This window comes from Drosophila navojoa, chromosome X, assembly GCF_054131105.1.
Source record: "Drosophila navojoa isolate 15081-1374.11 chromosome X, UAZ_NAV_1.0, whole genome shotgun sequence".
NCBI classification, from domain to species: domain Eukaryota; kingdom Metazoa; phylum Arthropoda; class Insecta; order Diptera; family Drosophilidae; genus Drosophila; species Drosophila navojoa.
The window spans coordinates 23,975,245-24,104,401 of NC_142895.1; the positions used below are offsets into that span (position 1 = coordinate 23,975,245).

Here is a 129,157-nt window from a genome sequence, read left to right on the forward strand (position 1 = left end):
ACCACCGCCAGCACCGCCAGCACCACCGCAGCTGCCATTGACCTAGTCAACTGGTTCAGGCAGCCAAAGCAGTGGCTTACGAAATTTTAACAATCCCAGTGCCACATAGCCTAGCCAGCTGTCGCATGCTTTTTCACATCAAAAAATGAGCCAAGTTGAACAAAAAATGAGGCGAGAACTGAGACCAAGGGAGCTCCTTTGCATGCGATATCATTTTGATAAGTATTAATATCTCTATGTATTTAACACAGCAGCTAAACTGAACTATACTTTGAATTTAAACAGCAGATTCTATTTGCTCAATTCGCTCATTCATGATTGGCGGCCATTGTCTTGCAGTAGTATTAGTGCGAAGCTGAGAGCCAAAAGTTAGCCGAGTGAGTTTGCGTCTTATTTGCACACACAAACGTCACTCTGTGTGTGAGAGAGTGAGACAACGGTAGCTGTTGCTGAGCTTAGTCCCGGCTGCTGTTGGGTGGGAGCGAGATGGCTATTCAAGCCATTCACGCAGGATCGTTTGAGTTGATTTGTTAGTGGAGAAAGCGAATAGTCTTCTCTTTGTTGCTCGCATGCAAATTACAATTCTGGGAGAGCATACAGCATATTCATTATTGGGCGAGACTGTAAAGTATGCATTTCGAATGCAAGTTGGTCAAAGTAGATGTGATATACACACATATATAATTATAGGTGTGCCTTAATACAAAGAAGCATTGATTATGTCAAGTAGTTTGTTGAACCACATTCTTATAAGTCAATTTTCTTATTAGAAACGAAATTCTAATTCTAAAATTGGTTTCTCCTAACAAGTCGACAACTTATAAAAACAATACAAAAATGGTTTAGAGTGATATTCAATCAGGTAACTAAAAAATATAACGGAAAGAAAACAAATTTCAAATATTCGGGAAAACCCAGCTTGAACTCGAAAAACATTTTGATTTCGATTAGAAGCAACAAATCTGTAGCCAGTCTGACCCACATTTTATCTTTTATAACATGTTGAAAGAACATTTTATTATGCGGGACTCTTCCATTTCTCAAAAGCCAAAGAAAAAGGAAAATAAAATCGAACTTTAAACTTTCAGTTCAATTTATTTTTAATCCAATAAAAATCAGCAAAGTGCGAGGCGTGCTGAAGCGCGAAAGTTTCGGATAGGTGAATTTCGGGACTGTAAGCTACGATATGGGATCTGGGTGTAAATTGAAGTTGGCGGGGCCGGCAGGTAGATTATTGAGCGTCAGAAGCTTTGATTGAGCTACGTGTTGATGGGCTGACAGCCGGCGTGCTGGCAAGGCGTTTGGCAGCCGCTCGATGGCAGTGAAAGTTGTGCTTCAATGATAAAATGCGCAACATTTCGAAACACATCTTGGCAACACACTTTAATTTACCACAAACACACGTACACACACATACGCACACAGAACCGTCACACACGAGTGTTAAAAAATCTGCCTTGAAACTGTTGACAACTAAATAATTTTTCGGTTCTACTTGGGCTGCATTTTTGGTGGCTATGGTCTGAATTATTGCATGAGATTTTCATGCTCCGTCCGCCATGAAACGAGATACACACTTACACACACACACACACTCTCACTCAAACAGCTTTTGATGACGATAACAAGAAAAGCGAAAGGCAAAGCCAACACATCGATACCAGGCGAAAGTTGCTTCTCGTATAACACAGAACCAATCGCATATTTAATGCGAGACCTACATTCAGCACATACAAGAGAGAGCCTGAAACTGTCACATACACACACGCACACACAAGCACATATGTGTGAAGACACCTTGTTGATTGTAACAACCACAAACATCACTCATGAGTCCACAACATGAAGCACAACATCCTGTGCTGGGACAGGTCTGTGGGCATTCGGGGTGGTACCCACACGGTTTATAAATACTCTGGTTTTTTTTTTACAACGTTACATTTCTTTCTCCCTCTCTTTTTCCCTCTGTCTCTCTATGGTCGCCCCATCCTCTGCCCACGTAGTTTTGTTGCTGTGAACTCGGGAAGCGACTGTTTTCCTTTTGATTTCTCTGTGGTTGCTTTGGCGCCAAGGCAATCACAAATGATATGCAATTCCAATCCTTTGATACCCTGCACTGAATCTCTATACCCAAAGGGGTATATACTTTATTCGAAATATCATAGCAACGCTTGAGTTTAAGTTGAAATATATGTAGCAGACAGAAGGAGGTGTGGCAGACCCTATAAAGTATATATTCTTGATATCCATACCCATCTTAACACTCATATTTATAACTCATATTCATATTCATATTCATATTCATATTCATATTCATATTCATATTCATATTCATATTCATATTCATATTTCATATTCATATTCATATTCATATTCATATTCATATTCATATTCATATTCATATTCATATTCATATTCATGTTCATATTCATATTCATATTCATATTCATATTCATATTCATATTCATATTCATATTCATATTCATATTCATATTCATATTCATATTCATATTCATATTCATATTCATATTCATATTCATATTCATATTCATATCCATATCCATATTCAATTTCAAAAATGTATTCAGTCAACAATCTTACGAGATACAGGGTATTTGTCAGTCTATACTGTGGCTTCTGCTATGTTTGCTTCTTTGAAATTGAACTTTTCCTTTCGGATTCGCGTGTCAGCGACAATTTTGAAAATCGAATAGTTGCTGGAGCCAAAGTTTATTAGCTCTGATTGAATATATATATATATAAACGTGTATGAGTGTGCGTCGTGTGTGTGTGCATGTGTGTGCGTGTGTCTGCGCTTTAAAATTGAGTTTGTGTTAAAGCTGATGTGTTCAATAAATAATAATAAGAGGACCTATGCTTTTTATCAACATCGCCAATTGACATTCATTGAATGCGAAAAAGGCTTTTAAAACGTCACCCACGCCCCCACTTAGTGCCTGTCAGTGGCCTCTGCCCCTGCCCCTGCCTCTGCCTCTGCCTCTGCCTCTGCCTCTGCCGCTGCCTGAGGCCACTCGACAATAGTGCGCCGTGGGAGTTGGAGTGACATCTGTCTGGGGCAACTGTCCCAGCAGTGGCAAGCGCCCGGGTCCTGGCTAGGCAACTAGTCAGATGTCATGGCCTCATCCAGCCAAGCCGGAGTCTCTGGCAAACACCTTAGGTGCGTCAGGTGCGCCGACTGCGCCAGGTGCACGTCCTTGTCGTGCTTGGTCATGGCGCGTGTGCAAGTCAAATTATGTGGAAATAAATTATGGCCCGCACGCTGCGACCCAAATGGAAGCTGGGCACGAAGCTGAACCTTTTGACAGCCGGAACAGCCGTAGCAGCCCGAGCAGCCCGAACAGCCGGAACAGCAGGCAACAGGCGGCGCACAGCGGGCCTCGCACGCAGTCCACGCACTTGGACTCATTAGCTGGCATCAGCTAAAAACAAAAGCCAAATGCGGCATATTATTAATATTTGTGCACATTTCGCTTTCGCCTTTGCCGTTAATTTGTTATGGATTAGCTTTAAATAACTTTTTCCCCACACACGCACACACACACACACACACACTTACCAGCACACCCTCACACCATCACTCTCTCTCTGTCCCTCACACACACACACACACATGCAATGAGTTCAGTTCATACTTCATCCACCATTCAGATTGCGTATACGCCGTGTCGTTCTGTGATTTATATGCTCAATTAACAGACCGGGCTTCAGGCGGTTAAATGGCCAAATAACTATAATAGCCCTCCCCCTCGAAGCCAACCAAGCTGAGCTGATTCGCATTTCAGTCTCACAATCATTTCAACTGCAAAATTTCATGCAAAAATGATTGTTGTTGCTGTTGCTGTTGGCTTTTTTGTTTTCGAATAGTTTTAAAGCACTTTTTGTTCAATTACCAGCAAAGTTTGTGTGGAAAACGAGAGAAAAATAAATTGTATGCAGAAAAACAAGTGCAGAGCAAGTGGTTGAGCTTTTTCCCACAGATCTGTGAATGCCTTTCCACATGTAAAAGTATCCAGGCCCAAAATGGAGCAAAAAGTTTAACTACAATTTCATTACAATTATTGGCTTCAATGGAGCCAACATAAAACATATGCAGACCTTGATATGATAGTATATATAGAATTTATATTTCCATCCCCATTGAAAATGTTGGCTAGTTGAACATTCTTAAGTTAAAGCTCACAAAGAGCACTGATGATAGTCGATAGTCACGAAGGAGAAAAGTTTTTGTTTGAAGAAGATATTGAAAAGCTAATTTTAGATATTTCTTTTCGTGAGCTATGCCTTACTGTTGATTTGTGTTCACATTTATAACACTTAATTAAATTTTATCGCTCACATTTGTGCATTTCAGATAGATCCGCTTATCGGAAAGAATGCTATGTAGAATAGGTTCTATATAAGAGAAGCATAAGATTGTCTGTAAGCCCAAACACAAGAAAAATTCTCAAGAAAATAAGAAGGCTTTAGTCAAGACTGAACAATTCCAATAATTCTTTGCTTTTTGCCAAATCACAAGACTCTAAAAACTTGAAATCCGCTTGATTATAAACTTAGAGGACAGAGGATGGCATTAAATACGGTATCCAAAATATAAAAACAGAAATCAATATTGTTTAAAATACACATGAACAAACACATATGAAAAGTTTTGAGATTCTATCACTAAAATGTACGATATATATTTTTATAGAGGCATTTTGATGAGAACAATGAACGATAGAACTAAAAAAAAAAATAAGTTATCAATTTTCAAAATTTAGTTTAATATTTGTTCATGAATAAAGTTATAGGATAAAGATTTTTTGATAGAGTTTTAAGCTTTTTTAATGGCATCATCTACGTGTCTGACAAATCATCCACTGGAATAAATATAAATGAGTTTTCAGCTCTGCTCTATTGGTTTAGTTTTTAGATGTTTTTCTTTCCAGCTCATACCAGCGAAATTCATTTGAAAAGATAGATTTGCCTCATAGAAATACATATGTAATGGCTCGGCGAATAGCGAAATTATTAACTGATGCGTGATGTGAGAAAACCCGAGCAAAGCGCCGGGTATGTCAGAGTCATGCACTCCCGAAATTTATTTATGGGTGTGCAATGTTTGATTTCACATTTCATTGACTGCGATGAAAGTATCAAAAACTGAAATGTTTTGCTAATTTGTTTGATCGACTGGCACATATGTATGAATATTTTGTGGGTCAGTAAATGGGCATGCATGCAAGGAATATTGGTTTATTCATGCACAGATTTAATTGGAATAGATATGGAGAGATTTGAGCCCTCTCCCTGAGCACAGCAGCTGGCTAACGAAATTGCAGAGGCAAAGCACAAAAATAGTTGGAGCTGAAATTAAAATTTATGTTTATTTTTCTTTCTATTTTGTTGTTTTTTTTTTTCAGTTTTTTTTTTTTTTCTGCTGTTTCTGCTGCTGCAAGGAGCGAAAGCAACTATGCCAGTAAATTGCAAAAAGAGCGCGTGCTAAAGTTTGTCTTTTATTTTTCGCAGTCTGACTTTACTCGTTTGAAATGGGGCTAAAGTCGTAGTAAAGTTGTGCAAATATTTGCAAAGGAACGAGTTTGAGCAATATTATCTTTCAGCAATTTTATCTGCTCTGACAGTGCAGCAAATGTGATGAAACTCAGACGACACTTTAGCCTTAATATCCGAGAGTAGCTATAAAACAATTACACTGAGAAAAAACTCGCTAGACCTGCTGGCAAGTGGAATGGGGAAATCGATAGATTTTATATACGATTTCTTCAAAATGGAAATAATATTCCTTATTATTGAGATGTTCCTCCCGATCTCTAATAATCCTCAAGTATATGAAATTTCTATGTGAAAGGACAAGCCTTCTTCTGCCTCTACTCCAGACTGAAGTTCATCCAACAGATTTCAGACTATATTATTAGTCTAGTCAGTTAATCGATCTGAATATTCAGTTTTAGTTGTGCTCAATTATAAATTCAGTTCTTCACCATCAAATACAAGAGATATTTTTGTCCATCTCGAAAAGACAAGCCTTCCTCTGCCTCTACTCCAGACAAACTTCGGATCCAACTGGCCTCAGGCTAGAGTATTAGTTCAGCCTGTTAATCATCTCCATATTAAGGTATTACTATAACAAAGTATTTGCTTGCGTTTTCATTAGGTTTATTTCGAACAATTTTCTAGGCATCTCTATCTAAAAAGCAATGCCCGAGTCTTTAAGTATGCTTTTTATTCTGAGCCGTCTGTCTGTCCCCTGGCCACTTAATGCCAACCTAAAGTGCTTTTCATTACTCCCGCTGATTACCCAACTCAGTTGTGTCGCTTTGTGCGTGACCTTCGCCTCGATTTGCTGTCGCGTCTTACCTGGACTCGGAGCCATGGTCTCTCACCAGCCTATCTTAGTTTCTGATGGCAATTTATGGCATTATGCATGGTTGCTATAAATCGCAATCGTGCTGCCTCGAATCGAGGGCTGTGAGTGCTCACAACTAAAACGAATATTTAAACGAATCAGATATGAGTGCACGCACGAGTGCATGCATACAAATGTTGCATCTCCTGTCGAATGGGCCAAGCACTCAGCCATGGACTTTTCCAATTTTTCTGTTTGATTTTCTCGCAAATGCTCGAAACAAAAAAATAAAAAATAAATAAAAAATACTTTTATTCTTATATAGTTGTCGACCACTTTGAAAACAATCTCGGCTGAAGCTTTCGACACTGCCAAAAGGCAGCAGAGTGAAAGTTCTTGCAAGTGCACATTGAACAACTAGAAGATATCCTCTGAATACTCATAAAGTTATGTAAAAGCAACTAAAATGATATTAATGGAAAAAAAATAAAATGAAATACAAAAATTTATATTATATTAAGAAACAATCTAGTATATATAATAAATAATGTTTTTTTTTTTTTTGCTGGTCAAATGTGGAAATTATAATTTTACTTTTTCTTTTCATTTGATAACTGAGCAATTTTTTAGAAATTCGTTCATAAAATAAATAATTTTTTTTTTTTAATATTAAAGTATTCTGGAAATATGTGACTTTAATAACTTTTATAATAAATTTTCGAATTATTGCTGAGTAGTGCAGAAGAAATATTCCTGGTGAGTTTTCAAATAAAAGGGTTGATTCTGTTAGATATTACTGATACTACATCTGAGTGGCTGTCAGCATATATGGTAACATTTTAGTAACATTTAAATAACATAAAAAGAATTCTGCAAAAAACACTGAGAAATGGTTCAGGCAAATATATTTTAGGAAATTGGAATTTGGCGCCATTGAGAAAGCTTATCTATGGGAACTGAGATATTTTTAGAGCTGTGCATGTACTCTCTCTCCCACCCTCAATCTCTCTATCTCTATCTGTCTCTCGACTCCTAACTGGACTCAAGATAACTTAAATATTTGAGCTATATATATTTCGTGCTAAAATATTTAGAGCAGTCATAATATGCCATACAATATGCACTGCATCAGCCATGAGTAGAGGATATGCACAAACACGGTTTCGGATAAGGATACGTAAGGCTACGATGACGAGTATGAAATGCCCGCACACACACACACACACACATGGACACGTACACATGGACACACGCACAGCAATGCACTACTGATGGCCGCCATTACGGTTAAATGGAATTCATGCAACTGCTGAAGCAGCTGCTTCCTGTCGGAACTGCATGTGGATTCCATGTGCGAGTCACTCCACTCCACACACATGCATATGCGCGGCTACGTAGGTGTGTGCGTGTGTGCGTGAATGCTTATATAAGAGAGCAAAATGTTGATGCGAGAATTACTGCGAGATCCGAAATGGAAATCTGCCTGCTAGCTCAACCAGCAAAGGCGAAGCAGTCCCCCTCCAAAAACAAAAAGACCAAAAAAGTGATGCACGACATGGGAACAGTCAACACTGAGTGAAACTCACAAAAGGCAGCGGACATCAGGAATAACTGCAATCAATGTAACCATTCAACAGACACGAGAATGCAAAAAAAAAGAGAAACTATATAAACGATAACAAATATTCTTTAATACTCGAATAGAATATACCCTAACAGAGCACTGAGCTGCACCAACTAGACCTAGGAGTATAAATTTATTGAAAAATGGGCAAAGCTCGTACTTCAAATCGATATTTATCGATGCCATCTCTGTCATCTCCAGTGCCTATGAGGACTTTATCATTCGTGAGCAACTACTCTGTACTCTATGTAACTACCTATCCCAGCTGGAGGCAGCCCTGCTGACCAGCTTGTCAACCTATTAAACCTAACCGTCTGTCTGCAATGACAGCAGAGCTTTACAGCTCAGTCGATTAACCAGGAATTCGCTCTATCCCTGAAATCGATAAATAGAATGCACTGACAATGTTCGTTGTTGCTTTAGTGTCCCGTGCCATGGCTACAGGGTATTAAAACAGAAGAGCAAAGATAAACACGATATGTGGCAACAAAGAGCTTAAACAATGATAAAGCCCAAATGACGACATCTGCTCCTCCTCCTCCGCCTTCTCCTTCTCCTCCCCATCTGCATTCTGCTGTTACTGTTACTGTTACTTTGTGCAATGGCAGTGACAATGTTGATATTGCGTGTCCCGTTGCATGATATCGAATCGCCCACATTCACCATCAGGGTACCGAAATTCCAATATGAAAAGAAAACAGAAATTCGCTTCAACAATTTAAGCTTAACAAATTGATTTACATTTCATGTATAAAATTGGACAATCTGAGAAGGAAAAGTACTTCATGATTGTTCTATTAGTTTCGATGCCTTTCAGAGTATCAATGTTTTTATACCCTGAATCTATTGAAAATATAATTCTGGATAGAATATCCTTGTCAAAATATATGCATCAGGCAGATGGACAATGATAGCCTTCTGTCTGCCCACAGCTCTTTATGAATGGATGTCTACGAGAATTACAAATTTGATAGTTTGTTGTGGTTGTTTTATATAGCATGTCAAGCTTGCTTAAAATAATCAATAACTTTTACAGTTTTCATCTAATCAATTTAAATCCTCTTTAGAGCCAGAGTCTTTATATAGAATTTTTTTGTTATTTTGCATACTAGTCTCATAATTTAAACTCAGTTGCAAACATAAGCAATATGTGAATGAGTTTTTATTTTTACTAATATATTCAATATAATATGCAGATCATGGGCTGCGACTTTCATTTAAATCCGTTGAGTAAAACAAAAGTTATGGAGTTTATTCAAACACCTACTCGTATTGCTTAAGCGTGTTTCCTAGTCGGACGATTAGAGTTTTCGTTACTTATTATATTGCATATATAGCGGACTGCATTTATTGTAAACTGAACAGATCTTAATACATGGGATATATTAGATATGGTAACATATACATATAGCAAATCTAGTATAGATCCTTCTCTGCCCTCCACTCTCCCACTATGTAGTATCTCGTCGCTGGCATACCCTTTCGTGTTACATTGTTTCACTGCTTTTTGCCTGTTCTGGGCCGTCTGTGCTGGGCTCTTCTCGCTGGCTACAAGCAATAATGTATATAGACGAAATAAAGTTTATAAATCATTGGATTAAGATGAGCAGGGTGGCAGGCGAGCATTTATTGGCATTAACCCGAGTTTGTCGACTTCGTTGCTGTCGTTAATCTTAGTTAGCCATCGGCTGGCTAAGCAGCGAAGACCTTCAAGTGGCATCCCAGTGCCATTCACAGTAGCCCTCTCCACCCCTCTCCCTCCGCTCACTGCCGTATCATCAGCTCTTGAGATTTTTACAATCTTACAAATTTTAATTTGTTTTCATTTATAACGCAGCTTGTTGTCCCTTCGAGTCGGTTGCCAGAATCATTTGCCGTTTACATAATTCAGCTTGGCTCAGATATCATTGTTTTTTTTTTGGCTACTGGATTATTTAGTTCTTTTGTTGTTAATCAGTTATGATAGCTTGATAGACCATTCAAAGGGAGAAGTGAGAAGACTTGACTACTTGACTTATATATGGTCTTAATTTACAGCACGAGCTGAGCAGATATACGCAGCTCCAGCTGGAAATGGCAATACCATTCAGCTTATGTCATTTAAAATGCACTTCAAATAATATTTACCAATCAAAGTGATTGGCTAAGCAAACATTACTCAAATTCGATGATAATTTGGAATTTATTGTTGTTCAATTAGCGAGAGTGCAGATAGTAATCCTCTGACGTGGGCGGGTTTGCCATGCATTCATTTTCAGCTAATAGCTATTAGAGTAAATATGTTTTTATATAAATAAAATAAACAACTAAAAACTGAATTTTCCATAAATTTAGCAAAACTTTCAACTCAATCATTTTATATACAAAATTCCGTATATTTGTTGCATTACATATATGTTTTTTCATAGTTTTGTTTTTGGCATCTTCGATGGGAAATGTAAAGCGGAAATATCAGGTCAAGCACCTGCAACACTTGTGCCGTATCAGAGCGCAAAGACAAGCAAATTCGATGAAATCCAGAGCATCGTGGTGTCTGTCGGGCCATTCACATGGACCTGCCTCGCTTTCCATTCACCTATGTGTGGCGCAGTGAATGGGCATTGATTTTGTTATTTATGCATTTGATTTAATGGATTTCTTTGAATTTCCATGTACTTCAGTGCATGCACGTTGCCCCATCCCCCCCATCCCCCCGCTCCCGGCTATCGGCTGAGGCCCACATGGTTTCGGTATGGTTTCCTTTTCGGCTCTTGGCTTCGGCAGAAGATTTACGAGTCTGTGCAGCAGGCAACCAATAGATACAATGGACCAGCGGACGGCCAGTCTCAATTTGTATCCAGAGCTGGTGGAGCAGTGGGCGAGGGGAGTGCGGGGTCTGTGGGAGAGTGAGAGCTCACACATAGAAGCGTCAGCATATTTAATTTAATCGCTGTTCCGCCAGAGACTTGGAAAGTTGTCGCCTCCCCCAAGAAAAAAAAATGAAATGGAATGGGAAAAGGAATTAGATTCAGTTCGATTTGGGCCAACTGCTGACCAGGCCTGGCATTGTTATTGTTTGCTTTATCATTGAATGTTTTGGCCACAAATATTATGATGGCTGGGCCCATTAGCCGCTGCCGGGGGTCAACTGGAACACTTGGCGCTGCTTATATTGTTTACGCGCTGGCTAAATCATTTAGTTATTGTAATGGATGTGGACTCAATTTCAAGTCAGTTATTTGTGCTCTTGACAGGCCGCTTGCCAGTTGCCAGTTGCAAGTGCCAGTGGCAGTGGCAACAGCATCTCACGAGTGATTGAATAGCTCCATGGCTCCAGACCCAGCAAATTGGCTACGTGCCGCAGTTGCCACGCTCCGCACATACCTATCAGGATCAGCTCAGCTAGCCTGTCGTTTGGGCCTGTTCCTCTGTTCGTCTGTTCGTCTGTTCGCCTGTTGGCTTTGTTTTTAGCTTTTAGCCACGCCAATTGATTAGCTTCTCACTCGCATTTGATTGATGACACCTTTTCCGCCAAACACGTGCCGCGCACAAGCAATTATTTCAACTCTCGCTCTCCCCCTCTCTTCCTCTAGCTCTCTCTCTGTTAGACATATGTAGCATGCCTTAGTCTTAGCCTTCAGTCGAGCGCCTTCAATGCCACAATCTCGTCAACCGTTCGAGCTTTCACTTCGAATGACATTCAACCATTCAGTCAAACACCTGTGACACAATTTATCAATGCAACTGTAGCTGAAGCTGCTGCCGCCTCCAAAGGACATTCGATTGAGCCACCCTCTCCCGTCCCCCTCTCCTGAGTAACTGCTTTAATTTACTGCTAAGCTAAGTAATTGCACCAAGGATTAGTTGAACATTTTTATGCATTTACTTCAAGTTCAACTCTCAATTTTCATGTTTTACCTTTACACTGTAAACTGAGTCTGAAATATTTAGTAAAGGGGACATTTTTATACCCTAAATCCATTGAAAATGTATAATCAGGGAGTCATGGTTTTGCTTAAATATATGTAACACATTAAAGGAGGCGTTGCAGATGCTATAAAATATATATATTCTTGATCAAGGCAAAGAGCTGAGTTGATCTAGTCATGTCCGTATGTCCCTCTGTTCGCATGAACTCTAGAGATCTCGGAAGATACTAAAGCTAAAGACTTGAAATTCTACATACATACGCAGTACGAGTTTATATACATATATTATGATACATACAAAAGGCTTAAGCATAATTGGTGTTAGTTATATTAAATATATAATATATTTATATATATCTCATCGAAATGGTAATAATATACCACAACTAAAACTAATTTCAATGAATAATACATGCTTTATTTACGTTTGAAGTAGAAAAACCCGAATATTAATGTTAGACACTGTATATATTCTTCGATAATACCTTCCATTTTATTTTTATCGACAGCAATCGATAATTTGATTTGGTATTTTAAGGTTACTCAATACTGTTAGACCTACAGATTTCAGCTTAGCTGTGTAGATGCGTGTGACGAATACAAAAATCCACTTTAGCGTCCACTTTTAAGGTGGAACAATTGAATATGCTCAAACTCAGCATTTCCATCTATTCTAGTGCATTCAGATCATACTTATTCCGTCGCAGGAGCAGCTATGCTACTTCCCATTAGTTGTGTCATAGCATCGCTCTCTCTCTCTCACTCTGGCTTATGCCTCAGCCCCCACCGAGTGGCATCTTTCTTCTTAACTTTCGTAATCAAGAGCGGGAATAATTTCTGCAGTCTATCTTCCGTATTTTTTGCATGACTATCTTGCCTTCCACTGGGCTGCGACCATTGCTGCCTCCTCCATGAACTCTCCCTTCTCGGATAATATATGAAATATATCTAAATTATTAAATACAACCATCCATAATGCAAGCCAATTAAAGTTCGATTCTCTGTTAGTTTCTGATCGTTTATCTCGCCACGAGTTTTCAGCAGCTCTGCCTGCTCATACGCCACGTGTCAGACGTCAACGACAATCCTCGGCTAAGCTGGCCATTAAATTTGTCGCTGAATGGCATCAGCTAACAGTTTCAGCTTCGTCCATTTATTTGTTTTCTGTTCTCTGTTTCCTTCCTTATTTTGTTGGTGTTGGTGTTGGTGTTGGCAATTTGGCATAGCTTAGAGCCAGCGCCGCTAAGTCCTGGGTGCAGGACTTATCTCGGATAAGCATCAGTGTCCGAAACATTGTGTGCGCTGCCAGCTGCAGCTTTGGTAATTATTTGGGGCACATTCGATTGGTGCGTGGCCAAACTTCATTTCATTGAGCTTTGTATGTCCTCTCTGCTGTCAGTTTATAATATTTGTAGTCGCACATACGGAGGAATAGATAACTTTAAGATCTTTATGGGCAAAGAGTCCTTGGAGTTGCTGTTTACAGGAATATTTTTGAAAGCAGCTGAGACTTTTGCTGAATCAACAAAATGATATTGCGATTGGATTATAAGACTCTGTGAAATTGACCTCCCAGTCGATCCCGGACAGCAACCTCTGTCCGCAAAAGTAGCAAAAATCAAGATATTGATGGGAGCAAATGGTCAAATGGATTCAAATTCATCAAAGGCTCAGAGGTCAAAAGGTTTTTGAAAGTTAAAAATAATTCAGTGAACTAAGAAATTTCTCTAAGCGGGACTGTCTGACTAGAAGTTACCCTACTTCCTGAGTAGTTTTTTATTTGGCAGCTGTTCTACAGATATGCGTAATTACAGTAAAATAAATAATATATTTAACAAATTAACTTGTAAGCTTTTATTTGAGAGGCTTTTCAGCTGTAGTAAGGTCCAGGTCGAAAGGATTTTATTGTATCATTCAGAGATCTATTGAGAACATTTATGGAATATTTTCGATCTCAGGTCAACCTTTGTATTATTCTATGATCTATTGAGGACATTTAAGAAATATACCCATACACAACACAAACCATTTTAATATAACATAAAAGTATTCTCGCTACAAATTTTTTATATATTTTGATATATATTAAAAAAAAAAAATACTTTTTTTTTTAAGAAACCGAAAAATACATGGAAAGAAGGCAGAATTCTTTTCCATATGCCATTTAGATTTTGTAAATATCTAGCTTGGATCAAAAGTTATGAATGAATGAAAACAGAGCCAAGGCACCAATTCAATGCCCGACTTAAGGGTCTTGCAATTCCTGGCCTATCTAAATATGAACGTGTTGAAGAACGTCTTTACTATGACTGTGTTTTATGCATTTGACATGTTGAATTTGTAATATTTTATGGAACAGTAGCAGCAGTAAGAGCTGAGCATAAGTTCCCCATTTAAGCATCTCTCTTTCTATTTGCAGCATAAAAATGTCAAATATTATGTGAGCTGAGCTCACTCTCATTCATTCTCAACTGGTATTTGATGGTCTTTGAGCTAATGTATGAAGTGGCTCGGAGAGATTAGCTTCAGTCGTGGCCGTTTGCATTCGTATTAAAGCGCCTCGCTGACGGCAATGGATGGCAGCCAGATGGGGGGGCCAGCTGTTAATCCGGCAGTCAAATTATATTCAATTGAGGAAGCCATTGGCTTTGGCATACATCGATTGGCTTAGTGATTGGGTTTGGGCCTGGGATTACTCATTTACTGCTGTGGCAACATCAAACGGATTTTCGCACTATCATCATCGGCAGTGTCACAGCAGCCAACACATTCGCATCGCCATCAGATGAGCAGCTCTCATTTATGCTCGTCCAGACTACGGCTGGATGGGGCTGCTCAAGAGGGCGCCTCAGCCTTTTGGCTAACTCCCTCTCCCTGTCTCTCCCTCTCTCTCTCTCTCTGTCTGTCTGCCTGTGTGATTGGGACACATGTATTCGCCCTTCAACGGGTGCCGTTATAATGTTTGGCTATTCTGCTGACTGCTGCTGGTTGCGTGCCAGCTTCATCAATGGATATGTTCGAGTTGTTCATATCATTTGGTTATTCAAATAAATTTGCTGCTGCGCCATTTGTATCTACCCACTCGATATACCCATCCGCCCACACACGCTCTTGTGTCTGATGAGAATGTGCGCACATAAAAGATAATGAAAGTGTTGGCCTGCCCCATGGGAGCTCTGCTGGATCAATGCGCGCGCCTGCAAGTATGCAATGAAATTTTGTTGCCTGAACAGGTAGTCATCGATGTGTGCGTGTGTGTGTGAGCACTCTACTTCGTGAAATGGCCCATACCTGCAACTGGAATTCTAATCAGGGCGTATATCCACCCACCATCAAGCTACTTCGCATGGAAAGTGTTTAAGCCATAATCCAATTACGTTTCTTATATTTATTCCGCTCAATTTGCTGCTGCTCATTGTCTTAGACTCTGCGTATTCATCTCCAGCCAGTGCCCTATATTCTATTCCACAGTATTTCAAGTTCAAACTTCAAGGATGCGTTGCCTATCTAGAACTATGTCCCATGAGTTCCGCGACTGCAGCAGTCGTTAGAGCTCACAGACGCTCTATTTTGTCAATATTTCCATAGAGGTACCACGCCTTGCTGTCGATGGCTTTGCTGCTGCTGAAGGCTATCAGCACTTACTCTTTATACACATTCACCAAAATGTCCGTCTTGCTAACGGTGCATCCATCGCTCGTATAGGAGACACCTGATAAATAATCGAAAGATGCATTTCCTGTTGGTTTGTTAAGGAATTTAAATGTGGAAAATACATACAGGGTGTTCCATATTCGACAGATGCATCTGGCAGCTCTACAAGGTTGCCCCAATTGAAGAAAAGTATTGTGGATGATAACAACATTTGTATTTGGCTTAAGGAGATTTGCTAAAATTAGAATATTATATATCTTAAATGGCCGCCCTGAGCCTGTGCGGCGTTTTGTGTCAGTTTCTGTCAAAAGATGTAGGGTTGCCAGATGGGTTAATCGAATATAGACAACCCTGTATATCATGCTATACCATATATACTTATGTCCAGGCGTAGCGAATCCTTAAAGTTTATATATTCAAAGCTGGCGATTTCTTGACTTTGAATGAGTATTCTGCAGTCGGTAGTGCCCGGCTGCAAAGTTCTTACCTGCCTTTGACAGTGCACACTGTGGTCGCTTGGCTTCCATGTGCTTTCCAAGCCCGCCTTCTATAAAAAATGAGGAGCCCAGCGAGACATCCGGGCAGACAAATCTCCTAATGTCAAGTCGGTGTGCTCGGTAGTGCACCATCTCTTGGAACAGCAAAGGACTGCCAAGTTGATATATCTTTCGTGTACAAAGCACACAGCCTTGGGAAAGCATCTATTAGCTCAAACCCAATTAATACAATCTAAATCTATTTTAAGACCCGCACAAATTAGAAGAAAAACAACATTCGGCTTGTAGCTGCACATAATTTTTATCATTTATAATCGAACATGATAATTGAAGTGACTATGACTATACTTGGGAGTAACTGTCATCTGGATTATGTCAATTGTCAAATAAAGGGGAAAACATATTAAAATCTAAAAAACCTAACATTCTAGCCTTGTCCTTGGTCAATTAATGGCGCCAGATCGGAGTCTTCTTACTGCGCGCAATCATAGCAGTTAGCTGCTGCGAATATTTGCCTCTCTGATTGTCCGGAAGCTGGGCGAACTGCCTACCTCTGTTGGCCGTGTTGGCAGCGTTGGCAGCGTTGGCTGCGTTGGCTGCGTTGGCCGCATTGGCCGCATTGGCCGGCAGGCGTGCGCGATTGCTTACAGTCTGAGTCGATTGGCTGCGCGAGATCTTGGTCTTCTCTGATCTGGTAACGTCCATATCCAAGGCGTTCCGCGGCGAAGCGGTGAAGGAATGCGACTTCCTGGAGTCGTTCTGCGACAAGGCGCCTATCGAAAGCTGAGTGTCGCTAAAGGTCGCGTTGCGCAGCTCGGGGTTTCGCTGTATGTTGGTGAGCAAATTGTCCATGCTCAGCTCGTAGCGCCACTGGTTATGCTGCTGCTCGAGCATCAGCTGCTGCCTCAATTTCTGCAAGGAATATTCGGTTAGTTATCGGGCTCGGGGCCAGCGCCCGTGCGAAACACTTACGAAAATATTACGCTTGTATATATAGGTCAATAACAATCCGGAAATCACCATTAATGTCATCGAGAACCACAGAAACTGATGCTGGTCCATGCCCAGGGCCTGCATCACGGACATGCTCTTCACAAACATCCAGCACGATTTGGGCCACTGGCGGCAAGTCGATGTATGCAAGATGTTATCTTGGGCATCCATTATGATCTCGTGGGTCCACAAGTCCGAAAGTTTCTTGAGCTGCATTTTATCTTGGTGTTCTTTCACGGAGATGTATTGTAGTAAAAAAATACAAAAAAAATAAAAAAAATTACTATTTTTGAAAAATTTTAAATAGTCCGAAAGCGCTCGATGCGTAATTTTAAATGAACTACAGTCCGGAGGCAAGCATTATATAGGTTTGTGATTCCAAGGCCTGCTGCGACTCGAAATATTTTTTCAATTTTACGCGAAACAATCGAATCTGGCAACGCTGTACAAATAGGCATTGCCATAAGCGATACTTTTTACACATTTTACTCCGTTGCGAACCAGATTTAATCGGAAAACTACATTTCAATCGAGTTGGCTTTGCATCGCACATCAACCCTAAATTCCTGGGCCCTTTATATTCGCTTATTGTGTAAAAAGAGCATAGACTTATAGCTACATATACTCAAGTTTATTTATTGAAGCTGAACCACAGATGCCCTGGATTACTATAGACTCATGTGCAGCGATCCTCACTGGCCTAAGCAAAGTATTGGTATTTTATATAGTATTCAATCTGATATTTCTTGTCTTGAAGCCGTTGAAAATGCCAAGTCCGGATAAGAGGAGGAAGAGCTGAGCCAATGTAGCCTAGCTCAGCTCCATCTACTTGAGCGCAGATAACTCGTAGGCCATAAAAGCTTGAAATATTCAATATACAACACATAAAGAGATATTCAATCAACGTCTCATCGCCGGCTGATATTCTCTGATATCGAGAGATATTCATTCAATTACGATCTTTCTCTGACATGCGGATACATAGGTGTGTATTCTCTCTACAGCGATATTTCTTTGTTATATTGAGATATTCAATCAACTACTATCGTCGTCCTCGTCGTCAATTACTCCTCATCGAAAGATATTCATACAACTATGATCCCCCTCTGATACATGTTACATCATTCAGTTATGATCTTTCTTTTATAATTATCATATGTACAGGGATATTCACTCATTAAAGATGTTGCCCTGATATTTCTTGTATATATCTAGACAGATTCATTCAACTATGATGCGTTCGTATTTATCTCTGATACTGAACCAATTCCATACTCTGATCATAGATCCTTCTCTTGTACTTCTCTCTTATGTATGGATATATTCATTCAGCTGGAATGCATTTGTGATGTTCCTCTGTTTCAGCTATAAATATAGCTACTTAATGTTCATACTCATTCTAAACTAGCCATAAAATGGCTTTAACAATTGCTTTCATTTACTCTCTTGTAGCAGTCACAAGTGCTGCGTGGCCATAACTGTTCGAGAGCTATATTCGACTTGGCTGCAGTCCCATCATTCACTTTCGCACTCGCCCACTCAGTTTGCGTGTCTGTCGCCAACTTCGTGGTGTTGCAATGCCCCTGGCTCGCAGACAAACTCAAATATTTTGCTAAATAAATTGAATGCAGCTAGGAAAATATGCTCTCGCTCTCCCACTCTATTTCTCTGCGGGTCGCCGTGGAGAGGCGTGGGCGATGTATGTAAATAGCGCGACAACCATGAGAAATGGCAAAAACTTTCATTCGGGCAAACAAAGCTGCAATTCTAATAAAGTCATGGCGCGCCATGCAACGAGCGAAATTTGGTTGTCGTCTGGCTAACTGTGAATATGCATATATGAGTGTGTCTCCCTCTCTCTCTCTCTCTCACTCTCTATGTATGTCCACATTGTGCCCATATTTGGAATTGCTCTTATACAGCTTGTGCTGCCGGACCCAGCGTTTTTTATTGTCCTGCGCCATACGTGCGCTCATATTTCACAGCTGCCACAGATTCGCCATTTCGTTCTCATAACAAGACACCAAAAGAGGCATCATAACGTGACTCCAAGTGCCGTCCGCAGCGGCCACAGCGCCCACAGCTGCCTTACGTCCAGCGACACGGCACACAATTTTCTATTAGGCCATACCCGCAATTTGGCCACACACACACACACACAAGTTTCCGCCATTTAATGCGGCACATAAATAGTTTGGCTTACCGCAACAACAGGCCTGCCCCAGCTGGCGCAGCTGGTCAGCTGGTCGGCTGGCAGCCGCCACGCCCCCATTGCCGCCATGAAGGCCATAAGTGCGAACTCATTTGCATCTGGCAAATAGCATATTGCGGTTGCACTTACAACTTCTTAATGATGTGCACAAACATTGCTATGCAATCACACGCACACACACACACACAGATATTTGAGGGGGATTCACCTAGAAGAGTCGCTATGAGTGACTTTTGCAGAGACTTTGGCAATTGACTTAGGTAAACTTATTGAACTTGGGCAAAAATCTCGACAAAGTCAAATATTATTTGATTGATTTCGGTTAGAATTTGATTATCTTAAGTGAAAATAGGTGACAGCGTGTCAGACGGCGGCTACTGACTGCAGAATACTCCTTAACGATGCAAAACCAATTGAATCTGTTTTCGGCAAGCAATTAGCAAAGAGTCTGCAGTCTAACTAGTTCCATATCGACCCCCCAAAGGTCGTAGATATACTCAGCATATCTCGAGTACAAATCAAGGCGCTCAACCGAAAACTAAAACGAAAAGAATCGAAGTCCCTTGCTCAGAGTACCGTGGACGATGGAGTATGATTATTTTACGTTTAGCAGTTACATGCGAGCTTTGAAATTTAATTCAAAAGAATTTCTCCGAGTGAAACCATTTCGGAATTCAAGAGAATTCAAAATCTCGCTTAAATATATATGTATATTCCATATTTCTTGAGAAGTTCAGCTGCTAATTAACTAAAAGTGTGAACAATCAGGGCGATTCCATGGAATATATATGTATGTGTATGGAAAACACACATCAATGCGCAATGTAAGCTCAATAATCTTCTTTTTATTGGGTTTCATAAGAATAAAATAAAATAAAAATAAATAAATATTTATAATAACAACTTAAATTATGAAATTGATCAGAATTAAATGTTCAGCCAAGCGAGTCTTGGGTTAAATTTTAAAGTAGGTTAAATGTTTTCATAGTCGCTGCAAAAATATTATTGCTTAATTATGGCAGCAATGTCCCATTTCATAAAGCGAAAGGCAATAATGCAAGGCGCACCACGTGGCGTATACGCAATATTTGCTGTGTGCCCTTTACACGCGTTTTTAACCTATCATTGGCATTACACAGCGCCCCAGAGAACGCATTGATATCGAGCTTCCATGATGCATGCCACATACATACAAACATGCATATACACATATACAATGATTTACAGTTATTGCATTTAGTCAGCTATCGTGTCATTAATCATGAAGCTTGTTCTATTCCGACTTTATCATCAATAAACATTAGCAATCTATTAAATACTGAATAGCTGGTCCATCTGGCAAGCCAATCGAATTCGGTTCGATTGTGTGGCCAAACACAGTTTTAATGTAAATCGGAGAAGAGTTTATGAGAAATAGGGAAACTAGGTCAGTCGACTCTTAATCTTAATTTTTGCCCCAATGCTCTACAAACATTTTGAAATAAACTTGTAATCGGAAACCTTTGCATTTCTATTGCTTTTGCAGTTCTCGTTGAAAGCTGTGTGCAATTGGGATTGAAGGTAAGTTCAGCAAATGTTTTTGTTACTCACTAACTCTTTGAACTAATTAAAAGGTGTTTTCGGTTGTAATGCAGTTGCTGCTCAAGTTGAGATAAATTAAAAATTTCACAGAACAAATGCCATTTATCCACTCTTGTTTGTTAAATAGTTACCAAAAGCTGGTATAAAGAATCATTTACTGGCTTAAACTTAATCATCATCAATGTAAATTTCTTCGAAGTTAAGCACTCAGTGGATTGGCATCAGTTTCTTTGCACCTTTCGAATTGCCGCCATTAATTACTTCCCGGCGTGTTGCTCTTGACAATGTGCCCTTCCAATTGCCATTGCATTCTATATTCTAGTCGCCTTCGATTCGTCTACTAACATTTATAGCAAGCCTGATCGAATGGTTTCAGTAGCCATCTCGCTCTCACTCACCAACATCTCACCCTACGCTCAGCAATAGCTATCGTTATCTCTTTCTCCCCCAAATAATGTGCACTAGACTTTACCACAAGCTAGAAATGAGAAGAGAGCAGCTCGATCGGATAATATTTTACAGTAACCCAATTCAAGCTCTCAGACACTAATACTACTACAAAAGCAGAGACCAATCGCGAATTCCAAGTAGCAGAAGTAGTTTCTGCTATTCAATTTACATTATAACTTTGAATTCTCATAGCTATTTTATGTATTTAATATATCAAAAGAAATGGAAGAAAAATTTAATAAAATAAGTAACAAAATCAAGATTAAATGTGGGCATAATTATTAAGCCAAGCGACTGCAATTTAAAGTTATTAATGAATGGGTGTTATCTGCATATTCAGTTGGGACAATTGTATTGGTAGTGGAGCACGTAAAGTCATTAATTAAAGCGCTGCTGTGTGTTGACTGCAGACGCTCAGTGTGCTCAAGCGAATTGAGCGATTGTTGGGACAGAGTCAATGCGACAGCTTTAACGCAAAATGTCAATCAAATACCGCTGCACCACATGCATCACACATACACTTCTACACACACAAACACACACACAAACTGTGTGTGCAGGTACTAACCATGAGCGAGTATGGGTGTGAGTCCAACGTCAGTCGAAGCTGCCCGGCTCATTCGCCTGCGGCCCTCTGCCTCGGCATAAGCAATTTTCGCTGCCACTTCAGCTCACTTAACGCCGCCGACAAAGGCGACGCTGGCTGCTCTGATTGACAGGACGTAGGGTACAAAGCAGCCCAGTGACAGGTGACTTGGGCGATGCACGGGTCGAGCAGGAGGAGCAGGAGATGGCGGTGTGGGATGTGGGTAGCCTGTGGGTTTGGCTACACACACAAAGCCAAAGGCATTTTATATAGCCCGCTGAAAGGAGTAAAACAAAACTTTCGACACGAAATGACATGCCGATTAAATTAATGCAGTACCTAAAGCCTCGATGGGTGGCATGCGGGGGAGGGTGTAGGTGCGATTAAGAAGTTTTTGTTGCTGCCGTTAGCAGCAGTGGTATCGTAAAAACTTTAAGATCGAATCGTTTGTGAGCCCCCTGCTCATAAGTAACGCCAAATCGGTTGGGTCCATCGACACCTGCGACCGAAAGGCCAAGCGACCGAAGGGCAGGAGGCGCACGCTATGGGCATGAGGCTGAAGGCATGAAGCGGCATCAACTGTCGGCATCATGTGCACGTAATCATAATAAATGACATCGGATGCTCCCGTAAGCGGATACTTTTATTTAATTATGCATCCCTGGCATCGAACCTTTCCACGCCCACGCAGCGCAAGCAATACAGCCGCCCACCCATGCCGCACCAACTTCAAAATCAAACTCAAATTCATGCTTGGGGTCAAGGTGAGCTGCCTTCAGCTGCCCTGTCCCCCCCGAGCACTTCATTTGAATAGACTTTCCAGCTGTTCGTATGCGCTAAGATCTTAACGCTCCAGATGATAATGATAAAAATTTGTTATTTCCCCTCCATAGTTAAGCGAGTGTCCCCTTTTATGTAGTGCGCCTTTGATGAGCTGAAATCCAATATTTTTTTATTGCAATATCTGATATTTTTAAGCATATGCTTACATGGAACGTTTACAGTTACGAGTTACTATAATTGTTACCTTTTGAATAGGCAGACTACTGCATTAGACTCTATAGACTCATGTCTATTGGGGCAAGGCAATGTGGAAGAGCAGAGTTAAGTAAGTCTACGTCATTATAGTCTTCTATTCATGTGAGCAGGAAACCAAAACTTGTGGGATTCTTCTTTAGATACAGCGTCTTCTCTCAGAGTCTTCATTCAGCAAGCGAGCATAAGGAGAACGAGAAAAGGGTGCGAAATATTACTGCCCTGCAAAAAACAAAAATGATTTCGTATTTCCATATACGATTTATTTGACTTAACAAATCGGATATCTATGTAAATTAAAAGGCCTCGCTCCTCGGAGAAACGATCAGTTCAGCATCGATCAGATTAGAGCACTGTCGCTCACACATTACACTGATCGGAGATCGGATCGATCGCTGTAGTTCACGCTTCTAAGTGAAGCATAGATCGCTGTTCTCATTCATCTGATCCCAGCGATGGGAAGTTGCTCAGAGAAGGAAAGCCGCTCAGCTTACGGTATTATAAGTCAAGCAGTGCAGCATGGATAACAGTAGCTCATTCGTCATAGTACAGCATAGAAATATGTAGAATTTTTTATTATTGAGTGCTGAACACAAAAGTCTTGCTTCATATAGATCCTTAATATATAAGAGCTACAAGTTTCATAAAAGATGATTGTTAAATGAAAAAAATGTATTAGTTATTTAGTTAATGAACACAAATACATTGTATATAGTTATTGAATAATAAATTAATAAGTTACATTTTGTTTTTACCACCCAACCAGGTATAAAACTTCACTGCCCTCTTCAATGTCTCTTATTAAATATTGCTGTTTGTTTTCATTTCCTTAAAATGGCTGCATTTCAACTGCTACTTTAAAAGAGATTTCTCTAAGCAATGGCAGCCCTCATGCCGCTCAGAGAAGTAGCTGAAGAGTGTGTTGTTCTTTGACCGCCTCGTCACAGGAAACACCGCTTAAGCTCTGTAAACCCTTTATGCTATTATGTGTCATCCGAATGAACATGCGCGCATAGTTGTTACTCGTGTGTTGTCCAATGATTCGGTCGTTTATTTCTGTGCCATAATCCCGCATTGTCGTCGTTCTGTGGCCTGTGGACTGGATGCGACTCAGCTCAGCTCTCGGCGAGCTAATGGCAATGTTTGCAAGGTGAAAGTTCTCACAGCTTACTTTTAAACTGTTTGTTCTTGTCAACTTAAAGGCTGAGCTTTCTCTTTGTGTATATGTGTGCGTAGTTTCAATGTGGGTGTGCGCGTGTGTGTGTGCCAAGAAGTTTGTAATTTATTTTTAATACTCTTGAAATTTGTGTTTCTTGCCTTTTATTGTAGTAAACAATCCTCATTTTACACTTGACTCTCTCTCTCTTTCTCTCTGTGTCGCTCACTAAGCTGGCGATTTTTAATTATACTCGTTGCAGAGAATGTCTAACTTTCCACCAGCGCCAATGCCTTCAGGCAGTCGGCACAGCAAGGCACCAGCCATCGCAAACAAAACAAATAAAACAAAGCACTTACATTCGCAAATTAATAATTGAAAGTTTCTCTCTCTGGGTTCTAAATAGTTCTTTATGAGTTTCGTGCAACATTCTCAATATGCCCACGAGCGGGCTTAGAAATTACCCAACTAATTTACAAACTGAGCTCCAATTACAAATTACTAATTAGCCCCCAAACAACATTCACATATATTCAAACATTCAATTCAAAGTTCCATTTGACTCAGTGATATATTCATTCGGGTTGTTTAATTCATTTCCTTAAACTTGACATATTTATAAATTATTTGCAGCAATCAAATTATTGCTAAAATAAATAAGATAAATATTTCCTGATAAATTATTAAATATTACACATTGAAATGATAGGAATAAGTAAGCTCTTTAAGCAACTGCGAATCCAACAAAGAATGCCCAGTGCTTCTCAAACTGTGCCTTTCCAGTATGCCAGCTCCTTCTTGCTTTCGCTTGGTCCAGTGATATTCACAGCGAAGCTGGTCAAATGGCTTCTATAGCCATGTCGCTCGCACTCACTAACACTTGGGGACAAAGTTCAGCAACAGTTATCTTTGTCCCTCTCTCTCATGAAGCAACAATCGGAGCGTGTAGGCAACACGCAAACTCACTCGGATAATATTTTACAGCAAATCTATGTAAGCTCTGAGAGCCTGGCACTAATACTAATGCAACAAGAGAAACCAATCAGGGATTGACGCAGCAAGGCAATAGGCTATGATATTAGTCTATTGGTGAAGATCGAAATCCAAACATATAAATAAATATAAAATGTAATAGAAAATATAATTAATAATTAATATAATTATAATTCTTAAATTACAAAATATTCAAAAAAAATCAAATTTTATTCGAGAAATTGCAGATAGTACTTTGTAAATTATTTAGAGTTCTTAGTTACTCTAGTCAAAGGCAACTGTTTATAAGAAAAATCTATTTGACCTTGAACAACACTATTCTTTCTTAGTATTTCCATAACAAAGTTCTCGTACCACACTCGTAACTAATTTAATGAATAGAAATTATACAAAAACATGCAAAAATATACGAAAGTCTCCTTCTCCCTTCGACAGGACTTTATGCTCTTGATATTTGCTTAGTGAACTGATAGTGAAATTTGTGTGCACTCTTTTGAATTTCAACTGAGGTTAATTAAAGCACACCATTTGTATGTCTGTGTGTGTGTGTGTGTATGTTTTAGAGGGGACTGCCAGTGGCTGTGGGTGGGCGGAAGTGGGTGTGGCCCAGAGCGTGGGTGTATGCCCAAGCACTGACTCACTCTCCCTAGACTTCTGATGAAAGAATTTTAGTTTAGTGGCAGCTAACCTAAATCAACATGGTCATCTAAGTTCCGCCGGGAGATGGCCCAAGTGAACATACACAGGGACAAGTGCGAGGGTGAGCGAAGGAGAGAGGGATGGAAGCGTCGGAGCAGCTGTTGCAACATAATATGTGTATATATGTGTATATGTGTGTGTGTGTGTATTATTCTCATAGTCGTGGGTCCAGTCCGACGTGCTTGTCTGACGTGCCATTATTTAATGAGAGTGCATAAAAAATTAAATCAAAATGCTCCGCACGTGACGGGGGCGAAGGGCGAGGCGGGCGTGACACTGGAAGGGGTGGGTGGCTCTGTATTGCGGGCGGAGATGCAAAATGAAAAGCCATTAGCAGCTGCGGACATGGGAACACATGCAAAAAGAGTTGTGAACACTCACACACAAACACCCACACACACATACATACATATGCACACACAAAGCAGAGGACAGGAAACCGGATCGTGAAGGCGACAGCGCTTAGTGCTTGAGCAAATATTTAGTGCCATCTTGTCACGCCCCTTACCCATTCGCATTTTAAATATGCAAATGGATACTCGAAACTATTTTATTATTCACACGGGCAAAAAGCAACATAGATACACACACACACACAGACACATACAGCCAGACATAGCCTTAATGTGTTCGACTAAGGTCCTGGGCCTCGAGTCCTTGTTGTGTGCACAAATTTGAGGTTCCTGCAAGTAAGCAACAAATTTTTAGCCAGCTGCGCTCAGCCTTAGGCCCCCGCACTGCCCCAACCCGCGCTGCGCTGTTCATGCCCGCCTCCCGCCCCGAAAACAAGGCTCTTTAGTATTATTTGCTGTTTACGATGCCATAAAAAAAAGGAAAGCTTCAACACGAAACAAACAACAAAGGCATAAAAACGAGACACGATTCACAGACAGCTCAGCCAATAGATATTCTGTAATATTTTATGGACAGAGTGGAGGATTGAGAAACTAAATGGAAAGCAAAAGGAAAGCAAAAGTTAAGCTATATTCATATGCAATTGTCATACTCGATAGCTTTGCAAGTCTAATGAGCGCTCTATACTCTCTCTATAGTCACTTCAGAGTTCACACTGCCTCACTGCCAAGTGTAGCTCGTCGTTGTCCGCTTGCGTACTACAGGGTATCTCAACTGGCTGCTACACAAAATCATAACAAACAGAAACATGACAATCCATTCATAAAAAAATATTTGTATACAAATGACTTAGTTTTAGTAAAGCCTTGGAAGAGTAAATACTCTATCATATAATTTTATTGTTTATCAAAAAGTATTCTTTTCTTTTCTTTCCTTTGGAATTGGTTTTACTCTAGACTTTTTATCTACAAGAATTCTCAAGCAATAAGATATGAAAATAAAATATTAAAATAAGAAAAAGTTGTATAGGAAAACATATTTTAGATAAATTAAGAAAATTAAAACATTAAAGAGTTACAAAATGAATATATAAAAAATATGAATTATTAAACATTATGTATTATTAAATGACAATTAAAAACAAGTAAGAAGACTCTAGTCGATGCTGCTCGACTAGGAGATACCCTGAACCCTTCAAGCTAAAATTCTTATCATTCTGCACTTCTATTATGCACGCACACATAAATACACATGCATCCACCCTCACGCGCCCGCGCTCTGCTAACTGCGCAGGAAGCAGCGACTGCGCTTGGGCTGCGCTGCAGTGTGGGCAATAGTATGAGAATTTACTTGATGAATAACTTCGTTTATAAACATACGATCTTAATGAAATTTTCAGGGCGTAATTATATGGTAAAAATGTGTGTACATTCCAAAGCACAAGTCTCTAGTACTCGAAATGCGTTTTTTACAAATTGGGGGCGAAGGGGGCGTGGTATCCAAAATCTGTTGATTACAAAATGTTTGTATTCATTATCTCTATATACACAGTAAATCTGAAGTCTCTACGTCTAATAGTACTCCGATGAGGCTCAAAAAACAAAATCAATTTTTCGATTATTCTCGATAAAAAAGTTATCGGATGAGTTATCGAAAAAATAAAGCAAACTCGTACTGCGTATGGTATACACGAGTATGCACACAAAATTTCAGCTCTCTAGCTCTTATATCTTCTGAGATCTCGGCGTTCATACGGACGGACGGACGGACGGACGGACGGACGGACGGACGGACGGACGGACAGACGGACAGGGCTATATCGACTCAGCTCATCGTGCTGATCAAGAATATATATACTTTATGGGGTCTGCGATGATTCCTTCTGCCTGTTACATACTTTTACACAAAAACATTATACCCTGATTTCCCATTTTCAATGGGTTCAGGGTATAATTATTAAATATTAATTAATATATTTTAATTAAATTTAAAATATTTAAAAGCTAAAAAGTGCAAACAGTTAAACATTAATAAGCTAAATTTTTTAAATTAATACAATCCATGAAATTAGTATAATATTAATATATTTTAATTAAATTTAAAATATTCAAAAGCTAAAAAAAATTAAATAGTGACACATTAATGAGCATACAATTTATTTAAATTAATAATTAATTAATATATGATTTTAAATTAAATTTTAAAAAGCTACAATGCTAAAAAAAAATTTTAACATGAATATATAAATAGATTATACGTACATTCTTTAACATATAATCATATTTCAATATAAATTTCATTCTGCTGCTTTATCGATGACTACAAACACAACAACTGCCTCATATATATCCATAAGAAATATGTTGATTACTCAAACAAACCTGACACACTTCTCGGAATGATCGAACAGCTTCATAGACTCCAGAGCGTGTCGCAGCATCGTGTAAGCTGTCAGCGGATGCCGGAGACACACGACTCGAAAGCGAAAGAGATTTTGACGCTTTCGGTGGGAAAAAGCAAAGCGTTGTTGGCGAACAGAGAGAGTGGCACGTGCGGGGACTTAGTCAGCAGCAGTGGACGGGCAGGCGGAGATAGGGGGATGGGTCTCCTAATAGAGGCATATGCACACAGCGGGCTCAACTCTATTTATCAGTGAACAAATGCCTGACCAATAAGCCGCCTAGGCGCACACCGGGGACCCGGACACGCATAGCGAAACGAAGAAAGGCACAGTGGGTGCCTGGGGCGCGGCAGGCAGGGGGCGAATGGGGAGTGGCATGGGAGTAGGTCATGACCCGGCTCAAGTCGTGTCAGCTGGGGCAGAGCCGAGCCCAGGCTTTGGCATTTCGAGAGCATTGCAACTCTTTGGTCCTTTCATGTCGCATATTTGCACAGGAAGCGGAAAACGGAAACTGTCTGTAAATGTGAGAGTCCAGTGTCCTGGATAGGTCCCGGCAAAGGACTTCGACCCCTACCCCCACTCGCACTGCGACTCCAGCTTGGACTTGGACTCCACGCTGTGTCGCTTTCAAAGCGGAAATTATTTGCGTTCTTATTCGCCGGCCAAAGGTCGCGCATTTGACATTCAATTTCTTTTGCTGCAGGTCTTGCCTTCTTTTCAATTGGCTTTCAGCTCTATTTGCTCATTTCTTTTATCTTTTTTTCTCATTTATCATTTATAATAATCGTATTCCTGCAGCTGTCGAGATAATTGCAAAAAATTGTATAGATATTGATTTGTTTTTTTTTTTTAATAAATTCTCCAGTTCTCAAAGAAAACCCAGAAACCCAAGCAATGCAATTTATAGAAATTTCCCTTAATGTCGCAAAAGTAAGTAAAGTTCTGAAATAAGTTCCCAGTGCAGCTCGTGAGTCAACATGGAATTCGATAAAGAAAATAGGACTGTACAAGCGAAAGATAATACTTTACATTTAGATTCACATAGATGAAGACTTTCCTTTATGTGTACTAATCGGTTTACATAATAGATTTTTTGCATACGTCTAATTGCCATAGCTCTATTGTATTGGAGCTGGTTTTTGACTTGAATGTTCCAAGTATAGTCTGCGAGCCCATGAAATTGTTAAGGAAACCCCAAGCTCTGCACCTAAATGGAGCACTTCTAGAGGAAACCTGTACTAAGCCATTCACAATAGCTAGTCTTATAGTCAAGATCACTACTACAGCAGACTTCTTCAATATACAGTTGACTCCGGTTATAATGACTACGCTTATCGCGACCGTATGCTTATTGCGACGAGAATTCTGGTCCCCAGAAATCCTATATAAGTAATCTTATGTATATATGGAATAAGCTATATCTTCCCGGCATAACGTTGGGCGCTTATAACCGAATTCTACTGTATTTGCGGTAATCGATAATTGCAGCCGTCCAGTCGATCACTTTGACGTTGGGGGTCATCGTGATCTCTTAAGTGCTACAGGAGATACCCATAGCATAGTCCTGGCTCCAGAGCACTTCAGAGGTCCATCTGATGCCCTCCTTCCTGATGCAGATCCGTCAACATGCTCACTAAAAGTAAATACTATGAGATTCATGGTATATACTACGATGAATGTTGTCAAACAGATCAGACATAGCATCAGGCCGCAAGATCACTGCAAGATCATTTCTAACAGTGCCCATAGGTATCCCAAGAGAGCTTCTCCTGCTGCGCAATGTTCCACTACATTAGGCAAGAGGCACGGATAGCTCAGTCTTCAAGAAGTTCTCTTTAAAGTTTTGGTTGATGCTTGAATCTTATGGTGGATTCCATTGATGCTGCACTCAATCAAATTCATCTTATTCAACGCTGAATTCACTTCATCTATATATTTTACGCGCTGCAACTGCTTCTTCCATCCCAGCACGCAAAGTCTTCTTTGTTTCAGGAACTGGAGTGAACTGAAAGTTAGATAGGAATACATTCAAGTTGCAGTGTATGGCAGAGTCGATCAAGTTTATGTAACTGTTGGTTATGACTTTCACAAAATACAAATATAAATATAAATATAAATATAAATAGCAACAAAAGTGGAACGAAAGGAAAACGCATATGGAAAACATAAAAACAAAATCGCTTTGGCTATGAGAGCTCTTCGAGCGGCCTGCGAATGCTCAGTTTGTTATTTTTATTGATGGCACAAATGGGTCGTTGTGTTCATGCGCCCCTCGTGCCCCATATAAGCCCGTGACACGAGCCACGAGCCACGATAGCGCAGGCATTGATAACGCAACGAAATCGCCACAGCCAAAGCCCGGCCATGTGTCCAGTCCCAAATAAAAACTCAATATAAATATGTGTGAGTATGTGTGTGTGTGTGTGTGTGTGGGTGTGTATAAAGCGAACAAAATGGGAGAATTCTTAAAGACACAAATCCAATTGATTTATAAACGACAGCCATGCTGCCGCCCACAATTCGGACGCTTCTCGAAATGGTCGAAAACAAAGGACTTTAAGGACGACAATGGCGTGCTCCGGCGTGCCAAGTGTGAAATGGGGCAATTTTTCATTACTAAATTGTATTTATACAGTACACACGCACACTCACATAAATATGTACATGCAAACATACATATATACTATATACTATGTGCCATGACTGACTGAAGTCTGGTCTAGCGGCAGTTGGATTATGCCCTGGCTTGGGCCTTAGCCACATGAAGCTGAAAGTCGTCGCCATCGCGACGTAATTGTCGAATTGAAAATGTAAAAAGAAAAAACACACACATACAGAGAGTGAGAGAGAGAGAGAGAGAGAGAGAGAGAGAGAGAGAGAGAGATAGAGAGAGAGGGACAAGCCACATGGTCAGGCACAGTGGTCGAAAAACTCTCAAGTAGCAAAGCCCAAAGAACGCAACAATAAATCCGTTTTGATATATAATTTCAACTTATTATCTGAGTTCTGACCAAGTTCTAGTTATTTTAGGTTTTAGCTGATAAGCATGTGTGTTGTCAGCCAACTGTACTGCACACACACACACACACACACACATACACACTGATTAGCCAACTGCCAGTTGATAAGGGCCTTGCTGAACAGCGTAGAGTAGAAGAGGGAAAACAACTGAAGAAATTGATGTTCTCGGTCATCTTTTGACTTATGTTTTTCCAGCTGATCTATATGAGGGTGTGTACGTGTGTGTGCCTGCGTGTCTGTGTGTGCGTGTGTGTGAATGGCCATGTAAGTGTGTGCTACTGAGTGCTGCTCTTCGGCATCAACCTGTGTGTGCATGTACTGGAAAATTTATGTGCGTTGACAAGTTGAGCACGCACACACACACACACACACACACACACAGGCACACGCACGCACAAAGCCAACATTGCTGTGGCAAGAGTCCTGGACGTGTGCCACCTTTAAGGTGTGGGAGCTGTCCCGCCTGGTAGCTGGCTGGCTGCTTTCTGCTTGACTGCCGGCTGATTTTTCAATGTGCCGCGCCTAATCATGGCAACAAAGGGACACGCCCCAACAACACCAGCCACAGCAACAACAACTGCAACGGAAAATGGCAGCCGCAAGGACAGCAGCAAATTGAAACGGAAGTTTTCTGACAAATAATTTCCCCATACATACATATCTGAGGGAAAACCATGTGAGAGTGGCGCAATCGGAAGTGCCCGACTAGCAGATACCCGGCATACGATTGGAGCGGAATTCCTGCCCAGACGGGCCCACGGTTTGGCCACGCATTCACGGATAGGAGGGGCCAAGATAGTGCTAAAAAGAAAAAGAAAAAATATTATTAAATATACTTAAATGTATTCACACAAGTCCTGAACAACGTACCACCTAGGGGCATGGAGCAACTTCATAGCCGATATCTCAGCGATACTAATCTTATTTAAATTGTCTCAACGAATGGGACAAATAATATTCATATCCCACACAAACATATTTGAGAGAAAACCATGTGAGAGTGGCGCAATCGGAATGTCCGCCCAGTAGATACACGGCATACGATTTCAGCTGGTTTCCTACCCAGACAAGCTTACTTTATGGGAATGCATTCATGGTAGACCTCCATCGATTTGTATCTTATATCTCGGCCAAGGTAGTGCTAAAGAGAAGAGTATTATTAAGTAAATACATATACATATACATATATGTATGTTTGTATGTTTTTATATACTTAAAATGAACCCAAACCGTTTCGTTGCTATTGAAGGTAAGGATTTGGAATATATATATGCTCGTGGGTATCATGCCCTCTTTAGGCGCTTGGCAAATTCATAAATTCTATAGCCGGTATCCCAGATATAATTATCTTACTCAAATCATCTAAACAAGCTAGTTGTACTTTCTCGTTTTATCTTCTTCTTCTTCTATTGATGGCATTTTCGCTTTTTTTATCGATACCACGCCCAACTATCGACAGCATTTAAGCCATAAATATCGATAGTAGGCCATAAAGCTCACTCTAATTCGTGTTGACATTCATTTATGTACATACATTGTAACCGGAAAGCACCCGAAAATTCCTTCTTTTTTAAGAGTGCCAATAATTATTGCGAATGGTTTCACAATGCGCATTTCGTGACGATGGAAGACAAACGAAAAGTGAACTGTTCACTGGTAGCTCTATTAGAAAGCATTCAATGACTAGATGACATACATACATACATATGCTCGTTCAGAAAGGGGAATATTTTCAAGGGGATTCAATATATATTGAAGCACAACAAATTTGAATTTTATTCACAGTTTCTAATTTTTTCCCAGTCACACTTGATGCACGTTACTTTAGAGATATGACTGAGTACTATGCAGTCGGTAGTGCCCGTTGTTAGTTGTGATTATAAATCCTGCTGCATGCAGGTACATGACAAGCTGTCATATGTCATGTGCAGCATGCATATTGCAAAAAAGGAAACATCTTCGGTGTTCAGGGCCTGCAGGCATTTCCATTGCATTCGACATTTCGCAAACGTAAGTGTAATGATGGGAAAACATTTCTGTGTGCTCCTGCTGCTGGCTAAAAGTATTCATAGCCGTTCTCTGTAATCTGCTCTTGAGCGAAGCCATTTCACACAGCTTATTGCCAGTCCATGAAAGCTAAGCTAATTATTATGGAATTAGCTCTGTGCAAGTTTAGTTTGCATATTCAGCCGAGGCTCAACAGGTCAGCCGTGCCAGCCGTGCAGTCGGTGTCGTATACGTAATGCTTTTGCATTTGCGGCACACTGACATCTCAATGGAGCTTAGGTCTGCTGCTCATCCATGACACAACAGCAACAGCAACAACAACAGCAACAGCAACAGCAAGAGCAAACACAACCAACACTGGCTGCATCTCGAGGCAGAACTTTGTCAGTTATATGACATCACCGGGGCCGCATTGTGTGGCGCCACAGGCCAAAGGCGACTGAGCTCAGTGGGGAGGGGAAGGGGCGTGACTTCAGCTGAGCTGCTCGCTTGTTATTTCCGCTAGCCACTTACATGGATATTATTACAGTTGCTGGCCCCGCAACGGGGTGCGCGGTACGGCCAGAGGGTTAACTGCCTGCAACTGATGGCAAGCATTCTACTTAGTTTCTATTGGCGTACTGGTTTGTCCTGGCATGTCCTGCCGCCGCTCCTCGTGGGCAGTTCCACATGGCGGCGCTCGTTTAGCTTTGCCGTTTGACTTGCAACTAAACGCACTCGAGTGCCACAAACTTTTCCAATATATGTGCATACAATATATACCACGCCCACTGCGTGAGCGGGCCGCTCGCGCGATGACAGGTGACTGCAGTTAACGGTAAATGGCTCAGCGTATGCGTACGGCTGTTGCCCTGCTCCACGCGTAATTACCGTTAATTTGGCTTGCATCCCTGAAGCCACCATCCAACCGCCAGCCACAATTAATTGACTTTGCGAGCGCCTCTCATGCGCGAGTGTAAACAGAGCCGGCAGCGCCTGAATGAACTGCGACCGACTCTCCACATAAATTATGGAAAGGAAACGGTTTTCAGCCCTGTTAACCCCAAATGGTTAGAGTCGATAACCATCTAATGTCAACTAACATTAATAATGCACAGCGAATCGAGCAGTACAATTGTACCCTTACAGCACCAAATGGAGCTACCTACACCAATCGCAGCTACCTTTCATTCTGAGTCGAACCGATTGAGGGTTTCGCGTCCATTGTCTGACGTCAAATGTTTTTGACCTTTTCTTCTTCTCACGTCACTCTGTCAAAGACAAAGCAAGAATTGAGTTGTCACATTATGTTATAACATATCAATTTTGGTCACCTTCAGAACCTAGCGTCTCACCCAAGCTTAGATTGTCGAGCAACTGCAGCCAGAAGATCTGATGGCACTTACACTAGAACTAGGAGTAGACCCAAACATCAATATCTTGAAGACCTAATAGATTGGATCTTTATTTTTATTAAAAGAACATCTGACTTTGGAAAATTAATGGTGCAGCTAATGAAGGCTTTAAAGTAGTGCTGCAAACCCAGCGATTGTAGGTACTCAAAAGAATGATTTCAAGCTCAATCACTGCTGCTTCAAGAAGAGTTTCCACAGCAAGCACGTACAAAAGACTGATTAGTGATGAGCCGATATATCAGTATCGATATATCATAAAAATTAATAATCATCGATACTGACCCTAGCAGCTCTATCACTAGCTGAGCAAATGCCTCTTCAAAGAGAACCCAAAATGCTCCGCAGTGAAATTCCGCCGATAGTACGACTTATCGACTTGCTCATATGTAATCGAGTGGAAACTATAAACACTGAGAATTCGATTAATAGTGCATGCGTATGTTGCATGTTGGGAACTGAAGGCGCACAAATGGCGCTCCATAAACGAATTATCAGACTCTCTGACAGCATTCAGGCTGCCTCAGAGACGCTAACTTCGTTTGCAATTAGCATGAACTGAAGCTGTCGCCATTAGCTGTCACAGTTCGAAGGATTCTCAGTCGTCGCATCAATTTATGTCATTCGGCCTGGACAATGGGTAAGAACATTGTGAGGCAATTAAATATGCGAATGGGACTGCAATTGAATCGTTGAATGCGAGTCTCGGACCGAGACTCTCGTTGACAGCTGATGGACGAGACTGTTGCATGAGCCGAAACTTTTCCAGACCCACAGACAGACAGCCAGCCACTCGCAGCCACAGTCAAACATCATAAAAATAGTTTCGAATTATTGACATGGCAAATCAGATACGTTTCCACTGATTTTTATGCAAAAACTTTTTGCGAGTCGTTGGCGGGGACTGAGGGGACTCAACCACTAGTGCACAGTTCTGAAACGATGAGTTCTAATCGCATGTAATTTTGATAAGCAAACGCACTCAGGATCCCAGCAAAAGTTTTGCCCAAACTTGAAAATTTGGCAGCCCCACACGGGGGGGGGCGCATAGAGAATGCCACAGCTTCAACCCGGAAGTATAACTTTTGCTCTCACTTTCTGAACATGCAGAAAAGTTGCTCAAAGCACTGCAGAAAATTAGGCGACTTTTAAATTTACCTGTATATTCTCTAGCATTCCATATCATATCTTATTAATACAGTCCCGAAATACTTCTCTTAAAATTCTGCAAAGTTGTGGCTCTTCGATGGAAATTTTGCGACTCTAGCTCTACATATAGTTCAACAACTATAAGCAGGAATACCTAGCAACTATTTCGTGTAATATGAGGGGCGTATAAATATAAGGATCTACAGGAAATATTCAAGTCAACTCTAATAAGTTCTGAGTTCGACAGTTCATACTTACAGACAGGCCTGGATAGACCCAGCTAATCGCCACAATCACTCTATGGAGTCTACCACTATATTCAGAATTTAATTTTTAGTTTCTGAAACAAACAGAGAGATAGAGAGAGAGAGAGAGAGAGAGAGGGAGAGAGAGACCTATTCAATTGATCGTACACAATATTGAATTTTATAAACTTCTATTAAATTTGTCCGCTCAAAAATGAATTAATATGGATAACAAAATAATTTTTCAAATTTCGATCAAAAGACTTAAAACTAACTTATTTCTCGGTGCCCTACTGCTGAGGTCCTATTTCTCGATTTCCTACAGCTGAGGCCCTGCGATTTGATACTGTGGACTTAGAAATGAATTTTGGTGAGCGCTGTCCATGCTCTGGTTGGCTGGTGTCCTGCTCCACGAATTCGAAGATGGAGATGGAGATGGAGATTGACTGATGAATGGTTTGCTTTGCATTCCATTTCGATGTGTGGTTTCAGTTTTGAATTCGCCTCTGTTCAGGTGGGCCCAGGTGGACAAGCGAGCCGCAGCAATCCGACAGCAGATACTCAATTAAACAGAAATTTTATAACCAGAATTCAATGCACGTTTTACGCGTGGTCAAGTGGGTTTCAGTAGCGGAATATTTTATTTTTTGCCTGCCAAAAAGGAATCAATGAAATTCAAATGCAAGTCGAAGAGCATGAGAATAGGAGGTGTCGAGAAATACTTACCTGATATATCTATTTTCAAGAGAAATGGAATGGGTTTTCGGATTTGATTTTGCAGCCTTAACCAATCTATGTTTTGGCAAAGTATATGGGGGATTTGTGTACCTAAATTGTGGGGAAATTAGCCTAAGGGGAAGACAAACCAAACATTATTATAATTGCAATCGTTTTGAGTGTTGTGGCCGGGCATGCCCAACTAGATAATACACTGTGTAACGGTTTTCTAAGCTTAAGTTGATTTCTTTACATATAATCCTAAATCGTATACATAGATTCCTATTGTACTCTGCTTGCTAGGAATATGCTATACGCATATGAGTCGAATGGGATATTCAAGAAGTGAATTATTCCTCCCAGGCAGTCTATAGGCCAGATTTAATGCCTTTAAGCATATAATTTGTGCTCAACTAGCTGATGGTTTATACCTGAATATGAATCTCTAACTAGGTGATCAGAAATATATATGGTTCATAGTTTACCTTACTCTAAGGTAAACAGGTATTCAGCAATATCGCTACCGGAATACCATGAGTGAATGCTGTCATCATGTACGTATGAACATCTATATACGTGGATTCAGATATGGATCTTCGATTTTTACTTGATTACTACTACCCCACACGCTCATAATGCTACCTCTACTATTACTATTTCTACTTCTAACGCCACACTTCGTCTATTATTGTTGTTATCAAACACGAATAGTAGAGATTCAATGTAGCACTACTGTAAGCAGAACTACTTTTGCCTCCTTCCACCATTCTTAAACATAAAACTTATATTAAACTTACTTGTTTCTGTTGGATGAATGTGCAACGATCGAAGTGCGCATACCTCGGCCTGTAATGTACAAGTTGAGACTGAGATGCACAGATCCACTTCAGATCAGTGGAAGCTTACCGTGGCAATGCAATTTTTGCGGTAGGACCTGTAAGCGCTTGTCAGGCCTTAGGCTTTAGATATTTATTGATGGGTGAGACGATCATTCAGACGGTGTACTCTATCCGGTTGAAGAAGTTGTTGGAATGCCTCCTCATGGATACCCACGTGCTCCACCGGCTCATCGTACTCCTCCTCTGAGCAATCTTCGGAGGAAACACGTTGAGCGAGAGTCCAGTACAAAACGTAGATCATCAAAAGCATTTGGATGATGAGCAATGAATGGTGGCGCAAGAACACGACGACCGACGGATAGTTGTCGTAGAAGGAATACATGAATTTTGTTTCGAAAAATTCGTTCAAATAGCCCTCGAAAAATTCCCAGAATGGATGCCATACGTAAAATACCAAGCCTTGGCTAACCAAATAGTAGACACCCAATGCGATCAAAAATATCCATAGTTGATTGAGAATACGAATGCTGGCGCGAAGTCTATCAGCCATGAATACCACCCAGGCCAAGAACAGGGCGGCCGGAAAATCCGGGCGGTAGTCGCTCACAATGTTCACTTCACCCACATAAAGGCCCACGCACAGTACCACGGATACCGATGCCGTACCAGGTATATCCAAATCCATAGCCAATGTATATTTTGTTTGAGTTCAAATGTGAAAAAAAAAATAGATAAATACAATGTACACACTATAAAATACTGCTGTTTCCTACAACTAAAATAACACCTAGTTGCCAGCTCGAACGAAGCCTACTATAGAGGTACGAAATGGTGGGGTTACACAAATATTCCAGTTGCACTCAGGTGAGAGTAATACAACATCTGGCCAGCGACAAGAATGTGTCTAAGCTGAGGTAGATATAGGCTAGCCTAGACTGCATTCATATTTTCGAAGAATTTATAATATAGTATAAGATGGAGATAGATAGAGAGGGCCTTCAACTGATAAGCTGAGCAGGAGAAGGAGAGATCAATCGGTCACAATGTCACACACACACACACACATACAGGCACTAGGCACTGCTACCTTCCAGCTAGCTGAGCAACCTCTATGAGTCTCTATCTGGCACGACTTAACACACATGCAGCAGCAGAAGGAGGGCAGAGAGCCAAGCAAGGCATTCCTGCTCAGCCAGGCTTTGCCCGGCGCTCACGTAGTCAGCGAATCGAATTTTAATTTCTGGCCCGGATGGCCCTGTCGTCGCTTGGCTTTGTGGGGCCCCGAGATTGAAGTTAAAGTTGCGCTAAAAACTTTTGACTGTTTGCCGGCAAAAAGTGACTTTTCGTGGGTTCGTTGCCACAGAGCCTGGCCACAGTGAATGAGGTTTCCCCATGGCTCGAATAGTTTGCAAGGCAAGTTCGAAAATGGAACGCAATACGTTAATATACAATGCTATATATAGACGTACATACATATGTATATCTCGTATGCTTGCTAGTGTTTACAAAGAAACGAACTTTAAAGTCACAATAGCTAGTGGCCTATGAGAAGAACGTATAAACTGTGAATGGAGCACGCGATGAATGCCTTGAATATAGAAGTATCATACATTTTAATTAAATTGCCAAGAAAATGGGAATCAATGTATATGTACATATAATGCGAATCTATAGTTGAAAGCTTTAAAAAAAAAAGCAAAAACTATCAAGATATGGGTTTATTCTAGAGCAGTTAAATATTTGTCATATGAACAGATTTTGTAAGAAGTCAATATATCATTTCACATAGCGAATGACTTTAGTAACTCTTGCAAGTGAATTGATTCCCGGTTAGAAAATTTTAAATAAATATTCCCTTAAGAAAATCTTAACCACAAAGTAATCAATAGATGGAAGTGTGAATATGTTTAAAAATATCGGTTGAAGAATAATCGAAACGCGATAGTTTTGCAATTCGACTTTGCTCGTCTCTGACCAAAGCATTTAAATGCCCTATTGGGAAATGCTACTCATATAGACAATATGATAATAGAAATATAATAAAATGTGCCCAATATTCAAATTGACCCAACACTACCCAAAACATAGTTGGGGCTGTGACGTCACTGGTGCTGCTGCAAATGGAGAGCTTTGCTCGTAAAGCCGCAATTAGTGAATGTGTTTCGCAAATTTAGCTCGCTTTTATTCGAATGCAGCCCACTGTGCGCGAGGGGAACTCATTATTGAGCACTCAGCGGCGGCCATTGAGAGTGCGTGCGTGTGTTTTTATTTGAGCATTTTACTTGTACCAATTAGGAAATTACTAGAGTAAATAGCTTCACACACACACACAGACACACATATAACACACGCACAGCACAAACATAAACAACAAGTTTTGCCCATGTCCAGCCTTTAGGAGTTTAAACAACAGTGGGCAAAGATCATTTATCAAGCTCTTGCGGACAGAAGACGGACACATGGCTAGCTCCTAAATACACAAGACAAAAGCTGGCCGGCAAGTGCAAACTTTTCAAGTTTTTCAACAACTTTGTCAAACAAGAAACGAAATCATAAATTTAGCGGGCATTGAGCGGCTTGAGCGAATGATGGATAAAGCGACGAACGAAGATAAACAGTTTTGAGCGAGATTTCATAATAGTTCCATTGCATATATAAAAAAAAAAAAAAATATATATATATATATATATATATATATATATATATATATATATATATATGTTTACCCCACTCCATATTGGTCCTCACTTTTTTAGTGCATTTTTAAGGTATATATATATATATATATATATATATATATACCTTAAAAATGCACTAAAAAAGTGAGGACCAATATGGAGTGGGGTAAACATTATATACATATGAATATATGCATATGTATATCTAATAAAAGAAGTTTTTTTAAGACAAGCTGTAGCACATCCAGAGAGAGAGGCGCTGGCAAAAGCAGATTTATAATAACACCCGAGAACCGAACTGTAATTAAAAGTAAATTTGTATTAATGTCTGCTTGCCGTAGCCTCAACACGTGCACTCTACCGAAAGCCGAAAGCCGGTGTTGGGTACCGGGTACCGGGTGCCCGGTGTCGGTTCTCGGGTGCCGGGTTTCGGGCTTTGTCAACATTTTAATCAAATATGTGTCAGCGCGGACTTATGAAACTAATTGACTTTAACGCTAGCGGCTGCCCCGCACCGCCCCACCCCGCCCCGGCATTGTATCTCCCACGGAACTGTATAGTAAGTAGCCCGGCCTCAGTTCGGTTACAGCGTCGCTTCAAGAGGAATTAATTAAAAAACTTAATCTGCTTTGGCAGCTGGGCTGGCTGGGTACAGGGCATGGTGGTTTCGGTGGTTTGTGCACTCGCAGCCTTCCATCCGCCTGACAACGATTTACTTGAGGTCTACTTAGCAAACTGAAATCCCATTATAAGCTGCTCACATTTGACGGCACGGTAAAAGGAAAATCATCATCATCGCGCACGTGACTCCAGTCAGAGAAAATACCTAAAATCAGTTAAAATCGAGCTTACCGACATCAATTTGATATTGAGAATCGATTGTTCACTTACCCATAATTATACCCAATTGAATACAGCAAAATTCTTATGATTATTATTTTCATACGTCGACTCAGATATTTCTTCAGTTTGAGTCTCAATGCCTTTGCCCAGCTCAACTGATGATCTCAGAGAGGGCAGAGGCCCTTGTCCCTGATTCAATGCGAAAAGATATTTTTGGCGCATCAAGTTGCAGCTCGTTTGGCCAACTGTGAATGGCCCGGCCCCAGTTGGCATCAATGAGCTGGACAGATATTCATTATTAATCGCTGGCAATCGGAATGCAGGTTTTTGCTTGAACAAGGACGCCTTAGGGGACAGTATCCTAATTTCGTATATCAGTTTCAATAATTCAATAATTCACAAATAGCAGCACAAATTTAGCTGGAATTTCGGAGAACTGAGTAAGGTTAAGGAACTATATTTAAATCAGATCAATATACAATATATACATATATTCATAGATATATAAATATGTATATAACTGACTAGCCTAGACTTATTTCGATACGATTTGCAGCAAGTGCTTTAGAGCCATGCAAGCATTTTCCAGCAAATTAATTATGGATAATTAATGAACAGCAGCTGTTATTGTTGTTATTGGCCTTTGCTGCTGTTTATGGCCAGCTACTCGGGTGGCACTTGACTGATTTTATAGCGCGGCTATAAAAACCTCAATTAGATTGAACGTAAGCCCCATAAAAACCGCAGCAACAGCAACAGCAGCAACAGCAGCAGCAGCAGCAGCAGCAGCTCTAATCAGTTAACTCAACTACCCCTGCCCCTCTCTCGCTGGCTGGTATGGCACTAATTGAAATAATTGAAACATTAGCACAACTTGATTGGGGGCGTGGCACACGTGATTGACTCCCAGCCATAGGTAGCCGCATCAATTGTTGCGGCTTATGTCGGTCCACGCCCACAGCAATCACGCCGGGCCACGCCACTCCAGCTGCATTTCTCTTTCGCCCCTCGTTCGTTAGTCGAAGCAATTAAAGAGCCGCTCAACCCACTTAGCTCAGAAATGTGCCGCCCACTTTGCCCACACAATGCGTAATCCGTGAGCTGGGCACGTTGGCCAACGGGCGGAGCATTGCATTGGATTGCACTGAGTCGCCCTCTGCTGCAGCTACAGCCATAAATGCGGGATTGGCATTAGTCACGTCGATTCATTTCTGGGTTCCATTCATAGATTTTCGAGGAAAACTCCATTCACCCAGAGCTGAGCGGAAAAGTAGTTCAAATAATGCAAATTCCTTGTTTAGTTGCCAGAGCAACCCCTTTGATGGGAACTGGAACTTGGAAGATACATGAGCAAAACTCGTAATTGTTGCATCATGAACAACAACAATTTTTCAGATTTCCTTACTACTCAGTGTACAGATAACATCTTATTTAAGGCTGCTTTTCAAAGCCTAGAAACTGCTAAAAGAAAATGTGTAATCGATTGAAATTACATCAAATGAATGGAATGGCAATCGGATTAGAAAAGAAGCGTGCTCTAGTCGGGAGTGCCTGACTAATAGATACCTCGAACTCGAACTCTGCTTTAAGTTGATATTCCAATCAGAAGCATTAAAAATACATTTAAAACGTAATTTAAATTTATTCAATATGTAATTTCGTTTGATTTGTATATACATATATTGTTGATTATAGTAATAATAATAATAATAATGAAAAGGAATAATGATTATGTATGTAAATACTTATTGTGAATACCCTACGCCTCTATCAAGAATTGCCCCTCCCCCAAGAGCGGATATCCACTGTTAATAGCATCAAATGACTGTGTTAGCAAATGAACCTATTTCTGTTAATGAAGTCTAGCATTAGATTTTTACACAGAACCTATTAAAAACGGGACTGGAGTTAAGTTTTATTAGATTCATTATATACAAATTTTAATTTTTAAATTTATAAATCATTTTTTTTATATTTTTGTTGTCCTCCAGCGTCATGCATCATGCATAAGAATTTCGAGTATTTTGTATTTATTTTATTCATTATTTATTAGATCTAAAAGGTATATCAATGCTGCTTTCGACCATGCATAAACAATCTATTAACTGAACCCTACACTGTACTACTATGTTTATGGTTATACATATTTAATTCTACATTGAGCTCAATCATCGCGATTGGGATTCACATTGGCATAGCCATTCAATGTGTGAGTGTATTCAATGCCGAAATTCATTTATGTGCGATGAATAAATTATAAAGAGCCAATTTACAGCTTCTTCATAATTGTTGACGAGCAACGCATTCCTAAGGCTGCTATCTATGTACATACATATGTATGTCTATCGATTTGAGCTCTATTAGGGCAAAAAGAGTGAATGAATGGGTGCTGAATGCTGGAAAGTTGATTTATGTTGAGCATTTTAAGCTGTTTTGATTTATAGCTTCTTGGCCAATTGCTTTGTGGCAAAACGGTTTATGGCTCGGCCGGCCAAATAAAAGAGCTCTTATCCCAAAGACAACGAACCCACTCAAGACTTCAGCGCAGTCATTGTGGGGCAAGCGGCCATGAAATTGAATTTCCTTAAAGCTTTTCGCTGTGGCCTCTTAGCTGGTGGAGTGGAACAGGGCCAACGGCCGTTTTCATCAATCAATTCAACGCCTAAGCAACAGCTGAAAATCGATCAAATCCGTTAAATAACATTCTACTTAACCCACTTCTTCTATAGGGGAAACCTACTCGCTCGATAACTGAAACTAATCGATGTTATTTCTTCACTGCAATGATAAACGATAGTTGCAATGAGATAAAAGTTCTGATTACATGTGGATGATCTGCATATGGATTGCTTCCATTTGAAACATTACTATATTTTGATTCAATTCCCATTAATCATGCTTTCATCTCCCAGTATTAACAGAATTTTCTCTATTGAAATAGAAGCCAACTATATGATGTAGATTAATGTCTAATGACTCAGTATGTTAAGTAGCTAGGGTATTCACATAACGGTATATACACTTTATATTTTGCTCAACCGCTAGCTAGTCTCTTATATATCCAAGTCTATTAATAGGAATCCAAACTTTGCTTTAAAGCAAAACAGAAAAGACTACATCAAGTGCAGTTACCAATTCAAATGTAATCTTTTGTGAAACATAAAGAGTTGCAGGAAAGTTAACTTTTTGGATAAAACCCACTTACATCCATTGGAAATGAGTTATTGAATATCTGCCGTTTATGGGCTTATGGCTTTGTTGGCAACGGCAAAAGTTGTCAATGATGGCAAATCGAGTTAAAAAGTTGCTCGAGGACAGCTCAGACTCTAATAGCTCCGGCAGATAGAGAGAGAAAAGTATGAAAAATAAACGTTGTTTTGCACTGCTATGCACATTTAAGGTAAATTTAAAACGGTTTCCTGGCACCTGTCCTCTGTCCCATGAGGTAAAATAGCAGAGCCTAGTTCTCCTGCTGAGACTCAATTAAATTGCAAACATTAAAGATAAAATATACACAGCGAAATCTAAATTTTATGTAAATTGCAAGATTTGTGCAAAACGTTAAGGGAATTTCGGGTGCTACTCTCAGCTAATTATACTCAGTGCCAAAATTATACACGATTCATAGCCACAGCATGTGAACTGTAAATAACTTCAGTCATTTCGGGAATTCAAGTGATATATTTATGCCATAAATAGCTAAAGACTCAAATTATTTTTGGTAAGGAAGAAGAAGTTGACAAATGTTCGGATCTTGTTTATGGAAAATCATCAGGAGGAACATCCTATAGAAATGAATACAGCTAGTATCTCTATAGATCTACAGCTGCTTAAAAAATTCACCATATAAATTATTATTATATATGTATATGTCATATATATTTTTATATATTTATTATATATTTATTATATCACAAATATTATATGACGAAGTCATATAAAAAAATTAAATTATAATTTTTTTAAATTAAATAACTAAAATAACTAAATTTAGTTGAATATAATTTAATTAGTTAATTTTTTGTGCTATTTAAAATCGTTTAATAACACATTTAATTTTTAAAATGATTCTTACGCTACAAATATATTTAATTATTTATTTCTTCTAATTGTAAATTGTATTAAATTGTTGAGGGTCTTCTGGGTAAATAAAGTACATCTAGGGATATCTGTGTTTATATATTTCGCTCTCCAAGTCGAAGACGAACTATTTGCTAGTTATAATCTGGCTTTACGACTACCGGCACATGGATTCAGAGCCCTGCCAGACTTCGCCTCGCACTTTATGCATGATCAAATAGAATATTTGCCTCGATTCTTAGCACGTATTGCAATATTACATCTAGTGATGGCACGATTAATCATATGATGTCCATTAATCGATTATTTTGCTTCGATTTGCAATTTAATTGTATCGCAAAACGGGCTTTAATGGCAATTTGCATCCCTGGCTCTGGGTCTAATACTTTTTGTCTCGAAATAACATCTTCCCGTAGCACCTTTGGGAGCATTATATTATAATTTTGGCATTGCTCATTACGACACGCCGCATACCGCATGCCGCATGCCGCGCTACGGGCCGTGTCGATCAGCCGATGTTTTATTTGAGTATGCAAATGTAATAAAACTTTGCCTGTGATGCGGCCATCAGGAGTATGCTTGACCGCGATTTCACGGAACGAATGAAATGAATTAATTAAATTTTGCATATTATCTCGATGGCCATCAATACATTTAATGCGAGGCCAATTCATTAAATTTGAGCACCCATTGAATTGAGCTTTTTATTAAGCTTATCAAGAGGCCTACTCACAATTGAAAAAAAAAAAAAAATTGAATCACGCATATGTATATTTGTATCTTTATCTACACCTGTATCTGCATCTACATCTGCATCTATTTATCTACACCTACTGCAACTTTTATAAATAAAAACAAATTGCGCTTGATTGTCTTTTGCAGGCATTTCATTCACGGCCAGCAAGCAGATACTTGCCCCATCCTCCGCTCCGGGACCGTGCTGCGCTCACATTGAAGGCGTGGCTATGGGGCCGTGCTGCATGTGTAACATCCACACACGTACATTGAAGGCCTGATCAGAATTGCATGGAAAACAAAGCCGAGGCGCTAGACCGATAATAACAGCAGGCACAGCAGAAGCGCTAGGGGCTTGAGGTAATTAACACACATTGCGGGCTCTATTACAAGTGGGCGTGGCAATGGTCGTGATCAGGCAACGCCTGGCCGCCGCGCTGACTCTGACCATGCTAATTAGCTTCTGGCCGGCCGGCGGCCATGGGACAGCCGCCATTGAGTGCGCCGAATGGCTCAGCGCCAGCGAGTGCAACAATGGCACTGCCCTCAACAAGAACAGCAACAACAACAACAACAACAACAATCAGATTGGAAACAACAGCAGCAACTATATGCTTGGCAGCTCGGCACTGGACCACCTAAATAGTTCAATGCATCCGGACAATCTGCTGGAAATGGATTTGGAGCGAGACGGCGAGATTTGGCCACTGGAGCGTGTTGTGTCCATCATTGTGCCGGTGTTTTTTGGCATCATTGGCTTCGCCGGACTCCTGGGCAATGCGCTCGTCATATTGGGTAAGTCTGTTTGCCTTTTAACGGCCGCGCCGTAATCGCAATCGCCGCAGCCATTGCCTCCCACTGCCGGCAAGCCCATCTATTGTCCTTCTGCTGATGGCCAAGTGCCAATAAAAGTGCCGCGACCCCCGAAGTCGTTACATCAGCGAGCCCAGCTCGATGGCGTTGGCCCAATTGCCCGTCGACTCGAGCCAAATTATGCGTAATAATTGCAAATATTCTGGGCAATCTTCGCTTTTAATATGCCATAACGCCAGAAAGGCAGCTAATTGATTTTTTATACGCCCCAGATGTCTCTAGAATGGCCGTAGCCCCAACCAGGGCCGGCCCGCTGCAACTTTACGCCCAACACATTTGCCATGTTGCAGCAACAAAAATTTGTTGCATTTGCCGCTTTACGTTCGCAGTTTTAGTGCCCTTCACGGATCGACTCGGACATAAAATACAAAGAAATCCGTCTTCCCTTTGCAAACACCATAATAGCTGATGGACGGCAATCGGAGTATGCATTCAGAGAGAAGGAATGTGTTGGCTTGGGCAGTTGCTTGAGTTGGGATCAGAGACATTGAGTTCAGTAACTGCATTCGACTTCAAGCCGACCTCATAAAACAGAATGAATTTGGAGTGCATTAGATCATAACATTACCAGTAGCATATTATCATATCATATTATATCATTATCATATTATCATTATTAGCATAAATTTCTATACCCCGAACGTATAAGATCTAAAATCTCAGGTCATCAATTGGTTTTGTGAATACTTGGAATAGGCAAAAAGTGGCGTGTGGTTGTACCTCAGATACTTCCTCTATTTCTTCCAAAAGTGGCACACAATAGAGTAATTCTTCAAATAATAAAAACATATTGTCATATTGTCACCCATTAAATTCTACACCTATCTTATTTTAAGGGTCCCAATTGAACATTTTAGGCAGGGGCACTCTAAACAGTTTATTTGAGTAAACTCTTAATTCAATATTAATGAATATTTCAAGCTAAAAATACGTTTAGCACATAAGTCAACATATTCTAAAATTAGGCCAACAGATTGAACACCTTTTCTATGTATAATCAGACGTACTTAGCCATACTCTAATTTGCTCAACAATGTTTGCTTTTTATGAGTCATGTAACTACTTGGAACTACCATCCTAGTCAAACACTAATTCCCGTCAGTATTTACATTGTATCGGGGCAGTTTCATTTGTATGCACGAGCAGTCCCCACTCTAAATGAAAAACCAAATTTCAGGACTAGTTTCTGTCCACAACAGCAGCAGCAGCAGCAGCAGTGGCAAAAAAACTTGTATACGAGGGCAGTATGATAAGCTAGCAACGTTATTACACGTATTAATCATGTTAAACACGACAGAAAGCAGAGCAAAGTGTAAGTCTTAGTCATTAGATATAAGGAAAACTATTCTATTAATGTAAAGGCGTGTTTAATCGATACAGAATGGACTAGAAATGTGGTAAAGAAGGGAACGTTAGGAACGGATGGCTGGTGATGGCTCGATTAATCATATGATGATCGATGTAATTGTATCGCGAAGTGGGCTGCGATTGATTATAATCATAATCGATAATTCCATACAATAAAATAAGATTAAGTCGATTTCTAGAGTATTTTCGAGGAAAAGCTTCAGACACTTCAGTGCGAGGCGCTCTTATCTTTAGAGAAGTTCCAACTGATTCGGAAAAGAAGAAAGAAGTTCAAATTTCTAGTCGAGAGAGCATGGCTAAGGAATACCTGCAAGGCCAACCAATCTATGCTGAAAGAGAGATCTTTATCGAGTAGAGACTCTAATAAATGCACTGCATACATACGAATACTTGCACTCATATATACGTATATATATATATATATATATAGACATGTATACTGTACGTATTGAGCGTATGAATTTCAAATTAGAAGAAGAGCACAGCAAACATTTCTGGTAGAGTGAGAAATATTAAAATGAAATCAGCCGCTGATAATTAAAGCACAATTCAAATGCAATTTCCATTTGCTTTAATAGTCGAATAAAATTAATGGTTAATTCCAAGAAAAATGCACTCATTTGAATGCATGCATGCGTGTCCATGCATGGGGAGAATGCGCTGGCTTGACTCTGATTGTCACGTGGTTTCGCCCATTCAACCACACGGTTTCTTTGATAACTTTTGTGTTGCCGAGCGAGCTTCAATTAAATTTTGCAGCAATTGATGCACGTAGTCCATTTTTGTACATATTTACTGTCTATTCGCAAATGAACTTCAATTCATATGAATGTCTGCATAGAAGAAAAATGCAAGCTGTGTAAAACTCGCATGCAGCTGTGCGAGATATAATTGAATAATGGAAATTCAAATTCGACAACGTTTCAAATCGATTTCATGGGCAAAACTATGATTGAAACTAATTTGATTTGAGCATGCAATATGGGGATTTCAAGATTGAAACGGCTATACCGACGGACCGCTGAGAGAGCAAGGCCAAGTCCATTTAGCTGGAAGTCCTAATCAAATATACACTATATACTACTCTGTGAACTCGACACATTAAACATAATACCTCCCTCTTTTTAAAGGGTTCATTAAGCTTAATGAAAAATGTAGCTTTCTGCGAAATAAAACTAATTCATTTTATTTGGAAAATTAAAGACTTACATTTCTATTTAAATGAAATAAACTCGAAATGCAGAGCGCTCTTCCAGCTGACAATAGTTCCGTTCATCAATTTAAGCAGTCACAAGCTGAATTACCTCATTAAAATTACCTAGGGAACTAGTTCATTAAAAGTAACTGGTGAACTTGTTCAGGGATCTATGAAAGGTGCAGTCTAATTGAGAAAAGTCACGAGTTCAATTAAACATTTCATTGCAATGAACTAGTGAACTTGTTCGGGGAATCGCGAACGCTACAGTCACGTACTCAAAGATTTCAATAAAATGAACGAATGAGCTTGTTCAGTAATACACTCCGATGCCGTATACTCCTTTCTCACCCATTCAACCAGGTAGAAACAATTTGTTCAGCAGTTTCGCAATTCATTCAGCATCCCTAATGAAGTGTTTCAATATAATTTACCGAATCAATTTGCTCTTCACATTGAACTAGAGTTCATATCAATGCTCTGCTAAAATTCACTGGGTATTGGATGTGTTGAATAGACAGGGCGAGTCGCATTTGCATTGCCAGCGGTTGGGCCGCTCAGACCGAAGCTGTGCAAAGGATTATGTTCATATTGACCAACACTGGCCGCGTCCAAATTTACGCTTGAGTGGCCAATTGCGTATTTCTAACACGATTTTCCATGTGGCAGCTACAAATTTCGCATGCCCCGCTCACTGTTGCCAGCTGCTTCTGGCCAACATCAGATGGCTTTTGGTCAAGGAGAGGGAGAGAGAGAGAGAGAGAAGGTCCGCTGTAACGCAAATTGAAGTGACAATGAGTCAACGCAGACTTCAGTCTTCGCCTTTCCTTTTGCTGATATTTTCATAAATAACGCCGAGGCAACAATATATATTCATTGCCTCCCTTCATTCTATTTCCTTGGACTCTGCTTCTCTTCTGCCCCAAAATTGGTCCTGACAGATGTCAGAATTTGTGGGTTTTGCCGTTAGTCAAACGTTATCCCAATTGCGCTGCTGTCAGTTCCTTCAGGCCCTTACATATGTGTCACAGCATGCTAAGCCGAGGAACTACCAGTCATTTCATATGCCACTCAATCTAAAGGGTATCACAATATCTGTCAGCAATACCACATAATATATATGCATTGCAATTGTGGGAATCGAATTGGATAACTTTGGAAATATCGCATGAATTATATGATGATTGCCCACTCATTCAACAATCGTGGCATCAGTTGCATCAGTTTTGGAATAATATTTCATTTATTAAATTGAATTTATATAGACTCATTCATGACTCTTGAAGGCCAATGGGAAATTATCACTTGTTTCACTTGGAAATTTGTCTAGCCCCACTTAAAGCGAACTTCAATTTGCATAGCTTTGGCCTGCTGCTTGCAAGAGCTTGAAAATGCTATAATAGGAGAGCTGCTATGACTATGCATCGCATTAGGGTCTGTAAAATTGCCATAAAATGCAGAGCAGAGGCATTAATTTAATGCTTAAAGCGCGGCGAGTCAAGTGCAGACACCGAAGTGGCTACTGATGCAGTCGTTTGCTTGGCTGGCACTTTGACAAATTATCTATCCATAAGCCATAAACACACTTATGCACTCCCGCAACCCAGTCAGCAAAATCACTGCTCACACACACACACACACGCACACACACACACACACACATAGATAAGTAAGGAGAACGAGGCCTGAGCAAGCGACTCTAATTTTTCTCATAATTTGCAATGAAACTCACACGTTCATTTACAAATCATTTATCAAAATAACGCCCAAGAGCTGACAAAGTGCCTTTCAGCACGCAGGCCAAAGATAGCAGGAGACGGGAAGAGGGCTACGGCAGAGCTCGGCGCCAGCAAATGAATGTACGTGTAAATTTGAAAGATTGTCTGTATCGAGCAGGTGAATTTATTTCGAAATGCTCGATCAAACTGACATAATCTGCCCAAGAAAGCTAAGGAAACTAAAGCTGAGCTGAAAACTTTAATAATACGTCTCAACGGAGGATCGTATAGGGGCATACCTCTCAGAATCGTTAAGTATCGTGTTAAGTACTCAAATCAGCTTGAAGAACCCCTCAATTCCGCTCAGGATAGTCCAGTGTAGTACCTTAAAGAGCAGAAAAAATATAAGAGCTCACGGCAGGGAATCAGGCTCTGAGCATTCACATCTTCCAGATCAGAGAGCAAAACAACTAGCGACAGCTACTAGAACTAGTAAGAGTTTTAGCTCACAGTTCCAGATGTGATGCACAAATAGAGTATACTTAACAGACTTCCGGTTAAGTCGGAACTATGTGTTCTGCCTGATGAGTGGAAATATTATGCTTACTCTTTGAATGTAAAGTGACAAGCGTATCATCTTATAGATAGTATTGTACCACCATCAGGCTAAAATTCATATCGCATTTTTAACTCTAGTGTAACTAAAAGTTTATCTCATGATAGGGTATCTACTAGTCGGTCACTTTCGCCTGCCAGTTGCTGCTCTATCAGCTGCTGTCTTCGGCTTCGGTGGCATTTATTTTTAGCTTCTGTTACTTTTGCCGTTGGTTCATTGAAAACAACAATGCCGCAGTGGCATAGTATATGACACCTTGACGCTTTCGCCCCTACCTGCACAAACACACACACACACACACACGCATGCTGACATAAATGCACACACACACACACAGCTGAGGGTGCGGCTGCAAAGGCGGCGACTTGAGTCAAGGTTGCAAAAATTGCATGCAAAATGACTTTTCTGTTGAGATTTTCTTTGCTTCTCCACGATAGAGCACACACATACGCACACACACAGCTATGCACAAGTAAGCACACACCCACTCACACACACACACACAGACGCGCGCACACCTGCTGCAAAAAGCCAAGGCGTTCAAGTGTCGTCTTGCATCAGCCACCTGCTGGCCCCGTTGCAAAGCAAAGCATCTTTTGGTTTTGGGCCAAGCTAAAAACAGCCATTTATAGAAACTGTTGTTATTGTTTTTGCACGTATATGCGTGTGTGTGTGTGTATGTATTTTCAGCAGACACCGCACATTTAACTAAGCATCGTTGAGTACTGTCGGCAGTTGTTGGTTTATTCCTCGCCGCATTCAACTTGAATGAGTGAACAACAAAAATGCATTGCCTACTTTTTGGGGCAATGTTCGAGCTGCTCTTGACCTTACTTTACTGCAAGAGATATGTGTATGTATAAATTAAATTAAATTTCGCTTAAATTTTTACCAGGCTGCAACTGAATAAACTCTTGATTGAAACAAAGAAAGCATTTTATATTTTATATATATATATAAATTTTTTTTTTCATTATTTATCCACATTGTAAACATTGTACACATTCAAGCAATAAAATAGAATCGTTGCTCCTGTTCACTCATTACCATTCATCACTCATTAATCATTCATTGTACAATAGACTAGTGCATTCTACTCTGCCTGAAATAAATAGATTTATGGAATTATTTATTAATTTTTTGACACTTTGTTTTCTTGAACAGACATGTTTACCGCTTTGAAGACCTCAGCACAGATTGATACTATTTGAGTACTTAAATAATATCATTTATTATTATTTTATTATTTGCATTTATTCTTTTTTAAATTTTCTCCTTTCTATGCTGGGTGTGAACAAATCATATACTTGTATCATTCTCTGAGTATCTTGGCATAGAGATAGTCGGAGTGATCCGAAAGACCCAATTGACTAGCTAATGGGATCTATGCTGCACTCGGAGCAGCTCCGAAGAGGCGTTGGTATCTTAGAAATGTTGAAATAGTCTTAATAAACCTAAAGCGATCTATGCCGAATTGACAAGAGCGACGCTTTTTATCCAAAATTCTTATCAACAATTGATATTTGTCATAAGTCGAATCAAATATTCTTCCATGTGGCGTCTTAGACATGGTAAGAAAGCGTTATATCGCTTTCGATTTGCTTTGAGTTCTGAGCAGGGGCCTCAAACATGCAATGCTCAATCGCAGTCCATTTGAAGATCGTGCATAGGCAAACTAAACTTATTGAAAACTATCTGGGTTTCAGTTGGATTTAGGCATGTTTTCATGCCGTAACAGTAAAATTTTTAATTTATTAAATATATACGCGCAAAGTGAATTTCATATTTTATAATCGATTTCAAACAGCTGTGAGGCTTAGAAAAAATAAAATCGCTTTCGATTCGCCAACTCTTGCTGGGCTTTCCATTCCGCGCGAAACATATAATAATAAATCAGCAATCCAAAACAAAATATAGAGCCCAATCGGGATAGAAACTCCCTATTCAAAATGGAAAATCGGCCTAGCGTTCCCTTGATCGACTTTAGATGCTTCTCCACCAAGATGCGTAGGATGCTATCAGCATTAACATCGCCACTGTAGCTCAGATGGGTATAGAAATGAATCATGTCCGCCACAGATGGGCGAGTTCTCAGATCGAAAAGGAAAGACTGGCCGGATAGGGGCCTGGTCGTATAAGTAAGAGAGGCTATCGGAGCATATACGGGAATCTGAACTGCCTGGTGCCATTGGAGCTGTAGAGCAGGATATCTCTTACAACGATTCTCGACATACTTCTCCAAACACCCAAAGTCTACTTTCATATCTATTTCCGCTTCATTTGCATGTTGCATACCTAGAATTTCTTCTAACAAATGAGTAGTATTTGATAGAGACATGGTACGGGCGGTTTCATTAGATATTTCATCAGATATTTCATCAGATATTTCATCGACAGTTTCATAAGTCAGGTCAGATGATTCATCAGTTAAGCCAAGAGCTATTTCATCAGATGCATCATAAGATGATTCATGAGCTGATTCATTAGATATTTCGGAAGATGATTCAACTAGCTCATTAGCTGAATCGGATGCTTCATCAGATGCTTCATTAGCTGAGTCATCAGTTGCTTCATCAGACGCATCATTCGATGAATAATCAGACGTTTCATCACCTAAATCATCAGATGCTTCATCAGAAGCTTCATTAGCAGAGTCATCAGATGCTTCATTAGTAGAGTCATCAGATGTTTCATTAGCAGAGTCATCAGATGTTTCATTAGCAGAGTCATCAGATGTTTCATTAGCAGAGTCATCAGATGATTCATTAGAAGAGTCATCAGATGATTCATTAGCAGAGTCATCAGATGATTCATTATCTGATTCATCAGATGTTTCATCAGTTGTGTCATCCTCTACATCTTCATCTTCTTCTTCGAGCTCATTTTCCTCTGCAAAGTCCTCATCATCTACTGCCTGATTCAATATCTTATCAGAGCTAGTTTCTTTTGCATTATCCTCTGATTCCGGTATTATTTTCGGATTATATCCTCTTTTATGGCCACACTTCATCATCTTTTTTTTACTCTCAGCGACATTCTCTTTGGAAAATGTTGTGTCACAACCAAAGATTTCTTCTATTATCAGAGGCGGCTTCGGCTCAAACGCGTCATACAATGCGACACGATTGTCATCGTACCCTCCAACTCTCTCTAACTGCAAGCATGGACTAAGTTCGTCATCATAGGTATAATCTTCGCTCTCCTCATAATAATATTGACTATAGTCACAGTCTTCATACTCATAGTACTCTCTGACATCATGGTTAGCATTATTATAGTCACCGCAAGAGATCTCATCCTCGTAGTAGTAGCCATCGGACTCATCATACTCATCGTAATGCCGGCGGCGTCGAGGCGTTCTTTCCTCACCGTCCGAACCAGCCGAATTCATATAGGATGAACTGCCATCACTATTCTCCACGGGACTCGATGTAACCTCAGAGCTCCTATTGTTGTTGCGCGACTCACTTTGATCGCTGTTATCATTCTCATAGATCGTGCGCATGCGATAGCGATGAACATCGCGCATTTGACGTCGAAACTGTATCTGACTCGGGCAGTCTGCGTCGATACATTTTTGTCTTCTCTTACTCATTGTTGGATTCTTCAAGAGATCTTCAGGCTTGATTCTGACTCATAGATAGGTTTTTATGCTGATGGGCTATAAGGTTAAAGAACTTCGCTTGATTATTCACAAAATAATAACTTACGTGTTTTTTTCAAAAATATAAAATATAAAATTTTCAGCTTCGATGCTTTCAGTAGAAACATTTGAAGCAGAATAAATAAATATGTATATGTATACACGTATAAGATATATAAGTACACTGAAAGCAAAGCTAAGTTGTTTCTCCTCAGACTCCATCATGTTTTTGCTTTAGTCTCGACTGAAAGCTACCCTAAGCCCCAGGAATATCAGCTGACCACAGCTTTATCAGTGAATAATAGTCATAAAATTGATAACAAGTACGAGTGTACTCAAACAGAACCACTACAATTTGATTGCCATCAATTCAATGCAGTACGAAAGGCAAGCAATAAGGAGAGAAAGAGAACGATGTTGGAAGGAATGCAAAGACAAAGTAACGAAAACTTGTTTGCTATATATCGATATATAACTGTATTTACTGGTTGAATCTTTGAGAATCGCAAAGAAGGGCGGTGTGCGAAATGAGCTTCAATTTTATTTAGTATAGGAAAACATTCGAAACAAATATTCAATACACAGTCGCATTCACACACACAAACATTTACGCACTCGCAGTAACATTTAAGCTTCTTTAAGCTCTCCCTTCCTGATCGAACCCTCAGTCAGGTGAAAAATCACAATAGTGGCTTAAAATGTGACGTTAAGCTAGATCATCGATTAAACCAACACTTGAGATACAGCTGCGACACTTGTCAATTGCATGTGTGTGCTAAGCACACACACACACACACACGCACACACACACGCGCACAAATGCAATTGTGCTGAAAGGAATAAATAAACAAAGGCGCACGAAAGTATGCGATGAACAAATTTTGAGGCAGCATATGGCATATGTTGATGGGACATCTATATACATATATATGTATATGTATGTATGTATGCATATGTGTTTGTATTTGTATTTGTATTTATATTGTATTGGCTGTCGCTGTGCAAATTTACACAAATCCACAAGGCGGTGCACAAATTTATTTTACTGCGTTGGCAGTGATAAAATTTATAACCAGCAATGAGCGCAGCGCCTAAAAGCAGGCAACAAAAACAATAAGCGCACACGTGTACCAAACAATGCCCATGTGGACAGCACACTCACAAACACACCCACACACACACTCACGCTATGCACACACAATGGCCTGGCAATCGTGCGTGGGCAAGTCCTCCGTGGTTGGCTCCCGCCCCCGCCGTCCACCTTGCATCTTGGTCCACAGTTTCGTCATATTTATGCCATTTTATGGGCCATGTACAATTTTATTGTTTTACTTTTCAATGCAATGTACGGCTGATGTATGTGTGAGAGCCCGATGCACAGCAGCGCTGAGACCCGCTGGCTCATCCAACTGGGCTGAGAGCTCACAAGGAGCCCCACATTGCGCACAAATACTGATAAGGCAATTTTCCCTTCGCCAGCATCTCTCTGCACTCGAAAGACAAAAAGGTTTTACGCCTTTTTCATCAACTCTCGTGCCGCATTCAGGCTCAATCTTAATGAAATACTGTATGGAGTACAGTTTAAATTGAAATGCTTAGAATTTCAACTGTTTCTGCATGCGTGAACGAAGTGAAAGAGAGAGAGTATATTCGGTTTGAGCAAAGGGAATGCAAATGCTAGAGAGCTGAAATGTAGAATCCTTGTATAGTATTGTAAAGTATTAATGCTTGCTCAATTTCCCAATACACCTATTAAGCGTCGACTTACTGGACGAATACTTCAATATATTTAGTCGATAGACCCTTTCCGATATTTTGTAGACAATCTTCGCTTAAAAATATACCCAAAAGACGTAGTAAATCAGAAAACAAGTACAAAGGCTCTAGTTGAGGCTGCTCGACTAGGAGATACCCTGAACCCTCCAAGCTAATATTTTTGCGAATCCTTGACGATTGAATGTGGTGCTTCATATGTGGTATATCATATGTGAATCGAGATAGTTCAGCAATGTATTTGTGTTGTTTACGAAGCATTGCGTAGAACTGATCCGCCATTCACCCGTTATTAAGCACACATCCCATTTATTACCGTACATTTTGCTATTGGGATCGTAGCACTTGAAGCGAGCTGATTGAATTGGATAGACGAAGCGATGAGTTCGGTTTGCATGGTATGGAAAACTATCGTCGAACCGCAGGCCCCTGTTTATTGGTTCCACACACGGTTTTGGGGCATTTCCCTTCCATTCCTCATTGTCTTCACAAAGTATTGGTATTTCATCGGAGCCGTCAATGCAATCGAATTTGTTATCGCAGCACTGACTCTTGCTTATCCAGATGCCATTTGCGCATTGATAGTTATCCTCGCCAACTTTCTTACCCACACATAGATTCGCAGACTCATCTCGCCCATCCTCACAGTCGATCCACCCGTCGCACATTTTATCCATTTCAAGGCATTGTCCAGAATAGCACTGAAATGAGCCTCTAAAAAGAAAAAAAATATATATATAATTTTTAATCATTTCATCATCATCAATCACACAATTCAAAATTCCATAAAATATTGCTCGACTTGCAAATAATTTCAAGACGGAAGAATAGATTGGCAGTGCTAAATCTACCTAGCTTGTCGTCGGCATCAAGAACTTTCCTTTGTAAATCTCTGCAATGAATGCATATTCCCCGATTCTATCCACGTTTATAAAACTGAATTACAATTACAATAATCCGTGCATGGGTTTTATTTTCACTTTATATGGCTTTCTCACGTACTCATCACAGTGACCACGTATGAATCCGTAGTGAATTTCGCAGTTGGCATGCTCATCCGATCCGTCGGCGCAGTCGATAATGTCGTTACACTCCTTATAGGAGAGAAGTTCGGCTCCGTATGCACAAGAGTAATAGGTCGGTATATCCAAATCTTTGCACACCATGAATGATTCATCGCTGCCTTGCGGGCAATCGCGCTTACCGTCACAGGCCAAGCTTAAGTCTATTTGCTGACCGTTTTCTTCGCACTCAAAGGGAAACGGAGAGCCGAATGTTAGTTTAATCAATAAAAATATACTAAATAGGCGAGCGAACATTTTAATAATTTGAAACAGCTTGCGAAACTGCGCGAGCTCAACTGATCTAAGCTGGGCATTATAACTTATGGCGAAAGAAATGTTCTACCAAAAACCGTCACCCGATAAGAGGCAGCTCGGCCTTAGTGTCATGCTAATCAGCAAAAGTTTCTACTCGTTCCGACGCTACTACAACGCTAGATTATATATTACACATAAAATGAATTATTTTTGTATTTCAGTTCCAAGAAAGATATTGAAATATGAGTGCTCTGCTCTTTAAATCAGACAATCAAGACCACGCCTGTCAAGCAGTCGACTATAGATAGTGTGTTCCACGAAAGCTTTAAAAAAACACTATTCCACTATATTCACTATACGCGCCCCTCATGTGGAATCACCCCCGGTCAATGCTGCAACTGCAAAGGGGGCGCGATATCCAAAATCTGTAAATTACAAAATGTTTCTATTCATTTTACATACAAATATATGTATAATAGAAAGTAAATCTAAGGCCTCCAGGTCTAAAAGTGTTCAAATATAACCCATTTTTCGATTATTCTCGATAAAAAAGTTATCGGATGAGTTATCAAAAAATATTATAAACTTGTACTGCGAATGATATACACGAGTATGCACGCCGAATTTCATATTTCTAGCTCTTCTGAGGTCTAATCGTTAACACGGACGGACGGACAGAGAGACGGACAAGGCTATATCGACTCAGCTCGTCGTGCAGATCAAGAATACATATACTTTATGGGGTCTGCGCTGATTCCTACTGTCTGTTACATACTTTTCAACAAAACCATTATACCCTGATTTCCCAATTTCAATGGGATCAGGGTATAAAAAGTTGTATTAAATACTATAAGAGATCTCCAAAACAGATTCCCATGAGATTTACTAAAACATGATATTTCACTTTGTGAGCGCTGAGCAGGCATCACGCAGTCAGTACAAGCCGAGTTGTTTTCCTCATATCGGGTATGTGCGTGAATATGACATGAGCCGATATGTTTATATCTTATTATATTAAATAAGAGTTTTATTATAGTTATACGTATTACTTTCAGGTGCAGACATATTTTACATGAACTCTAAATATTAATATATACATATATATATATATATATATATATATATATATATATATATATTTTTTTTTTTTTTTTTTTTAATTATTAAGAAATTAAAAAACAATAAAATAAAATTTTAAAAACCATTAACAACATTTGTGCATATGAATAAATCAATTGATAAATCTTCTCAAATATTTCCAAACTCTTGACAGACTTTATTTTATTTCCAAATGAAATGACAAATTTTATTAAATTAAATTCAAAAATTAAATTAAAAAATTAAAATTAAATTAAATTACAAATAAACACCTTATTATTATTATTATTATTATTATTATTATTATTATTATTATTTATTTATTTATTAGAGAATTAGAACTGATATAAAATTGGCAACTGAAATATAGTTCTCGTAAATATGGTAATTCTATACGAATATTCGACGTTTGTGCCAGAGAGTAAAGCACATTTAAATAAAGAGTTTTGCCTTAAGCATGCTCAAATGGGACTCGCTTTACTTGAATATGTGTAACTGTGATTTTATTTTATAGGAATTGCCACAAGATGCAAATGTATGCACAAATTGCAATTGTTAAGTTGCAGTTGTGGTCAGTTGGGATCGTAATTAGGTTAAATTTCAGGGCAATGCATATTCCAGACACTTTCTAATTGTGGTTCATTCCATATATGTATGTATGTACTTACCCTTTGTGCATCCTTTGGCCAACATTTGGCATCACACGCACTCACACATATATACGAATCTTGTTGCCATAGTGTTAGCCACGCCTTTGCTCCCTTTTGCTAAGCTTCTGTCAACGTATATAGACATACATACATATATACGTTCTGCTGGCCATATTGTTACAGACTTTCACTCATTTGGACTATCTCTAGGTGTTGAGCGTACCTCTGAGGCATATGGACTCAGGAGTAATCCAAGGCCATGACCACAGTGGCCATATTCAATGCTCAACCTGCAGCATCTTATCGCAATATTTGTTGTTTCACTGAGACAACAACGAAAGCAAAAACGCAGTTATTTGCCTTTTATTTTATTTATTTACAGTCATTTCTTATTTTTGCTCGCTCGTTGCCCTGAACTTCAGGAAATGTGGTGAATTCTAAAGTCTTAGTGATTGATTGAAATGGTCTATGAATGTGAAAGGGCATAATAACAATCAAGCTGATGATGATGATGTTGGTGATGATGATGGCATTGACTTGGTTACGGTTGCCGCCAACAAAGATAGGCTAAAGGCGTATTTTCGTGTCAGCCAGCTAGGGTATCCCAATCTAATACAAATAATCAAAGTTTCAAGAATGCTTATTGCCAAAAAAAAAAAAAGAAAGAGAACTGAAAAACGGTTAGCAAAGAATAGAAGTATTTGAATCAACTGTTTGTTATCTCGCTTCTTTTATGCCACATTTCAATTTGGTTAAGTAAATTTTAATTTTAAATCGTAGATGAAACTGACGAGATTTAAGAATGAAATGGTTTCCTATAAATAAATATACTAGGCCTAAGTCTCACTATGATATACATACATATATATATAGGTATGTATGTATTGCCTGTGATGTGCAGAAATAGAGAAGGAACTCTAAAAATTAATTAAATATATACTATACACATATATATATATATATATATATATATATAAGAGTATTCTTGTATATATATACTCTTCTTCCAATAACAATTCCCAATTCCCGTTGCGCTGTCGTCACACTGAGCTTTTCCAGAATGTCAATTCCTATTCGCTTTCTATTCGTCCTCAGACAATCGTAATGAGAGTGTTCAATGGCTTCGCTAGCTATCTCGCTCTCACTCAGCAACTGCTGGGAGTTCGTAAGCAACCGTCTAGCTCTCTCTTTCTCACACTTTGTGACACTTAGTGCATGATAGCTAAGGCGCAAGCTCAATTGGCTAACATTTTACTAAAGCTCTACGCAAGCTCTCAGCCTTGCACTAATACAACTGCAACAGTTGGAGCCAATCACATGTAGGGAAACAGACTGCCATTAATCTCATATGCATAATAAGCATATATACATATGTTCATATATGAACTCTGTCTAATAAATAAATAAAATATATAAATACTATTTACATTTTATATAATAATAATATTATAATTGTGAATTAATAATATTGAATGCCCAAAATGAAGAGGTTTCTGAACGTATCTCTTTGCCCATAGTCAAGCAACCCGATTGAGACTTGATGAGAACAGGAAGCCATTGATGAATGGGTGGGCAGGTTATTGAAGTCTTCGCCTGCCCATATCAGGCCATCACTTGGGATGTTTATTTGCTTAGGTTGTGTCTTGCAGGACAAATAATGTGACGGTCGAGCACTGGCAGCATTATTGACCCGATATTTCACAGAACTGAGCGAGAAGAACACTTTGGACATGTTATGTACGTATACACGTATGTGCTTAAAGTCCTGCAATCGACCAATTGGCAATTGGCTATTGGCAGAACTTGTGTTTTATCTTTGGGTCTCATTATTTGCAACCGGATATCCTAGTGCACACACAAGCGAACACAGTCACAAAATTGACGAAAATGTAAATGAATATGTGCGCATGCAATGGCAATCTATAAATACATATAACCGGAATTGTTTGACCATCGGGCAAAAGACGCTTATCTCCCATCTATTGCTGTTGGCCGTGCTGCATGTGTGCGTGCGTGTGAGCCCTGAGCCTCGAGCGTAATTATTTATGCAGTGGAAAGCCTTGTTATGCCCAACACACTTCAATTAGCTCACAAAGCCCTGCCAGAGGCAGCTCCTGTTAAAGACAATTGGACGTGGACAAGGCCCGCCTCAATGCCGTAGTTGAATTTTAATTGCATTTAAATTATGTCTCATTTGGATATTACATTTGTCAAACGTATTCGCCATGGATCCTCTTTTGTGCTGCACATTAAAATATATTTTATGCTCATGCTCACTCTCTCTCTCTCTCTCTCTCTCACTCTGACTTTAGAGCATGATTTAATTGCGCGAATCATTCGAATGCAATGGCGGAGACTAAGCATACAATGCAGCAATAATTCCCATAATTGTTTCGAAAAAGCTGGCCATAATGAACTCCAGCTAGCTGCTGCTGGAGCAGCTTTCAGCTTTTATGGCATATTTTAATTACCAATTAAAGTTCACTTTTATGCCATTTGCTTAGCCTCACTCGTTTATGGGACACGTTGGTTGGCATTCGAGTTTTATGATGCAAATCTGTCCAGCTTAAAGCTGCGGATGCTCTGTGTGCCCCAAAGAGGAGCCTAATTTACATTTATGTGTATCTGCCATATAATGCTGTTAAATATTAAAGCAGACTGACCCTAAAAAGGGTTAGCCTGAAACAGGCCCAAGTCAATGTGTAGACATGGGGCCCACCAAATCCTTGCCCTTCCATAAGTGTTTGCTAACTTGTTTCTAATTTATTTATCAAAGTTTTTCACATCTTAATTATGAAACATCATTGCTGGCAAGTCAGCCAATTGCAGTCAATTACACAAGCTTTCAGCTGTCTCGGCCCTGTCTCAGGACCGACTTTTATGGGCCTCGATGGCCCAGCAGCTGGCTCCAGCAGTTATTTGTTAAGTTGTTTTCAAGATAAATTGCAGGATTACGCGAATCACGCTCAGCATATTGTCGAGCTCTAGCTGGAGCACAGATTCACGCCGACCGAACGGCAGGCGCACTCGCAATGCATCGATACTTTGCCTAATGTATGACATTAAAGTGACATTAAAGCTACATAAAACATAAACAGAGAGAACAAAATTTATATGGCAAGCTGTAAAAATGGCCCAGTCGACATTCGCACACACACACACACACACACATGCTTGAGCAACGTCTGGTTATTTGTTTATTTGATTTCAGCTTGCTTCAATGTGCGTATGTGTGTGTGTGTGTGTGTAGCGTGGCATTAAATAACAGCGTTCTTTGCGCTTGAAGAACTTTTTCAGCTTTTAGCCCCTTTGCCGCCAATTCCCCGTCCACCTCCCCCGCCCCGCCCCCTCCCCAACCGTTTATATAGATACATTTTTTGTTCAGCCTCCTGCGCCATAAATTATGCTACACTTTATTATTTTGTAAAACAAGCAACATAAAACTTTACCTTTACCTTTAGCTCAGCGCCAGTTCATGGTCCAGCCTGCTCATAGATGCTTTGGACCCGACCCTTTTCTTTCTCTTTTTTTTGTTTTTTGTTACGTTACACTGTTTGTCCACAAAATGTCAGTTATAATGGTTTACTTGTTATCAGCAACAGAAGCAGTCGCTGTGCGTATGTGTGTGTGTATATGTCGCTTGTTCGCTTGCCTGTGAATATACATATTAATTGGTATTTCCGGGAAATAGCTGACATTTACCGAGTAGCAACAATCGACAATGGCTGGGAAGTGGTTTGCGTGTTTATAGCGAGCACCACATCAAGTCCATTGATGTCTCGTTCGACTGGTCTTTCATCTATTTTTACTCAGCTTGAACTCATTTATGTTAGAATACTACAGAGACGTAATAAGAGCTAAATTTACTTTATAACTGGAACATATATACAGTACACATTTATCAGTTATATCGTACTCTTTTCACATTTTAATTTCTGTTTAGATAAAGTTATTTCATTAAAATATGTGAGTAAGCAAGCAAACTCTAATCGGGTTGACCGACTGGGAGATCCCCACTGATCTGTGTTTCATAAAACAACTAGGAATTGCAAATGATAGCTGAAGCAGTGCAATGACGGTGCTAGTAGAGGCGGCTTAAATTCCGCCGATCTTAACGTTTTGAAACCCTAAGCCCATCGAAAATGGGAAATCAGGATTTGGATTTGTTAAATGTATGAACGAGGCGTGGCTTGATCTAGATGACGAGCTGAGTTGATCTAGTCATGTCCGTAGGTCTAAAGAGCTTTGTTTGCAGGTCCGTGTATACAATACGATCTTTAATTATTCCTTAGTTTAGTGTTTTCCATGAGATGCCTATAGGTAGTGCTTATAGTGGTGTTATTGTTATCACATTCCGATTACTAGGAACAGATTCAAATGGGCATTTTATGCTATTTGCACGTAAAACCTTCTCGTTCACTGAATTTTCCCTTTTGTAAACGTTTTCTAGGGCCCAACCTTGATGCGAATAGAACTTAATGCATTTGGAAGGTCTTCTAAGTGCTTCGACATCGACAAATCTGATGTCACTCATACGGTCGTCCATCTGTTCCTCAATATCTAATCGTTGGTTGTTATACCTTTCAAATTTCTTAAGGACAAATAACTCCCCTTCATTAGAGCTCTCTGATTGCTTTGCTATGATTAATTCACTCAAGCACTCAGAGTATTCTTTATTGTCTTTGTAGTATCCGAACTTAGTGTTTATTTGTGCATTAATTTTCGCTGTGATGGCATTGTGAGCGCTGTTCTCCTTCGAGCCATTATAATCGGCTTGATCTATGCTGCCGTTCCGACCATGGCTGCAGTTATTGGAGTTGTGAAAGTTTAGATTATTCGGACCCTGATATAGACTCAAATGGGCAGGGTTTGGTATTTTTACGTACAACTTTTTTCTTGACTGAGTTTGTCCTTGTAAATGCTCTTTCGAGATCTAACTTTTGTTTGGAATAAAACCTCATGCATTTGGGGTTGTTTGAAACTGCTTTCAGCTCAAAGACGAGCTCAGTCACACGGGCTTCCATCTGTTCCTCCAGATCCATTCGTCGGTTGTTGTATTTTTGAAATTTGTCAAGAACGTATTCTTTCGCTGGAAGCGGTCTTCCCGAATGCCTAACTATAACCAATTCATTGAAGTAATCTATATACTCTGGATTGTTTTTGTAGTGCCCGAACTGTTTGTTAATAAGCGCATCTATTTTAGGTAGGACATATTTCTCATCTTTGAAAGTACGCTGCAAATGAGATTACATATTGAGTTCGCACTAGTTTCACATTCAATTGTAAACACACCCATTTACAGGATTGTGCGGCGAGTATTCCATGAAGCAAAATGAAAATGATCCACTTCCAGCCCAAATTAGTTGTAGTTGGAGACATTCTCTATGCATACTAAGCGTCGTGCACTGAAGAATATTCTTATGGGGTGCTATTGAAATGCACTTGTTACGCTATATTCGCATTAAGCTAAGACTGGAGCTAATTTAAAATGAGGAACAAATTAATTACAGGCTCATACATTAGCTAAGCTACATATATTTATCAAGTAACAAATGCAATATATGTATATATTTAGAACGAATCTATGAACCTCTAATTAATTTGTTACCCATTTTAAATTAGCTTCAGCCTATTTTGTAACCGTTAAAAACCCCCTACTAGTCGACTTTAATGCTTTACAATCTGCCGAATACAAACTTCAATAAGTTGGAGTGCTGTTTAACTGGAAGATACACTAAACCCTGCGAGCATCTGATATTCCAATCACATGCTATGCTCTTATATTGCATATATAGAAACACCTCATGTACGCACTCTATAACTAAGGGAACTAAGGGGAACTATCAACTATCACAGCGGGACAATCTCATATAAATGTGATAATATTCAGCAAAACAAAGTATATCTAGTATCTATCTAGTATTTGTTTTCCAACTTTGGGCCAAGAGACGTAGTGTCCAAGATCTTAAATTTACTGAGATAAACAGAGATAAAAAATGTAATTATTTATAGAAACAATATTATAAACTTGTATTTGATCAGGGAAACAGTGGAGCTGATTCCATATAGATATGTACGTCTGTCCGAATCTTTGAATGCATTGATTTCAATTCGAGATTTCAGTGTACTAAGTAACAAAAATCGATAAATAATCCTGTTTTTTTGTATCGATTAAAACTCTTATCGAAAATCACTTAAAGACTTACATCCCTAGGCTTTTACATATAGATTCATGTGTATTTCATGCAATATTGATTTTGTAATATAATATATAACGGCGCCAATTCAGACCAAACTCCCCATTGAAGATCCATTACAAGTAGAGCTAATTCTGAATGGGTTAACCCTTTTCATAAAATGGCAAATATTCAGCAGAATATGTAGATCATATGCTGCAAATTTCATTAGTACTTAGGTAGACGAACATTAGCTAACTTTCCAAAACATTGTTCAACAACTTCTAAGAGACCAAATGCAAGGACACAAAAGTATATATTCCATATTTCAATATACCATGACGAGTAAACGCTACTCAATTTGTGTCAGCACTCACTGTGAGTGCAGCAAATGTGACTTACCTCAATAACATAGCTAAATAGTAGTGTAGGGAGTGACCGACTAGGAGATACCCAGACTGTGGAAGAGACTAGTAGTATATTGGACTAGCCATCGTAATCAAGTGTTGGAATGCAAATTCTTTGCCGCACCGGCTCTCTGCCTGTACCGGGCGCTGTCTACTACATAGAAATGCGGCCAGCCATTGTGCCCTGGAATGTCAGCCATTGCAATGGATTCGGCATATAGCAGTTAAATAAAAACGAAATCAAACTGCTGACACACGTGGCAACTGGGCCCCCAAGACAGCCAGCCAGCCAGCCAGGGCTGGGCAGGGTAGGGCAGATCAGGGCAGAGCAACTTGTATTTATTGTTCAAATTTTGCGACTTTTCTGTTGATGTTATTGCCACTTTTGCAGTTGGCGTTGCCGTTGACGTTGCTGTTGCTGTTGCTGCTGCTGTCACTTTTTATTTATTTTAGCCCTGCACGGCGCCTAACGCCTCCGGCTCCGCCTCCTGCCGCTCCACATCCTGTGCTAAATATGTTTCAAAGGAAATTGATTTGCGGCAACAGCAACAAAAGCAGCAGCAGCAGCAATGAACAATAACAACAAACAAGAAGTCAAAACATCAACAACCAGTATATAGAATGAATAAAGTGGATAAGACTGCCCGACTAGCAGCTACCCTGTCTAATGAAGCTGCAGAGTTGAGCTGAAGCAATAAGTGAAAATGAAGTAATTGATGATTCTGGAAGGATGGGGCTAAGCTGTTGTTCTACATTTTGATTCTGATATCGAATGGAACTAATGAGGATAATAATAATGACTCTAGCATTAGATAATAATTGTGATTATATTAGTATTTCATTCGCCAACTATCCACAGTCATGGCTCTTTGAACTACCTAAAGCTTATACTATACCACTGGCATCGTCTTCGAGTGTTATCTATAGACACACCCACTTTCATTGTCAGCATCGAGTACGGGGCATAAACAGCTTTATTTTATATGGCTTTCGCCCGGTGAAATTTCCTCTTTGCCAAAAATTGCTCGTCACGCTGCACTTTGGCTGACCCACAGACTAACCACCAGCAAGCCATCCAGGCAGACACACACATAAACATAAACATAAACACAAACACACACACACACACACACACACACAGGCACATAGACTCATAGCGTTGTCTGCAATTTTCTTGACAGTATGCCCCATCAATCCATTGAAACGTTCCACATCCACATCATACATACAACCCCCCGCCCCGTCCCGCTCCTCCACGCCCCACACTTGCATGTGAGACCGAGACGAGGCAACTTTTGTGACAGCGACAATACAGAGCCCCCCTCTGGCAGCTCGGATGGATGCCAACGCCCCATCGGCCGCCCGCTGTACAGTCTATAGAATTTATCCGCTGCGCTACTTTTCAGCAGAGAAACATAAATTGTTTGGCTAATTGCAAGTGGCTTTCGTCTGTTGGCGCTGCTGCTGCTGCTGCTGCTGCTGCAGAGCAGGCAGAGAGCAGCAACAAAGAGCCCAAGTAGCACCGACTCGCGAACAAAGGACCGTCTCCTCCAGCTCCAGCTCCAGCTCCAGCTCCAGCACTAGCTTCGTCTTCAGCTTCCATTTAGCCACACAGTCACTTTAAGTTTACAGAGCTCGTCTTTCTCTGCGCGTAATTGGCAGAAGAAAAAAAAAATGCTGGGCGTTGGGTGCTGGGCACTGGGCGAGAACATGTACGGAACATGGACAGGACATGGACAGCACTGGCAGTGATTGGGCCATGGAGCTACAGCTGCTTTTTGGCAGCCAAGTACATTGTCAGAGGTCACAGTTCAGCTCACACTTGCTGCTTACGAAAACGTTTTAATAACTGTCTTTTTGATTTTATATTGTAGAATACGAAAATGCAATTCAGATAGATCGATATTTGTATGCTTAGAAAGAGAGGGAACGAATATTAAAGTTGCAAGCCAGCAAAAATTCAATTGAAAAACATTTCCCCATCTTCGAAGTTCTTAAAGAGCTTAGATTATATAAATATACGTATATTTTTTTATAAAAGCATAAATAAATATTTATAATATAAGGTGAATGAATGAATATGAGTTGAAAGCGAAACTTTATGCATAGCAATTCCAGTTCTACTTTAGGATTATAGCTGTGTGAATATATTTGTGCATATATAAAGGTTTTCTAGAGGACAACCCATTTAACAGATAGAGCGAGTTTCATGGTATTCCATACCACACATACTCCCATCAGAAAAATATTTCCTGTCGGTTTAAATTGTCTAGGAAAAATAATAGATCTGCTCGCAACATTTATAACTTTGTTCTTCGACTGATCCTATTTTGTATATAATCATGAATTTCCTATTCAAACTTAAGATAATCCATAAGCATTCATTAGTATTATAATTTTTAGATTATAAAGTAATTAAAGAAGAGTTTCACTCTCTAAATAGTTTGCAGACTATATGGAATACAGAAATAAATATAGGATAACTCTGTAGGGATAGTGTAATGGATTTCAAGTCAAAATCCGATCCTATACGTCGTGATGGCCATCACCCATTATTTGGCTATTATATCTGGGATGATCTAGTATTGCATTCGCTGGTCAAACAGTGCAATTTGTGCAAGAAATATAGGATATTTTGTAGACTAGTTTAGTCCATTCTTTTCTCAACTGGTTTAAGAAGGATTCAGTTTTAAAGAGTCAACTTGGATTAGAATGTAATTCCCATAACTTTTTGCTTCACTAAATTCATTCATAGGAATGGTCAAGCGTATTCAAGATACTCTTACAATTAAAAATAGAATAATTATCTTAAGATTCTACTGTTTTCCATCAAAACAAGTTTGAATTTAGGAAAAGAGTTTTATTATTGTAATTCAGCTTTAACATTTAAATAGACAATCAGTCGAATAAAATGCCAACATTCATTCAACATATTCAGTAATTCATTTTCCACTTCACTTCACACGCAAAAACATTCCAAATGATTGTTGTTCAATTGACGAGAATATTATTTGAAAACAATGAAATAATTCCATGCATATTAATTGGAGCTGTGCTGGCTTAGAGCGATAGACGTGCTGGCCGCTCGCAATTGCCATTTGATTCAAGATTCATGGCTCTTGGCCGCATCAAAGTGTGAACTGGCAGCTGGCTCAAATTAATATATGTATGTCGTTCGTCTGCGGACATTGAATGAATTTCTATTAAAGCAATTACCGCATATCACGTTGCAAATCCCTGGCCAAATTTGCTTACGGCTTAGGCATTCCGCAAAGTGCGTGCATGTATGTGATTCGCCTGGCTTTGGCTTCGGCTTTGGCTTCGGCTTTGGCTTCGGCTTCGGCTTTGGCTTTTACGAAATTGAAGTTGAATGCAAATATGCGCCCGGCCGGGCGAGGGAGAGGGGCGGCAACAAGGCTGGTGCTAATTGCCAAAGCACACATATTGATGAATAACAACGAATGCCATTATCTAAACAAATATATAACAAATTGACACTGAAGGCTGCTGCACAATAACACTCACTGGCTCTCTAATTAAAGGCTTACGGCTGGGGCAGCGGCCAAGCAAACAAAGCACATTGGAATTATCCGTAGAGCACAGCTGCACTGACAAACAGGATGTGTTATGATAGACTGCAAGCTATGCACTTCCACATAAACATTCAACCAATTCCATATGCGAGCCATTGCCAGAGAATCAAGAAAATAATACACACTAGATAGCTTAGCTCTATTCAAGAAGTATAAATATTAAATTCAATTAGGAGAACAAATGAGACTGTCCAAATTTATCAAGCTCATTTTAATAGTCGTTTACAAAGTGTCTACCCTTCGTGGCCTCCGACTTTTTGTCTGCTTTTACTACTCGTCCCTCGACCCGTTTTGCTGTCCGTCTAACTATCCGCCTTGCTGCTTTTTGCACGTCTTGCTCTCCGTCCTGCTGCCCGTCTTGTCGTACGTCTTGCTATCCATTCTACTATCCGTCCTGTTATCCATCTTGCAGTCCATCTGTCTCCATGAACACATTTCTCTGCTACTGAAGCTCAGCTAAGACTTTTTCAAAATTAAACTAAATGGGAATTACTATAATTTATGTTACATAAGCTCTAAAGTTCAGGCGCTATTGCAGCAACAAACTTGTAGGTCGGCAAACCGGAAAAAACTTTAGACCTTAACCTCTTCAGATTTACAGCTACAAACTGACAATGTGGTAATTAAATTGGCCAAGTCTTCTGTGAATTAACTTCCTTTTTCTATTGTTCTTGTAAATATCCTTTACATTTTCCTTCATTTTCGCTGCTAAGCTACAGGGCTGTCTGTATTCAGTGGACGCATCTGGCAACTCTACAAGGCCTTACAAGGCTGCCCATATTTTTTCCAGTCAAAGAAAACACAATTTGTGGACAATAAGAATTGGTTTATATTTTTATTAACATAACTTTTCTAATATAACAGATCTCAAATGTCAGCCTGTACGGCGTATAGTGTCAAAAGATATAGGGCTGCCAGATGGGTGCATCGCATGTGGATAGCCCAGATATACCTTTCAAAAGCTTGCCTACTCTCTTAGATTTTACTGCTTTAAAATATAAAATATAGTAAATTTGGTCCAGCCTAAGAACAAAACCTAAGCCAACTCAAGTCTCTAGTCCATTGTTCTGTCAACGAGGAGCAAGTCGTCTAATTAGGTTAATTAAAAGTGCATGCACAAGTTGGTTCGATTGTCTACTTCGATTTCATATAATAATAATTAACCAAAAAGCCTTATTTAGTATGCCATAAATCAGATCTTAAAATCAGATACTTGCACGGGCAGAAGATAACAATATTAATATGTATATCTATCTCTCTCTCTGTTTGCATGCTTGCCCATACATGCATCGTTTAGTGGTGGTCGTTAACCAACAAATGCGCTCGACCACAAACCTATTGATTATCAACCTGGCCGTCTCGGACATACTCTTCGTCATCTTCTGCGTGCCGTTCACGGCCACCGACTATGTGCTGCCGGAATGGCCGTTTGGCAATTTGTGGTGCAAATTTGTGCAGTACATGATTGTGGTCACATGCCATTGCAGGTGAGTTAGGCCCGGGCCCATCGACCCGGAATTGTTCAGCAGGCGTGCATGTGCCTGTATGTATGTACATATATCTGTGTGGCTTATTGTTGTATTTTCTTTGCCCGACAGCGTCTACACACTCGTCCTGATGTCCTTCGATCGCTTCCTGGCCGTCGTGCATCCCGTCACCAGCATGTCCCTGCGCACCGAACGCAATGCCACGCTGTAAGTAACATCGCTCGACCCGCCCTGTAGCACCTGTGCTATTGTGTCAATTAGTTCGGGCTTGGCCTAGCCTGGCTGAGACCCAATTGGTTTGCTCTCAGCCCACTCCTTGGGCGCCTCAGGGCGAGTGTGCGATGGCACAATTCCAATCAGATTCATATCTAGCTAACTGACTAGGCTTATCCTATATTCATGGCTTCAGTTTTTCCGAAATTCTCATTAAAGCCTCTCGATTAAGCATAAATTCTGCAACAAAAGTTTGCAAAGCCAATGAAAATATTTTGAAATGAATTTATGCAAATGACATTTTCATAAACTATTCAGAAACAGCTGCAGCCGTGGCCACGTCTCTGATTGGCCAGACGAGAGTAAATCAAATTAATTATGAATACTGATACGGCATTAGGGCCTAACAAAACCAACTAATTGGGCATCAATTACCTAAGACATTTGCCTTTATTTGTCTTGCCAACACACACACACACACAGTGCCATTATGTGTGCCTGGATAACGATTGTGACAACTGCTATACCCGTTGCCTTGGCCCATTCGGTGAGGATCTACCAGTATCATGGACGCGCTGGCACCGCCTGTGTATTCTCCACCGAGGAGGAGGTCTGGAGTCTGGTTGGCTTTCAGGTAAGTCAAGCGATTGATTGCACGCTTTGTGGCCTCTAATCTGGCTGTCGTTCGTACCGTTCCACACGGCACTCCGCCCCTACCCGCACCGTTCGAGTCGACTCTCTGATTAATGTTGCCACATTATTCATGCCTCGCCGCCAAATTTGTCACTAGCTCGCGGCTCTACACATGGAAATTGCGTGAAATTACAGAATAGCGACTTAAGTGACGTCTGCTCCAAGAGCAGACACCATTTCCACACAATTTATCGCATATACATATAGATGAGTGTGTGACTGTGTGTGAGGATACATATAGATATACATATATATCGCTTATTGTTGCCGTAAACTCATATTTTGCAAAGCTTGAAAGTAACTTGCAATATATTTGCTACTTACACACACTCAGACACACACGCACGCACACACACACGCACACACACGCACACACACGCACAAGTGGAGTGACGAGGCGAACGACATCGCGCTGACAGCGTTACAACTGCACTGTGCAACTGGGATTAGTGCTAACGGAAATGCTGTGCAACAATTGTACTGTTAGCTTGGAAGCTGCTTTATTTACAGATCAACAGTTTGTATACCCAGCATAGGGTCTGATGATTTAACCACAGCCACATGGTATATGTTAACAGTAAATACATCAATGGTCAACTAGCAATCGAACTATTTATTGTAGTCAACTTGATTAGCAAGCATTCGAGATTGGGCTGTTTAGATACATAATTCGATCAAATATGTTGAAGTGAAATGAAATCGCCATTGAATTGTGCTGAAGTCTAATAACACTAATCTGTAATTTTTCCTAATATTTCTCTGATTCTCCCTCTCTCTTTATTTGTATGTGTGTGTTTTTGTTGTGTATCGCCCTCTGTATCTTTCTCTATATCTCTCTCGCTCTTTCTGCCCCTCTCTCTCCCTCACTCTCCTTCTCTTTCTCGTGATCTCTCTGATTATCTCTCCCTCAATAGCTCTTACTCACTAAGACTTTCTTACTCATTCTCTCTCACTTTAAATTTCTCTCTCTCTCTTTAAATTTCTCTCTCTTTCTCTCCCTATCTATCGCTCCCTCTCTCTCCCTCTCTCTCCCTGTCTATCACTCTCTCTATCTCTCTCTATCTATCTATCATTCTCTTTGAATCCCTTTGAGATTCCGCTCTGATTCTGCTCGATCTCTCTCTTTATATTTCTCTACCTCTTCCATCCTATTTCTCATTCTTTCTCCAAGACTCAATCTCCATGTTTCTCTCGCCTATAGTTACCATTCTGTCCCTCTTTATCTCCTTTTAAACTATTATGTGTCTCTATCTCTCTCTCTCTCTCTCTCTCTCTCTCTTTCCCTCGCTTTCTCTCTACCTCTTGCTCTTTCCTTTTTCTCCTTCTCTGCTGCTAATGTACAAAAGTTCGCTAATAGCTTTACATTTCATTCCGCATTACCTTTACATCTATTTCATCTTCAACTCAAGCATAGATTATCATTCTCTCATGCTCGCTCTCCTGTGTCTCTCTCGCTATCTCTTTCTCTCTCTCAAATGTACGTGTTTTAAGCTAACTGCATTGTCTAAGCACATATTAAGTTTCAGCATTTGCAACAATTCCGCAAAATGCTTTGATTGAAACTTGAACCACTGTGCAAACACACACACTCACACACACACACACACACACAGTCAACAATCGGTTGTTGTTTAGCAACAGACATTCAGACAGCAGTCCCATTTAGGTATGTCTCTCCGTGTGTGTGTGTGTGTGGAGGTGGGGCTAGGGGTACTGCGTGTGTGCTCTTCAGCTAGCTAAGGCATCCAACAAAGCCGGGCCAGAAGCCAATGTACAACTTAATAATGCCGCAATTCCAGACGAGGGAGAACCAAATTGTAGTGTATATGGTGCAATTAAGTTGACTCTGTCACTCGTACCAAGGCTGTCGTCAGCGACTAACAACAATGTAAAACGGAGTCACTGAGAGAATATTTTTAGCATTTTGTTTCCATTTAGAGAAGTTTTTTTCAGCGAAATCCCAGCTCGCTAAGATAACAGCAAGCCCTCAGCTCTAGACGACAAGCCAAATATGTATATCTCGAAATATCTCTTGCTTATCATAGATGTATGCCTATAGCTATCCGATAAGCCAAATACATCTCGAAATATCTCTAGCTTATTATAGATGTATGCCCATAGTTATGCTCCTAGGAATTTCCTACTTTAAGTCGCAAAATGGTAACAGATTCTCATAGTCTAGAGCAGCGTAGTAGCTGCAGCAGTTAAAGCATCTGCAACGTCAAATTGGCAAAGCGACGTCCATGCTCAAGCGAGTGCATTGGGACGGACACGAATGGCTCTTAGCACCTTGGCCGGGACGGGCTGGCGACGGGCTCGAGCTGTGCGCCATCCAACATCGACTAGAACAACAATGTGGCGTGTCAGAGCAATTTTATGCCGGAAGGATGTTACACAGCTAGTCCGCACTTGTGGCCAATGAATGAGCACAAACAACATCAGCGACAACAACAAGGATAACACACTAACTGCAGTTGTCCGTTCGTTTATGAGTGTGTGTGTGTGTGTGTGTGTGTGTGTGTGTGTGTGTGTGTGTGTGTGTGTGCCTATATGCGAGCACCCCGCGCTAATATGCACTTGTGGAGCTCGCGTCTAATGCTACTCATGGAGCAATTTACACGGCTCCATTCGCTGACATTGGCAAGGACAGAAACAGGAATAGTAGCAAGGATATGGAAAATGGGTCGATATGTTATGTCGTTGGCCTGGCAGAGCATATAAATCACAATTACTTTCATGACGCGCCGGCATGATGACGCATCAAATACCCTGCAGTACAAAGTAAAAGTGAAATCAAATGAAACGAAGGTCATATAAGGCAGTTGCTATATAGATATATATAGGGACAATGTTTTAGGTACTTAGGATACTCAGTTATTCCATTCCATTATATTCCTTTTCGATTACAATTTTAAGCGTAATCTGCATTTATATATATTGTCATAGCTACAGGGTATCAGGGTGTGTATACTCATAGCATTGAACTTCTACAACACAGCACAAAGACTTCAAGTTGAATTAGTGCCTAGGTAAATAGTATTATCAGCTATAATTGTGCCGCAAATGCAATTTATTCTATGCTAAAGTCTGCCAGACAATATATATAGGGTATTATGAGTGCTACTTAATATTTCGCTAGCCACAAAAAAAAACTTTTTCTATGGCGTGGAGTTTTATTTGGTTTTGGTGTTTACTTTGGTTTGGACCCCCAAATGTCATGTTTCAATGCTTTGTTGTTTTAGTTGCTGTTATTGTTGTCTATCGTTGTTGTTATTGTTGTTGTTGTTGTTGTCTGTTGACAAACAGTTGAGCATTTCGCTAGCAAATTTGGCGTTTCAATTTATTGCTCGCCCGCACATAAAAATGGATCAAACTTTTGACGCCTAAACGCAACACAGAAAATAAAACAAAAGCAAAAATATACGAGTTACATTCGCCTCGAAGAGAACACAAATACACAGGCAATAGGAAATATGCGAGTGAGCCTGACTAGCCGATACCCTATAGAGATATATTAGCACAATGCAGCTCTGACAAACTATATGAATCTCACAAGATATATGATTAGGCTCCCAATATGACGCAAAACTCTTCCGAATTTGCATTCAAAATTGTGAAATGCCTGTAGGTTTTATGGGCGACCCACTGTGGCGCTTGCCTGGGCACAGGGCATGCTGTTGTCATCGTAAATAAATAATAAAATAAAACAAAGAGGGTAGAACAGCAACAGCAACAGCTACAGCTACAGAAACAGACACAAAAACACGCCTTGAATCTGCCCCATGTGACAGGCGTGACCAGGGCACTGGACAACTTTACTTTATACGAACTTTAGTTTAGTTTAGTTTAGCTCAGTCCAGTTCTTAAAGTTCTTTGTTTCTTGCTGTTGCTATTGCTGTTGCGGTTGAGGCTAGTTCAAGGCTTACGAGCTTTTCAGTTTCAATTAAGACCAACACTTTTTCCACATGGCCCAGCCTCGAGTAAACTGTTTGAATCTCTTAAAAAGCTACGGCTTTATTTATTAATTTCAAATTACGCATGGACATGGAATAACTGCATTTGGCGTAAAATTTCTTTTTCAAAGTGTTTAAATACTAAGTGCTTACAAAAGAGGATCAAAATGAATTACAAAACTTTCTTAACATCTATTGCAACTTGCAAAGAGAACTTGCATTCAACGAGGCTTGCATATGTGTAAATGTTTGAGCAGCATTTAAGCATCAATTCACTTGAATGCAATAAAAAATATATTGAAAAAATTTATGAAAAACAAATGTAGTTTAATTTCTTTCATTTGCTTAGTCTAGCCAATAAATATTCAAGTAAATGCACTAAATAATTTTACGTATGTATAAGTATAGGTATATGTACATATGTATATATGCATGTGTGTATGTAAATATATATGTATTTATGCCTAAATTTACACACCTTCCATTCTTATTTTATACAACTGCTATCAATATAAAATTGCCCCAGAGTGCTTTTTCTCTTTCTTTCTAACTGAGCTTTTCTAGAATGCCGACTCTAAGTCGCTTTCTATTCGTCCTCTAAAAATCATAAAGAGCATGCTCGAATGACTTCAATCCATCTCGCTCGCACTCAGCAATAGTCGGCACTGCGTTCACCCACAGCCATAATTGTTTCTCTCTCTCTGCCTCGCTCTCACACACACACAGAGTGCGTGCAGCTTAGACGCAAACCCACACGGATCACGTTTTCACTGCAACTCTGCAAGCTTAGCTTCGCACTAATACTAATGCAATAGCTAAGAGCCAATCACGCAATCGGAAGCATAGAGATGAGACTCGGCAGTTGATTCCACAGTCTCGTGTCATATTTTAATAGCGATTAACGATTCGAATAGTATTTTTAATAAATTACATGAGTATTTCAGTTCAAAGGGTGAAATTAACAGGGATTTAATATTTTAAATTAAGTGAGATGTTTGCAGATTAAACTCTGCACTCTGTAATTAAATATGAATAATATTTGCCATTTTAAATGGTTTCTCGTTACAGTACCAAGAGCAGAAATTAATCTCTGTGTGATTAAGTCTACAAATACGTTAAAAAAAAAAAATGTAGAAAAGCAGCTTAACAGCTTGAAAACCCTAACGGTTGTTTAACAAACAAACTTCGCTTTGCATTATTTCAAACAAAATTTCCATTAAGAAGAATTAAAATATTTTTAACCTGGAAGTGAAAAATACAATAAATTAACATGGAGATCAAAACGTATGAAATGTTTACGAATTTTATCAGCTTTTATGAATTATTGAGATTCTCAAATTGGAGGGATATACTTATTTGCGATTCCACAGTATGATATTTTGCAGATTAAATTGTTTTTGCTAATCATATTTACATGTAAAATTTACTATTTTACAAATTTACTACAAACAAACTTTGTTCGCAAACTCAAACTCAAGTAATTTTCTGTTGAAATAATAAAAACTCAAATGTTTTCATTGCAAATCGTAAACAGTTTTGCCAAATTGAATCATTTTGCGCATAGTTTGCTGAGAGTTGGAAAAACAAATAGAAAACTTAACACAATAAAAATAAAATTAATTTGCATTCCAAATGATGGGCACTCATTTCAAGATAATGCTGCAGAATATACACACATATGTATATCGCTTTTCCGGAATTTATGTGGCCAAACACTTTAAACAAAGGACCATAGCCCTGTGTGCGTGTGTGCGTGTGTGTATGGCTCATGCTAAGATGCTCAGTCATAACTATATACAAAGTTTGAAACGGCACTAAACTTCCCCGCTTCAGAATTTTGGGCCATAGTCGGGATTGCCTCAGCAGATAGAGTCATATGGGTGCAGTGAAACTTAACTATATAGCGAAATGAGCGCGACCCATGCTTGGGATTCTATGGAGGGGCTGTTTCGTGAGCCCTGTCGCCCCCAACTTATAGGCACAAAAGTTTTTCTGCGCGCCTTTAAACTTTATGAGCCGCCCTACCAATAAAAAGCCATAAACTGAAGTGTGTGCCATATGATAGGCCAGGGCTGGGGGAGTGGAGTGGCGTGGAGTGGGTAAGGGGACTTTTTGGCACCGGGGACCGGTGCGGCTCGTTAATATTTGGCGAGCTCAAATTGCGCCTGGGATTTGGTCGTAGCAACTGTCGCGCCTGCTGTCACTCAACCAAATTAATCAACTTGAGTTCGCGATGGCTGCACGCGCCTTATTAGTCATTTTTCCGGATCTAGCCACATTAAATATTGAAACACAAGTTACAATAGTTTCGCCAGACAAAACTAACTTTATTTGAAGTTATAATTTCTTTAAGGAAATTATAGTTATAATTCCTTGAAATATAATATCTTTCGAATATTATTGTGGTATAATAAATACTTGTTCATACAAAAGATTTTTGTATCAAATATGTATATGTATTATATAATGTGTACAATTTCCCTGAATTTAATTTTTTTTTTTTTTTGGGAAAAAGTATAAAGAGTTGAAATCGTACCAAAGTATTTCCAAAAATTTACCCTGCTTGAGCCTCCCTTTAGTGAAAGACGACAAAAATATTTAAGCCTAAAAGACGTAAGCTTGAAAGGGAAGTAAGGTACCTGCAGCAATCAACAATTAACCTACTCCAAATATACGATAGAGGAATTAGAAGAGATAGAGAAAGAGAGAGAGAGAGAGAGTATGGAGTCAAGTAGTCACTCAAACAGTCTGGAGAAGCGTCTAAGAGTTAGCGGCCCAAAATCGGATAGTCCCCGTCGTAGAACTCTTATGTCATCAGAGCTTTTTATTCTAAGTATTACACTTAGAGATTAATCCTGAGGTAACCCACTCTCTCCCTCCCTTTCTTTCTCTATCTCCCTTTCTTTCTTTCTCTCTCTCTCTCTCCTTCTTTCTTTCTCTCTCTCCCTCTTTCTTTCTCTCTCTCTCCCTATCTCTCTCTCTTTCGTTTACTTTCTCGTCCTCACTCTCTCTTTTCTCCTGCCTAAACTTCAACGTCTTTCAAAACAAAAGTTTTCATTTCGTTTTTGACATGTTCGTTCATGTAAAGCAACACAATTTTCATCTGCCGTTTTCTTCATATTGAAGACGCTAGCGAAAACTTCATTTTTTTCCCTGTTACGGCTCTCCATTAATAAAACGCTCAAAATGTAATATTCTGCTGATATATTTAGACATTTACTCACATTTCGGCTCCGAGAGTTGCAGAATTTCATAAATCTTGATTTTCGTATTTGATGTGACAGACGCAGCGTTTTGTATGTGAGATTGGCTAACAGAATATATTTTTCTACCATCATCATCATCATCGTCGTCAACGTCATCAGCATGATGCCGGCTGTCGTTGGCGAACAACTTCCTTTGCAATTTACACTTTAATTAATACGTCACGATTGCAAAACAATCGCAACATTTGCCGCATTCCACTCATTTCATGGCAATCACAATAATTGTGTGTGTGTGTGTGTGTGGGCAGTGGAGTGATGTGGCATTTGAACATCCTGGCAGCTCCTTTCAGGCGCAAATGTCAGTGCAGATTATGCCGTCGTCCTCGTCCTCCTCGTCGTCGTCGACTGTCGCCAATAGTACGGGACATGTTCATTGGCCATGGCGTGTAATACGTACGGCCAAAGTGATTCCAATTCCGGTGCTGTCGGCCATTTTGCCATATGAATGAATGAAATATAACAAACACACACACATACATAAAGAGAGAGTGAGAGAGCCACCCACTGTTTGGGTCGTGCCAGCGATTATTAACAATTGGGCCATGCGCGATTTCCTTTAGCCTCGTTTCATCTGGCTTTGCCGTTTTCCATTTCATTACATTTGCCCACCTTTCGCATTTTTGTATTGGTTAAGCATTTCATTGAAATTTACAATTCGCCGTCGACAGTGCGCATCAAGACCCGGGGACACGGACACGGACACGGAGAGAGACCCAGACCCCGACCCAAATCCAGGCCCATTGCTGTTGCGTACATTTTCTTTATTTATTTTTTTTTTTATTTCATTTTTTTTTTCTTTGGTATTTTGCAACCATCTACTTATTGCATGCTCAACCGCTGAGTGTGTTTTATTGTTTTCCCGCCAGCCAGCCGGCAGTGCAGGCTCTCGGCCCTTTTAATCATTTACACTTGGCTAGCGGCTTTTTGCCAGCTCAAAGCCACTTGAAACTTATCGCGCCACGAATGAATTATAAGCTCAATTCAGGCCTGCTTCTGTGGCTCCGGCTGCTGCTGCTGCTGCTGCATTTTGCTTATCGATTGCCACAAGCTGAATCCAACAATAAGTTTCGATAAGCGGCAATTGGCATTCGAGCTGACTTTTCCAGTTGTATGGGCGAGCAGCTTAAAGCCTATCAATTCATTATTCAACACTGTAGCCGGACAGCGAATGCTTTTCAGCACTGTCCATTGTCAATGCAATCATTCGCAGATTTCATGAGATCAGATTTCAGCTTTCATTCCATTGAAAATTATTCCAGCTGCTTCAGTTCACACACTTAACATAATTTATCATTATTGAATCGATTTCACATACAGACTTACACAACACTGAAAGCGAAAAAATATGTCTATCAGAATTGTTATTATATATTTTTTTAATTTTTGTAGACTTTTTGAACACTAAATTTAATTAATAAAGCAAATCGACGCGAATTTCAAGTCGTATCATTATTTGAAAGTTTTTATCAACATTGAAGCCATTTTAAGATGTATTATTATTTTATTTATCAACACAGAATGCAAGCCATGTGTGTTATGCAACACTCCACCTTATTTATTTATGATTATTTTTTTTTTTTATTATTTTAATATATTCTATATATTCGCAGCTCTAATTCAAGCTCTTGAGACTTACACAACACTGCATATTTTCTAATTTTGTATATCTTTTTTACTTTATTCTTAACACAGAATTAAAGGACAGCACTATCCAACACTGCATGTTAATCAATAGTCTAGATATTTCCATTACACTAAGATCCGCCGTTTTCTCACATTTTCCTTTACCCTTTAACCTGTTCCATGTCTTCAATGAAAGACTATTATCACTTCATAGCTTATCCTAATGAATCTTGAATCGTAAACAGATTATTATTTAATGCCAGGCCTCAGCTTAGGCCTGATATCATCTCTAACTGAGATCCGTACTTAATTTCCATAAGAAAGCCGAAACCTTTTGCGGATTCATCTTCCACTTATTGGCAATGATTTAAGGTACCGTCTCAAAGGCTGGCGTCGCTGGCGAGGCCTGGCCTCAAGATGAAGTGTGAATTTGTATGACAACAGCTGAAGTAGGCACGGAATATTTTCAGCAATATTAGTGTCGGTCGGAATTAGAGGGAAAAGGATGCCGGACAGCGGACAGCGGACAACGGACTGCGGACGCGCAGCATGGTATCTGTTATCCTGTATCTGGTAGCTGTTATCTGGTATCTGGGCAGCGTTACGGTTCACTGCTTTTCGCAATGCTGAATGCAAAAACAAAAGCCGCTGACATGGCACCAGATGCCGCAGCACTTCAAGTCCAAAGGACAGAGCAGAGGGGACGGGGGCGCCGAGCAATCTGCGGGCGAAAGTTCGAATGGGTCTTAAGATTGGGAAATGGCCAACTGTCGCCAGTTGCTTACTCTCGGCATTGGCCTTTTAAATTTGATTTTATTAAGCCATTTGCAAGTGATTCCACGTTGAAAATTAACATTCGAAATAGTGTTTATTTTGTTTTTGACAGGACGCACACGAAAAAAAAAAGAAAAGAAAAAAACAAACAAAAACCAACAGCAGCGACTAACGAAAACAAGTTGAAAGCGCCCTGTGCCGATGGCGCTCGGGTCTGCCCGACTCCAAGGTACTCGCTACCCAAACGTTTGGGAATCCCCTACTGCTTTGCCGTAGGGCTTTCGAATTGTTTTCCTACTGCGATTTTTCGCTTTGGCGGGGTTAACTGAATTATGTCTCGATTCCCAATTGAATTCGATGTAAGCTTGTTCTGTTTGAAAGAGAAGTTATACAATAAGTTCGAGTTAGTAACAGTTAAATCTCTCTGCGAATGAAGGCTTCTAAAAGGGAATTTCCCTCTACTTTCTGGCTTTTAATTAGAGCTCTAGCTCAAAACCATTTCAAGCAAATTAATAGAGGTCAGCAGTTCCTCAATTTATGTGCTTCTAGCTGCGAGACAATAGAAGATATATGTATGGCTCCAGTGTACGTGATAGATTTCTCTTTTAACAAATCTAGAGGTAATGTAACTGTGAAATTTGTGGCTTGCGGTAAAAATTACAGGGTATATTCGATATGCCAATCCTTGTAATTGGTGTACAGATCATGATTGGAGCTTCAATAGAGAACGCAACTCCATAATTTTCATGTTTCTAGCTCTGAAGTTACAGAAGGAACAGACTCTTCGAATTCGCCCGGTCTACAATGAGCAGCGATACAGCCGCTATATCTATTAGGTATTGATTTGTCAGACCAAATATTTATTTCACAGTTCAAGAATTTTTCACTATAATTGATATTTGTTCAGATATAATAATATCCCACATATTGTACAAATCTGAGTACGTTTTAGTTGAGGGTGCCCAAGAATATGATCAAAATTGCGAATCATTGGCTTAATTAGTAACAAAAAGATTTACGATTTTCCGGGCGGACTGACAAAAAGGCGGACACTACATAAGATCCGTATGCTCCTTGCCTTCGTAAATGCGTATAATAAAAAATACTTGGCTGAATATTTTTCTACTTTGTTTTTGGCTTTTACTGTCGACTGACCTTTAAATGTTTCGGTTGGAGTCGGCAGATAAGTTTATAAAGAAGATATTTAGGGTCACTTAACCCGAAAGCCGGGCATTCTTTGAATCGCAGCCAACAAAGTGATGGAAACATGGCCCCATATGTGCCTGTGTGTGCGTGTGTGTGTGTGCGAGTCAATCAAATACTTGATGAGAATATTTCCAACAGAACTTGTTTTCGAGCTGCTGGTACTTTTATTAACTATTTAACAGCCACATGAAATGCCGTTAACGAGGCAAATACTTGGCGAAATTTGTAACACGCCAGACCCGGCCCCAGTTAGCACTGAAGACTAGCATGAATTGTTTTTTGAGTTTTATTGCAGCACTTTAAGGACACCTTCGATGCAATCATTGCCAATAATTCCCATTCTCTTTCTCTCACTCACATTCTTTCTCTTTTTCTCCCGCAGGTTTCGTTCTTCTTGTCGTCGTATGTGGCCCCGTTGACGCTGATTTGCTTTCTCTATATGGGCATGCTGGCTCGATTGTGGAAGAGTGCGCCCGGCTGCAAGCCATCGGCTGAATCGCGGTGAGTTCAGGCGAAAGTTCGCAAAAAAATATTACGTATACGCCTTGGTTTCGCTATTGGTATTGGAATGACGCGCCTAAGGGCGCCTTGTTGCCTGCTTGTTGACTTCCCACACACACACACACGCACACACACACAGATACACGTGTGCACACACAAATGGAGGCGACTGCACCTGCCCCATACGCAATGATGAATGTCCTTTTACTACGCCACCGAGTGAAGCAGTTCGTGGCCGCGGCTCATAAATTTTTAAGCACTTTTCCCTTGATTTTTCCCCACTCTCTCTCTCTCCCTCTCTCTCTCTCTTGTTTTCGCTCTTGTTTGTTTGTTTTTCAGCCCACTAACTCGCCGAACGAGCGCTTTCCTTTCGCTTTTCAACTTGATTTTCCAATTTTCATTTGTTGCACGCCCAAAAATATTTGATTTTCCTTCACTTTTTTTACAATCTGAACTTGCCATAATCGTAAATAATTAACACAGGCATAACAGTCGAGAGCAGACGCTTTTATTGCCCCATAGTTACAATCGCACCAGCTGATGAAAATTCTGATTTGTGCTTTGGCTGACATTTTAATGTTAGCGATATATAAAAAAAATTTGAGCTCTTTGCATTGTATTGATGAGGAAATATCAGATGTGCTTTATAGGAATATTACCTCGCTGACCTACAGTCTAGCCTAATAGATACCGAATTTTTTCATCTGAATACTATGAGCACCAACATCTAAAATCTAGATATGGATACAGTCAATGTACAGTTTTTTTTTTTTTCTAGAGCATATTTCTCAGCAATTCATTTTCTAATTATCTTTTCTATATTATGTCATAATTTTTCTAAAATATTTTCATAGACAAATAACATATTTATAGCAAGGAACTCCAAGGTTTCAGTGTCTTGGATAGTCTGGTACTATCAAATTTATGCTAAGGCCACACAAGCTCAGCACATCGAATTGATAATAGAAACTAGTTTCATTTCATACTTGAGCTTCCCTACAAAATTTATCTCTTTGATGATGCTTGACTAGGATGTTCAGACTATTGTAAAAATCATTTGAAAAAAAATAATGTGAGCAGAGTTTTTTATTAAACGCGAACGGCAGACAACGTTCAGCCCCTAAATGTGTGCATTGGCATAAGAAAATGCCTAAGGTAAAAAAAAGTAATGGTATAGCTTAGAATAATATGGTAAGAGTAAGTTTGGAATATGAAAATATCCAAATTTCTTATGTATCTCTGTAGAAAGTAGAACAATTGAGTAGCAAAACAATTTTTATCGGTCCCTTATGAGGTCTCTCTGTAAGTAAATCAGACGCCAATTATATAATTCCTGGAATGTACGCAATCAGCAAAACTATGCAATGCTCGCAATGCATTTGCCATTGACGTGCACAAACGGCATTCAAGTTCAATCAAAATGTTATTTAATCAAAAAATATCTGCATGTATACAAAAGAAATTCAGGGCCAGGAAGCTATAAAGTACCTGCCAAAGGGGGAATAAAAAGCGAAAACGAAAACGAAAACAAAATGCAAAGGATACCATACAAAGTGAACAAATAAAATAATGGCATTCGTGACTTTGTGAATCGCAAAACACATTTTAAATTGCGCTTTTAAGCCATGAGCACATTGAATACGCTTTGCGCGGGTATATTAGTTTTTAAATGCACTTGGACAACTTTGCCTAAAAACCAAAACTCAGAGAGAGCATATTATTTAAAGCTGAATAAATTATCTCATAATAGGTAATATTATCAATCTATAATAAAGTCCATTTAAAGTAGAATATATAGGGTATCATATAGTTTACCAACACTGGCCGCTGCACTCTTGTTTGCTATTTTGCCGTTCAACCTTAAAGCGTGCCACACGCTGTGTATGCGTGATGTGCTGCTTTGTCGCACCCAAATCAAAATTCCAATTCCGCATTATGCCTGCATTACGGCCGCACAGCATTCGCTTGTAGAGTGTGTGGGCGTATGTTTATAAATGAGTATTTCTATTTACCTACAACTACATATGTACATAGAAAAGGGCATCGAATCCATATGCAAATTGCTCATACGCCGCGTGACGCATTTGTGCATTTGACGCCAGCAAACGGCCCGATGCAACATTGCATTGGCTGGGTTCATAAATCAGCTGGTGTATGCCAATATTTATATTTCTTTTTAGCTACAGACATCTACATGCATAATCATGCAGGCGCCTATTAGATATACATATATGTATGTATGTATATACATAGATAACCTATTATCTTATCTTCTCTCTTCCAGCAAGGGCAAGCGACGCGTTACACGTATGGTTGTTGTTGTGGTCCTCGCCTTTGCCATCTGCTGGCTGCCCATACACGTGAGTAGAACCAATCCATAAGACCAATGGGGGTATACTAAGCCATCCAAGAAGTCTAGTATCTATAAGGATTTCATAAAATATCTGTGCTAGAAAAATAAATTCAGTTTGAGCTGACTATTGATATGTATATTGATGTATTGATGTATTGATATATTTATATATTGATAAAATTATATATTGATATACTTATATATTAATATATTAATGTATAAATATATTAATTATAATACATTGTATCAATTTACTGATATATTGATATATTGATGTATTCATTTATTGATATATTGATATATTGATGTATTGATATATTGATATATTTATGTATTAATGTATTAATATATTAATTATACTTATTACTGATATATCGATATATTGATGTATTCATTTATTAATTTATTGATATATTGATATATTGATGTATTGATATATTGATGTATTGATATATTGATGTATTGATATATTGATATATTGATACATTGATATGTTTATATATTTATATATTGATATATTTATGTATTCATGTATTAATATATATGAATATATCAATGTAATACATTGTATTAATGTACTGATATATCGATATATTGATCTATTTATTAGCTCATCTATGGGTATTCTGATAACTCGACTATAAATAACATTTAGTGTACTGACATTTACTTGCCTTGAGTCGTCCTTTTCAAGGCTTAGGCACACTTTCAGCTTTAATGAACTTTCACAGGATCTGTAGGGGTAGGAGCGATTGTATTGAATTACACTGTGTAAGAGCTCGTCTTATTTGCATTAGATTGTTTGTAAAATATTGTACAAGCTCTTGTAACATTTAAAACTCGCCCACTTCAAATTAAAGCGGCAGCAGCTGGAGCTGTAGCTGTAGCTGTAGCTGGGGGCTATGGCTCGGCTGCTGGGCAAACAGAAATAGAGCACAGAAACCAAAGACAAGCGCTGGGTAAATAGTGAATACACTGGCAGAAACTCGAACACACTCGGCGCAATTGTGAGCGTCATTAGGCGACAAATTGACATTTTCTCTTAGTAAATGGTCGCAATTATTTGCTCGAATGTTGAATAAGCAAAAACGCAGCTGACATTTGGCTCGTTCGTGGAAGTGTTTGCACAAAATCAATGCGCTTACAAATTGCAAATGCAATATACAAATTGAAAATCAGAGGAACACACACACACACACACAGAGAGACGGAAACGGAAATAGCCGGGACTGTGATTGATATGGAGAACGGGAACTAATGATGTGCAGAAACTGAAAAACGTAACTCAATGCATTATTGCCTGTTGCAGGTCATACTGGTACTGAAGGCGCTCAACTTGTACGGCGGCACCCATTTGACAGTCATCATTCAAATCATATCCCACGTACTGGCCTACACCAACTCCTGCATCAATCCCATACTTTACGCCTTCCTGTCTGACAACTTCCGTAAGGCTTTCCGCAAGGTAAGCAAATTTCAATTATTCAAATTTAAATAGATTTAATTTTAAGCAACAATAAATTCAATTAAATTAAATATTCTAAACGATCTTTAGTTGAATTCATCAGGTTTTTTTTACTGTCTGGGGAGAAAAGATTTGCAATTGTAGAAGAAACGATGAACAGACAAACAGACTACAAAGGATCAGACGACATACGAACTATTGAATCGATTAAGAACTGTAGGAACGGATAAATGTGATCAAATTGACATACGAACAAGCAGACTGTAGAAGAGACATATGGAGGGGAAGAAGGCCAACTCAAAAGATGGAATCAGTGAAAACACAGCTTAACAAATGATTCGTCGGACGATAGGTCAGATGATCAACTCATCCGACGGACGGATAAATTATGGGCAAGTGCGACAGATGAATAAGGAGTTGGGCACAGCAGTGAAACAACTGCTGAGTATAGATAAGCAAGTGATGCGTTGAACAAAAGATCAGATTATCGAATGATCTGTCAAACGGACAAAGCGACGGACAAACGAGTAAATGAAATGAAAGAAAGTAGCCAGATGGATGAATATACATATATTTAATAACAGGAAAAAGTATAACGATCGAGGTAATAGAAGAAAATACGAATAAACAGATGGATAACAGACGGACAACAGGATGACCACAGACGGATAGCAGACGGTCATCAGATGGATAATATACGGATAACAGAAGGACCACAGTTGAAGAACAGAATGACAACAGGCGGACAACAGACAGACAACAGACAAACATCCGACGGACAATAGACTGATAATAAACGAACAACAGACTTACAAACTGATAGCAGACGGACAACAGAGGGACAACAAACGGACAAGGGTACGGACAATGGGAGAAACAATATACGGATAACAGACAGATAACAGGCACATAGCAGACGGACAACAGACTAAGAACGGCGGATGACAGAGAGACAACATATGAATAACAGACAGATAACAGACACATATAAGACGGACAACAAACGGACAACAGACGGATAACACACGGACAAGAGACGGACAACAGACTGATAACAGACGGACAAGGGGATGGACAATATACGGATAACATACAGATGAGAGACAGATAAAAGGAACATATCAGACGGAAAACAAACGGACAGCAGACGGATAGCAGACGGACAACGGACTAACAACGACAGATAACAGACACATATCAGACGGACAACAGATGGATAACACACGGACAAGAGACGGACAAAAGACTGATAGCAGACGGACAATTGAAGGACCACAGTCGGACCACCGACGGACAACAGACGAATGTAGTATTAATGCATTGAAAACCTCTTAGCATAAACAAAATGCATTCAATAAATTTGAATTAGTTAGCTTCTCCTACTACACATCTAGTTTACAGAAACACAATATCATAAATCAATATTAAATATAATTTCTGATATACATATATTATAACTATACATATGTATGTGAACCCACACATCCCTTTGCAGGTCGTCTGGTGTGGCAGCCCACCGCCAATTGTGACCAACCAACAGATGACAAAGACCACGAGAACTGCGACCGGCAATGGCACGTCCAACATAGAAATGCTCTAAGCTGGTAAGCGACACTAACTAAACCAAGTTATTTAGAATGCTTAGCTAATACCTACACTTTCTATTTCCCTCTCTCCCTTTCTCTCTCTCTCTCTCTCTATAGAGATGCTGCCGAAGAGAGTTCTCGGACCGAGATCTGATAGAGCGATCGATCTCGCCTCTATATGCACTCTCTATCTCTCTCTCTCTCGATCCTCTCTCTCTCTCTCTCTCTCTCTCTCTCTCTCTCTCTCTCTCTCTCTCTCTCTCTCTCTCTCTCTCTCTCTCTCTCTCTCTCTCTCTCTCTCTCTATTTATCACAATCTCTGCAGCTGACTATTGTGGAATATAAATGGAGCATTTGTGCGCAGTGCGACCACAAAATGCGATTAAAGAGTTTTTAACTAAAATTAATGCAGTCCCGTTAATGCAAATATTACACGATATGCATATTTCATATAGCTGCAGAACCGTTATATGATTTCGCACACATACAGCTTACCCCGTTGCCTGTGTTTATTTGGAGTTTTTTCGTCTTTATTTAACTGAAGCCGGAAAACGAGTTGAGTGAAATGCGGAATGTATTATTATATGACCCGTCGGAATGAATGAAATTGTTAGATATAAATTGAATACTTAAACTGAATTATAGGAACAGTGTATGTGGTATATACATATATATATATATAGCACATTCTGCTTCTTCCCTTGATCGTCAACTGTAGCAAATATTTAAGGACATCAATCAGAGCTTAACATAAATCCGATATTTGAACATGTCTCAATTAGATTCATAGGAGGAACAAATAAGAAATATACTGAATGAGAGCCAATATGGAGAAACCCATAAATGGCTGTAGCTCTTATATGGCGAAAGTCAAGACCTCCTCAAGAGCAAAGCGGAGCATTTGTGCTTTATTAAACTCCAATAAAATAAATAGAAGTAAACTTAATTTATAAAAAATATTTTCCCTCTGTGAATAAACTAAACTCAATTTCAGACTTTGAATTTTTTATGAAGTTGTCTTTAACAAATTTGGAATTTAGTTGACAGCAATAGACTTCGAGGATTTCAGGCTGAGAATAATTTAAATACATATAGAAAAGATTTCATGTAAAGTTTACAAGTACAAATTATTTTAAATAAATATTAAAAAAAACACATTTTTATAAATGCATTATCCCTATGTTTAAGCTCTGTACCAGTTGACATCAGGTTCAGATATCCAATTAAAATATATGCACAAAAAATATCTCATCTATGTACATAATTCATTGCCATATCATTTCATTTGAATAGTAAACATTTGACAAAAAAAAAAAAAAAAAAAAAAAAAAAAAAAAAAAAAACAGAAAGAAAAACCCTATAATACGAAAATAATTCAGTTTATACAACTAAAAAATCGTGAAATTAAGTTAATTGTAGTACATATATAAACAAATGTGTGTGAATTTACTTAAATGTGTGTCTAAATGTATTGAAAAAACAAATATATATAAAACAAAAATTAAAATTAAAATTGAAAATTAAATTAAATTTACAGTGAAATGAAAAGCTGTCACATTAAACCGAACACAGATAAATGTGACCAAATAAAGCATGTATAATCTGTGCAGACGGGCGTTACCGACTGCAGCATACTCATTCACGACACAAACGTTGCCACATCGATTTGTCCCTCAATAGGTAAAGCTAGCTCTAGAGCTGTAGAATATATTGTGGGCCTAGATATAACCGCTATATATTTTTGAACTTGTATTGTTAGGCCGAGAATATACATATATTTCAAATTTCAGTTCTACCGCAGTATCAAGGTTTCTGAAATACCGGAAAAGGCATTTTCTAACTTTCCACACCCGGGAAAAGACTTCACACTTTCTCTGTTTCAAATTTCAAGACACGATAACGAACAAACAGCAAGATAACCAATATGCTCACTTCACTTTCGTTAATGAGTATAATAAGTACATGCAAATGCAATTTAGAGTTAAAAGTCAGACAACATAGACGGGACTATAATGAAATCGCTGGCAAATTGCATTGCCTGAAAACTAAACCAAAAAATGTTAATTAACAGAAATTCCTGTGTGTCTATCAACTAGTTTGAAATGCTTCTACTCACACTTAAGTAGAAGTAAGTAGACATACAAAAATTACATATAATATGTATGTGTGTATTTAACGGAAGGTTTGGAAAAGAAATGTGATTTGTGAAAGGAAAGAGACAACTATATAATAGAGCTCGATCACATTTATGGTTCAGTTGTAAAAAACTATAGCTACAATAATTATTGGCATATATATATATACAACATATATATCGATATATTTAATTAAATAAACATTGTTCCATTGGAATTGGTGTTCCTATGAAAGAACGAACCAAAAGCAGGCTAAACTCTGCTATAAATTCAAATTCAAACATAGTCCATTAAACAGTTAGTAGTAAATTATAGAAAAGGAAGAAACCAGAAACAATTTATTTATATATATACATATAAATATATATATTTCGTAAGTGTATAGACCGTTAATAGTTACTAAGCTCCATAATGCTATATTATATTCATTAAGAGGTTAGCTATGAATGCATTGAGGGAATTCAAGTTCAAAGTCCATTTAACATTTACACGCATGAGTATTATATCTAACGATATGCTCAATATTTCAAATATAATTTCTCTTCAATTCCTTTTAGAATAATTTCAATTGAAATAGTTTTCTTTTGCCAAGTTTTTAATTTTTGTACATTTCTACATGTTTGAGAGCCCTTATCAGAATTCAATCCATAAGCTATCTCAGTTCGACTTACGCAAATCTTAGCCAATCGAACGCATTGACTGGAAGAACCTCTGAATTCTGATCTGATGTTCCCAGGGAAATATGTTTATTTTTTCAAATTTAGAGCGAGGGTGCCGTGGTATCCAAAAAACTAAGTATTACGGAGTATTTGTATTTATTCCATAGACCTACACACCTGAAACTTGAAATCTGTAACTCTAACGGTATTCAAATTACAATTAAAAATTAAGTAAAATGATCGATTTTAAGGACATGGGATGAGTTATCGAAACAAAGTATGAGGAACTTGTACTACGGATGGCATACACGAGTCTTTTCCAGTCTCTAGCTTTACCAGATCTCAGTGTTCATATGGACGGACAGACAGGCAGACGGGCAAGGCTATATAACTACTCTAGACTCTTTCGAAATTGGTTAAAATTTGCGTAAATATTTCGAGAAGCAAAAAGAATAAATATCAAAGGAAAAAAATAAATAAATAAATAAAATAAAGAATGATGGAACCCAACCAAACAAAAATTGAAGTGCTTAAATTACAAATTTTGAGCTAGACGAAAACCAAATGAATAAAAATTGATTTATTTTATTTTAATTGTTAATTAATTTCAAAACACTTAAGGCAAATAATTTATAATATACAAAAATACATAGAAATAAGCTCGGACCTAAGAAAAAAATACTGTATTAAAATTTAGGAATTAAGTGAAAATATAAATGAATTAAGTTGCTAAAATGATATATTTATAAAATTGAAATGAGTTTGGATTTGAAGTTTGCAAGGGTATTATATATTCGGCACTTTAAGTCATATTTATGTAGCAAAAATATATTTATATATATATATTTTTTTTTTATTGTTTAAAAATGAAAGAAAAAAATAATAATAATAATATATATGCATACGTTAATGGCTGATGTGAAACACGAGAAAACAAATAACAGAATATGGCACTAGCCAACAGGATTAGGGAAAGCAAGACACTGGTAGAATAATGGAACATAGAGAAATTCTGGTATATCTACATATAATTTACATAGTTCGCAAATAACTTTTGACCGTTTACCTTTTGGAAAAATCTCAGAGATGAACTGATAGAGTCGACTAGTCATCGAGCTTATTCGCTTTTATCGGTTTCGGGTTTTCTCAAATCGCTTAACTCAAGGCGCTCAACTGAAAACCAAAACGAAAATAACCAAAGTCTCCCGCTCAGAAGGAGAGCGCCTAAATATGATTTTTTCGGAAGATCTCGAGAACAAAGCGTAATGAAACAATGGGCTAGAAGTTATTTGCGAGCTATAATAATTTGTTACTCGAATTCTAATCTGTACTCTCTATAAATGTATGCCCCTCTCTCTCCCTCCTTCGCACTTCTGGTGACAAATAAAATTTCGTTAAGGCTAAGACGAATTTCTGTAGATTTTAGAGAAGCTAAAAATATTTAATCGGAATATCTCAAATGAAAACTCATCATGAAAGCTATTTTCGATTTCAGTTGCAATGACAGCATGTCCAAAATTTCATAAACCAAACTTAAATCAACATTTTGTTGGCTAGTGTTAAAATGCAACAAAAAATTACATATATATACAATAAATAGACATTTACATTTGACTATTGCATAAGTGTTGAAATCCTTTATTTTTACCCAATTTTGTTTCGATCGTTGCTTTTTTTTAGCAAACAATTTTGTTTTTTTTTTGGTGTTTCGGCATTGCCGAACTAAAAATGTAGCTTAAGTAATTTAACTAGATAAATTAAGAAGATGCAGAAGCAGAAGCAGAAGACGAAGACAACTTGAGGATTTTGTGTGTGTGTTATTTGCATATATCGATATTTGTAAATGTTACCTACTGCATTCCTAGCACAGTTGTGGAATTGAACAATATTTGAATTGAAACATTTGCAAACCAACAATAAACAAATACAAATTGAAATATTGTAGATCTAAGCAAAACTTAACCAGAAACATAAAAAAGACAAAAACAAACTAAAAATGAAAAGAAGAAGATGAAGATAAGAAAATGAGTCAACAAATGTTTAGTCACTAAATGAATAAATACAGAAATGAACAATTTTTGGATTGATTGTAAAAATTTTAAATAAAATATTTTTTTTTTTTAACTAAAATATAAAAATAAAAACTTTGCAGCCCATATTTAAATTGTATGTGTAAACGTATTTATAGGGTATTCCAAAGTTTGCATAATATATATAAAATACAAAATAAGAAGAACAACAACAACAACAACAAAACACAGGGCAATTTTCGAAACTATGTAAAATGAAAATGAAAAGAAAAAACCAAAGAAAATTGAATAATTGTATTTAACTATGAGTGTTTGTACCAACATTTTACTCTTGTGTTAATTAAACGTATACTACAACAAATATGTACCAGATGCGTATAAATGGAAATAAAATCGTTTCACTCTTTGGAATTTAACTAACATATTTGCATCACTCTTCTCTCATGCATTGAAACAGAAAAAAACAATTAGGGGCGTTGCAGTCAGGGTATTACCGACTGCAGAATACCCAAGCACAGCCTAAATGCTGCTAGATCCACTTTTCGATTTCGATTGTTTTGTGTAAGTCAATAGAGGCCGTCGCCGGAGTTTCTAGTTCCAAGACTGCAGTATATACAGTACACAATATATCCGTTATCTTATTGAATCCGAATTTCAACTCTCTAGCACTTCAACTGCAACGGTTCTTGGAATATCAAAGATAAATTACTTTCCGATATGCCACGCCCCTACTATATGGATTGGGATGATCTTAACTCTTTATACTTCGAACTTCAAAGGCATACACGAGAATATATTCCAGATTTCAAGTCTCTACATACGGATAGACGGACGGACAGCTATACGTACTTTCCAAAACAATCAATATACCCATTTCACTTTTTGAAAATGAGTGTACAAACAATTTGGCTTTAATTGGCTAGCTAATTGATTGATTCAATAGGCATTTATACAACCACTTCTCTGAACGGAAACTGGAAATGTAGAAACTGTTTTATTGTCTTTCGAATTGAAAGACTGATTTATTGATTGAATGAAGAACTGAATTAATTCGTATTCAATTTGAGCCTTACACAAATTCATTGAAACCCTTTCTGTATATATGTAAGTATATAAATATAGGAACTATTTCACTCGACTGACTGATTGAATAACAAATTGATCGCTTGATTGATGAGCTTTGAGTAACTTAGTACATATAATATATTCGTAATCACGCTCATCCATCAAAACATGTTAAGCTTTACTCGACTAATATAGAGATTGACTGATTGCCGAAATGCTTAAATGACTGCTTAACTGGTTTATTGAATAATTGATTGAAAATCGCGTTGATTGAATGATTGAATGAGTGTTATTCTACCATTGATTGATAGGCAGATGACAGATTGAAAGCTTAACGAACTGACTCCGTGATTCTGGTGACTTAGCTAGCTTATTGACTCGAGTGACTGTCTGAATAGCAATTCAATTGAATTAGAAAGCTTCCTGACTCACTGATCGATCAACTGACTGTCCGATTGAACATGTCAATAATTGTTAAGTTGCTTGAATGACGGATACAACCTGCATTATGACCAATTCTTTGCTTGGTTGATTGATTTACTTAAGAAACTTTATCTTAGGTTTAAGGCTTGACTTCAAAAGAGCACCTAGAACTTTCAGAGAATTCAACTTCTAAAACTTTTGTTCTACTGCAATAGCTTCTTCTTACCCACACAACGAATTGAAAGTCTCAACTAATGCATTGAGATAATACAAAAAAAGGGGAAAAAAGCACTGAATCTATTTTAAACTCCCTGAAATGAACTAACGTTCAGCTGTTGCAATTTCACTCGCACTTGCTCCAACAATAAAGACCGATAGATCCAGAATGTCTGTAGGTACCATCTTGAAGAGGTCCCAATGCAGCACTGAGCCTCAGCCAGCACCGAAACCGAGACCAAATGGCAAACAGAACTCCACTCGACTTGCGACCTGCGCAGATCTTGGCTATGTAAATGGGCAACACGTGTAAACAGCGACATTATTTAGCTAAGCAATTGCGTTGCTCTGGACACTGCCCCACTTGACCATTCCGCTGCTGCACAGTGGCACAAAAACTATGGCGATGCGTATGTAATGACTATGATTAGTATCAGGGACCGTAACGATTGTAGATTTTATAGCAAAAATTAAAAATTAAGAATTATTTTTTGAGTAAATAAAAATAATATACATTTTTAATTATTATAAATTATTTATTAAATATAGCCTCAGGTAATGTAATGATGACAAATTGTTAAAATAAATTCATCTATAGTTAAATAGTTTTCGGTATATAACTTTCGATACGTGTTGGATAGTTTCGATAGATTAGGTAGAGCAGCTCGATGTATCAGTATAAAGTTTCAAATTTGAATTCTCTACTGAGTTCCCCAGTCGAGGAGCCTAGCTTAGGGATACTTCAGTATATCTTCCATTAAGAAAACAAAAAGGGGCACTATATCGCCTGAAATTAAAGTCACATCATTTGTATTACAAAGCGGATTTCAATTAAATTTTCAGCATATGATCTACATCTTCTATTGAATATTAGAAAATTTTGTAAAATTAGAGATCTATTCAGATATTCGCTATAATTGCAAATGAACTTCAACTAAAGTCTATATCCAAATATATCAAAAAACCAAAACTACTTAAAATGCACATGCAATGAAATTGCGATATAAATGAGAAGGAATCACTGAATATCGATCAAGTTTTTACTGGGTAAACTTAAATGAAACTTAATTGAAAATGCGAATAACAGGAAAGGAAAACCTACAGACGGATGAACCGATGAACGAATCAAGAAACAGACGTATATAGGGATTAGACTACATCAACCGAGTCGGACAGACGTACGGATCGACAAACACATATAGAGGGACTGGACTAGATCAGCCCAGTCGATTTCCCTTTCTAATAATCACTCATACCCTTGCTCCAGGGTAGAGGCGTACATTTTTCAAAGCAAGTAGGCTTTAGATTTTTACTCTCGAAACTGAAACAGGCTGAGACTCATTGTAGTAGTTCAGTATTGCAGTGTCGCTCTTACTGTAAACTACGTAGTTGAAATACTATTTTTGATATTTATATATTTTTATAAAACAACAACATCAAACGAAGGGAGGTTAAGCTATGCCGCAGGTAAGTTTTGAATGGATCTCCACCGTAAACGATCCTGATGGTCTATCCTATGTGCTGCGACAGCGACCACGGCTCAAGGTGCCCCACTACGGCATGGGACGCAGAAGCTCGATAGTCACAATGCTACAGACAATTAGGCCATGCATCGTTGAGTACGCTTACTTTTGGGACACCAAGAAGAACGAAGAAAACGCTGGGGTGGGGGAAATTCTGTCAGGGTCTGGCACAGAAGACAAAGAAATGACAGCCGAGCCACAAATGCCGGCCAAGGCCAACAAAATTAACGTCAAGGTAGTGCCAGCCAGGAACATTCGGGAAGATTGTCTAAAACATGGTAGTAAGCAGCATCTGCCCACAATAGCGGCGGTTAGCAAGGTATCGAAGGATTGCATCGATAGTTCCAATCAGGTATTCAACTCGCGCTCTATCAATATATATCATAGTATATTTCGAAATGAATTGGATTTATCTTTTCCGCAGACTGAAAAGAAGGAATTCAATATCATCGACGATGACCTCAAGCTTCTCTTGCCATTCAATCGCTATATTGACGACAAGCTGAGCAAGTACAACTTGCCAAAACTGATCGCAGATCTGACCAAGAATATGGTGGAAATCGAGGTCATAAATATGCGTCCTCAGTATGTGACCATTATACCGGAGCCACGTGTGGCTTGGCGCATTGAAATCGACCTGTCCAGCAATCCGTCGATCCAATGTCTGATTCGTGCCGGAATTTACATTAAGGAGGCCATGGACAACGATCCGCAAGCACTACTCATGCTCAATGGATACGATCAGGATAATCATCACATTGCTCTCGCAGCTGTTCATGACCAAATGCCGCCAGCCGGGGACGACAATATGAGGCGCCCAGCTACGTGGATGGCCAGGATTCCGCTCTTCTGGCCACACATCCCGAACCGTCTAGCGAAAATCGTGTTGACCTATTTCATTTTAATTTGTGTGATTGGCATTGTATTCACGTTCTTCCTCTGAGTGCATCGTTTTCATAAGTATTTGAGCTCAAGTAGCATTAGGATCTATATCAATGACTAGTAAGGCATTGCCCATGATAACGGAATCCAGCTAGATATTTCGAGTCCCATTTCCATTTCGAAATTATATAAATTTGCAGCGTCATATTGTTCGAATTTGTAAAAATTGTAAATTCAATTTTTTTTGTCTAAAAATTTATATTAGATATTAAAAAACTAGTGAAAATTCCAAATAGTACTCTATTTAATTGGCGTTGCTAGATCTTAAAACTAATCGCATGAAACTCTTACGAATTGATTCCATTTTTTTCCTGACGAATAATTTTTAAAAGTAATATTTTTATTTTTATTTTTTTATTTATTAAATTATTTTTTCTTTATTTATTTATATTTTTTTTTTTTTTTTGTCAAACTCTAGCGTATATCTGATCTTATTCTTATACTTATTCGCTAAAGTGAAACGAGCATATTGGTTTTGTCCAATGACCGTCTTGCTGTCCGTCCGATTGTCAGCCTGTTTTCCATTTGATTGGTTTTAAGCCATTTCATCACTATAGAATCTAGAGATTTGAAATTTAGGAATTGTAGGAACATATACTAGTGTATATAGTGCAATTAGCGAGTATTAAAATTTGGAAAAAGCACTTTCTGCTATCTTAGAAACCTTAGAAACCTTAGAAAATTTCAAATCGAAATTTCGAATTGACAATACAAGTCCTTAAAGATATGACGGAGATATATACGACTATTGGGCGCCAATGTGTAGTCAAAACTATATTTTCTACAGCTCTAGAGCCAGTAACAAGAGTTAACAACTGTATTAATTTCATCCTCATTAATGATATACTCTATATATAAATTGGAGGCATGGGAAGTCAAAAAGTGGTTCTGGGTCGTGAATGAGTATTCTGCAGTTGGTAATGCTCGACTGTAATGTTCTTGCTTTTGTTTAAGAAATGTATACAAATTCTTAAATTATTTTTATTTTAATTAAATTAATTAATTAATTATTTTCCCTTAAAAAATCAGTTTTAAAAATACTAATTTTGTAATTCATAAAATTTTAGCATGCCTATCAATTCTATTATGAAAGCAGTATATTTTGTAGTAAAATAATATTTATAAATTAATTAATTAATTTAAGCTCAATTTTTTTCTACATTTACTTGACTTTTTAAACAATAATAGAAGAGTTCCTTAATAACATGCGTCTATTGTAACATTATTTAAATAATTTTAATTTTTTAATATTTCTATTATTTATTTATTTAAATTATTATTTATTTAATTCAATATAAAAAAGTATTTTTTAAATCTATCTCATCTATAATTACAATTGTGAATGCTAATTTGATGTTGCCCTTAAATTTTTTGAGCTAGCCAAAATTTGCTTACCATTTAGTTTCGTACCACTGTAGCTGGAGAATTTATGGGATTTCGCTAGTGAATATCCAGGACAACACGCCCAAAGGGCAATATGTGCAGATGCTGCTGGAGCGTTTGGGGCTCGCTGGATGCTGCGAAATTTTACGATGCACAAACAAAGAATAATCGTAACGTGTGAACTTTATGCTGTTTGGTCAGTGCGCCGCAGGTGAGCAGGAGCGGGAGCGGGAGCAGGAGCAACAACAGCAGGACTCGTGCAGCGTCCAATTGGCCTGCCGGTGTCCAGATAAACAAGGCAATAAGCGTCACGCTGGACACTTGTTGCCGTTGCTCCTAGATAGCGGGCGCCTACAGCTTGCAGTTGAGTGGGCGTCTGCTTGGATTGCCTTCCACTTGCCTCATTAGTTCAAACACATATATGTATATACACACACAAATATCTATACATACTATATATAGTGGTGTGTGTGTGTGGCCAATGGACGTTTCGTTTAATTATGCAAACGTGGGACCCGTTCGCCTAGTCGGTTATACTTCAAAACTGTTCTGCACGGCCAGCAAGCGGCTCAGTTAACCCGTGTCCATCGCGCCAGCCACAACAGCAGCCAGTGCTCCCAGAGCTCCAGCAGCCAGCCATACAACACACTCTCCAAGCACCCAGGCACCCAGGCACCCAAGCAGTCATGAGCCAGCTCGGCGGAGCAGCCACACGGCCACGCAATTGGACACTGCGTGGCGCCGTTCTCCTCCTGGCGCTGCAGCTGCTCCAGACACCGAGCGCCCTGCAGCACACCGAGGAGGGTCTCGAGTTGCTCTTTCGCGAGCGGTAAGTCTATTGAGGGTCTCTCTACAAAATGCTGAGATAACACATGCTAAGGAGAGCACCAAGTACTAACAAGTGCTTCGATAAGATGCGATACACAATCACAATCAAATCAGAGTTGATAAACCAGGTTAAGATGGTATCATATTTTAACTGGAAATAGATATAAATAGACATATATCTATATACCCTGAACTCAATGAAAATGGGAAATCAAGATAGTGAGATGATTTTCTTCCACGGTGTATACATATATATCATGCAGAAGGAAACGTGGCAGATTCCAAAGAGTGATAGTATTCTTAATCCAACTGCCTAGCCTAGACTTAGCCCTATCCGTTTCTCTGACTGTCCGTCTATTTGTCTTTCCGTGCGCGTTGATTTCAGAACTTATAAAAGCCAAAGAGCCTTGAATTGATTGACAATTAGTTTGATTAAAAACAAAAGTGAAAAGATATTATTTCCTACATCTTGAAACTGAAACTCCATATTCAAAATATAGAAATTAATGTGTATTTTATATGATTTCTGAATGCATAAAGGATATTAAAAAAAAAAATAAAAATTAAATAAACGAATAGAACATAAAAGTAAAGCATAAAAACTTTTTAAATTTCTAAATTGGGAAAAAAAATAGTATTAAAAAAATATAATTAATCCATAAAAAATTGGAAAAAAAAAAAGTTTTTAAAAATTTCATAAAATTTATTCATAAAAAATTGATTTAAAAAAAATAGATATAATTTTTTTATTTATTTATTTTTTTTTTATTTTTTATTTATTTATTTTTTTTTTTTTTTTTTTTTTTTTTTTTTTTTTTTTTTTGAATATTTGGATAAATCTGAAAACCAATTGCAAAAATATAATTATAATACAATTATAATACAATAATTCAATAATTTATTTTCAAAAACTTTTTTATGATGTATAAAAATTATAAAAATAATAAATATGAATTACAATAATTTAATTATATCTTGGCTGAATGGAAACGTGCGTAGCTCACAATCGGATTGGGAGAACGTTTGGCATCGGGAGACGCATTCGCGATGCCGGGACAAGCTGATCCGGCAGCTCTACTGGGCCTGCGAGAAGGACATCTACCGCCTGACGCGGCGCAACCGGAAGAGAGGTGGCGACGAGACGTGGGTGAAGAGCAGCTCCAATCGTAAGTGACAAGCCAGAGAGAACGAAAGAGAGACAGAGAGAGGGTGCTCTAGCTACTACATTGTGAAATTTTGTTGCCTTTTGCAGCTGCTGTGGGCGGTGCCGCCTCTACCTGGCTGCACGTGAACTATGCAAACATGTTGCTGCGCAGCAGACGCTCCGATGCGCCCTCCATTACCAACGAGTGCTGCACCAAGGCCGGCTGCACCTGGGAGGAGTACGCCGAGTACTGCCCCTCGAACAAGCGGCGCAATCACTACTGAGGGCCCCCGAGTTGCGCTCCCCAATATTAAATACCCTATACATATAACATATATACATGCATATATACATCTATATATATATATACACGATATAACTGTAATGTTTTTTTTTTTGTGTCTCTCTATATTTTGTTGTTGTTGTTTGTTCGTTGTTCGAGTGTCTGTGGCGTTGCGTTTGAAGCTAAATAATAAATAAAATAATATACTATAAAGATATGTGCTTTTAACTGGGGAAGAAGAAGAAGAAGAACTGATATGAAAACATCGATTGTTTCAAGGGACTTTATAGGGGCTGTATAGTACGACCCATAAATAATAATAATAAATAATAATTATTACCTGAGCTCTCTACTCATCCCTTCAGAAGAAGGGAAGAAATTTGATCACTTGATGAGCAAATTTTAAAATTCATGCATAAATATACATATGTATATATGTATTTGTATACATATACACTGTCGCTCATCTAAATTTATATCCATAGCTATATCTTCTGACCTAAGACTCCGATTTGAGTGAAATAAATTTTGGTATGCAAAAAAAAACAATCAATTATGACGAGGAAAAATTTAAGGTCGGTAAATTTTTTATTAAATATATATATAAATATATATAATATTTTTTTTTATTTTCCGAGAACATGTATACTTAAAAAACAATTAACAGAACCAAAATTCAAGCAATATAGAATACTCTATTTCAGTATTTAATATTTGTACTAATTAGTAACATGTACATATACGCCTGGTGAAAAAAAATGTTAAGAGTGACCTGATACAAAGACCGTCTACATGCCTCCTAGGCATTCAATGACCAATAGGTAGTGCAAGAAAACTAGATAAGGGTCGTATACATATGTTTATGGACTCTATGAATAGGCATCTGCCTAATACCCTGACCCTCAGCGTAAGAAACGAAAGCTAAGCCTGACAAACTCAGCAATAGGCTAAAAATAGTCAATATCTATGATTATAAGCATGATTCACTGTCGTTGCATAGCTCCATCATCGCCCGTTGCATAATTCTTAAAGCTACACAGCTCCTTGATCTCTTGGTCATTACAAATTCTCTCTCTCTCTCTTAGCTACTGAGTGTTATGGTATTTCTCTTTATTATCAATAACTCATAGAAACTATACATATGTATATGTCTGTATATAATAATATGGCTTTGAAATACATGAATAACCCAATGTCAATGTTTCATATATCTGGTTAATCAAACCAAAGAGCAAGGAACCGCACCATACTCGAAGTTTTAGTAGATTAGTTGACTATATCGATTACAGTACTTAAACACCCAACCCCAATTCAAAAGTGGTTGAGTCTTAGCTTGCTCTGCAGAACGAATTAAGAATCATACATAGAATGACTCCATAATGGAATGACTATATCTGGCTTAGTCGAAATTTGGTCATGTAATTAATGTAGGAATCAGCTGTCGAGTATTTGGTATAGAGTATTTATATACATTCATCTACGAAGTAACAAAGGAAGAGTAATACTCATACCTATAACGGCTTTACAGCTGAAATCTATGTATTTAGCAAGTTGCGATTGTCTGATTTACCAATTGAGAGGTGACTAATCCGAGACTCCAGAGGTTTGATTAATCAGTACACTTTTTTTAGACAGAACGATTGCAACGTAATTACTGGATTTTAAGAGCATTACGAATTATGTAAATCAACAATATATAGTCTACGCTTTATAAAACAAATGATACTATAATCTATTTATAATGTACCCTATATATATTTAGCATGATATACATGTGCATATATTTGTATGTATATTATATGGGATATATGCAATATACAATGCAGATATTATATGAGATACATATAATATGCATATATGCATATGAGATACATATAATATGCATATATGCCAGATATATATGTACATACATATACTCATATGTACTTTATTTATATATTTATATATATATATATTTAATGTAAGGTATTCTCTTTTAACAAAATTAATATATAGTCTAAATAAACATTTGTATATCTTGAATTCTGTGTATCAGTATATACAATCGTATGCTCTATACATACATACATCGTATACTATATACAGCATATTTTTTGTAAATCATAAATTGTATGTATCGAATATATTGTGAGTATATTATACATATTATATATATCATATATTTTATATATATTGCTCCGCATTTTGTTTATAATAATATATGTATACGATATATTATATACTCTAAAATCAATTAGATTTCTCACGTGTTTCCCATATTCGACTCTTCTAATGGACAGATTTTCTGGCAAAACTCTGCCAACCAACCAATCAAATATTTATATGTATATAGATATTAAAACATGGAAATATTTCCTTTTTTCTATATTTGCTTTCGTTTCTTTTTGGAGGAGAACATAAGATTGTTTTATTGAAGAGAACCAAGCGCGCACAACAAAAAGCTATTCAGATACGATTCTTTTTTGTATCACAGATGCATTATTCAATATCAAAGTCAAAGTTAGTCGAATTAAAACTAATATTAAATAGGGTTAAAAACAAAATTTGTAATTATAGTAATAATAATACAAATGCGAATATATAAATTCAAAGTGAATTTGGTTCTATTTCGATCGAAATTTCTAAAAGGGAGTATAACAATCTGATCTGATTTGTGATATACAATCGAGCTAAATAAATATGTAACTATATATGTATATATTTAATAGGTAAATACAACTCGTAAATACTCTTACGACTGCGACGCATATAAATATTAAACTACGCTTAAAAGCGACAAACTACTACAAAACTTTCTATATCGTGTATATATATATATAGCATACATATCTATCGTATATAGATGCTCTATATTTATATATATATATATATGTGCGTATAGATAATCTCTAGACTGCTACGAGTCTATACCGTTATGAGGGAGAACACAGCTAAGTAATTGCCTTGGTACAAATGCGAAAGAGATGGCAACAGATCGCAACCGAGAGACTTTCGACTACTGAATGTCTGTCCATATAGAATCTGAACAGTCGGGCAATCGATTTCAATTTCAATTTCGGCTATTGCAGTTGCCGGTGCTTGCGTCGTCGTCCTTGCAATCCTTGCGCGCCTTGCCGCACTTGTCCGCCGGCGTCGACTGGTGCTGCCGCTTGGAGCCATTCGCCTGGCCCTGCTCGTAGTGCTTGTCCAGCATCTCGAGGAGCGTCTGCTGCCGCTTGCCCACTGCATGAGCTGGAGAGCTTGTGGCAGCTGCTGCTGCTCCAACTCCTGCTCCTGCTCCTGCTCCTGCTGTAGCTGCAGCTGTGGCTGGTGTGGCTATGTGGTTGCTGTTGCTGCTGGAGGTGCTGCTGGAGCTGCCACCGGCGCCGCCACTGTCCAGACTCGCAGCCAACATCATGGCGTTGGCCTCCTCCTGCTCGGCATCGTCATCATCGTTATCCGACAGCACAATTCCATTGTTCTGCGAGCAATCCGAGTCGGCAAATAGATCCGGACTTTGCTGTTGCTTTGCTGCAGCTGGCGGCGCCACTGCATCCGCTGGCTTCGGCTGGACGTCGGACACCTTGTGCAGCGCCTTCAGATTCTCGAGCACGAAGGCATACAGAGTTCGGCCGGCGCCCATCTTCTTGAAGGGACACAGCACGGAGTACAGCTGGTTCACAGTGGTGCCATGGGCACGGAAGATCTGCCAGAGCTCGTGCAGGTCATCCCTCAGCTGGCGATTGCCGAACGTGTAGTAGGCCAGCGGTCGGCCATGGTGGGCGCAGACCATGATCTGGATGAGCGCCTTCAGGTGCGGATCGCCGCCAAAGGCGCCGCAGCCCCAATTCCCGGTGGCCACGCCCGGCGCCGGCGTCGACAGCCAGTGCCTGAAGCCAATGGACGCCTTGTTCAGCTCACGCAAAATGAGATCCTGGCGATACTGATGCGACTGCATCTGCTGGTCGAATCGTAGTGCATCGATGGCCACAATCGCCGTGTGGCGGCGCCGCGACTTGTCGTACGGCGTCCGATCCTCGTGGTTGCCCGCCCACACGAAGCTGCTCGCATAGCCGGTGTAGTTGCTGAAGCGCTCGCTGCCCACCATTAGCAGCGCCTCCGTGGAGAGCAGGCACTCGGTGAAGAGCTTCGAGATGAGCAGCTCCGGGCAGATGACGAAACGGATCTCCTCCTGCACGCAGCCGTGGCCGAGCACGCCGCCGCCAAGGAATTTGTTGGCAAAGTCCACCTGCAGCAGGCCAACGCCCTGATCCTCGATGGTGCCGCCGGCATTGACGTGCATGGGCACGCTGGCCAGAATCGCGGAGCTCGAGTGCCAATTGACCTCATCCTCGGGCTTCCCGCTGACGCGCATAAAGGTCAGGCAGCCGGTGGGCACATTGCTGGCATCCCGTTCCGTGGGACAGACGCGACGAAAGTAGTGGAAGATGCACTTCAGCTTCTCCAGCACCGCTGACCCGGTGGCCTGATAGAGTCTGCAAATGAGAGATACATTCGTTTAATGGATGCCAATGCCACACAGTTCGCACCGCCTGTCGCCAAACCTGAGCCAGTTTACCTATTGAAGTTAATGTCCGGAAAATTGCTGTACTCGGACTTGCGCTTGAGTGTGTTGCGGCGCGGAAATGTGCACAGAAATGCGTTGGCCAGCAGGCACGAGATCTGCTCCTGGGTGAGCGACACGGCAGATGTGTGATGCTGCTTGAGCAACGGTATTGGCGCCCTGATCAGCTCCGGCAGACGCAGCGCCAGACGTATGATGCGCGGCAGCAGATCCTCGAAAAACACCCGCGACTCGCTCTCATCCAGCTCATCGTTGAAGAGCTTGTGCAGCGCCCGGAAGCTCCATTGGTCCTTGTACGTGCTGTTGTACGACAGAATGGCCGCTTCCAGCTGCTTGCTGCTGGTAATGGGACGCTGCAGCGCCCGCTTGATCATGCCCCAGCGCGACTCGATGTCCGAGGTGCCATCCTCCGCAGCGACGGGATATTTGCTTTCCGGTGCACAGGGCAGGCGCACGTGATCGGAGTCCCAGCGATGTGAGCCCCGAAATGGACGCGGCGGCTCGGTCTCCGGCTCCCGAATGGGATGTCGGTAGAGCACCTTGTGCTGGGCGCCCGGCAGCACGGCACCCAGATGGTCCAGCTCGAAGGGCAGCAGGCCGCGGTGCACGGCCTCGATGGGCAGGCAGCGCCAGTGCCAGGGCGTGTCCGATTCACCATCACTGCCTGTCACAGAAATAATTGTGAATCATTCAATATGCCAACAAAAACATATTGCAAAAACAAAAAGTGCTAAAATGCAAAAATTTTCCAAACAATTCGCTGATTCCACGATTCGCCGCACTTACCCGCCGCCGAGTTGTCTGATGACGCCGGCGATGCTCTGCCGTCGACTGTGTCCTGCCTGGGCGCATCTATTTTCATGCTGTTATTGCTCTCGCCGTCCATTGGATAATCGACGCGCGTGTTCTTAGAGTTCGCAAGATGTTTAACAAATTGAAAACGCAACAGCGTTGCCAATTGTTTTGGTAGTGTTGATAAGTGGCCACTAGACCTCAGCATCGGCCCAGCCGTTTTGCTCTGTGTATAATAGTATGGAAAAAAATAAGACGAATCTTTCGTAAGTCACTTGAATTGCATCTGCGAATCTGAATAATATATTCACTTTGCTTCAATTTGTGAATTATGTGCATTTTATTTGCTATCGATATATCGATATGCTGCGCTCTTTGTGTGAGTACACTAACCAGAGAACACATAGACCGGACACGTAGTGTAAAGTGTTTTGCACACTTTTTTTTTGACATTACGACCCACACCACTTCGTATTTGCTCGGCTCCTCACTTTTAGGTTCAGGCTACTAAAATATTCGAGAGCACAATCATTTTGCTTCTGGCGCTCGACCGAGATGGTCGATGGTTGAACAAAAGATCCCTCTGTGCTCAATGTTTCCTTTGCTCTCTCTCTCTCTCTCTGTGCTCTTTGCTCTCTCAAATGTGTATATGTGTGTATGCATGTGAGCACAAGCAGCAGCTCAGCTGCCAGCTCACGAAAATTGAAATTTCTTCGCAGCAAGAACCCATGCCTTCCCTTCTGTGTGAAGAGTATACCGAACTTATCAAACCGTTTGCCAAGTTCGTACAAAATATGTATATGTGTTTTCGATTTTAATTGTGGAAAGGGTATGAAAGCGTTGGTGCTCATGATGAAAATGCTTTCGCGGCGAGCGTGCACACACACAGTCTTTGTTGCTACATATATTATGAGCGTTTGTGTGCCTGTGTGCGTAGCACTTGCTGCCTGTAGCAATTTTAGGTCCCAGCATTTGCATTTGGTTGATCTTGAGAAGTGCACACATTTATACATACATATATGTACATGTATGTATGATTGTATGTACGCAGGCGACGCGATGCCCACAATTGTGGAATATCACTTGTAGAAGCATTTGTATGCCTATGTGCCCTTACATGTGCGTTTGTGTGTGTGCATGTGTGTAAGCATGGGACGAGAACATTGGTGTGCATGTGTGTATGCATGGGACGAGAACATTGGCTGCCTACCTCAACTAAGAATTGTCTGAATGATTTTGGGCTCGAATTGAAGAGGCCAATAAAAAAAAAACTTCTAAAAAGAATTGGCATATGCACTTGTCACATTAGTTATAAGCGCGCCTCTTCAATTCGAGCCCAAAATCATTCAGACAATTCTTAGTTGAGGTAGGCAGCCAATGTTCTCGTCCCATGCATACACACATGCACGTCAATGTTCTCGTCCCATGCATACACACATGCACACCAATGTTCACGTCCCATGCATACACACATGCACACCAATGTTCACGTCCCATGCTTACACACATGCACACACACAAACGCACATGTAAGGGCACATAGGCATACAAATGCTTCTACAAGTGATATTCCACAATTGTGGGCATCGCGTCGCCTGCGTACATACAATCATACATACATGTACATATATGTATGTATAAATGTGTGCACTTCTCAAGATCAACCAAATGCAAATGCTGGGACCTAAAATTGCTACAGGCAGCAAGTGCTACGCACACAGGCACACAAACGCTCATAATATATGTAGCAACAAAGACTGTGTGTGTGCACGCTCGCCGCGAAAGCATTTTCATCATGAGCACCAACGCTTTCATACCCTTTCCACAATTAAAATCGAAAACACATATACATATTTTGTACGAACTTGGCAAACGGTTTGATAAGTTCGGTATACTCTTCACACAGAAGGGAAGGCATGGGTTCTTGCTGCGAAGAAATTTCAATTTTCGTGAGCTGGCAGCTGAGCTGCTGCTTGTGCTCACATGCATACACACATATACACATTTGAGAGAGCAAAGAGCACAGAGAGAGAGAGAGAGAGCAAAGGAAACATTGAGCACAGAGGGATCTTTTGTTCAACCATCGACCATCTCGGTCGAGCGCCAGAAGCAAAATGATTGTGCTCTCGAATATTTTAGTAGCCTGAACCTAAAAGTGAGGAGCCGAGCAAATACGAAGTGGTGTGGGTCGTAATGTCAAAAAAAAAGTGTGCAAAACACTTTACACTACGTGTCCGGTCTATGTGTTCTCTGGTTAGTGGTGAGTACGAAACCATGCATAGCCAACCTCTCGCAATTTCAAATTTACGCTCGCAAACAGGAAACAGAGATAAGAAAAGTTACGCTGACATTTTATTCTCAATTGCATTACATCTGCGAATCTCTTTTATGTATTGACTTTGCTCACTAACCAGAGAACACATAGACTAGACAACTAGTGGAAAGCTTTTTGCACGCTTTTTCTTGGACTTAAGCACCCCAGACTGCTTTGAATTCGCTCGGCGAATTACTTTTAGGCTCGAGCAACGAAAATATACGAAAGCACAATCATTTCGCTTCACGCGCTCGACCGAGATGGTCAAATGTTGAACAAAAGATCCTTCTATGCTCAATCTTTCCCTTGCTCTCTCTCTCTCGATGCTCTATGCTCTCTCAAATGTGTATATGTGTGTATGCATGTGAGCACAAGCAGCAGCTCTGAGCTGCCAGCTCACGAAAATTGAAATTTCTTCGCAGCAAGAACCCATGCCTTCCCTTCTGTGTGAAGAGTATACCGAACTTATCAAACCGTTTGCCAAGCTCGTACAAAATCTGTATATATGTTTTCGATATTACTTGTGGGAAGGGTATGAAAGCGTTGGTGCTCATACTGAAAATGCTTTCGCGACGAGCGTGCACACACACAGTCTCCGTTACTATATGTATTATGAGCATTTGTGTGCCTGTGTGCGTAGCTCTTGCTGCCTGTAGCGATTTCAGAGCCCCGAATTCGCATTTGGTAGATCTTGTGAACTACTCACGCATGCATACATACATATGTTTGATTGTGTGTACGCAGAAGCCGCGATGCTCACAAATGATGGGGTGATCATTGTAGAAGCCTTTGACTGCCTTTGTGCCTTTATATGTGCGTGTGTGTATGTGCATGTGTGTAAGCATGGGACATGAGCATTGGCGTGTGCCTACCTCAACTTAAAATTGTGCGAACGATTTTGGGTTTGAATTGAAGAGGCGCGCTTATATTTCAGTAGCTGACTGACTACACTGACAAGTGCACTTGCATTTTTTACACTCTTTTTTTACTTGCATGCACCTGTAAATGTATGTACATACAAATATGCAAGGGATCGATAATCGCATCCCATTTTGCCCACTGATCAGATACTACATTTTTTAAAAATGCATTCTGATAGGCTAACTCACGATCATTTAAATCAGGTGCTTAAATACATATGTATATACCGCGAGTAACTTGGCTGTCCCTATACCACACACATATACATACATACATACATACATACACATGTGCGTGAGTTACTCCTGGGTCACAGTGCCACAAAGTATTGGGATGTGACAAGTGACAAGTGCACTTTAGTCAGTCAGCTACTGAAATATAAGCGCGCCTCTTCAATTCAAACCCAAAATCGTTCGCACAATTTTAAGTTGAGGTAGGCACACGCCAATGCTCATGTCCCATGCTTACACACATGCACATACACACACGCACATATAAAGGCACAAAGGCAGTCAAAGGCTTCTACAATGATCACCCCATCATTTGTGAGCATCGCGGCTTCTGCGTACACACAATCAAACATATGTATGTATGCATGCGTGAGTAGTTCACAAGATCTACCAAATGCGAATTCGGGGCTCTGAAATCGCTACAGGCAGCAAGAGCTACGCACACAGGCACACAAATGCTCATAATACATATAGTAACGGAGACTGTGTGTGTGCACGCTCGTCGCGAAAGCATTTTCAGTATGAGCACCAACGCTTTCATACCCTTCCCACAAGTAATATCGAAAACATATATACAGATTTTGTACGAGCTTGGCAAACGGTTTGATAAGTTCGGTATACTCTTCACACAGAAGGGAAGGCATGGGTTCTTGCTGCGAAGAAATTTCAATTTTCGTGAGCTGGCAGCTCAGAGCTGCTGCTTGTGCTCACATGCATACACACATATACACATTTGAGAGAGCATAGAGCATCGAGAGAGAGAGAGCAAGGGAAAGATTGAGCATAGAAGGATCTTTTGTTCAACATTTGACCATCTCGGTCGAGCGCGTGAAGCGAAATGATTGTGCTTTCGTATATTTTCGTTGCTCGAGCCTAAAAGTAATTCGCCGAGCGAATTCAAAGCAGTCTGGGGTGCTTAAGTCCAAGAAAAAGCGTGCAAAAAGCTTTCCACTAGTTGTCTAGTCTATGTGTTCTCTGGTTAGTGCTTTGCTTCAATTTGTGAATTATGTGCATTCTATTGGCTATCGATATATCGATTGTGATATATGTGAGTAAAAAACCGCCCACAGCCAGCTTCATGAAATTTCAAATGTACGCGCGCAAACACAAAACTGATTAGAAAAATTACAGTGCAAATATTTTAGTATTTTTATAAATATTTTAAGCCAATTTTATATAAATTTATATACACTTTTTACACTTTTGGTACCTAACATTCGATTACTCTTCAGTTCAATGTTTGCTGTTGTTTTCAAAAATTGCAAGCAAAAATGGGCAATTACGGTAAAAAAAAAATAAATAAATAAATAAATAAACATCACATAACATACATATGTATTTATTTATGAATATGTATAGCATTGGTCAGTGCATTTGTACATTTGTTTATTTGATTCAATTATGCAAATTTCGTGAAGCTGCCAATTATAAACAGAAAGATAGTCGAAAAGAGCTGGCGAAGGAGAAAGAGAGAGTCAATATGCTACGCCCCCCTTTTCGCCACGTGCGTTAAGCGCACTGATTATTTGTTTTCTATGGTTTGCTCTTCGTTCACTCACACCAAACCCAGAAAGACTTGCTGAGCAGCAAAAATCTACTTCCGATGACATGATTAATCAGAACGAATTTATTCAATTTGTTTTGCTGCTTTGGTATAATAATCAAATAATAGCCAGATGAGCGATTTTAGATCATGTTTTGATTGCTAAAAAGCTGACTTTTAATTTGATCAAATTATTTTGCATGACACAGATGCAATTTTAGAAAGATCTGCTGGACTGTGTGTGTTATTCCATGGAAGTGTGCTCACAGTGTGTGTGTGTTTGTGTGTGTTTGTGTGTGTGTGCATTTTAAGTGCTTTCGCAGAGTTCAACACACGCCGCCTAATCAGCCGCATAGGGTTAGCTGCGCAGTTGCTATTGCTCAGCTGTATATTTATTAGCAACTCTTTGGCGCTGCCTTCGTGCGAAGTCGCGCGTCGCGTCGCGTCGCGTCGCAAAGTAGTCGAATGCGTAAACAAATGAAGATAGCAAAAGAAAGCAGCAACAAATTTATCACGACAATTAGTTTAGTCTGCTCTCTTTGCGTATATGTGTGTGTGTGCGAAAAAGAGAATAGAGAGTGAGTGTGAGTGTGTGTGTGTGTGTGTGTGTGTGTGTGTGTGTGTGTGTGTGTGTGTGTGTGTGTGTGTGTGTGTGTGTGTGTGTGTGTGTGTGTGTGTGTGTGTGTGTGTGTGTGTGTGTGTGTGTGTGTGTGTGTCTGTATGTTTTGCTGTGTGTGTAGCCTTCAAGTCTACATCGCAGTCGCCTTGACCATAACCTAGAAATTAATGTACGTATTGTGAGAGCGCCAGAGATTGACTGTTTGTTTGTATCTGTGTGTGTGTGTGTGAGTGTGTACTTGTGTGAGCATGTACATATGTATTTACGTCAGCTGCGCAGCAGCAAACAGGTACGATAGCGGCGCCGCGGCGTCCATCAGGTGCCAAAAACAAACAACAACAAAGCGCCAGCATAAGGAAAGCACTCACGCACACAGTTGCATAGATAGAGAATGTGAAATGTTACTAAACTTTTCAAGGTCACTCCCTGTATGAACTACAAATCGCAGCCAATGCCGATATAACGTTAACGTCGACGTCGACGCTGACGCTGACGCCAGCGCGCTGCACTCAACTGCAGGCAGCATCAAAAGCGTTTAGCGAGCAAACGAAAAAGCGAAAATTTGCGGCTGTTTTTTTTTTTTTTTTTTTTTTTTTTTTTTTTTTGTTTTTTTTGTGCATATGAAAAAATTATGAGTCTTGCTGTCTGAAATACTCTCTCTCGCTCTCTCTAGCTCCCTCCGTCGCGCTCTCTCCCTCTTGCTATCTCTCTTTGAATCACATGATCCAAAATGTTTGTTTGTTTGCGTTTAGCGCTGATCGAATGCATCCACTTTTTCGAGCTTCAACTGGTTTTTCATATTCTTGCAATATTGCATAATAAAAAACAAATTGGTATAGCCAAATGTATGTATGTATATAACATACATATAGATATATATATGTATATTTATATATACATATTTACATTGACGAAATGCTGGCGAAATCGTTGACATGATAAGTCAATATCTACATACATACATACATATCCACATACATACAAATATATGTATGTATGTACATATATATTCACTAGATAAACGTATGCTCAAATTCCTATGGGACCTATAATACAGAAGCTTGATTACAGAACTCTATGTATTTGTTGTTTTTATACATCTTACTCGGGCTCGTATTCGCATTTCCTTTGGGGACCCAACCTAGGAACAAACCATAGCTCATAATTGAATTATAAATAACTGTAAAAATAGTCCGAGTCCCCTATATATGTATGTACATATATATGTACATACATCATCTACATTTATTTATTGCATTGGGAACGGGCCTAGGGGAACCGTAACTCATTATTTAATAATAATAATACTCAATATTTATATATTTTCTCTTTGTGTAGTCTCTATTGGAATTGGCCCTAGGACCTTGAAAACAAATGCTCAGAATACTATATATGTATTACTATTATATGTACATACATATATTTTAAAAGGAAACTGATCTACTAGTAAACTAGTATATAGTATAAATGAGCAATCAATTCGGATAGCATAATAGAGTTCCTAGACTTTATTTACTAGCTCATTTAATCGTTGGATTTCTATTGAATCTATGTATATATTATGATTATAGTATAGTATACTATGTACATACATACATATATGCTATACATATATGTAGTATAAAGACCACTTAGTACATCTCTCTATGCACATACATAGCTTAGTAGAACTTATCATTGTGAATTAATGAGCTACTAAATATGTAGCTCAAATTAACTGTAACGCTCAGCAGTGTAAAACGAGTTAGATTCACCGTTAATTACTTAATTAGCTTAAATCAATCAACTTGTGCTAATCACTTGACTGTGATCTAAATTAGTTAATTCAATCGAAACATTTCAAAAACAGTTTTTCTAGAATTAAAGCAAAAGCAATTAAATAAAAATTAAATAATTAATGAATTATTAACAATGTAATATACAAATTTGGCATTTTATAAGATTTAAAACACTTTATTTCAAAATGCTTTCAGTCGTCCAATTAGCATTTAGTAAACTCCAATAAGAATTTCTCGTTTACAGTTTATCGCGCTTAAGCTTCCGATCGCTCTCTATGCAATGCACTTTACTTACAAAGTGTGTTAGAGAGAGATGGCGCTACAAAAGCTTTTAAGCTAAGCTGCAATTGTTTTGATTTGCTGTTTTCTTTAGGTTTTTGGGTTTCTCTTTTTGTTTTTGTTTTTGTTTTGCCGTCAGCGTTGGCGTGGCGTGGGCAACAACAAAATCGTTAAATACTTGCGCCAAGTCTCACGTTTGCCAATTTGCTGTTGTGTTTGTTGTTATTGCCGTCAGTCTGTTTGCGGCTGCGACAACAAACAAATATGTATGTATACGAAAAGGGGCTGCGATTATCGCAGCTATCGAATGCGTTTTCGCCTCCACTGAGCACCAGAGAGTAGATTAGATGGGCCGTTGAGAGTGTGTAAGCACACAAAGGCAAGTGGGCGTGCAGCTCAGCAACAATACAATGCAATTCACACACACAAACGCAATTGCCTGCGTAGCGTGTGATTGTATGTGAATGTACATATGCATACTTACATATTTATGTACATACATGTATGTATGTATATACATATTTATATACGGACAGCAGCAATGTGACTGGCTGACAGCTATAAATAGAAACGAGCTGGATGGCAATGGTGACTGCGACAGAGAGAGAGAGAGAGAGAGAGCGAGTGGTGAGAGAGGGGTCAACGCAAAGCTGAGTGCATGGGCTGAGGCGTGGCTGACCACGTGTTGCTAGGCGGGTCGCTCAACCCAACGGCGCTGCTCTGTTCTTATGGCGCTGCTGCTGCTGCCTCTGCTGTTGTTGCATGCTGCTATCATTATTCTAGTTGCTACTTAACACACACACACACACACGCACGCACACACACAGGCATAAACATAAATATAGATATAGACGAATGTTTGCAAGTACGTGTATTGCCCCGTTAACGTTTCGCATGCGCTCGTGACCTTGAAAATTGTACGTTGCGATGCGTCTAAAAACGACGTCGACGTCGACGTCGTCGCCAACGCCAACAAGTCAACAAACAGCGACAGCGCTGCGGGCAACAACAATTTTTCCTTCTACTTGTTTGTTGCCCGAAAAAAAGAAAATTCGCAAATTGTTGATGACATTTCCACTCGCACATACATACATATATACATAAGTACATATGTACATATATATGTACAAACATACTTACATATATACATATGCGCTTATTACTTTTGGATATGCGAAAAGGTTTCACTGTTAATAGAATTCGCTTCGATTGAAAAGTTTCCTCAAATTCGAAGTCTTTTGATACTCTACACTAATCTATCCAGGAAAGCATACGCTACATACATACATACATATGCATATAAATAGAGCTGACTCGCTAGAGCCTTATCTGCTCGCCCGTGCGTCTCATTCGTATTCGAACGCTTCGATCTCAGGACCTATGAGAGCTAGAGACTTGAAATTTGGTTTGTAGGGGTCTGTGTGGCACGCGCCCATTGAGTTTGTTTCAAAAAAATCGAAAGTGGTTTCGGTTTCAGTGTTATCGATTAAACACCCTATCAGAGATCAATAATAATATTATAGTTCGTACATCCTTATACATTTGTAGATTCATTTTAAAAATTTACTTTTTATATCATAAAAACTTTCTCTTAGTCTCTATATACCCACATACATACATACATACATACATAAATACTTTCTTTTTTAATAGTAAGCACTTAATTGTTGTTTGCTTTTAACATATTTCATATTTCATCGAAAATTGTTCAACGCCCACGCGAAAATGTCATTTGGAGACTGAGTAAAAACATAAAAAAAAAATACAAAATAAAAATAAAACAAATATCTAAACAAAACAAAATTTAAAACAAATAAATAATAATGACACAAAAACAAAACAAACAACAATAAAAACTGGAGAGCCAAAAACAAAAAAAAAAAAAGAAAAGAGAAATCGTTTGGCATTTTGCACGTTTTCAATATATTAAATTATAATACATACATAAATATATATTTAATAATAAATAAATATGCAAAAACAGCAGCAGCAGCAGAAAGAAGGCCTTAACCCCAATAAATTGTGTAAAACAATTACCAAAAAAAAAAAAAAAAATACAGCTAAAAATAAATGCACAAATAAAAACGAAATGAAAACAAAATAAAATAAATGTTTTTGTTATTCCTTGAAGTTGTTTTGCGCGTGTGGGCGGCAATTTCGCGACTGGAAGGCGGATCGCAGACAAGCGCAAAAACAGCCAACAGATGGCGCCACATAAGCAGTGTCAAAATGCATCTGAAACAACGCTTGATGGGAAGCTATGGGAAATATTTCATTTGACTAACTGGAGATTGTTTTGAAAGGAAAATGTGGAAGAAGCGTGACAAATTCTGAAAATTCATATGTAAGAATGTAAATAGAAAGGATATTCATTATTATTTTTGACGCCTTTCGTCCCAGATTGAGCTTTTAGTGCTGATAACAAATTCATTTCATTCAAAATCAATGTTTTCGTTAAAAAGATTTAACTCTATATGCGCAGTTAAGTAGCTCTATATGTATATGATTATATGTATGTATGTATATAAATATACACTGGCTTATGATTACAGCAAATCTATCATAAAATCCTTTCACTTCTTCTCTAACCAATTCTCAATTCATACAGGATGCTAACGCCTTAGCAAATGTACATACATATGTATGTATATGTGTATGTGTGTCTAGATGTAAGAGAGCGCACGCTGCTGCAAACTCCTTTCAGTATATGTATGTATGTACACAAGTTTGTCTATATACACATACATACGTAGCTGGTTAAATTCAATGATGAGCTTAACACATATTTAACAGACTGTTAGCTGGCAGCCAAAGCCTGGTCTCCGTTACCACGCGTACAAAAGTGCAGCAGCGTGCGCTCTCTTACATGCATATGTATGTATGTATGTACATATGTATGTAAAGCTCAGCAGGCGAGAGAGCGAAGAGAGGCAGTGCGAGTGACCAAGAGCGAGCAAAGCGCGTGAGCTTTTAAGCGCGTTGCTCAAGAGTATGCAGCCAGGTGTTGCTATTGTTTCTGTTGCTGTAGTAGTAGTTGTTGTTGTTGTTGCTGCATAAAGTCATTGCACGACCTTTAAATGCCGTTGGCTCAATGCAATCCGACAATGGTTTAGATTTATGTATGTGTGACTGGCTATATATATATATGTATGTATGTATGTACATATCCAATCCTAAGCCCAATGCCAATCTCTGTGTATTGCAGCTACTCGGATCGCATTAGTCAGTCGCGGATTGGGCTTATCAGTGTGCTAGTTGTTTCCAACAAGCAACAACTACAGCAAACACATGGAAAGTATACCTGAAGACACGTCGCACAAAATGCCATTAAGTCTATGCCTGTACTTGCTCGCTTCAGTGTGAGTAATCCCCCTCGCCATCCCCCTCACTCACACACACACACACAGATGTGCGACTAGCTCGGTCAGGGTCGGCGACGTTCGTTCAAAACAAATTATGAATAGAGGAAAACCGCAACAAATATCAAAGCGAACTATGTCAAAAGGCGATAAGCAATAGTAGAGGTGTAACGGTTAAAGAAAGAAAAGAAACGGGCAGCGGGCAGAGGGCAGCGGATTGCAGTTTGCGGCTGACGCGATGCGGGTGCTCAGCACCGAATGACGCACACCGATTTAAACTAACCCCAAAGTTGAACTACTTAAAGAACAGCAAGACGCAGAAGAAGAAGACGAAGAAAGAGAAAGAAAGAATGAGTATCTGTATGTGTGTATGCATACCTTGCATGAAATGTATCCTGTTGAAGGGGTATAATATATGTATGTATGTATGTACATACAAATATAAAGACAGTTATGCACACATATGTATGCCTATGTATGTACATGCATACCTATGTACATACATATATAGGAATTAGCATAAAATTGAGTCATAAGTTCTTCTTTATTTATACAATATTCAATATTCATTCAAATATTACCAAATATTGTGTTTATCACTAAATGTTGTTTTGCAATATTTATTATTCACTCACACTCATACATATATACATACATACACAGCGTACCAATGAAGTCTTCGCAAAGCACAAATATTTTTTAAAGAGAGCTATTAGTGAATCATATACATACATACATACATATGCATATACATATGTATATACATACATACATACATACATATTCAGCTAGACCATCCACAGCATTTCAATGCACTCTAGTTATGTATGCATGTATTTGTTAGATTAAAATTGTATAGAAATCTTAAATTTTCAATTTACTGTGAGAAATATCGTTGCAAAATCACGAAAAATCACGAAAATTCACGCTTTTCACGTTTCACTTAAAGTATTCAAACATTGAAACTAAAAAATCTATGAAATAATCTTAAAATCTAAAACAAATTTTATTTTTGATACTTTTTCTTCATTTTCCTATGTAGGTGTGTATGTATGTGTGTAAATGCAACTATGTATGTATGTTTATACATTGTATTTACATACATATATGTAAACACATACATATATCTACATACATATGTATGCATGTATGTATGTACATACATATATCGTCATCAACACATCCTCACATACACGCATACATACATACATTGCTATATATGTGTGTATGTAGCTCTCACGTCACGAAAATATGTATGTATGTATGTACATATGCTATAATATAGCCTGAATTTATGAACATTTTCCACCCTGCAATACATCACATTTCAAATTTAATTAAGTTTCACCATTAAGCATACGCCATACGCAGCATTTACAGTTAGCTCTGGGAATAACCTGTCACAATTTATTTGGCATAAAAGTGAGCTTGAAAACACAAAAATTTTCAAATTTTGTTTGTTTGCTCAACAAGCGCAAAAAGACAGACATACATACATACATATGTACATACATAGCTGTACATACATATGTACAAAGTATATTTTCAATGTCACCGCTTTAATAAAAAGTTCGTTGGGAAAATGTCGTAAGCATTTATAATACATACATATGTACATTGTATATACATACATACATAGACCAGCGTATGTATGTACATATGTATATTCATACATACATACTTCCACTTTAATGACAATTTAATTTCATATTTTCGTATTTTTCAATTTTAGCCAAAAAGTTTAACCAAAATGTTATTATGTTGTTATTGTTTTTGCATTTGCGTCATGCCAAGCAGAAAATCAAGCAGAAAATAGCAAATGAAAAAATAGAAAAGCATTGCAGAAAAATAAAAAAAATAAAATAAAAACAGAAAAAATGTAAAATCAAATGAAAATTTGTTAAGCGAATTCTCATTAGTTGTGCAATGGGCGGCTGGGCGTGGCTGACGGTGAACATTGCAATTTGTTTGCAACGATTCACACAAACACACACACACACACACACACAGTCGAATCGTTGATTGTAGCTTATGATCTTTTTTTATTATACAATTTTGGTCTTTGTTTTTGTTTTTTTTCATTATCACTTCAAATTTATTTATTATATTTTACGCGTTGCACATTTGCCTTTGCGTGGTGTTCCATCATCATACGTTCTGCATACGTACATATGTATATACATACATACATGCACACATACAAACATGAAAGTCGCACATGGCGGCAGCATTGTTGTGCCTCTCTCTCTATTCGTGTATATATGTATGTATGTACATATGTATGTATATAATGAGTATCTGACATCAGCGACAACAATAACAAAGCAACGTGCGAGTCGTTTAAAAACAAAGCAAAAGCAAAAGAGAGAGCGAAAAGCAAAACTAAAAACAAAACCGGTAAACACGTCAGCCCCCACACCACAGATACCAAATATGCGATACAGAGAGAGCTAAAGCAGAGAGCGCCAGCAACTAAGAGACAGAGAAAAAAGAAAGAGAGAGAGAGCAGCTTCAGAAAAGAAAAATATAAACCGGCTGTTAGTTTTCCAAATGCCAAAAAAGTGACACGTGAGCTTTGTCGTGTGTAAAAGAATGAAAGAGCGTGGAGAGCGTGCGTAGTCGAAAACAAGTTTTGCATACCAATACCAATACCAATGAAAGTGACATCTTTTTCATGGTTTGTTTTGGCAGCTTGGCAGAGAGCAAAGCACACGCTTCAACACTTGCATTCGTACGGCCAGCGTCAACACACCCTGACACATATACACAGATACATACATACATACATGTATATGTATGTATATTTATGCCCATATTTACATACTTATACATACATACATACATATGTATACTGACACCCCCATTCGCACGCATTAGTTCAATTTTCAGCACAAATTCGAACATTTTTGTCGCGTGATTTTTAAAGCAAACAAAAAACAAGGCGTTGCTCGAGTGAATGCGCTCAAAAGCAAAACACAACACACATCTCCATCGATCACCGAACAAAACTGTGCTCTCTGCTGTTTTCGTTTGTTCTTTTTGTTTTAGCTGTGTGGGTGTCTCGCCTGCTCTGTTGCCATCTCGCTTCCACACGTAGCTCGTACGCCTCGTGAGTATTGTAGGTCATAAATGCATTCATATGACTGCATTTGTTTGTATGAAAGCGCGCCTGCCCGTGTGGGTGAATAAATTCAAAGAGAGCAAGAGAGTGTAAACTTTTATATGTATGTGTGTGTGTGGGTGTGTGCGTGTGCGTCTCTGTAAGTAATACGTGTACAATTATGTACGCTACGCACCAGGGTATTTGAGCGCGTCCTATTTATTGGACAAACATTAAGAGATTCACTTGCTGTAATCAAGTTTTAGGTATTAAGCACTATCGATCAATAGTTTTAAATTGCATGCAATGTAAATAAATGTAAATTGTAGTATTTTTCTGTTGACTGTAGTGCATACCATTAAATTAGTTTTACTTAGCCCAGAGCAACTGGAGAATAAGCTCGGTAGCCATGCCTCAAATGCTCGCTGTAATCAATTTTTTTATTGAGCCAAGGGAGAGAGAGCAAGAGAGCAAGTGTGTGAGCACAAGTTATTGTTGTTTTTCTTAATATTCGCTGTCTCGTGGCTATAATCAAAACTGACGCATTGCAATTAACACACAGATACTTATACGCAAAGTGTAGTAAAGAGAGAGAGCGTGAGAGAGCACTTTAGCGTAAGAGTGAGCAAACACAGGCACATGTATTATCGATGAAGAGTAAGTAAACTTTATGAGAGCGCGACGTTGCTTACTCTCAATTTTTGCTTTTTGGTATACAACAATAACAACAAACAGCACAACTAACAATCGGTCAATCTGTCAAAGAAAACAAAACAAAGCAACAACGCGAAAAAGAAAATCAGTTTTGAAAAAGAAAAAAACAACACCAAAACACATACATACATATGTATGTACAAAAAAAATTCATTTTGCTCAAAACTTAATTTTTTGTTAAAATTAATACTACATTTGTATATACACATGTATGTATGTATGTATGTTTGTATATATACATATGTACATGCATATACGTATGTATGTACATACATACATTTGCATGTATGCAGATAAATATGTACATATGTATGTATTGTATGTATGTATTTTACATGTGTAACGCATGACGTATGCATTTAGCATAGAACGAAATTGTCACTTCTTCCTGCTAGTCATTGCTTCACTGTAACTACTGGTACCGTAGGCACTGTTGATAAGCTAGGAGCTATTCAGTGAGAGTACAGTGAAATTTGCCTAGCGATAACAGCGATTTTGCTCGACCTATGAAATGTATGTACATATGTATGTACATATGTATGTACAACCACTAACCAGACAACATAGGTATATGTACATATGTATATGTAAATAAATACGTAGATGTATAATTGTATGTATTTATGTATGTACATATGTATGTATTATTATTTTTCTAATAAAATGTTTTTAGATAAAATACATTTTTAAGATTTTTTGCTATTGTGTTTCTTGATCAAGTTTTTCCCTCGATTATTGCCTATAGTCGTATATACATATGTATGTATGTATGCCTGTATGTGTATGTGTGTGCATTTGTATCTGTGTGTAGTTGTAGCAGACTGATACGATTAACAGTTTTCGCTTCGCTGCAATTATTGTCCATTTTGCCTATTTTGTTATTCTAGATTCATACGTCGCCCTCTCCCACCGTTGCTGTCTGCACCGTTGCCTTTCGCTCTTCTACTTCCCCTTCACCGTCTTCTTCACCTTTGCTGTCGTCGTCGTCGTCGTCGTTGTCTGTCTCTGTCTGTCACATTGTCATTTGCCAGCCATCTACCGTTGCATTCAATTTGACGGAAATTGGTTCTCTATATAGTACGCGACATGTCACATAAATACATATGTATATACACACACACATACTTGCATAGAAGCTTGTATGCCTCTGGCTTCTGCCCACATACATACATATATACTATGTATGTACATATGTATGTATGTACATATGTATGTATGTCTGTGTGCTTGTGCCTACATGATCGTATCTTGAGTTTTCATTTCTCAAACAAAGAACAATTCGAATTCTAACTGCATCAATTTCCTGAACACTTAGCCAACTCAGCTGATAATAAGCGAATATAACACAAATAACGGATGAGCGTAATAAATGTACATACACATGTATAAGTACATAGTGCACAGTGTACCAATAATGTAGATATGTATGTACATATGTATGTATGTATGTATGTATGTATGTATGTATGTACGTATATACATACATATGTACATATGTGCACACTTTCATTCAGCACAATTTTTATAGTGCAATTACCAAAAATACAATTATCGAATCAATTTTCACCCACATGCATACATGCATATGTATATATGCATATGTACATATGTACATACATACATATGTATGTGAACATACACAAGTTAATGGTTTATGCAATGCTCAGTGTATCAATAAAATCTTCGTGCAGCAGCTGGCTCTCTTCCTCTCTCTCCCTCTCTTTGAATACGATTTGCAACCGTTGCAACGGTGTCCAGGCATTGCGAAAATTGAATTTTATCAAAAATAGTAGTGATCGCACGACTTTATTAAAACAAATGAGTTCGCAGAAGATTTGTGAAAATAGACGCCGCGAGCCGCATTTGATTTTGATGTCCCGTTAGCTTTTTCCCGTCTTCTTTCAACTAATGTTTGCATTTTGCAAAGAATTAATGGACAGTCAATATTTGCTGTTTTTTTTTGTTTGGAATTATTTTGTACGTTTTTGTTGCTATTCTTATTATTTTTGTTATTGATTATCTTTAAGAATACATATATGAAACTAAAGTAATGTAAGAAAAAAATTCTGAGAAAAAGTGCCTTTCCTAATAAAATGTGATGTTAAAGTTGAATTTGAACGACTTTTTTTGTTTTGCAAACAATTAATGGACATTCAAAGAACTCCTTAAAAAATCCAGTTGTAATTTCAGCCACGCCCCCTTCCCCCCACACACATAGACACATTCTTCGCCTTGCACTTGCCGCTTGCAGCATGCAGCAGCGGCTGAAGTACTCGGCCATTCTCACTGAGAACTTGCAACCAGATTTGCAGTCTTATCAACAGCCACAACAACAACAACAACAACAACAACAACACGACTGACGCATGCATTCAGCTCTACTTCGTGGCTGCTGATTATGCTGCTGCTGACGCGCCTGCCTCGCCACGCCTCTCACGCCCAAGCAGCGCTGATAAGTGTTTGCATTTTGCTTTATCTTTTGAAGCACACACACACACACACACACACACTAGCATTGCTGCGTACGTACGTATGCATAAACATGTACATATGTATGTATGTATGTATGTATGTATGTATGTATGTATGTATGTATGTATGTATGTATGTATGTATGTATGTATGTATGTATGTATGTATGTATGTATGTATGTATGTATGTATGTATGTATGTATGTATGTATGTAGGTATGTATGTATGTATGTATGCATGTGCTGTGCACAGTTGAGTCGAGAAGAGCCGCAGAAGCAGGCAGAGACAGAGAGTATGAATGCGTGCGTGTCTATATATGTACATATATACATATGTGTGCGTGTATGTGTAAGTAAATATTGCATAGTCGCGAAAGACAAGGCGAATAAGAAACGCTGCAATTAAATGAGCACGACTTGGAAATTCAATACAAAAAGTACGATATAACAGACTAATAAGAAAAAAAAAAATAAATGAAAAAAAAAAAAAAAATAAATAAATAATAATAATGACAATAATAATAATATTAGTATACAAATTTTTGGCTGTGTTCATCTTGGCGTAAAATATCGTAAAATTAAAATTCTGGTGTGAGCTGAATATCGTATAAACAAAGATCTTATGCACAATTGTGCAGAGCGGACTGCAATACGATATTTACTACGATAGTAGGGAAACAGAACCACAAGAAAACAAATTGATTCGAAGAGATCAGATATGGTAAGAGCTGAATATCGTACGAATAGAGGCCATATCGTAAAAGATGAATATCGTAGCATAAAAATGTACATATATGAAGAGATGAATTTATAGAGATTAATATCAATTTAATTCAATATTACTCTCGATCTTTGTTATGAACGAACCAAATACGATAATTGCTATCATATTACGGTAATAGTAGTAAGCATAAAAGCAAACGAATAATTTGATCCGGGTAGTAAGTAAATATCGTAAAAGACGAATATTTTAAGATATATGTATGTAAATATTGTAAGAGATGAATATGGTAAGGGATGAATATCGTGAGGGACGATAATGTCAAATATGAGCACCATATAACACCGTAAAATATGAATAACGAAAAAATGTACACACGGTAAATGCTTCGAATTATTGTGTATGTATCGTAAGAGATGAATAAATTTGAATATCGTAACTGAATATCGTAAGAGATGAATAACGAAAAATTTGAATTTAGTAACTGAATATCATAAGAGATGAATAACGTAAAGTTTGAATATCGAAAGTGATGAATAACGTAAAGTTTGAATATCGTAAGTGATGAATATTGTAGAATATAGTACATATTTTAATAACGCCAAGCCATTTGAACTGAAATATTATGTGCAAATACAGCTAATCGCGATTTTCACTAGTTTTATAGCCATGTAAACCATATACTCAAATACGATATTCGCAGTTTTTACAATGGTAAAGTTTGCATGAACAAATTTTTGAATGACGATAATGCTTAACTGATATTCGACTTACTGCCATAGCCAATATACCCGCTATGTGACATCATCCACTTCTAGGGTACCAAGTGCCAAGGCGCAGAATTTCGAAAGTGAAAAGCTTGAACAACATGGAAAACAAAATACGCCCTCGCGTTGAGTCTAGTCCCCGGTTTCTGTAGTACTTCAGTTTACTTCTTTCATAGACATATCGTGCCTGCTAATTAGACTGTTATACTGTGTGAGCGTGTATGTATTTATGTATGTGTGTGTGTGTGCGATTAGAGTTTGGCAGGGCGACGTCGCATCGTCGCATTGATAACATTGTTGGCGCACGCTTTGCTGCCATTGAGGCATATGCATTGTGACATGACTCATGCGACATACATATGTATGTATGTACATAAGTCTGTCTGTCTGTCTATATGTATGTTACCTATGTTTAGGTCTCTTTTCTAAGTGCCGCATAAATTGCCAAAGAACTTATCTATTTATCTCCGAGTCCATGTTAGGCAAATTATCATGAGGCTCTACTTGAAAATATTTCTAAATAAAGACCCAAGCGCTGTTGGAAAAGTCAAAAACATTTAAATGCAAACAAAATACATGTATTATTGATGATAACATTTTATCTACATATCTATTAGACATTAGGGTCAATATGAATTTAAAACAAACTTTAATTGAGATAATCATACATATATAATTAGTAAACTATTAAAATATGCATACCCACATAATAATGTTCCATAAATTGTTAATTATATTTTTTGTTTCTTCAAAATATTTCTTTTTCAATTGCAACAATATTATTATTTTTTTTTCTTTGTTGACAATCCTCATATAACACAAAAAATTATTAGATTAAAAGTTGTAGAAAATTGTAAGGTGTAATCTAATAGAAAATACGAAAGTCGAGGAAATCGGCTTATGCATGAGTCAAAACGGACGGATAGACGGATGTCCAGAGTTATATTGACTCAGCTTGTAGCTCTGATTAAAAATATACATATATATTTTTTATGAGATTAGCATCGGCTCCTTGTGCCTGTTATTTACAACTAAAAAAAAAACTTGATAAAAAGAATAATAAATAAATAAACATGTGAATAAATAAATAAATAAAACAATATTAAAAAAAAAAAAAAATAAAATAAAGAAATAAATAAATAAATAAATGAATGAATGAATAAAAAAATAAATAAATAAATAAATAATAAATAATAAATAAAGAAATAAATCAATAAATAAATAAATAAATAAATAAATAAATAAATAAATAAATAAATAAATAAATAAATAAATAAATAAATAAATAAATAAATAAATAAATAAATAAATAAATAAATAAATAAATAAATAATAAATAAAGAAATAAAGCAATAAATCAATAAATAAATAAATAAATAAATAAATAAATAAATAAATAAATAAATAAATAAATAAATAAATAAATAAATAAATAAATAAATAAATAAATAAATAAATAAATAAATAAATAAATAAATAAATAAATAGATAAATAAATGAATGAATGAATAAATAAATAAATAAATAAATAAATAAATAAATAAATAAATAAATATAAAAATAAATAAATTAATTAATTAATAAATAAAAATATTTAAAAACTAAATAAATAAAAAAAATAAAAAATAAATAACCAAATTAAATAGATAAGTAAATAAAAAGGGTAAAAAAATAAATAAATGAAATATCTAAATAAATTATTAAATAAAATAAAAAGAATATAAGAAAAGACTAAATAGACTCCCTGCAGTAATTGTTTAAGAAATATAATAATTATAAATATAATTGTTTATTTATGTATATATTGTAATAATAATTTCTAAAATTAATAATTTAAATGAAAAATTTATTTGACTAATAAATAATTTTAAATGAATTTTATATCATTACTGAATTCCCTCCACATGTCTTTGCTCCATATATTGAGTTATTTTTTACAGGGTATCACAGCACTCGTTCATTGCAAATGAATTGCTGTTTGGCAATAAATTTTTGCTTTCCTTGTTGTTGTTCTTCTTTAACAGCGTCATCAAAACTCGACAACATGTTGTTTGCCATTGTTGTTGTTGTGGTTCGACAGTGGAACAATGTGAAGAATAATTCTTGTGAAACTCGTACTAGAGGAAGGTTAGCAATATTAATCACATGCAGCTGGACTAAACTATAGCTATTAGGTAGTACGAAAAAGATTTATTTAACACAGTGAATAATAATTAATTCTTAAGTGCTTAGCTAAGCAAAAGGTATTCTTTAATAATTTAGTACTAATTCAAGTTTAAGTACTTCATTTAGCTGCCACATAAAAATAAATAATTTTTATCCAGTAAGACTAGGAATATTAAGTATACGTACATATATAAACGAAATTGTTCCACTTGGTAAAATATGTGGAGTATTGCTATAAATTTCAACTGAAATTTAGAATGAAAGTAGTTAAAGCACCTGCTGTAACTTTTCTATAACTGCATATATTAGAAAATATATAGCTATGTCTATCTATGGTTAATCGAAGACTTGGATTTATTTGTACATTGTTGGTTTTCCTTTTCATAGCTTTTGTCACACTGTTCGCTCCAACCTAAGTGGGCGA

General features: G+C 38.6%; 7 protein-coding genes and 1 long non-coding RNA gene across 9 annotated transcripts; 3 read left to right on the top strand and 5 right to left on the bottom strand.

Annotated features, from left to right (window-relative positions):
* Positions 1-16,334: 16,334 nt before the first annotated feature.
* Positions 16,335-17,383, bottom strand: LOC108657627 (uncharacterized). The gene is made up of 2 exons (XM_089264850.1): positions 17,023-17,383; positions 16,335-16,962 (listed from the first exon to the last, which is right to left on the bottom strand). The coding sequence occupies exons 1-2, from the start codon at positions 17,257-17,259 to the stop codon at positions 16,498-16,500; spliced, it is 702 nt and encodes a 233-aa protein (XP_089120976.1). The 5' UTR covers positions 17,260-17,383; the 3' UTR covers positions 16,335-16,497.
* A 19,134-nt stretch (positions 17,384-36,517) lies between these two features.
* On the bottom strand, positions 36,518-38,636 carry LOC149090733 (uncharacterized). Its single transcript, XR_016197525.1, has 4 exons — positions 37,947-38,636; positions 37,838-37,886; positions 37,050-37,172; positions 36,518-36,974 (listed from the first exon to the last, which is right to left on the bottom strand). It is a non-coding gene; the product is annotated as an uncharacterized LOC149090733 (long non-coding RNA).
* A 7,779-nt stretch (positions 38,637-46,415) lies between these two features.
* On the top strand, positions 46,416-91,052 carry AstA-R1 (allatostatin A receptor 1). The gene is made up of 9 exons (XM_089264358.1): positions 46,416-47,010; positions 71,942-72,131; positions 72,243-72,338; positions 72,828-72,978; positions 84,242-84,360; positions 86,645-86,720; positions 88,023-88,178; positions 89,674-89,782; positions 90,089-91,052. Exons 1-8 carry the CDS (start codon positions 46,620-46,622, stop codon positions 89,776-89,778), a joined length of 1,284 nt encoding a protein of 427 aa, XP_089120484.1. The 5' UTR covers positions 46,416-46,619; the 3' UTR covers positions 89,779-89,782; positions 90,089-91,052.
* On the bottom strand, positions 53,695-55,799 carry LOC149090734 (uncharacterized). 2 transcript variants are annotated; one of them, XM_089264489.1, is made up of 2 exons: positions 55,696-55,799; positions 53,695-55,638 (listed from the first exon to the last, which is right to left on the bottom strand). In XM_089264489.1, the coding sequence occupies exon 2, from the start codon at positions 55,578-55,580 to the stop codon at positions 53,802-53,804; it is 1,779 nt and encodes a 592-aa protein (XP_089120615.1). In that variant the 5' UTR covers positions 55,581-55,638; positions 55,696-55,799; the 3' UTR covers positions 53,695-53,801. The 2 variants fall into 2 exon arrangements, with proteins under 2 accessions (XP_089120615.1, XP_089120614.1); XM_089264488.1 differs by having other exon boundaries at positions 53,695-55,607; positions 55,692-55,785.
* Positions 64,796-65,884, bottom strand: LOC149090735 (uncharacterized). Its single transcript, XM_089263480.1, has 3 exons — positions 65,761-65,884; positions 65,311-65,702; positions 64,796-65,270 (listed from the first exon to the last, which is right to left on the bottom strand). The coding sequence occupies exons 1-3, from the start codon at positions 65,845-65,847 to the stop codon at positions 64,796-64,798; spliced, it is 954 nt and encodes a 317-aa protein (XP_089119606.1). The 5' UTR covers positions 65,848-65,884.
* A 6,549-nt stretch (positions 91,053-97,601) lies between the features above and the next one.
* On the top strand, positions 97,602-98,921 carry LOC115565274 (uncharacterized). The gene is made up of 3 exons (XM_030390348.2): positions 97,602-97,758; positions 97,822-98,166; positions 98,239-98,921. The coding sequence occupies exons 1-3, from the start codon at positions 97,750-97,752 to the stop codon at positions 98,755-98,757; spliced, it is 873 nt and encodes a 290-aa protein (XP_030246208.1). The 5' UTR covers positions 97,602-97,749; the 3' UTR covers positions 98,758-98,921.
* Positions 98,922-100,613: 1,692 nt separating this feature from the next.
* Ilp7 (Insulin-like peptide 7) lies at positions 100,614-102,607 on the top strand. Its single transcript, XM_089264918.1, has 3 exons — positions 100,614-100,968; positions 101,967-102,133; positions 102,220-102,607. Exons 1-3 carry the CDS (start codon positions 100,826-100,828, stop codon positions 102,393-102,395), a joined length of 486 nt encoding a protein of 161 aa, XP_089121044.1. The 5' UTR covers positions 100,614-100,825; the 3' UTR covers positions 102,396-102,607.
* Positions 102,608-104,761: 2,154 nt separating this feature from the next.
* Parg (Poly(ADP-ribose) glycohydrolase) lies at positions 104,762-108,111 on the bottom strand. Its single transcript, XM_089263918.1, has 3 exons — positions 107,745-108,111; positions 106,953-107,622; positions 104,762-106,869 (listed from the first exon to the last, which is right to left on the bottom strand). Exons 1-3 carry the CDS (start codon positions 107,956-107,958, stop codon positions 105,444-105,446), a joined length of 2,310 nt encoding a protein of 769 aa, XP_089120044.1. The 5' UTR covers positions 107,959-108,111; the 3' UTR covers positions 104,762-105,443.
* Between the last annotated feature and the right edge of the window lie 21,046 nt (positions 108,112-129,157).

Excerpts from the sequence above, each read along its gene's own strand:
- LOC108657627 (XM_089264850.1), bottom strand. The coding sequence starts at position 17,259 with ATGCAGCTCAAGAAACTTTCGGACTTGTGGACCCACGAGATCATAATG. Across the intron at positions 16,963-17,022 it reads TATACAAGCGTAATATTTTC|AAATTGAGGCAGCAGCTGAT; the intron begins GTAAGTGTTTCG and ends TATTCCTTGCAG.
- AstA-R1 (XM_089264358.1), top strand. The coding sequence starts at position 46,620 with ATGGTCGTGATCAGGCAACGCCTGGCCGCCGCGCTGACTCTGACCATG. Across the intron at positions 72,979-84,241 it reads GGAGTCTGGTTGGCTTTCAG|GTTTCGTTCTTCTTGTCGTC; the intron begins GTAAGTCAAGCG and ends TTTCTCCCGCAG. Across the intron at positions 86,721-88,022 it reads TCTGCTGGCTGCCCATACAC|GTCATACTGGTACTGAAGGC; the intron begins GTGAGTAGAACC and ends TGCCTGTTGCAG.
- Ilp7 (XM_089264918.1), top strand. The coding sequence starts at position 100,826 with ATGAGCCAGCTCGGCGGAGCAGCCACACGGCCACGCAATTGGACACTG. Across the intron at positions 100,969-101,966 it reads GAGTTGCTCTTTCGCGAGCG|CTCACAATCGGATTGGGAGA; the intron begins GTAAGTCTATTG and ends AAACGTGCGTAG. Across the intron at positions 102,134-102,219 it reads GGTGAAGAGCAGCTCCAATC|CTGCTGTGGGCGGTGCCGCC; the intron begins GTAAGTGACAAG and ends TGCCTTTTGCAG.
- LOC149090735 (XM_089263480.1), bottom strand. The coding sequence starts at position 65,847 with ATGTCTCCAACTACAACTAATTTGGGCTGGAAGTGGATCATTTTCATT. Across the intron at positions 65,703-65,760 it reads CCGCACAATCCTGTAAATGG|CGTACTTTCAAAGATGAGAA; the intron begins GTGTGTTTACAA and ends TCTCATTTGCAG. Across the intron at positions 65,271-65,310 it reads CCATTTGAGTCTATATCAGG|CCATGGTCGGAACGGCAGCA; the intron begins GTCCGAATAATC and ends CAATAACTGCAG.
- Parg (XM_089263918.1), bottom strand. The coding sequence starts at position 107,958 with ATGCTGAGGTCTAGTGGCCACTTATCAACACTACCAAAACAATTGGCA. Across the intron at positions 107,623-107,744 it reads ATCAGACAACTCGGCGGCGG|GCAGTGATGGTGAATCGGAC; the intron begins GTAAGTGCGGCG and ends TTTCTGTGACAG. Across the intron at positions 106,870-106,952 it reads CCGGACATTAACTTCAATAG|ACTCTATCAGGCCACCGGGT; the intron begins GTAAACTGGCTC and ends TCTCATTTGCAG.
- LOC149090734 (XM_089264489.1), bottom strand. The coding sequence starts at position 55,580 with ATGAGTAAGAGAAGACAAAAATGTATCGACGCAGACTGCCCGAGTCAG.
- LOC115565274 (XM_030390348.2), top strand. Across the intron at positions 98,167-98,238 it reads GCATCGATAGTTCCAATCAG|ACTGAAAAGAAGGAATTCAA; the intron begins GTATTCAACTCG and ends TCTTTTCCGCAG.